The 144,179-nt window shown below is 34.1% G+C and overlaps 1 protein-coding gene across 1 annotated transcript; it reads left to right on the forward strand.

Moving 5' to 3' along the window:
• Positions 1-6,415: 6,415 nt before the first annotated feature.
• On the forward strand, positions 6,416-119,664 carry DPP10 (dipeptidyl peptidase like 10). The gene is made up of 19 exons (XM_047772090.1): positions 6,416-6,530; positions 15,743-15,897; positions 23,064-23,161; positions 30,252-30,375; positions 43,908-43,946; positions 49,748-49,855; positions 65,460-65,551; positions 65,998-66,045; positions 69,095-69,216; positions 70,557-70,604; positions 75,582-75,680; positions 75,788-75,857; positions 97,064-97,258; positions 97,966-98,020; positions 111,419-111,518; positions 111,772-111,830; positions 111,940-112,012; positions 116,462-116,535; positions 118,554-119,664. Exons 2-19 carry the CDS (start codon positions 15,808-15,810, stop codon positions 118,686-118,688), a joined length of 1,629 nt encoding a protein of 542 aa, XP_047628046.1. The 5' UTR covers positions 6,416-6,530; positions 15,743-15,807; the 3' UTR covers positions 118,689-119,664.
• Positions 119,665-144,179: the final 24,515 nt, after the last annotated feature.

Here is a 144,179-nt window from a genome sequence, read left to right on the forward strand (position 1 = left end):
ACTAGGTTTTGGTGAAAGAAAGTACAGTCTTTATTTACAGGGTCCCAAGCAAGGGGACTGAACACCTCATGCTCAAACAATGGCTTTCAAGAAATGGTTTTAAAGGCAGCTTTTGGGATGAAGATTGCAGATCATGGACTTTGTTCTGATTGATTGGTGGTAAGGAAACAGGGTGATGTTTCATGAATCCTAGTCATCAGTCTTCTGGCCCCAACCAGTTTTGGTTCTATGTGCTTATGGTGAGCATGTAGTCACCATCTTCCACATGAATGGGGATCTTTTTTCTGCAAAACGACTCTAAGATATGTGCCAGATTGCCATGTATACTCCCAGAGTTGTGCAGCTTTAGCTTTAGATCATTCTGTTCCTATAGGCTGGCGTTTCTTCCTTTCCACCTTCCTAACTGCATGGAATCACTCCTGGTCCTTCATAACACAATTTAAACTCAGTAATTCTTACAAGTATCCATGAACAAGTTCCCTCATCCTGACTCCTGCCGCTCATGACTAAGACCTGTAATACGTGTTTTTCCTTCATTAGGTTTTAGAAGATTACCTATTTCTTATGTAAAAGTATAATCATCTTGAAGACAGGGACATTGAAATAGTTATAACTCAGGCACACCTAGCAGAGTTATTTCTAACAACAGATTTCAAATTGGCCATTAAAGGTTTGAAAAATTAAAATAAATTATTTTATTTTTTGAGCATACCCATGCAAAAAACTGATTTATCTCAAAATCAGTAGTTAGTTAGAGGTGATTTTGCCCCTACCCTGCAGGGGACTTTGGAGTTATGTCCGGAGACATTTTTGATTGTCGTAACAAGGAGAAGGTGCTGCTATAGGCATCTGGTACATAGAACTGAGGGTATGCTGCTAGTCAATCTACAGCGTCAGGGCAGTCCTCCACAACTAAGAAATATCTAGTCCTAAATGTCAGTAATGCCAACATTGGACAGCCCTACTCTAATTTAAGAAAACACCCTTATTATTATTAGTTTCAAATTTAAAACTAACTAAATACTTATTATTCACGTAGACCCCATGCCAAACTAATTTCCACATCACTATCATCATTTTCATTATCACTGAAATTAATATTGTTACCTAACTCATCCATATGCTAACCCGTATAATTTGCACACAAGCATAAATGTGACCAGGTATTTTTCATGTATTTTCTTACTGTTTTCTGTTTGATTGTTTTCACTCTTCTGTCTCTCTCTCGCTATATATTCACTTTCCAACACAGTCACCCATATTAAAAGATAAGCATATGTCTTTCAATATGTATTACTATAATTTCCTCATGTGTGTGCATGTATGTATTTGTACCACTTAGTCACTATTGCTGAAACTGGCATGCAAAAGCCACTGCCAGAGGCAAATACTTTCTAATTGCTAACTAGCAGGTAACTTTCTCATTTTGCAGAAAGTAACTAGAATCCAGCTGGCAAAGAAGCTGAGTATACTAGTTTGCAAGAGAATTTTAGGATTGCAGATTTCAGGTTTATGATGACACATAGTAATAGAAGACTTTTGGAGGGAGCTGAGTAGCGACAGACAATATGCAATGTAAAGCTGCTGCTGAGATACCTAGCAGTGTGAATTTGTATTATTGCTGTTGTCTGGTGCACAAAAATGGGTTCTTGTTGAAATCATTTTTTGTTTTGTTTTGCGCCTTTTGTCATTTGACAATATCTCAGTAAAACGATTCCACATAAATTCATGAGGAACTAATTTACTCTCCTCAAAGCCTGAGCATTATTACATAATGGGAATGAATCATAATCCATCCAGGCATTCACTCTGATGGGTTTTCACTTCCAGTCTTCCTTTTTGACCATCATAAATACTGCAGAAATAAATATCACTCTCCATCAATATCTACATATTTTTTTAAATTTTTCTTATAAAACAAAGGCCTAGGTTTGGGATTGCTGATGAGATGGAATATGTTTTGTTTTTAATTGCCATGGTGCTTTTTAATATGTCTATAACATTTTATATTTTCACAGCCAACATAGGCAAGGACTCTTCATTGCACCTCTGCTAATAAGATGTGTAATCTGGGATCATTTCTTAATTCTGATTTTTTTTTTTTCCAAAAAGCAATCCACAGTAGAAGGAAACCCAATAACTATGCCAAGTTGGCTATGACTTTATAGATTCTCTCACACTGGTATAACATATAAGGATTTTGGAATGATTCACATTTTCTAATTTAAAAAATTATCATAAAATCACTCAAATCAGTGAAAATGAAATAGCTTTTCAGTAATATTTCAGCTAAAATAGATCTAACATTTAATTACACTTTTTTTATTCTGATGTTCTTTTTCCATTAAATTTGCTAAAAGTTTGTAAAAGTCTGCTCTTGAAAGTTTGTATTAGGCATTGTCTCTGGTTCTGTCACGGCAAGGTAATTTACATTGTAATTGCTCTCAAACCCCAAATCACAATGACTTTTAACATCAAACACTCATTTCTTGATTTATGCCCATCACAAACTTGCTGGGAGGTGAGGAAGGAGTTTGTTCCAAGCCTGCAACCCTGGCGCTGGGGTGCCTGTCATCTGAAGCATTACTGGTGGTTGTGGCAGGAGGAAGAGAAGGAAGAAAATTGAAAATCAGCTCTTAAAGACACCTGCACAGCAATGACAAATACTGTGTTTACTCACCTGGTAATGAGTAATATCAATTAATGCATTAATTACAATAAATTCTTAGGTTATTTACTCCATATTTTTCAGTTTGCCATGATCCAGCACATAGTATTTCAACTGTTTTCCTGTTTCTTTTGTGGTAACTTTGCCAATTTTGAATTATTTTGTAAGTCTATTAAGACCATTGATTTTGAAAAACTGGGGAGGGAGTGTCCTTTGTGGCTCAGCAGCAACGAATCCAACTAGTATCCATGAGGGTGTGGGTTTGATCCCTGTCCTGACTCTGTGAGTTAAGGATCCGGTGTTGCCCTCAGTTGTGATGTAGGTCGCAGATGTGGCTGGGATCCTGCGTTGCTGTGGCTGTGGTGTAGGCCAGCAGCTGCAGCTCTGATTGGACTCTTACCTTGGGAACTTCCATATGCTACAGGTGCAGCCCTAAAAAAGCCCCCCTCCCAAAAAAAAAGAAAAAAGAAAAACTGGGAAGTTGGCTTTCCATATTAATTGTAAAATTAAATGATCACATAGCTATCCATTTCTATTTGTTAAACTAGTTAGAAGGCTCATTGAAGGACTGGATTGATAGATAGCATCAAAAATATTATGACAGTTTAATCAGTAACATCAGGATAAATGGCATTAGTGTTTGTCATATTTTCAGTGTGATTTAACTCTAGTTCCAGCCCTCGATGATTGCCGTTTGGATCCTTTAAATATCATTTAGCATGTCCAGAGAGTACCTGGGAATATTTTTACTTCTATATTACTAAGGTAGTGGTGAGAGTTTCTGATTATTATTTGAAACTAATATAATTCAAGTGAGAAGTCTAATAACTTAAAAGGCTTTAAAAGGTTATAAACATACATTTTCGTAAAGGCAGCCACTTTTGTCCGCAGAAAAAAGATCTTGTGGACACTCCCTGGTGTTGCAGCTTTTAGCAAATGACATTAAAATTCTGATTCCATATTGCTTGTTCTTTTACATTGAAGCAGATGTCAGTTTCATATGGATTTTGAATATCATCCAATCTGTTCTTCAAATATAAATGTAATTACTGGTCAATGGTTTTGGATAATTTATACATCTGCTGAAGTCGTGGAGGTTTTATTAATCATTTTGACTTAGAGTTTGTTCCCTTCAAAGCTGAGGCTTTGAAACAATGTTACATTGGGTTAAGTCACCCCTAGTTTTGATAATAGTCACATGTGCTTAAGTAGCCGGGGTGTGGATGATCTGATTTTCTATTTACTTACAAGTTCTAATAGAATATTCTTGTACAAAAAGAGAATTCCCTCTAATTAAAGATGATTTTGTGTGCCTGTTTCATATATTGTGAGTGAAAGGCAACAGGAGGTAGGATAAGAAACATGTAAAGCTTATACTTTAGATAGTGCAATATAATTAATATTATTTCTCAATTATAAGGCATTGTGGAAGACATTAAAAACATTTCCATCAAGTTTTAAGATAGCCAAGGTATAGTTCTCAAACTTTTGCCTAAGTATGACCCACATACTTTCATAATAAGCTTATTTCCTATATCTGTATCACTTGAAATCTTTCTCCATGCAAATAGTAAATTTCATTTGTTAATACCTGCCCCTCTCCTTCTAATAACTACCACTACTGCTTTTACTGTTCTACTAACTATTCCTAATACATATTTAGCCAACATAATAGAAGCAACCTAATAGTCACTAGTTTGGGATAGTTTACACATTATCTGAAGCTGTAGAGGTTTTATTTTGGTTTAGAATCTGTAGTGCCTCCAGAAAGTGTAAGATTTTGAACCGGATTATCTTGTGTGAAGTCAGCCCTGCTTTTAGTCATAGCCACATATGCTACATGTTCTACTCTCATTTACTCTTCACATGAGATCTCTAAAGTGGGTCTGAGACTTACCCACAGTTTATAAAGAAGAAGACTGAGACATAAGAAAGGTTCAGCAAGTACAGAACAGGGAACTACATCCAATCACTTGTGATAGAACATGATGGAAGATCATATGAGAAAAAGAATGTATGTATATGTATGACTGGGTCACTTTGCTGTAGAGCAGAAACTGACACAACACTGTAAATCCACTAAAATAAAAAATAAAAAGGAAGTTCAGAAAATTATGAAAGCAATTTGAATTTAATTTTAGGCTGCCTGATTATAAAACTCATATTTTAAATATCTATTTTATCTTTCTTTCTCCTCCCCACCACTTCTTATTCATATGTTGGCATCCTCAACTTTTATACAAATAGCAGGCAGTGGTGGAATGATTAACAAGGCATGCTCACTGTTAAATATGTGCCACATCACCAGAATGAAAACAGAATATCAATAAAATTTTCTAGCTAGTGAGATTGCTTTCATCATTGTGCACACCAAAGTTTAAAATCTAGGACCTCATAATCAATTAGACAGTTATTTCGGAAGTTCTTGTCATTGCTGTGTCTGACAGTTTGTAATGATCCTACAGCATGCTGGAACACATGGACACTAACTTCTTAGTTAAATGTTCAATCTAAATAGAAATTTGGTTTAAATGTTGTTAAATTTGGTTTAACAACATTTAAACCAACAATTTGGTTTAAATTTGGTTAAATGTTCAATCTAAATAGCAATTTGGTTTTCTCTGAAAAATATTCTAGTCTTCCTCCAACATATGGATGAAACATAGTTCTGTGACAGTTATATTATCACATAAACCAGTAGTTTGAAATGTTTAGCATTAAAATTATGTTAAAGTGAGAGTTTCCGCCATGGTGCAGTGGGCTAAGAGTCCGACTGCAGTGGCTCAGGTCATTGCAGAGGTGCAGTGGGTTAAAGGATCGACCATTGCTGCAACTATAGCATAGGTCAAAGTTACAGCTAAGATTTAATCCCTGGCCCAGGAACTTCCATATGCTGTGGGTGCAATGATAAAATTTTAAAAAAATGTTAAAGTAGATTATAAATAACATTATCCTAAGTTATTTATATTAAAGGCAAATCTTTTTGTATGGACAGACATTGTTTAATTTCTACTTTCGTTCCTGTGTTGGGGCTGTTGTTGTTGTTGATGTTGATATTATTTTGGAAGATACTGCAATGTGTTCAAATTCAAACTCTTTCTTGAATCCTCAAGCACACGGTTATTATAACTAATAAGCTATTTCGGAAAGAATTACCAGGGAAGATTGAGGCATAGAGAAATGTGTGCCACTTACCAGTTTGAAGGAATCTTGTCATCCTTTCCCTTAATCAGTGGATCTGTGAGTTAAGCTGAATAGAACAGAGAGATTCTCTAAAGAGTTTTTTTTTTAATTGATCACCAACTGCATTTTTGTTGTAAAAGGAAAGCCCTGAAATTGAAGTTTTTCAAGCAGTTTGCTGTTACTAAAATTGCATTTCGTCCAATTGTCAGTTTCTTAAAAATGCAAAATATTATCTCAAATCCTAGCCAGTTTTGTGGTATAAGAAAAAGATTATTAAGTAAATAAAATATTGTTGTTGAAAATAAGGATTTAAAAGCTTCAATACCAAGTACTATATAATTTATAAATGATAACATGATATTGATAGGATAGGGAAAGAAAGAGCTATTAATAATTGAAAGCAATGCAGACATATACATTAAATAAAAACAAACTGACAGCAGACAAAGAATAAAACACTTAGCTCTTCAGCTATTACTCTCTAATATGAAAGTTTAAAAAAGCCTTCCTAATATTTTGGGTTTTTGGTTTGTTTGTTTTACATGTTTCCTGATCCAGATTTATATTTTTGAAAATAATATCTACTATCAACCTGATATAAAGAGTAGTTCATTGAGACTGACATCTTCTGGAAAAGAAGGAATTATTTTTAATGGAATTGCTGACTGGTTATATGAAGGTGAGTTGAATAGATTTAACTTCAAAAGAATACAAATGACATTTTTTTATACAAAATCTATAAGAAAAATCTGTTCCTTCTGGAACAATAGTAATAGTACTATTCTCATTTCCTCTCAAAATTGCTTTCATGCTTTCATGTCTCTGTGTCTGCTCATATTTTGACTGGTTGCAATTTATATCTACTTGTATGATTCCATGTTTGAGATATATATATAATATACAAATATGTGTAAATATATTAAATGATATGTGCAAATATATTATGTAATATGTGTAAATATATTACATATATATGTATACACATACACATTTAAGCTTTTTGTTGAAGTTAAATAGATTTTATTTTTGATGATGCTTAAATAATGAAACTGAATAATCACCTTACATCACTCTGGAATTAGATGCTGAATTTTTCTGACTCTCTGGAAAAGAAGAAAAAAGATCCTTTATTGCTCAAGAAGTGCATGAAAACCACTTGATTTTAATCATTCCTATTAAGAACATTCTGTCACATTTTAAAAGCTGTTGCATAGGGAGGAAAATAAAACTTACCTAAAGGGTTATTTACAGTAGCTATTGAATCGAGTTTTCATAATAGCTGAGAAAATAAGAAGGAATCAGGTGATAAAAACCTCTATCAAGTTTTATTATGTACCAATTATTAGCTAGTTATAGTTACAGATTGCCTGGAAAAGACTCAAAGTGTGATTTTAATACCTAGGTTTCAGACTACAATTTATCTTAGCAAAATATGTCAAAATTTAAACTAAGTCCATTTGATTAGAAATTATAAAGCAAAGACTCTTCCAGAGAATACATTTTATGCTTGAGTAATACTGGCAAATGTAATCTTTCTACCTCAAAGCTGTTATTTTTACTTATGCAAGAAAAGTAAATCATTTATATGTATTCATTCATTTGTGCCCTCACTCAACAGATATTATTGAAGACCTACTGTGTTTCACGGACTTGTCTAAGTACTGATATATATCAGGAAACAACAAAGTTCTACTCTCAGACTTTACATTAAGAGAGATGTGTTGCTGGGTGGAGCTACTAAGGAAGAGACATTGTAGCCCTCAATATTTACATGTATATTTGTATCTATAATATATTTTGTGTTATATACTAGCATAAAATAATAAAAGATTTTATAAGCCACAGTTTATTCTGAGGAGTAGAGGAAACTACTGTATAATTATCAGGGGTTATTACACTAAGGTATTTTTTAAAATGAATTACACAAATGGATTAATAGGGATTTTTGGTTGAGAGTGTCAGAAGATGACTCTGGCTTTCTTATTTCAAAAAGATAAATTATTGGAGGGACCCAATGAATTGAAGAAACAGGTGACAAACAAACTGGAAACCTGCGTACTTCTGAGAACTTAGATAGTAGGAATTAACCACCTCTTACCTAGAGGAGCTAGGAAAGATATGCCCTTTATATTCAAAATATTTTGATACTGTTTGAGACTCTGAAAGATGAAGAAACCATGTCAATGCAGTGTGGTAAATAGTCATATCACAGTAAACATAGAATTCTATGAAAAAGGAGTCAAACATGGCCCGCTTTAGGGATTTGGAAACATTTTCTTACAGGAAAAACCCTCTGAGATGAGCCTCAAAGATTAAGAAGTTTAACATATAAGAAGAAAGTAGGAGGGATAATCCAAACAATGGTTAAAAGTTTGCAAAAACACAGAAGCTTTAGTAGCAAAATGTGTGCCTAGGGGATTAAATCTGCTTGGTATTACTGAGGCATAAAATTTGAGAAAAAGGAAGTCAACAAGATCCAAGAGACAGTAACCCTAAAAATAATCTGAAATTTCAATTATCCTTCCACTATTAAATAAGGAAACTAATACAGCTTTTCAAGAAAAGAAGTGTCAAGATTAGCTCATTCGCATAAATAGACTGTTTTGGCTACAGTGTAAAGCTAGAATTGAATAATAAAAAGAAACAGTGAACAACTATAAGGCTTTTTCTATGTTCTGTCAAGAGATAATGAGTAATAGGACTAGGATTAGCAGTAAGGAGGGAAGATTCTAAAATGGATGAGCAGTAAAATAAATAGATCACATTTAAATGGATGAAGTGGATAGAAGTCAAGAACTATTTTGTGGCTTCGGGTTTGGATCACTACTAAACAGTGGTGGCAGACACAGTGAGCAAGCAATCATAATGAACAGTAGACTTCAGGGAGTAGAGGGATAATTTAGTGAGATTATTGGTGCTTCGCAGAATGTTAGTATGATGTCTTGAGTGACAAAATGTTGTCTTTAACATTGATGAAATATTGTGTCAACTGGAGGTAAACTCAATTAGAAGTTACTGACTTGACCACTGATTAAAATGATGTGGGCCTTTATCCTTTAGGGAAGGCTACAAATCATTTATGGATTATATTTTTAAGGAAATTGTAAGGAGAGAAATTAAAGACTATTTTCTGGGAAATAAGATGATCATCTCAATTCGAGAATAAACACCTATATATTTGGGATGAAGGTGAACACTGTATTGAGAGATAAGCAGTATGAATGGGCAACAAAAACTTCTGAGATGCCGCTATAGGTCTGACACTTTCCAAAAAGGGGAAAATGGAAAAATTATAGTTTTGCCATTCAAATTAAACACAGTTCTTTGGGCTCATATGTTCTAGGTATCTAGGAGATTCCAGATATACTGTAGGATTTAATTCTTACAATGTTATTATATCAAATCACTTACTGAAGAAACCAAGACTCAGGGAGGATGAGTGACTTGGACATGACCTCAGAGTTCATGAGGGGCAGAGCTGCCACTTGAACCTATGTCTTCAAAGACAGTGCTTCACCCTTGGCTACTCTACCTGTTACAGTGCAGTGCCTTCCATTGTTTCCTAAGGGATGGCATAGATTATGGCCCTAAGGTATTGGATTTCCCTGTTCTGTACCCTTAGCCAAAGACTGAACACTGTTGTCCATGGACTTACCTTAGTTCCTGCTTCATTTCCAAGAAAAGGAATGCTACCAAGGGAATCAATGTTAAGATTGGGCAGAGGGATTTAGGCAATTCAGATGTCATTAATTTTCCCTCAACATTTTGCCTGGAATCGCCAACCTATGCTTCAAGGGGCCCACATGAGCCTTAATCACTTTGCTTGTCCAATGTGGCAATATATTCCAGAATCCAGATCTTCTCTTTTCACTTCAATTTACTCATGGGAAAACAGTGCATATGATCTTCAACAGTATATGTGTATTTCTAGTCTAGAGAGGTCCATTTTATTACTTTTATTACTTTACAGAAATCAACTACAATCTGAATTAGTATGTATGGGAAACTCAAGAAATAATGTGTAACATTTCTACCGTTTTAAAATTGAAATTTACCTTCTGTAGTTAACACTGGGGAAAAAAAAAAGAATAAAAGTGTTACATAAAAGATAATAGAATGTTCTTATGGCTAATTGTAAGTATATAACTTAATTTTTTTTAGGTCCAGACTAATCTGTGAGCATGGTTATTTCTCCCAGTCACTAATGTGGAGTCTTTAAAATTCTTTTGAAAGTGTTATTATAAAGCCTCTTTGTTTCTATTTCTAGTATTATTCAATTCCTAAGGAAAATAAAAGCAAAAAAAATGTGTTTTGAAGAGTTGGTGAAGTCCAGGAGAAAAATAAAACATGATACTCAAAATAAAACATTTAAAATATAATTTACACAAAGCATCTCAAATCATATTTGTATAAATTGGCATATTTAACGTGATAACTAAACAAAATATCAGCTCAATGTTTTGCTTCAAAAAATTAAATTTCAGGAGTTCTCATCATGGCACAGCAGAAACAAATCCTACTAGGAACCATGAGGTTACAGGTTTGATCCCTGGCCTTGCTCAGCGGGTTAAGGATCCAGGGTTGCTGTGAGCTGTGGTGTAGGTCACAGACTTGGCTCAGATCCTGCAATGCTGTGGCTGTGGTGTAGGCCAGCAGCTGTAGCTCTGATTAGACCCCTAACCTGGGAGCATCCATATGCTGTGGGTGAGGCCCTAAAAAGACAAAAAAAAAGACATTAAAGTTCACAGTTACCAAGTTTACAACTATGAAAATTTCCATAAAGTATTTAATCTATTAAATATAAGCAAAAATTAAATGTCACTTTCTATTATTTGAACACATAGAATAATGAACTAATACACAATGATTTACAAATATAATTTAGAATCTCATATTTTAAAGGAGTCCTTTGAAATTCAGTCCAACAGTACTAAGCACGTATATCTATCAGGCATTATCTGAGAGCAATACAATGAGGAATATTGGTTTCTGTGTTTGCACCATTTCCAAATTAGTGGAGTGAAAAACTGTAAACAGTTATTATATAAGGAACCATTTGGAGGATGGTAAATCAGAATATAAATAGAACAACATCAGAATATTAAATGTATGTATAAATGGAATTCTGATGGATTGGTGGAATATAGGGTGGCTTCATAGAAGAAATGACTTTTGCATTGAACTTTAAGAATAGCAATAATCAAAAAGTGAGAGAAAAAATTTACAGGATAAACAATACCCTTATCAACAAATTGGAATTGTTACTTTTTTATTACATGAAGAGGACAATGCAAAATGCCTATATTCACTTTATTTTGTGCCTTTTCATAGACACAGGAAGTCACATTAATCTATTCATTGATTCAACAAATGTTTATTGAATACTTACTAAATCCCAGTAAAACTGGACTGTAACTGATAAAAGGAAAAAAGAAAAATTATTGACACAGCCGTGGAAGCCAGAGGAAGATAGGATAAGCAACAATGCTAGGTCTTAGAAGGTGAAATAAGCTAAGGATTCCAGAGATACTGTTAGGTTTGCTGCAAGAACTCTATAAGAGCAAAATCAGTCAATTGGTAGTACCAGAGGCAAGACTGCTGTTGTTGGAAGTGTAAATGGGAAATGAGAGTGTCATAAATATAGACAATTCTTTCAAGAAAGTTGACAGTGACATACAGAAAATAAGGGGGTAAAATCAACCACAGATCCACAAGCTGACAGTGGCATCCTCAGGATATCCCATCTAAGTTGATAAACTACAAATAAAATCAGCTCACGTTTCAGAATTGCATGCTAATCGGTAAACAACAGTTGCATGAGTTAGTTTTCTGTAAGTGCTTTGTGTTGAGGCTATATTTTTAAGTGTTTGTGATATAAAACAATATGTGTTGAGCACCCCATCTGCACTACAGTGAGATTTTCTAAATCATTGTAATAAAGAAGATGAAGATCCAAACCTACACTGAAAAGAAATAGAATGGAATTTGTAAAAACAGTGTTTGTAAGTATATAATATAAATAACACTTTAAGTTACAATCCATGAATAAAAGCCCTAATTAATTGAAATTAAAGAATGTATGCCTTGTCTAAGAGGACTTTTAAGCAAATGCATATTAAGAATTCTTTTATTTCCTTGCTATACAGTTAGCTTTATTTTTGTACCTGAAAGGAATCAGATAACCCTTTGTGTGTACTACTTGGCTATTTTACCATTTTTGTGAGTACAACTTCAGGTACAAACCACTCTGAAATAAATAAGAGTAGATGATGTCTAGTTTCTATTCTTGGAAAGCAACTGACATACACATGCTTTAGCACCCAGGATAGAACCTGCTTCTTAGAAACCCAGCATGTTCATTTTGGGGAACACATCCTGATCTCTCAGTACCTTCAAGTCTCATAAGAGTTAGAGTTTACACTCAGTTGTCAATTAGCATATTTTTCTTCAGTGTCACAGTGCACAGTTTCAATGGGTGGGAACCAGAAAAATACCATGCACAAACATTCTTCTCAGTTGATTTGCCTGGTTTCATATTGGCCATACCAAACCCAAACTCAGAAACCAGGTGGATATCCTTATTATTCAAATGAAAATGTTCTGAACTTCACAGAGGAGCACACAAGTTCCATCTGCTACTTTTCATTGTAGAGTGGGATTAGTCCAGTTATATACCTGTCTGCAATGCATAACTATAGCCAATACTTGTATTTTTCATGTAAGACTTTACGGGAAATGCCCTCCTTATGAAAATAAAGAGTTTATTACATGGCTTTAATTGTTAATCATAGCTCACTTCCTTAACTGTTCATTCTTTTTCCTTTCCCTTTCAACAACATGTGGCAATTAAGCTAGGGAGAAGCACAAGGAAGGGCTCTAACTTATTCAATTTTAAATTAGTCATTTCTAAAAGAAGCTTAAGGATTTGGTTGTGATGATTGTTGTATACATATAAATGTAATAAAATTCATTAAGTAATAATCAATTGATCAATCAATCAATAAAATAAAAGAAGCTTAAGGAATAGAATTTTCTCTTAGGTGTATGAGGTGCCTGCATCAGTCATACTGTCCACCTGACCATTGAGCGGCTCCTCTGCTATGTATGTGCTCTGGTGAACATTAAGCAGGAGACTAATATCTTCAAATTTTTAAATTTTTACCCCTTCTGACAAGTCTATGTCCTTATCTTTCCCCAGACTTCCTGTAACTAAATCTATAATTTTACTCTTTTTACATTTTTCACCAGGTGGCCATTTATTAGTTACTGTGCATGAGTCTGGATGGATCCATGCTTCAAGCCAAGTCTCCTTCCACACGAAGTGAAAAACTAAACATCTTGTTCAAAAGTCTTCCAGCTTGGAGGGTTGATGTTTATCTAATCTTCATGCCACTTCTATGTCAGATTATATTACAGAGCCTGTCCAAGACCAGTGTTTTCAAGTAGATTGTATAAATCTGCTCATAAGCCAGGCCTTCACTTATTCCTCCTTATGTTAGAAAGCACACCCTGAGGCATAGATGTGAGATGAAGGAAAGAGGATAAAGCAAATGATGAAATACTATGGGCAGTTCACTTATGTGTTCTGGCCTAGTTCCCTATATACTACTTCTATCTTATAGTGGAATACAGCTGTATGTGTTTAGTTTTATGGTCAGTGAATCATATAACAATCAGTTCATGATGGGCAGTTTGGGTTGCATAGTCACTTGGCATCCCATGATCAGGCTGATTATTTCTACCATAGCTCAACAGAGAGCTGCTTTTGAATGGAGGAATATTTATCAGCATAGGAGAAAATGGCATTTCTCTAAAGCTTGCAATGCCTGCGCTTTGTCATGTGGTAATTGTCAGAAGCTGCATGCAATGTATCAGTTTTCCATGAACACTTGTATTACCATCATATATGCTGGGTTACAAGGTAAAGATGGTAGGGATGTACCATGGCCTTGATCTGCTGCACGGCCCTCTCCTGCTCAGCTTCTACTCAGAGCTGGAGGCTTTACAGGTTTGGTCAGCAGCTGGGACCGAAACAGGGCAGCACATGTGAATGTGGTTTACGATGTTCAAAATCCAAACGGTCTAGTCCCTCTTTCCTTTTGGATAGATACAATCTCACCACATTGTCTCTTACTTTATAAGAGATATCTGAGTGTATCCCAGGCTACTAGATTTCTAAGCTCTTCCCAGACTCTTAAACTTTACAGGAATTAATCTTCTACTCTGCCTTTCTGCAGAGGAGGCCTAACTCTCTTGGATAGAGATTGCCTCCATCAGCACGAAGACTTATGGAAATATTGAGATTCAAAATCTCCAACTATTCCACTATAAAATGTGTTATGTATGAGATGGGCCAAGGAAGCATTAAGTGTACTGCACATGTCTACCCAAGCATTCTTATCCTCTATGTCAGGCTCCCAATACTGCTCCACCCTATTGCTTTCTTAGCTTTAACAAGTGAGGTGTTTAAAATTTGTGTTGCAGCTCTGCCACACTTACTATGTTCTCTTGGGCCTCAGCCATATCTTCCTTTCAATTACAGAAGACAGGGACTCCTTCAAAATTGCCATGGCCACCTTTTGTTTATTCCTAATTGAGTGGTCATTGTTTCAATTTCTGTTTATTTCTGTGTAATCCCTCTGAAGGCTTATAAGAATCATATGGACTTCACCTGAAATCTTTACAGTTGCTATTGTTGTAGTAGCAGTGTGTCATAAACCCTTGTCCTCCCAATGCTTTTTTCCCTAGCTGTATTTTATTCTCTGTTATCACCAATGACAGCTGATAACTCATGTTTCCATTTCCTTGCTATGGATCATCTATGCTCCTATTACTCCCAGAAAACTTTAGTATTAGCTCAAACATATAGATATAGGTGGATAGATACAGATTAAATGTAGATGTATAATATATATATACAGATATATCTCTGAGTCTCAAAATCTAATTTTGATGGTCTGTCTGAGTCTACAGCAGGTATTAACCACTGTATCAGTAAGGGTCTTAAAAGGAGAAGAGTTAGCATATTCAATAATTTGAAAAGAATTTATTAAAAAAAGATAATTTACATAGATAAAGGTAGAGGAGATCCAAACGACAGAACTATAATCTAGATTAGTAAGCAGCCAAGCCGTGCCCACCCCTATGACCACAGAAATGAGCCTTTGCTAGATAGAAAAGGAGAAAACTGTATAGATGAGGCTGCATTGACAGGAGTAGTGACATCATTTAAAATGCACAGCCTGCATCAGGTGACTTTTTAGGACAAAGCCATGGGAATACATATTGTGATTTTACTCTCTTCCTTCTACTCTCTTGCCAAAGGACCATAATGGCCATTCTCCAGAATGCATGGGAGCCCTTTTGATGTAGTTAATACAGATTAATTTCCTGTGTCAGAAATCAGGTGTAGAAAAGTGGGCGATGTATCTGGGACCACAAGAAAGATAACCAATATATATTTTTATTTCATTTCCTTGGAGCTTAAAATAGTTTAACAAATGTAGCGGGTCTTCAACTTTAATGATGAGAGGATAGAAATATGATTGAATGCAAATAGGAATGAGTTGTGATAGGAGTATGGTTTTACACCATATTTCAGTCTTCAATTCCTGTTCTCATTGTTTTTACTCTGATGGTGCTTTCATCTTCTTCCTTCACTGACAGTCCATAAAATCTTGACTTCACTGCCTTATGCCTTCTTTCCTTTGCATCTGCTTTTGCTGGGATTAAAAGGGTAAATCAGAAAGAGAATTCTCCATGAAGTTGATAAAACCCAACTCACTGTAGAGAAAACTATTTATGTACAATGGAGATTTCAAGGACAGATGTTTGTGGGTCACTGAGCCCACATCTCTACAGTTGGTTTCAAATAACACTCGTTTATTCTAGAGGAACTTCTGCATTCTCATATCGCCCACTGGTGGTCACCAGATGGAGAAAGGCTTGCCTTCCTGATGATCAATGATTCCTTGGTGCCTAACATGGTTATCCCCCGGTTTACTGGCGCTTTGTATCCCAAAGGAAAGCAGTATCCATATCCTAAGGTAAGTAAATGTGGAAGTGCTGGTTAGTTTCTGCTGTCTTTGTACCAGTGACTTGATTGATAGTATTCTCAGTTCATGAGCAAGTTGTCTATGGAAAACCAACTAAGCCCCTTACTTATCAACAGACTCATCATTTTAGAGCTTGGAATAGTCTGTACATAGCACTTGTGTAGACACAGGTAAAGATGATTTAGGGGTACAGGAACTTCTGCTACATTTCTTTCCCTGTGATGCTCTCCATCTTTATCCCTCACCTTCCCAGCTGCAAAAAGGGTGAGAAAACATAAGAAGCAGCATTGATGCCAAGGCAAAGATTTATCCAAAGAATATTATGTGAGTTATTAACAGGTATTGTAAAGGAGCAAAAAGTGCCACAGTCAAATAAGTTGGGAATTCTCAGTTTAAAAAAAAAATTGATTTTTTTTCAGATGATTTCTTAGTGCACTTAATTTACTATATGTTAATGTGTATTGTAAACCTCTTGTAAAAAATAGACTATGCATAAAGCATCTCTAGTAAGGAATAGACTAAGTGTAAAGGATCTCAATAAAAAATTGACTAAACATAAAGAATCACCAATGAGGAATATACTAAGCTTAGAGAATTTATTAATATTAACATTAACACCAGTATTATTTTAGCAGAGCATACTCTTGAACATCCTTTATACAATGATGAGATAGAGTCATAGCCAGGCATAGCTGCAATAAATGGAATTGTTTTATTTAGGGAAGCAAATATGGAAATCCCGCCCAGATAACAAACCAGTTTTTTTAAGCATTGGGTGAGTGAAGCCTCCAAGAAAGCAGACTACAAAAACCTCCAAAGTGTATCTTTTTTTCTAGTACATGCTGTTTTAAATTATTTAATGTCTCTTCTTTTAAAGTTTATTTTCCCAGTGTTTGTATAACAAAGAAAAAATTGAGTCTCCCTCCTCAAGCATTAATTCCTTAAAGATGTCTTATAGAAAACTGAAAATTCCAGTTTATCTATTTTTTCTCTTAATGGGGTAAGACATGGCTGCTGATTTCAGTTAGAAGACATTTTTAAGCATTTTTTTAGTGAGTTGTACACTGCTTCCAAAGTACAATAGGTTATATACCTTTAAATGTGTACATTGCATTAACTGGGGAAAATACTGGAAAAAGTACATGTATTTTTCTACTCCTACCATAAAGGTATTGTCAGAGTGGGAATGACTTTCCTTATTTTCCTGTTATCCACAAGACTCAAGTTACCCAAGGTGGGGAGAGGAGGAAGGAAAGCAGTGAATTTGGGGAGTCAGAGATAAGAAGACTGTTTCCTCTGTGAGATTTCATGCTTTCTCCCCATCCTATCTTCCTTCCACTAGGCTGCAGTATTACAGTCACTAAGGAAGACAGCAGGATTGAGAAGAATCTGATTCCCTGGTTTGGAAATATTATTCTTAGGGTCTTCTCTGGGCATAGATCTAAAAGTACATAAACCCAGGGCTCTTCAGGAAGAAATGGTGATTATATTTCCCAAGACATCTGTCTTGTATTCCGAGAAAAGCATGTATGGCTTCTCTGGTTATAGATTTAGCTGTGTGTTATGGATGACAACTTGTGCCTGTCCAACATACTTGCATCTGATTTTTTTTTTGAAAAAAAGCTATAAAAAGTTTTAAAAGACCTCTTAAATATATTAATCTCACACTATTTGATTCACATATTAGGATTAAAGTTCGCCTGACAGTGTAAAGACAAAATGAGAAATGAGTGGCATGTTGTGAAAAGCACACATCACTAGGCAAGACAGTGGCTCAGGGCTGTTTAGTTTGTGCACTGCACAAAGAGAATAGAATCAGGCACAGGGAAGGACCACTTTCTATAATGCATTTTCCGAGAGGAGTGGGGTTTTTGGATTCACACATAAGAGCCATATGCAATAGCTGCATCTTCAAGTTGCTTTCTACATTATAGACTCTTGGTGCTTGAAGTTGGGAACTCCTAAGACTCATAATTTTATCAAGAATGAAGCAAACAAATGAATGTATAGAAACATCTGAGAAAACTGAAAGATGTTAGCAGTGAATCAGAAGATACAGGGTTGACAAATCTAGATAATTTTATGTGATTTAATAAGCTACTGTTTAATATTAATATTTCTTAATAGTAAAGCTTGGCATCAAGTAATAAAAATGTTTATTAACTGACTAAATCATGTGTGTTAATATATATATTTTCAGAGAGAGTTTTTTATGTATATATATATGCTATATATTTGCAGAGAGACTTTTCACTTTTTTTTCCTCATTTGGCCCTCTTTTCAATTGCCTCTGTTTTACAAATGGGCAACCTGCACTTCTAAAACGCTAAGTCCTTTTATAAAAGTCATAATTATTTTGAGAATGGAAAAGTAACTCAGATTTATTGATTCTGTTGCTCTCTCTAAAATCACCAGAGGTTAACTTGAATCTCAAAAGATGTAGCTAGAATCAAAATATCTCCTTGTCAGGTGAAGGTCTGTTTGCTCCATTAACTGCTGATGACTTAGCTCTGTATGAGTAGCATTCTTAGCCTCCCACACACTATATGCATGTGTATATATGTAATAAATGATGTAGATAATGCAAGATATATGTAGCACGTATACATCCTGAGCGAGTATTTAATGCTACCACTGAGAAGTATTAAAAATAAAGACAAGATGAATATTTTAGTGGCCAAAGCCAAGAGAAAAAATCTCATGTCCTCAGGTAGTTGTCATGAGAAGCATCTGCCCAGGTACTTAAGACAAGAGGACTCAAAGAAACTAGGTCTAGATTTTGGTCCTTGTTCTCAGAATTCATTTTCCTATCATTTTGGGTCTATTACTTGAATTTTCAAAGTCTCTCTCGTTTTTTTTTTTCTATTCTGGATTTTTAAAATGTTTGTTTTTCCACTAACAAACATGTTATTTTGTTTTTCTCTTACTTATGCAAGAAACTTTCAAAAAGTGGTACTTTAGACATTGAAGTAATGCATAGAGTTAACACTAAATTTTGCTTCAAATTAAACTAAATTAAAACAAGTACGGTAAATACCCAATGTGGTCAGATTTACTAATGAAATACTTATACTAAACAAATATATTTGTATTTTACTTAATTCAGCGTGATTCAGAACTCATAAAATACCCTATCATTAGCAATTCAGCACAAAAAAGATGCACTATTCTATCTCAGCAACCTCAGGTTAATCTTCTTAATTAAAACATTATCTCGTTTAATGACAATTTGGTTCCCAGTAAAATAAGGTTAATTATTACTGAGGCTTGTGTCTCTGAATCATAGAGAAAGGATTTTGTGGATTTGCAGTCTTTGTAACAAACATGACTATAAAAAATGAATAGATGAACTCCTCTAATTTGCAAACTATTTAAAAATTCAGATATTAAAAGATACAAATGAACTTGCAATGCACACTTAATTTCCAAACTCCATGGAAAGATAGAAATCAAATTGAGATGATAGAATGCTAGACAGCTTAATTGTCTAAAACTGGCCCCATGTGTATGCAACTTTAAATTTATTTTTATGTAGAAGCCAACTGAAATATTAGTGATCCTGCACAGGAATAAGGTTACAGTCCAATAGCCCTGAAAAAAAAATTCTTCATATGCAGCAATAACTATGTATATCTTTAACAAAGTATGTCACACGATTATTATGCCTCGCTGATAAGGAATCACAAAAAAATTGTTTGAATTTAACTTTCTCTTCTTTAATCAGTGTATGCAAAGATAAAAAATATAAACGCAGTTTTTCACTAACTGTTATAAATTGGTGTAGGTGTTCTCCTGTGGCATAGTGGCTTAAGGATCCAGCAGTGTCACTGCAATGGCTTGGGTTGCTGCTGTATTGCAGGTTCAGTCATGGCCCAGGAATTTCCACATGCTGTAGGTGAGGCAAACAAAACAAAACAAAACAAAACAAATGTCTTAATAATAACCATTACTTTTAATTCATAGGTTAATTAATTACATACTATATTTGGCACTTTCATAAATTATCTTTTTTGTTGGTTCTTATAACAAAACTCTGAGAGTTTTTTTTTCCATAGAAAGGAAGCCTGCTTTGGCTCAAAACTTCTGATGATGACATATTCCTAAAGAAATGTCTTCTCATTTTTGATAATCAAATAAAATCATACTTGAGGATCTTTAACATTCAGTCCAGGGTCCATTTCTAGTAAATAACAGTCAGAATTTGAACCCAGATTTCTCTGACTCATAGGTAAAGCTAAACCAGTTCTCAAAATGTGTCCCTTTTACCAGCAGTATCAGCTTCATCTGGGAAATTATTAGAAATGCAAATTCTCCTGACCCATTCAGACATTAGAAATGCTGGAGGTGGGCCTCAGCCGTTAGCAGTTTAAGAAATTTTCCAGGCTCTCTGGATGATTTTCATGCAAGTTCACCTTTGATACCTGCTGAGCAGTAATATATATCTCTATAGAGGAAGATGGATATATACATGTATATCAGTGTCTTATTAAAATTTCAATACTAATTATAATTATCTGGAACTCTTGTTAAAACACAGATTCTTAGGTCTGTACCCAGAGAGTCTGATTCTGGGTCTGAATATAGGTCCAGTTGGGACCCATGAATTTGTGTTTCTAAGGGTCTAATTAATACTGCTTGTTAAAGAACACTTGGGATGGCACTACTAAACACTCTGTCCAAGCTCTAAATTAAAATTTTACATCTAGGTGTAAATTTACAACTAGATATACCTGTACATACCTGATCAAGCTAGAGAAATGATTAGACTCAAAAACTACAGAGAAAGACCAATATTTTCAGGAAGGAACAGGGAAATTTAATTAAAACAAAAGGGAGCTCTTAAATGAGATAGAAGGCTGAATTTCCCAAGACAGATGTACATAGGCACTGGAGGGTTTGAGAGCAATAAAATTTTTATAAGACCTAACACCAGAGCCTTCTCTGTGAAGTAGGCTCAGAGCTTATCTTCCAGGAAACCCTTTATCATGTGAACCACTTCCATAATCTCTCTTTACAGTCACTGCATTTCTACAGTGAAAACCTTTCTGGGCTCCTTTCTTTGGATAGAACTTCTGATGTGTGTGTGTGATATGCTCCTACAAATGGGCTAGCCATTTTTTTTTAAATTAAGACTTTATTTTCTAGAGAAGTTTATGATTCACAGCAAAACTGAGGGAAGGAAGCGATGTGTGCCCCTGCTCCCATTCAACATCCCCCACTGGAGCTGTGCATCTGATTTGATACACAATTGATGAAACGCCTCTGACACCCAAATAATCACCCAAAGTCCAGACTTTACATTACCGGTTCCATCTCAGTGTTGTATGTTCTGTGGGTTTGAACAAATGTATAATGACATATATCCATCATTATGGTATCACATAGTATTTTTTTTTTTTCATTTTTGGCTGCCCCATGGCATATGGAATTCCCAGGCCAGGAGTCAGATCCAAGCTCCAGTTGTGACCTATGCCACAGCTGTGGCAACACAGGATCCTTAACCCACTGTGCCGGGCCAGGGATTGAACCTATGCCCCAGGGCTCCAGAGACGCTGAAGATCCCCTTGCACCATGTGGGAACTCCTCATACAGTATTTTTCACTGCTTTACAAATCCTCTTTTACTTTGTCTATTCATCCCCTTCCATGCTTGTTATTTTTATCTTCCAGGAAAACCTGAAAAAACATTCTTGAGGAGCAGTTACTGATTACTGGTGGAATGCATTATGTTGCTTCTGGTCCCATATTAACCCTGGGTTTTGTCAGTACCGATTCCTTGAGCATGGATCTTTGTTATTTTCAAATTATTCTTATTCTCTTTAGATTTTTGTCAGGTCTTTTAATTCCATTCACATTTTTTTTTTCTTTTTTGGCTGCACCTGTGGCATATGGAAGTTCCCAGCCAGGGGTCAGACCTGAGCCTCAGCTGCAGCCTACAACACTGGATCCTTAACTCACTGTATGGGCTGGAGATTGAACCAGTGATCCAGCACTGCCAAAGAGACAAGCAGGATCATTAACCCACTGTGCCACGAAGGCAACTCCTAATTCAACTCACCTTTAATTTCCTTATCCTTCTCTATATATCTCAAGTTGTCTTCTCTTAACAAAACAGCCACACCACAATCATACTGATGTATTGTTTATAATCACATTGAGCTACAAGTAAATTGACTCTGATAATTATTCACATTAACATTCTTTCATTCATTCATCCAACATGCCTTAGATATATTAGTCTAAGTTCTCATTTCTGCCCCCAGAGACTTCATAGAATATTTAGAGAAACTTTCATGGCCATTGCCTAGGCATGAACTGAAGCGAAACTAAAGCAGTTAAGAGCATCCTGGATTTAAATACTGGCTCCCTCCCTCACTTATTGGATATTTCACCTTGCATAATGTTCTTAACTTCTCCATTTTCATCCAGAAATGATATGTCTTAAAACTGTATTAGAAATGTATAATAGCATAATTCATGTGATGCTTTAACACATACTAACTGCTATATAACCTAATTATTATTTCATAAATTTTGACTTAATAAACTCAAGTTTTCTCACCACTTTCTACTCTTCATGCCAGGTACATAATGAGGGTAATCTGCTCCATGCCCCATATCCCGAGAGTCATTTGTGCCTCATTTAGTAGTCGTTAAAACTTAAAAGAAAACTTACAATGATTAATGCATGGGATAGATTAGGTATTATGGAATTTTAAGCATGTGGCATCTGGATTGGATAGGTTTTCTTTTTTCTTTCTTTCTTCCTCTTCCTCTTCTTTTTTTAATTAGACAAGCTTTCTTCCCTTTATGTCTCACAACCTGTTATATTGCGAAACCTTGATCTGCTAGTTGTTTTGTAAAGCCAGCCCTTCTGGTGTCATTCTAGGGAAAGAACACAGTAGCACTGCCTAATGGGTAAAGTCATCATAATTTTCTATCACCTTTAACTGTCTGACTAAAATGCTCAAGAAGCAGCAATCTACAAAAAACAATTGAAAGCAATCAAGTTGTTGAATTGAAAATCATTTCTACTTCAAATAAATTAAACTTTTTTCCCCATTCTAAAATTGTTAAGGAATCAGAATGCATTTTCTTTCTTTCTCAATATATTCTAATACTTAATGTATTTGCATTGCAACTTTCATTTTCTCAAAGGCAGGTCAAGTGAACCCAACAATCAAATTGTATGTTGTAAACCTATATGGACCAACTCATACTTTGGAACTCATGCCACCTGATAGCTTTAAATCAAGGTATGTAATTTCAATTTCACTTTTACCAGGAAATCTTTTAACTCCAATTATCATTTTGTTGCAATTTACAAAGATGTGATCAGCTCAACAAATTCACTTGAAAATAAAGCTGAGGTTGCCTCAGTTAGTGCAGGAATGAACTCATTCTGCGTCTTTTGTTCCCAGGAAGCATTTAAAGTTTTAAAGGTGATTAGCCGAATCACAAAATGACTAAATACACTTGTACCAAGGATTAGATCTTTTGCAGAAGTGACAGAGAGATGGGGGCAAAGGATGATTTTCCATTGAATTGTTTTTTTTTTTTCCTGAAAATAGACACTCTGTTTATAAATGGCCCTCTTTAAAAGAGCACAATCTTCCTAAAATATGTGTAATTTTCCAGCTTTTTCCCAGTAACTTGCCAGTGATTCCTTAGCTTTTTTTTCCTCCAAGCAGGGAAATTTAATGAGATTTAAAAAGTATATATATCCTACATGAGAATCCCTCTTATTTGAGTGGGGAGAAAAGAAACACATTTTATGCGTCAGAAGCATAATGTTAATATTAGCAAAATATCCAGTATTTGAACAGCTAATCAAATAGCGTGTGGATTTTGAAATCCAGAGTGGTCTCAAACTTCAAAGGGGATTCTTGCAAATCGTGTAACCCTTTGAAACTTTACAGCAGTCCTGGACATGGAATAAGCAGCTGATTTAGAAAACATTGTATTGAATGATATGAGGCTAAGCTTATAGTTTGCTTTGATGACATCAACAATAATTACGGTGTGGCTGATTCAAGTAGATATTCTACTCAAATGGTGTTCTGTTGACATACTTAAGAAAATTTCATCATATTTGGGATTTTCACAGTGCAGGCTTTAGTGTATGGAGGTATCTCCTACTTGAACAGCTATTGAATTTTTTTGAAATGCTTACACTGGAAAGGCTCCCTTTAACAATCTAATATAAATGATTCCTATATTGATGGAAAAGATGGAGCTCAAAAAAAAATATACTTGAGGTAGAATCTTAAGATTAGTTGATTGCAGAGGTAGAAAATAAGTAAAGCCTCTTCCAAGTTGTAGAGCATTTCATCTAGGTTGTAATGTCAGACCTTTAAAGGGCCATCACAATTGATGTTCTAGAATACAGTAAGGTTGACCAAATTAATAGAAACTTCTACTTCTAAGCTCGTTCTACCAGCCATGAAAGATTTAGACACAAATTAAGCAGTTTTGTAAATTATTAACATTTTATGTGATCTTTAAGCTTATCTTTGTCTCTGATTTGTTTAGACTGAATTAACAAGAAAGTGCACTAGACCAGAGTGTTTGGGTACATCCCTACCACCGTTTTATTTTGTGATCTTGGATGAGACACTTTACCTCTCTCTGGATCTGAATATCCTAATCTTGAACTAATTTCAAATTTCCATCAGATTTTTTTTTTCATCTTTGAAATTGAAGTCAATTTCTTGATATCTAGGTTTCTCTGTAATAAGAAGTAGTGATTCCTGACCTCGATGTTGTAAACTAAGAGTTTTTCTAATGAATTCGCTAGATATAGCTGTTTCATCAAATACAAAAATTCCTAAAGACAGAATCAGTTGTCATTTATTAGAGTATTATTTAAATATATCTCTTTAATATTTGAGGTACAATATGATAAAATTAGTCACCTGTGGCCAAAAGGTATCACATATCCTTAGATATAGAAATTCTAATACACAGAATTGTATACTAGATCCCTGTAAGAATGAGGATAAATCCTGTGAAGAAAAAAATCTTAAATGTAATGCAGGTATATTGGCTTAGCAACCAACTTGGTCTGCATTTGGGGAGAGTCATGTAATACCTTATCAACACAATGCATGTAACACATTTCTTTTTTCTGCCTCACGGCTATGTACGTGCCAATTGTGCCATGTGTAATGCACCATAGTGTCTGATTTACTCTTTTTGTTGGAAAACTCAAGATAAAAATTTACTTCAAAATGGTGTTTTCCAACATTCCCTATCCTTCAATTTTCATGTTTCCTTACTCATTTGTTCCTTTGTGAAAGCTTTAGTCCAACTACATGTCATCTGCATTTAGCCACTCTGAGCACAGGTGTTACTTTGATGGACCTAGAAAACATGCAAACATGAACGAAAGAAAGATAACTGTGGTGCAACTCAAAGAAAACTGCATTTATATGACTCCTTATTAGACAGAAATCAAACTCATACTTTTCCTTGATTTTGTGTTAGGATTATCAATGTCCATAACATTTCATAGTACATAGTAATTTAGCCATATGGAAATTTGCTAGAAAATTACCGTGCTCTCCCTACTTGGATCAACACTTGAGATTTTAAAAAGCATATTATTTTTCACAATTTATAGATCAGTGTCCTGGAAATTAAAGAGTTGACACATTGAAGAAGGGTAATTGAAATGCGGTCAATTAGGGGACTTTTAACAAAGATATTGGCAGGATTAAAGGAAACACAAGATTAAAGGGATGGAAAAGGACACATAGGCTGCAATAGCAGAAAGCTTTTACTGTCCCAAGACTGAAGGAGCAAGGGACAGGCTCACTTATGGAATCCAAAGAAACCGTAGATGAAGAACAGGATGGGCCAGCAGGACTTGTCCAAGGTAGCAAAACAATTCAGTCATTACCAAGCCATGCCCTAATAGGGAGTGGGTCCTAGGAATCAATACATTGAACCCTCTCTCTTCTAAAGCTTTGAATTTTCCAGCCATCTCTCTTGAGTAAGGCAGCCTCATTGTAAAGTCCAGTCTCTGCAAACTGTGGGGCTTGGGGTGGGGAGAAGGGGCAAATTTAACAATAGATCTGGCAAGTGGAGATGATTCAATGCAAATGATTTCAGAATAATATCTGCCTTAGGAAATTTATCATTGTTATCATTTTAGGGATACATTGGAGGGTGGACAAGAACATACACAAACTTCTCTGAAGCCATGTGAAAAGTGTTCTGTCTCTGTTTCTGTCCCTAATTCTTTCAATATCTTGGTGTGTATGTGTGTGTGTGTGCATTTAAATCTTTCTGTCTCTCTCTCCCCCCCACACACATACACACAAGCATACATGCATATCTATGATGTACCTAAGTAATACTTAGGCTTTTCCTGAAAATCTGCTGTACTTCCACATTGTAGATTATGTAACTAATCATGTTTAACTGTCTATGTCAGTGTGTTTTGGACATGGAGTTTACCCTTGGTAACACCAGGGTATCCTGCAGAACTTACTTTCCTTTATATTTCTAATTTTATTTACCATAATATTCTTAAAGCATTCTAACACAAATTATTTTTATTTTTGAAAATAAAAGTACAAATATAAAAATTAGTTTGTGACATCAGTTTTAATAGCAGCATTCTCATATTCATTACTAGCATTTATTCCCATAGGAATATGACACTGGCCTATGTGCCTGTATTGGAAAATTTAGATATGAACTAAAAATTATAATAGTTAAATAAAATAATATTTCTAGGGGAAATATTTCTATAATAATGAATCACACAGATGTTTCTAAATGCTGCTATATGATTGTCACATTGTTTTGGAGGAGTGGTTTTCTCCTGTGTTCCTTCACCTCCAGGCTGAAGAATAAAGATGGTGGTTTGTCTTTAGGTTCTCCTCACTCTGAGTTTATCATTGTTTTACTTACCTGAAATCTTTCTTTAGTCATCTACCCTCTGTGACCCATTGTTCTCAGCCTATCTCATTGATGTGACATTGTCATATTGTCTGTCACTCTGGGCTTGACACTGCCATGCTTTTCCTTCCAGTTTAATTGAAGCATGTCTAGCTATATCTTTTACTCTGCCAATGAATGTCTGAGCCCTCCAATAAAATCTAACTAGTAATTTTACCTGTGTTGATGGAAGTGACCCTTCTTGCAAGTAATGAATAGTTAATAGAAGTCTCTGAAGGACACTGGCTATAAGTTGGTCATGAGAATCATCACAATACACTTTGGGGCAAAGATTTTGGGTTAGCTGAAGAGAGTGAGCTTTGAGTAACCAAATGAGTACAAACATCATTATGAACAAAATTTAGTGACTGGAAAGGAAGCCAGTGAAAACAGGTGTGACCACTAACATGCCTGTCTACTGGTGATGCTGGGGCCTCCATTCCACACACCCTTGTGAACAATTAGATCTCTTGTGCCAGACCACCCAGCTAATAGAAAGTCTTTCTTGACTTGAGTGCAATCCCTCTAACCTGCTTGTCTCTGTCTCTGTGGCTCAAGAGGACCAGATCCTTGAGGACTTCCTGGGTAATCCAGAGCCATGGAGACTAGGAACAAGCAGGAAAGCCAGTTATAAGGAAGGGACAATTTCGCTGGCCATTGGTCGTGGGACACCAGATCTAATGTGTTCATGAGATGGAGTTCCAGGACAGCCACATCTACAGCAGGCAGGCCAAGGAGTGTGGCATTTCCAGGTAAGGGCACTTCCTTACTTCCTCATTCAGAGGAACCCTGAATACTTATAAGTAAGCTGAATAAGTTGATATGAATCATAAGCGGATGTGCTCTGAGGTTCTTGGAATAAAGAAAGAAGGAATACAGGATGTGATTTAGTTAGTAAATGTATCTTTCCTCCCTTCTTATCTGTCAATTTCAACTGTATCTTTCATTTTGGATATTTCCAACACTTTATTATGGAAATTTCAATGACTTGAAATCGCTCTTTTTTTTGTCTCTTTTTGCCTTTTCTAGGGCCACTCCTGCGGCATATGGAGGTACCCAGGCTAGGGGTCTAATGGGAGCTGTAGCCGCTGGCCTACGCCAGAGCCACAGCAATGCTAGATCTGAGCTGCATCTGTGACTTACACCACAGCTCACGGCAACACTGGATCCTTAACCCACTGAGCAAGGCCAGGAATCAAATGCACAACCTCAGGGTTCCTAGTTGGATTCATTAACCACTAAGCCATGATGGGAACTCCTGAAATCACTCTTAATGGACTTTACAAGTTCTATTTTGGGGAGTGTCATGAGATATGTCACATGAGACTAAATTTTGCTTGTGAATATGAGATACATTACATACAAACACCATATAATCATGTTATTTAATCAAAGATAAGTATGAGATATGGCTATAAATAACATTTTAACTTAATTTTACACCTAAGCTAGTGTTCTCCTTTAAAAACTGTCTATTCACTAAATTTGCACCAGTTTAATTTTAAGTGTTTTTTAAATATGAATTTTTTTTTGAGTCAAGATTTTCTATCACAGGTAGTAAGTATAATGTATGCATGTTTTGGAAAGCCATTGCAAAGAAGTTCTTGCATTTCACTTGAGGGATACTTAGAAAGAAAAACACTCAGATGAATATTTAAATTTTGTTTGTAGTTCCTATTGTTGTTATTTGTTTTTAAAAGCATTCATGCTAGTACTTCTTATTTGACACAAAATATAATATTACTCACTTTAGCTAATTGAGACAAATTTTTGATCAAGTTTGAAATTCTTCCATGTCAGTTCTGTCTAGATTTTTGAATAAATATTACCCACCTTGATTTTGTAGTATTTGGTCAGGTATTTACAATGGACAAATTGTTTTATATTTCAGTTCTGAATGACATTTATGCCGATTAATCACAATTTGGCATTTTCTTTTCCTGATTGATTGTGGTACCCACTCTCATTTTTCTCTATGCTAAAGCTTCTAGATAATTTTTTAAGTTAGTGCCTATATTTTCCCTTTTTAATAATCACACTGCCAAATATGGTAATGCATGCAAAATAAATCAGTTTGAACAAAACACAGTGAAAGTTAACAAGACATAGTTTTATAAGAATCATAAGGGCCATTGATTTCGACAGAGTTGCATATTTGATTCAAAGTTGACTTGTTAACTCTATTTAAGAATTTCATTTTATGATTTCACTGAGTTTCTAGGCAAATGTTTAGAGGCACTCAGCTGGATGTGAAAGCTGTTGGATTTCTTGAAGAGACTGTTGAAGAAAACATGGCAGGCATCACTGTATGACAATGTGTTTTCTAGAGGAAGCAATAACTATTCAATAATGTTAGAAATATAAGATTCATGAAGCTGAATGTCTAACCCAGATGTGTCTAAGAACAGATGATTTGTTTTATAAGGTTTTTCTTTCATAGCGGATTTTTTTCTAAGTAACATAAAAAACTGGATGGATTAATTTAAAGATAATATTCATGGTTAGCACTTTTCAAACCATTTAAAAAGCATCTCCTCTATTCTGAAACTGGAAAAATTTGTTGAAATTTTCTTCTTTTTATAATAAATGGAATTGATATTGATTATTGCATTTTATTATGTGTGTGTTGGGGGATTTTGTGATATATTTTATAAATTTTCAAACATAGAATTTGTGATGAAAGAAATAGAAACTGCAGAAGAAAAAACATAAGCTTTCCCAGTCTACAACCAGCCTGAGGATGCCATAGACCCCAAAATTCAGTAGCCTTTCATTTCCTTCAATTTTATTCCTTCTTTGTTTTAAACATTTTTCAAATAAATAAGATAAAAAAGTATGCTAAAAAATATTATGAATCAGATTGATAGCAACCCTTGTCCCACAACTGAAAAGACCAAAATACACTATTCATAGCTCTAGGGCTCAAGTCCCTCAAATAACATGGGAGATACATAAAAATAATTATCAAATCAATAATAAGCTTTGTCTTTTAATTTATTACTGAACATATTTGTGAAAAAAATAAAAATAGTTTAGAATATTTATAATTGTTTTAAACGTATCAATAGAAAATGACAATTATTTATAAATGTCTAGCATCTTGATTATTTTTATTTTTCCAAAACTGTTCCTTCTGTGAAATCATTCACTTTCAAAGGTATTCTTAAATTTCATGTATATTTCTCTGTGTATGTATGTATATGTGCAAGTGTTTACATTCATATGCATACACATATATTTGTATTTATATAGGTGACTCTTTGAAGAAGCAAATGTGTAAATATACAGAAATAGAGATTGATATGATGTGACATCTTTACAGTGTTTCATTTATTCTGCATATGTAAAATAACAAGTTTGTCTGACTAAGCGTAAATTTTAATTTTGTTTCCAAACTAGAGAATACTACATCACTATGGTTAAATGGGTAAGCAACACCAAGACGGTGGTCAGATGGTTAAATCGACCTCAGAACATCTCCATCCTTACAGTCTGTGAGACCACCACTGGTGCTTGTAGTAGAGTGAGTATCATTTGCTTTCCTTTATGCTTGAAATGAAGTCTTTTATGCTACCTCTCAAGGGAAAATTGAACAATTTTTGTTACAGAGACTTCAATAGTTAGCTTCCAAAGGAATTAGGAAAAGAGGCTTTCTATTAGGCATATAGACGTTAATTCATAAATCTTCTATACTTTGAGGTAAGAGATACAGATAATAAACAGAAGAGAATAAACTTAGCTTTAAAACAATGAATTCTTATATAGAATAAAGGGGAAGCCAATCCATGTTAGTTTCATTCTCAAATATGGGCTTTCTCTCTACATTTTGACAGTGATTAACTTGAGAATATAAGATGATTCTTTCCTGTCTTCTTTAAAAACATTCCAGTACCACAACAGTGTGGTAGTGGTATCAAAACAGACAGACAGACCAATGGAACAGAATAGAGAACCCAGAAATAAACCCTGACACCTATGGTCAATTAATCTGTGACAAGGGAGGAAAGAACATCAAATGGGAAAAAGAAAGTCTATTCAGCAAGCATTGCTGGGAAACCTGGACAGCAGCATGCAAAGCAATGAAACTAGAACACACCCTCACACCATGCACAAAAATAAACTCCAAATGGCTGAAAGACTTAAATATACGACAGGACACCATCAAACTCCTAGAAGAAAACATAGGCAAAACACTCTCGGACATCAACATCATGAATATTTTCTCAGGTCAGTCTCCCAAAGCAATAGAAATTAGAACAAAAATAAACCCATGCGATCTAATCAAACTGAAAAGCTTTTGAACAGCAAAGGAAACCAAAAAGAAAACAAAAAGACAACTCACAGAATGGGAGAAAATAGTTTCAAATGATGCAACCGACAAGGGCTTAATCTCTAGAATATATAAACAACTTATACAACCCAACAGCAAAAAAAACAATCAATCAATGGAAAAATGGGCAAAAGACCTGAATAGACATTCCTCCAAAGAAGATATACAGATGGCCATCAAACACAGGAAAAAATGCTCAACATCGCTGATTATAAGAGAAATGCAAATCAAAACTACCATGAGATACCACCTCACAAGAGTCAGAATGGCCATCATTAATAAGTCCACAAATAACAAGTGCTGGAGGGGCTGTGGAGAAAAGGGAACCCTCCTGCACTGTTGGTGGGAATGTAAACTGGTACAGCCACTATGGAGAACAGTTTGGAGATACCTTAGAAATCTAGACATAGAACTTCCATATGACCCCGCAATCCCACTCTTGGGCATCTATCCGGACAAAACTCTACTTAAAAGAGACACATGCACCCGCATGGTCATTGCAGCACTATTCACAATAGCCAGGACATGGAAATAACCCAAATGTCCATCAACAGATGATTGGATTCGGAAGAAGTGGTATATATACAAAATGGAATACTACTCGGCCATAAAAAAGAATGACATAATGCCATTTGCAGCAACATGGATGGAGCTAGAGAATCTCATCCTGAGTGAAATGAGCCAGAAAGACAAAGACAAATACCATATGATATCATTTATAACTGGAATCTAATATCCAGCACAAATGAACATCTCCATAGAAAAGAAAATCATGGACTTGGAGAAAAGACTTGTGTTTGCCTGATGGGAGGGGGAGGGAGTGGGAGGGATCGGGAGCTTGGGCTTATCAGACACAACTTAAAATAGATTTACAAGGAGATCCTGCTGAGTAGCATTGAGAACTTTGTCTAGATACTCATGTTGCAACAGAACAAAAGGCAGGGAAAAAAATGTAATTGTAATGTATACATGTAAGGATAACTTGATCCCCTTGCTGTGCAGTGGGAAAATAAAAAAAAAAATTCCAAAAATGCAGTTGTTTTTCTATAGTTCAGATTAGTCTGAACTAATCCATTCAGCAGTTCTATGCCTTTTGACTAGAGAATTGAATCCATCGACATTTAATGTAATTATTAACAGGTCAGAAAGTATTATTGCAATTTTGTTAATTTTTTATAGTTTTTTGATATTATGAATCCATTATTCTTTGCTTCTTTTGGTTTTGTTTTGTTTTTTGCTTTTTAGGGCTGCAGGTGCAGCATATGGAAATTCCCAGGCTAAGGGTTAAATTGGAGCTGCAGCTGCCATCCTATGCCACAGCCACAACCACAGCAAAGCCAAATTCACTGAGCTAGGCCAAGGATCCAACCCACATCCTCATGGACACTATGTTGGGTTCTTAACCCACTGAGCCACAAAGGGAACTCCAATTTTATTCATCTTATAAAAATAAGTTTTGCTTACATGGATTTTTTCTATAGATTGTTTTATGATTCATTAATTTGTGCTATTATTTTATATTCCATTCCTTCTAATTACTTTGAGATAAATTTCTATTTTTTTTTCTAGCTTGACAACTTGGAGCTTTATTATTAATTCAAAACCTTTATTTTTTTTCTAATGTAAGCTTTCCAAGATATAAACTTCATTTTAAACATCATTTTGCTTCATCCACATATTTTGACATGTTATATTTTATTATGTTTGAATTTAAAATCTTTTTGTGTGTGTCATTTTAGGGCTGCAGTCATGGCATGCAGAAGTTCTGAGGCTAGGGGCTGAATTGCAGCTTCAACTGCTGGCCTACACCATAGCCATAGCAACATGTCTGTGACCTATTCCACAGCTTATAGCAACACCAGATTCCTTAACCCACTGAGCAGGAGCAAGGATCAAACCTGTGTCCTCATGGATACTAGTCAGGTTTGTTACTGCTGAGCCACAACTGGAACTCCTAATATCATTTTTAATTTCTTTTGTGTTTTTTTTTCTTTAACATGAGTTGTTTAAGAGTTTGCATTTTTTTAATTTTCCAAATATTTGTCATTTTCCCAAATATCTTTTTCTTACTGATTCTAGTTTATCTTCTAGTCAAGCAATACTACTTTGATTCATTTCACTTTTTGCACTTTTAGACTTGTGACTATCCCCATTGCTCTTGAAAAGATTGTTTATTATACAGTTGTTGAATGAGATTTTACTAAAATAAATTTAAGTTGATATATCTTCTATATCTTTACTGAGTTTTGATTACTTATTTCATCAAATACATTGAAAATATTTGTGTCCAAGTATATTTCAATTTTTTTCTTTAGTTTTGTCAGCTTTTGCTTATTAGTTTTGCTTAACTATTTGGAAGCTTTATTTCTATATACATAGGAACTCAGAATTGACATGTCTTCCTAATTAATTGTTCATTATGAAATTATTCTATAATTATCTCTACCATACACTACTTTAATTTCCTTAACTTATCAACTATCTTTCTGAAAAATCAGAAAGTATTTTATTTTATTTTACTTACATATTTGGCATCTTTCATTTTGATCTGAGTTTTCATCTGATATCATTTATTTTAGCCTTAATAACTTCATTTCCTGTTACTTGTGCAGATCTATATTCAATAAATTAGCTCCTATTTATCTGAAAATATCTTTCTTTGTCTTCATTTTTGAAAGATATTTTTATGGGATATAGATTTTTAGTTTGAAGTTTTTTCCTTTCAGTTCTTTATCAATGTCTTTCCACTGGTTTATGTTGTTTTGATCAACACAGGCAGTAATTCTTATCATTGTATTTTCCTATATGCAATATGTTTTTCTCTCAGGATACTTTAATTTTTTTATCTTTTCTTTGCAATAATTTATGCATTATGCGATAAGGTATTTTTTTCTTTGTCCTTACTCTGTTTTGGATTTGCTTACTTTTGGGATAAATGGATTAATGGTTTTTCATCAAGTTTGCGATATTTAAGTCATTATTTACTACTCTTTTTCTGCACCAATATCTCAAATTTCATCTTCTGTATCAGTTCATAGTGTTCTGCAGTAATTAAGGCTTTGTTAATTTTTTCCCCCAGACTTTTTACCCTCAGGACTTCTGTTTGAATTATTTATATTTCCCTGACTACAATGGTGTCTGATTTGTTGTTAAGCTTATCCAGGAAATGTTTCACTTGAGATCCTTTATTTTTCAGTTCCTAAAATTCCATAGCTCTGTTTTTATAGTTTTTATTTTGCTACTGAAACTTCTCATCTGTTTACTAATTATGCTTACCATTTAATTTGTTAAATATTATTCTAATAGCTTTTATTCCCTAGTATGTTTAATTCCAATATCTGTGTATCCTCTGAAAGTCTGCTTCTATTTACTACATTTGGGGAGGCTGGTGAGTTATATTTTCTATGTCTCTAGATGTATGGTATGTTTTAATTGTGTAATTGATACTGTGAATTCTATATTTTTGAGAATTCATTTTAAATGCTTTTTAAGAGTAAACTGTTCTAGTAGATAGCTAGTTACAGGCAGATGAACTCAATTCTTTCAAGGCTTGATTTAATGATTTATTCAGAGGAGACGAGAATAGCTCTATTCCTAATACATTTTTTTTTCCTGAGCTCTAAGTTAAATGCTTAGGGTTTTTCGTGAGAGATCTCTATTTTTGCTATTCATTACTCCAAAGTCCCCAAGCATTGTGCAACCTGCAGATTTTCTATTTGCTTCTCTCTCTGAGGCATGTCCTATATATACAACACTGAGATCAAGACTTAGGTATCTTTTACATATTGCCCAATTTCTTTTCTATATAGCTCCCATCTTGTGGAATTTGTCCTGCAAATTTCAGCCACCATGATAGTCTCAAACTCTTATTCTCTCTGCCTTTGCCTTCTTGGATCAGTGATAACCTTGTGCTTTTCTTGGGCCCCATTTCCTTGCACTGTGGTCACAAGTGTGTCTCCAACAGGAAGCCATAGCATTATTTCACCATTGATATCTTGATTCTTTTATTGTCCAACATCTGAATATAGTTGTTGTAAAGTTCTATAGTTGATTAATGTAAAGATGCTGGGCTGGTAACATTGTCCATCTTGTCCAGAAGCATAACTTGGAAAATTCTGCTGTTGAATAACTGAGAATCCTTTACCAAGTACTAAGTATGTAATGTAACAATTTAAAATTAATAAAGTATTTCCTGTGCTAAAAACCTTACAAATTACACATATAGAATCTATTGCAGAGTTTATAAAATGTGATTATGGAAGCTGAAACACAACTTACTCTCAAAACATGGTTGTTCAAGAATCAATTTTTTTACCATTTTTATTTAAGGACAGATACTGTTAATTTAGAAGACTAATCTGATAACCTTGCAACCAGCAACATGCAACATGCAGCCTATACACATTGACTGAGAGTGAAAGAATGATAAAAAGTGTTTCCAGCAAATGTTATACAAAAGTAATCAGGTAGTTATATCAAAAAAGTATACTTTAAGGAAAAAATGGCAAAAGATCAAAAAGGTAATTGTTTAAAGATAAAGAGATCAATCCATCAGGAAGAAATAAAAATTGTAAACATTTATGCACCCATATCAGTGAACTTAAATATATAAAATAAATACTAATAGAACTAAAAAGAGAAATAAACATCAATACACTAATTGTTGGAGTATTCAATACCTTACCCTTGACAATGATTATGTCATCTGGAGAGAGAATCCAGGAAATAGTTGATTTTAACAACACAGTAGACAAAATAGAGCAAATAGACATATTTAGAATACTCCCATATAACAGCACAAAATACACATTCTTCTCAAGCACACATGGAATTTTTTGTAGGATAGATTACATGTTAGGCCATAAACAAGTCTCGGCAAATTGAAGGTTGAAATCATACCAAGTATTTTTTTTCTGACCACCTCGTTATACAACTAGAAGTCAATAAAAGGAGGAAAAATCGAGAATTCATGAAAACATGGAAAGCAAACAACATTCTCTTGAACAACCAATAAATCAAATAAGAAATAAAAGGAGAGATTTTTTTAAAAGTATCTTGAGACAAACAGTAACGGAAACACAATATACTAAAACTTATGGGAACCATTTAAAGAAAATCTAAGAGGAAGGTGTATACCTATTTATACATACATCAAGAAAATAGAAATATGGCAAAATAAAATCCTAACTTTATACCTCAAGTAACTAGAAAAAGAAGAAAAATTAAGACCTCAATTAGCAGATTAGAGCAGAAATAAATGAAATAGAGAGCTAGAAAACAATAGAAGCAATTAATAAAAAGAGCTAGTCCTTTGAAAATAGGAGAAAATTAGACAAACCTTTAGCTCAATTGATCAAGAAAAAAATAAATGACTAATTTTTTTAAATTATAAATGAAAGGGAGTTCCCCTTGAGGCCCAGAGATGACAATCCTGACTAGTATCCATCAGAATGTGGGTTTGATTCCTGGCCTTGCTCAGTGGGTTAAGGATCTTGCATTGCCATGAGCTGTGGTGTAGGTCACAGATGTGTCTTGGATTATGCGTTGCTCTGGTAGTTGCATAGCTGGCAGTTGAAGGTCTGATTAAACCCCTAGCCTGGGAACTTCCATATGCCGTGGGTGTGGCCCTAAAAAGAAAGAAATGTGTATAATGAAAGGGAAGTCATAACAACTGATATTGTAGAAATACAAAGGCTCTTAGTAGACAACTATGAACAATTATATGCCAACTAAGTGGACAACCCAGAAGAAATGGATACATTTCTAAAAACATGCAACCCACAAAGATTGTATCATGAAGAAATAGAAAGTCTGAACAGACCAATTACTAGTAAAGAGGTTGAATCAGTAATCAAAATACTCCCAACCAAGAAAAGCCCAGGACCAAATGGCTTCACTGGTGAAAATTACCAAGTATTTAAAGAAGAATTAACACATCCTTCTCAAACCCTTCCCAAATATCAAAGACTAGTGGACACTATCAAACTCATTTCATGAGGCAACCATTACTTTGATGTTGAAGCAAGACAAGGATGCTATAAGATAAGTAAACTAAGACAAATATCCCTGATAAATATAAATGTAAAAATTTTCAACAAAATACAAGTAAACTGAATTTGGAAGGGATCATACACCATGATCAAGTGGGATTCATTTCTCAGACGCAAGGGTGGTTCAACATATGAAGATCAGTAAATGTGGTACACCACATTAACAGAATGAAAGATAAAAATCATCTCAATGGATGCAGAAAAATCTTTTGACAAAATTCAGTATTCATGAAAAAAACTATCAATAAAGTGACTATAAAGCAAACATAACATAATAAAGTCCATGTATGGCAAACCAATAGCTAACTTTATACTCAGTAGTGAAAAGATGAACTCTTTTCCTCCAAGGTCAGGAACAAAACAAGGGTGCCCATTCTCACCATTCCTATTCAACATAGTACTGGAAGTTCCACACAGAGCAATCAGATAAGAAAACAAAATAATGGCCATCAGACTTGGAAAGGAAGAAGTAAAATTTTTTGTAGATGATGTGATTTTATACATAGAAAATATTGAAGACTCCACAAAAACCTAGTGGATCTAATCAATGAATTCAGTAAAGTCCCAGGATACAAAATCAATATTCACAAATCGGTAATGTTTCTATACACTAACAAATTATTTGAAAAAAAATAAAAGAAATCAATCCCACTTACAATAGTATCCAAAACAATAAGATACTTAGGAGTGAATTTATCTTAGGAGGTAAAAGCTATCTACACTGAAAACTACAGGACCTTGATGAAAATAAATTGAAGACAGAAAAAAAATTGAATGATATCTCATGCTCATGTATTGGAAAAAATTAATATTGTTAAAATGTTCATCTGTAAATTTAATGCAATTTCAATTAAGATTCCAACGGCATTTTTTATGGAAATGGAAAAAAAAATAGTATAAAATTTGTAAGGAACCACAAAAGTCCCTGAATAGCAAAAGCAATCATGTGGAAGAAGATCATAGTTGGAGGCATGATACTCCCAGATTTCAAACTATGCTGAAAGTCTACAATAATTAAAACAGTATGATATGGCATAAAAAATAGACACATAGACCCATGGAACAGTGTAGAGAGCCCAGAAATAAACTGCCACCTCAACATTCAATTGCTGCTTAATAAGGGAGCCAAGACTATGGTAAAAGCACAGTCTCTTCAGGAAACGGTGTTGGGAAAACTGGATAACCACATGCAGAAAAATGATATCGGACCCCCATCTTACACCATTCATAGAAATTAACTCTGAATGGATTAAAGACTTAAATAAAAGACCAAAGAAGCAAGTCATTATCTTGAAGAGACATTTGGGAGTTCCCTTTTGGTGAAGCAGGTTAAGGATCTAGCATTGTCACCAGAGTGGCTTGGGTCACTGCTGTGCCGTGAGTGCAGCAGCCCCCCCACAAAAAAGTAAGAGTGATATTTGTACCAACATGTTCATTGCAGCATTATTTACAATAACCAAGATGTAGGGGAAAAACCTAAGTATCGATCAACGAATGAATGGATAAATAAAATATGGCATATGCACACACACACAATGTAATACTATTCCACCATAAAAAAGGAAATCTTGCCATTTGTGATAACATAGATGGACTCTGAGAGACAAATACTGTATTATCTCACTTATATATGGAATCTAAAAAAACAAACTTACAGAAATAAAGATTAGATTTGTACTTTTATAGAAGCAGGGGTTTGGTGGGGGAATTGGGTAAAGGTTTTGAAAGGTATAACCTCCAGTTGTAAGGTAATAAGTTCTGATGTAATGTATGACATGATGACTTCAGTTTGATACTGTATTACATATTTGAAAGTTGCTAAAAGAGTAAATCTTGAAGTTTCACATCACAAGGAAAAAAACTGTTAACTGTGAGAACATTTAGTAAACTTACTGTAGTGATCATTTCATAATATATACATATATCAAATCATTATGTTGTATACTTTAAACTTGTACAATGCTGTATATCAATTATATCTCAATAAAACTAGAAGTGAATATTTTCTACCATTCCTACATTCTCTAGTAAGTGGAGAAAAAAAGAGAACTTGCTGATCTATTTTTATAAGGTTAGCATTATCTTGTTACCAAAAGTAGACAGGAACATTATAAGAGAGCATTTTTTAATTTATTTTTTATTTATTTGCTTTTTTGTCTTTTGTCCTTTTAGGGCCACAACTACAGTATATGGAAGTTCCCAGGCTAGGGATTTAATCAGGGCTGTTGCTGCCGGCCTACACCACAGCCACAGCAACACCAGATCTGAGCCACATCTGCGACCTACACCACAGCTCACAGCAACACCGGATCCTCAACCCACTGACCGAGGCCCGGGATTGAACCTGCAACCTCATGGTTGCTGGTCAGATTCATTTCCACTGCACCACAATGGGAACTCCAATAAGAGAGCATTTTAGACTGATAACTATCATGACAATGCATACAGAAAATTTTAGCGTATTGATATATCATTCTCCACAATATAGAGAACAGTACATAATGACTAAATAGGGTTTATCCTCAGAATTTAAGATGAATTTAAGATTATTTAATATTAAAAGCCAACAAATCTAGTATATTATTTCACCAGGAAAAACAGGAAAATAAATAACCAATTAGTATATGAAGGAAAAGCAACTGGCAAAACTCAACACTCATTCATGTTAACTTTTAACATCAATGAATAGAAAGTAGTATCCCCAATCTAATAAAGGAAAGCCACAAAATAACCCAATAAATGTTATACTTGATGGTGAAACATTATCCTTATTTGCCTTAAGGTCAGCAGTGAAGTAAGGATACACATTCTAACTCTGTTAAGCAATTTATTGTCGACTCTAGCAAGAGTCATTTTCAAGGAATAATTATCATGATGATTAGTAAAGAAATAAAATTATCTTATTTGTAAAGGGGATTATTATATAAATAAAGTATAAAAAAATCTAAAAATACTAGTACAGATCACAGTTTGTATATCAATGCACCAATTTGAATAATTTGTTCCAGTTCCTGATTTTTATCATTTTACTGTAAAAAATACATAAATATAGATATACTATAATTTTCTTAAGACATGCTCACTAAATTATTTAGGGGTAAATGTGTACAATACTTCAGAATCTCTATCAAATTATTTAGAGAAAAAGCATATTTTTAACTTTTAATTTATTTTGAAAAAATAAACTTCCATCATCCTCTTAAATAGTTTGGAAAGAGTAGAGAAATAGACATAATAATAAAGCAAATGGGGCAAAATATAAGTACATAAGGAATATGTCTAAAGGATATGCAGATGTTTCTTGAGCTGGACTTTTAACTTCTCTGTAAGTTGGCACTTGTTTCAAAATAAACAACCCACAAAATATATTTCTAAGAATATTATGTTGGAAAATAAAAATACTATTGAAGTCTTTAAATATTAAATACATATGAATAAATTTAATAAATAGTGTGAAAAATCCTAATATTAAAAACTAAGACTTTGCTGAAAGGAATTAAAGACCTAAATAAATAGAAGCTAAGCCATTTTCCTAAACTGAAGGTTTAATACTATAGATGTCGCATCTACTCAAATTGTTATAATTTCAATATCATACCAATTAAAATCCCAGCAGAATTTTTTTTAATAGGAACAGGCAAGTTGGTTCTAAGATGCATATGGAAATGCAAAAGACCTGACCATCTAAAACAATTCTGAAAATTAAAATAAAGAAACATTGGAGAAGTTGCACTACATGATTTCAGGAATAACCAGAAAGCCACAGAGACTGATAGATTGTAGTGGAGGTATGAGGATACACAAATTGATCGACTGAATGAGTAGTGTTTCCATATTTACCTGATCAATTGATTTTCAACATAGGTGCCAAAATAATTCACTGGGGGAAGTGGTGCTGGAACAATCAATAACCAAATGAAAAATACAAAGGTGGTTGATATTTCTTATACCATATCCTAAAATTAATTTGACACACATTGCAGCCCTAAATCTAAGAGCTAATACTGTCTTCTAGATGAAAAGATGGAATACAACTTCAATATATTGAAAAGGCAAAGCCATCATTTATCATAAGAGAAAAAAATAAATTAGATGTCATCACAATTAGAAACTTCTCATCAAAGACACCATTAGGAAATTAAACAGTAGCTACAGACTGGGAGAAAATATTATGCAAAATGGGTGTCTGACAAAGAAATATATACATTTCAATAATAAAAGACAATCCAATGAAAAAGTCAAAAGATGTGAATAGATATTTATAAGGAAGTTTAAAATGCATGAAAAAGTACTTAAAATTGTTAGACTTTAGGAAAATACAGATCAAGACATAATGAGGTGAACCTTTAGAATGAATAAAATTAAAACAACAAATACAGTGATAGTATTAACTGCTGATGAGGATGTGGAGCATTGCAAATCTCATTCTCTGTGGGTTGAAGTGTAAAATGGAACTACTTTAAAAATAATTTTACAGTCTTGAATAGAGTTAAAAACACATATATAAACAAACACACATACATATGTCCCAGTAACTCCATTCCTAGACATTTGCATGAGAAATAAAAAGCTGTGTCTACCAAAGAATTTTTTTAAAAATATCCTTAGGGAAACTTTATTCACAGTAGCTAAAAACTATCCAATTGTTCATTAACAAGATATGGATAAACAAAATGAGGCTTATCACTACAATGGCATTCCACTATGCAATTTAAAAAGAAACAGAATGGTGCTATGCTCAACATAATGAAGAAATCTCAAAAACATGTGGTATGAAAGAAGCGTCTAACAAAAGAGCACATAATACATGATATCAAATATCTGAATTTCTAAACAGACAAAACTAATCTATGGAGAAGAGTTCAGAAGAGTGATTACCTTTTTGGAACCTCTGTGAAGAAGCTTGAGAAAACGTATGAAGTCTTAAAGGCCTTATATTTTGATGAGATATAAATACATTTATCAAAAAACATCACGTACATTAAGATCTATACATTTTACTATATGCAAATTACACCAATGTTTTTAAAACATATTTTTAAAAGGTCTGTAAAAGATAGAAATAAAGAAGAAAACATTTATCTGTGATTAGAATAATGAGCATAGATGTGGAAAACAAAGTAGATGAGCCAGTCCTTGACTCATTGGTTTTACTGATGTTCTTTACATTTAGCTGTTATTCATTAGATAATATATTTCAATTATCTTCTTTCATCTGGCTAGCTTATAGACTGACCAGGATTTCATCATGTATTTGTTAAAGTGTTGTGCATGTTGTCTTATTCAAATGATTACTAAGTTATTTAAAAAGTATGCAGGGAGTTCCCTGGTGGCTCATCGGCTTAAGGATCCCATATTCACTGCTGTGGTTCAAGTCACTGCTGTAGCATGGGTTTGAACCCTGGCCCAGGAACTTGTATATTTTCTCGTTATAGAAAGCCCATCATCTTATCTATATAGGGGTAATTTATATAGGTAAAAATGCTTCTTTAGAAAAGATGTAGGAACCTCATCATATTCTTGACTTGATACCTTATTGATATTCTATTTCTATTCCATTTATGGAATAGAAAAGATTTTACTTTCTGCTATAATTGAAATAATAGGACAAATAATTTCATGCGAAATTTTAGACCCTTATGGATTTTAATAAAAATTAGTGATACTTGAGCAGTAACATTGCTATGTTTTGGTATATCTGTGTTTTAGGGATATCAAGGATGATTATTGTTGAAGTGTGGGTAGAAAACCAAGGGATGATTTAGTTAGATGTTTTTCTGATGTCTGTTTATAAAGAAACTCTGTTGTAAGTAAAAGGCCCTGAAAAGAGAGAATGGTCAATTGTAAAGTAATAAAAATACAGCTTTATAAACAGAAATTGGTTTAAAAAAACTGTAATAAATTATTTTTATTATTTACAATTTGTATAGAAATAAAATCTCTAATATATTATTTAGTTTTCTTCATTTTAATCCTTCTATTATGAAATCATTTTTTCTAGAAAGCCACAAGATATTTTGTTTCTACATGTAAATAGCACTACTGTTTATGCCTGCATTACATTATTATTTATATACAACATATTTAACTTTGGTTTAAATTAGTCTAATTTTGCTTTTTGAAATATAATTTTGGTTCTGACACTGTGGATGATTATTTGAGGATACTTAAAATTTTGTCATTTCTAATGTTTAATTGTTTTCCCCAAAGTGGGAGAGGGAGATAACTATGGTAAAGAGTGAATGGAATGTCGTCAGAATGTTCACTTGTACATTTTTTTATTCCTGGCCATTTGCCTGGTTTTTTGCAAGGACTTATAATTTTGTTTCTTGATGATGCCTGGAGGTGAAAAGAGACAGTGTCTAGTGGGTCAGAACAGTTTGAATGAGGTAATAAAACAGAGCTGGAAGATGATCTTCTGTCTCCTGTGAAGTACTACTGAGAATTCTGAAGGAGTTCACCAAAGAACTGACTTCATAATTAAAATATCATTTCGTCCCTGTTCTCTACTTACTCATTCAGTTTAAATCAATAATGACAATGTGATCTCTCATGGTATTTGATAAGCTGAAGGGAGAAAAAAATGTCTGAAGGATAACAGTGTAAAACAAGTTAAATTGATGTGTGCTCATTTTGGTCTTCAGATGCTTCATGGAGTTAATTATTTTGTTTCAGAAATATGAGATGACATCAGATACATGGCTCTTTAAACAGGTATGGTACAGGTGGTCTCTTTGTGTCCCATTTTGTCCATTATTTCCATCCTATTCATTTGTTTGTTATGTAAAATCTTTTCTCAAAAGTCATTTCAGTAATATGAATTTAAGGGTTTGCTGTGTTTGACTCAGTGAATCTTTTCCATTAAATATTTACGAATTGGGAGTTCCCATTGGGATCAGTAGTAACAAACCTGAGGTTCAATCCCTGGCCCTGCTCAGTGGCTTAAGGATCCAGCATTGCCATGAGCTATGGTATAGGTAACAGATGTGACTCAGATCTGGTGTTATTGTGGCTGTGGCATAGGCCAGCTCTACAGCTCTAATTCGACCCCTAGCCTGGGAAACTCCATATGCCCTGGTGCATCCCTAGAAAGACTAAATATATAAATATATATATTTGTGACTCAGGCCTCTATGACATCATTTGTGAAAAGGTTACTTCTTTTTTAAAATTTTTTATTATAGTTGCTTTACATGTTGTGTCAATTTATGCTATACAGCAAAGTGACCGAGTCACACATATACATATGCATATGCACATGCATATGCATATACATATACACATATTCTTTTTATCATATTATTTTCTATCATGTTCTATCACAAGTGATTGGCTATATAAGACATACATTATAGGATAACTATCAGGATCCATTGTCAGGATTATTCATATCAATGAACATTTGTGTGGAAGAAAGAGAAAAAGTTGTGAGCCATTAAAAATAGAAAGCATCAGCATTGTTCAGCTTGCCCAGAATATCGGTTATGTGGAGAGTGTTCAAATAAACATTTCTTCCCCTTTGATATATCCTAGCCTTCAATGCTAGATTGTGACATCATTGAGGCTGGAATCCAGATAATTCCAGCAGAGTAACTTACCAAATATCTCCACAGGGTGATTTTCTTCTGGATATTTCAGAGAGAAACACAAGTGGATTATTCAAATATAGTTGAACCCATTTTGCTACTAACTTCATCACTGCTTTTTGCAAAGGGAGGTGTTCTGTTTGGCTTGTTTGGTTTTGATTTGTTTTGTTCCTTACAGTGATCTTTTATTTTATATTCTCTCCCTAGGTGTCATATACATCTGTGGTTTCAATTACCACCTCCAAATGGATAGCCCCAGGCAACTCACTTCTCTGAGTTCTGAAATATCCAAATTCATGCTTGACATCTTCTCCTAAATCTATAAAAGTAACTGCACCCTCCACAAGTTCAAAATGAACACTCTCCTCCTGCAGTTAGTCTGTGTCTTCTGATCACAGGAGTCAATGACATATTTATCCATCCAGCTATGTAAATCAAAACCTAGTGGTCATTTTTGACACTTTCTTATCCTTATCTGCATATGTTATTCATCACCAAGTTATTCTGGTTTTTACTCTCAAAGACCTCAAGTCAATTTCATTTTCTCTAATTCATAAACACCATTCAGGATCAAACTAGAGGCATCACAGTTCCTTCTCAATTGGTGAACTCCCAACCCCTTAGGAACCTGCCAATCTGTTCTCCCCATTGCAGGCTGGGTCAGTGATTTTTTCAACATATATATCTGAATGTCACTACCCACAACACCCTCATATTCCCACTCTTACAACTAAAACAACTTGTATCTCTCCTTTTGTTCAACAGATAAAGACCAACATCCTTAAAGGGTCTACAGGGATTAAGTTGAACGTTTTTGCAGCTGTATTTCATACTTTTCTCACATCTTCTCCCTTATATATATATATGTCGTATTCACAGGACCTTTATATGAACTCTTCCTTCTGAACAGAATTCTCTCAACTACATTTTTATGTGAAGGCCTCTCATTTTTTTCAAACCTCATCTTAAATCACTTGCTTCAGAAGTCACCTCCTCTAACCTCCCTAACTAAATCCCATCCCCTAATAAAAGTTAAAGTCAAGTGTCATCTTTGTGTAATACTTATGCAATTAGTTCTGTGATTTTTTTTACTAAGTTCATGAGAGCAGGAAAGTTATTCATTTTTTGTTACCCATTGTAAAACAGATGCTTAATATAGAGTCTGGTTATAAGAAGAGATCCATATGTGCTTGTTGACTACATAAAGAAAAAGAGTAAGAAGGATTGTGAATAGGCTAAAACTTTTCTTGTTTGAAGTATAGGCATGTCTGTCTGTCTGTCTATCTATCATCTATCTATCTATCTATCACCTACCTACTTATAGATATCAATATGAATTATTTAATCATAGTCAATGTACAAAATGAAATGGAAAAGAAATCTTGATTTTTTTTAGTCAATAATGGACAAAATTAAGTTAGATACTGAAAATAAGAACAATTGAAAACAATAACATAATAGATATAGATGTAGTCTAAAATATCTGCATTTTTTTTGTTTGTTTTTTATTTTTTGTATTTGTCTTTTTGCTTTTTCTAGGTCTGCTCCCATGGCATATGGAGGTTCCCAGGTTAGGGGTCTAATTGGAGCTGTAGCTGCCAGCCTACACCAGGGCCACAGCAACGGGGGATCCGAGCCACATCTGCAACCTACACCATAGCTCACAGCAATGCTGGATCCTTAACCCACTGAACAAGGCCAAGGATCGAACCCGAAACCTCATGGTTCCGAGTCAGATTCATTAACCACTGAGCCACGATGGGAACTCCTAAAATAGTTGCATTATTAAACCTATTTTGCTACCATTTTTTATCACCAGTGACATTAATAGTAGTCTAACATACAACAACATAATACCTGTTCTTTTGGGATTATGTTTTCTACATTTTAAGTCTCAAATTTATGAATAGTTAAAGGAAATTTTTTTTAGTAAAGACACCAGTTATCAATTATTCAACAAGAAAATTCAGGGAGTTTGTCACAGTTGACTTTTTCTCTGGATGCTCTAAGGGAATTTCATGAAATACTTAGAATTCAATAAAATGTAAAGGATGAGAATGTGTAATGAGATGAAGGAAATTTCCAAGAAAGGTAGAAATTGAATACAATATTCATATAATGTTTTCTGGATAGTCAGTGAGAATAGTGGAGAGAAGTGGACCTGTTTCCCCTAGCTTTCAAGAGACTTACAACTGGGGAGTTTCCATCATGGCTCAGCAGTTACAAACCTGACTAGTATCCATGAGGATGTGGGTTCGATCCCTGGCCTTGCTCAGTGGGTTAATGAGCCAGTGTTGCCGTGAGCCATGGTGTGGGTCACAGACATACCTCAGATCCCACATTGCTGTGGCTGTGGCTATGGCTGTGGCCAGCGGCGGCAGCTCTGATTGGAACCCCTAGCCTGGGAACCTCCATATGCCGTGGGTGCGGCCCTGAAAAGACAAAAAAAAAAAAAAAAAAAAAGAAAAGAAAAGAAAAGAAAAAAGATAGAGACTTACAACTGGGAAAACCAGTATTAAAAAATGTTTGGTCATGAGGTAGAGTTTGGTATCCCCAATTCATTCTCTGGTGTGTCATAACTACTGATTTGCTTGAGGTCATAAACATGGACAGGGAGATTGGCTCTACCTCTTTGATTGTAGGAAAGACGCTACCTGAAGCCATATGTTTATAACTAGTTATTGTCTAATGATGATGATTTTTAATCCCAGTAATGTATTAGAGATTATAGTCCCCATCTGCTCTTAAAACGAACTATTTCTAGGGTACCAGAATTGGAGGAGGGAGAATAACATAAAAAGACTATGACCAGATATTCCCAATCCATGAAAAGCAATTTATTTTTCAAGCAAAGCACAGAGGGAGAATGCTGAATAAAGGAGGAGCCAATAGTTTGGAGTAAATGTGATGGATTAAAGTGATACAAATGATTTATATATATAGATTTTTTGCCCATCATACACATGCATTCATCTGTTCAGTTATAACCAAGTCACCTACTCTGTCCTAGGCAGTAGAGCTAAAAAGATAAAACTGCAAATTTAGTTTAATTATTACTTGCCTACTGAAGGAAGTCCACCATATAATAGAGTGCACTGCAATCCTTGATTGAGATGAATACAGAATCTCCGAGGAGAGATTTTCTAACCAGGAGGGGCTCTCTAACTAAGGAAATTTAGAAATGGTTTCTGTTCTGAGTTCAAGCTAAAAAAATGAGTAAGATTTACCACAAAAGGACAACTAAGAGTTTGGTCCAAACTGGAAAAAAAAAAAGTGTGCAAAGATGTTCCATAGGGGCAAAAGATGTAATATATGGAATTTATGACTCTATCAGAATTGAAAGGCGATTCATTCTGTCAAGTATCTTGTCAGTATTTAGTGCATGCCTTGTAATGCACTCATCCCACCCTTGAACTGTATTACTTCAGAGTTTTTAATTTATTACACATATCTTATATTTCTGTAAGTGTCCACGAAGTAGACAAAGAAAATAATATGCTTATATTTCCATCATGGGATGTTCTTACTAATGCAGCTAGAATCAGACTCTTGAGTTTATTGAAATAGTTATTAATTTACTTATTCATTCAGTAAATGATTATTAAGTGCTATCTATGTGATAGTCACTGTCCTGGGTGCTGGAGACAGCAACAGTGAAGAATTCAAGGTTCCTGCCTCATGGAGATTACATTCTAGAGGAATATTTCTTACCTGCCTACATCCGCAATACATACACCCATATAAAAACAAATATTTACATGAAGGAAATATAGTATGTGAGACAGTATTAGGTGGTATGGAAAAATAGCAAGTAGATAAAAAGGGGATGAGAGATTTAGATAGAGTTTGATGATTTGGCTTCCTGGATCACACTTCACATGGGGTAATCAGGAAACACCTCACTGATAAGGTAGGCATAGAACAGAGATATGAAAGAAACAAGAGAAAGAGCCAGGAAAAGGGGAAGAAAAGTGCAAAGCCCCTAGAGCAGGAATATACACAATGAGGAAACAGGAGAAAGGAAAATAAGATCAGAAAGAGAGTAGAGTGTCAGGTCATCTAAAGAGCTTGTAAGTCATTCTGAAGACCTACTGAGGAAGCCATACCAAAGCTTTTCTTTATACTGTGTGTATAGTGACTCTCACTAATCAAAAAGAAAGTGCTCAATGTTTTGTTAGGTAAATCTATTTTCTTAATGTCTCCCCTGGAGCAAGAGAAAGCAATCTATATGTATAGCCTCTATCATTTAATTTTTAAAAACAGTTATATTGATTTAATATGCTGCTAGAGTTTAATTAGAAAGAATCATCAAATGGGCTTCTGTGTTCGTTTGTGAAAGGCTGAGCAGGGTGTATGGGAAGTTTGAATTAAATTATTTTTAATGGACTCCTTCCAATTTTTTCAGGCTTTTCATTTTTGTATTTACAGTAAACTCATGGATCCATTATCAGAAATGTATCTTCAATAACTTGAGTTGCTGAGTAAAAGGTTTCAGAAAAATATGTTAAATATTATACATTATAAAATTTTATAAATTAAAAAAATGATTTTGATAAACTAGTGCAGATGCTCACATTTTCTTTATTTTTGAAGGATAAATTTCTAAACATAATTATATCTTCTGTGAAAACAAAAAAATTCTTTTATGAGACAATTTAAAGAGAGTCTTTAATCTTAATTGTGAATCATTTTTATCCAGCATACAGGAAACTTGCCCCTGCATCTTACCACTCAAACACACATATGTACAATGCATTGAGTTCACTTTAAAAAATACTATCATACTTTGACCATTTTTTAAAATAAGTTGACCATTTACCAAGTTAAACTGAAATCAATTATTTGTCAAATCCATACATGTATTAGCAATACTGGCAGCATAATTTTCATGTGCCCTTTTGAGATTGTTATATGCCTTCTCTGTTTTAGAACGAGGAGCCCGTGTTTTCTAGAGATGGCAGCAAATTCTTTATGACAGTTCCTGTTAAGCAAGGGGGCCGTGGAGAATTTCACCACATCGCCATGTTCCTGGTCCAGGTAAGTGCCGGCTTCTTTCCTTAGTTTGGTTTCATTGCCGTCATGTTCATGATGGCCATTTTCTACATGTATAGTTAATGCCTGTGAAGTGCATCCAACTAGGAATGTTTCAGAAAGAGGATCCCCATCCATAGCCTTAAATTCAAGCTGTACACAAAACATTCTCAACACTCAATAAAATTGAGTGAGCTACACATGTGTGCTATGAATTGAGGGCCTTGGATATAGAATTTAATAAATGAAATGTACCACAAAAACCTTAGGAAAATCCACAGAAGATTCTTCATTCAACAAGTATATATCACCTGTTTGGTACAAGTAATATTTTCAAGTTGTTATAAGAATCTTAAATATCTGAAGCAACCTAAATGTCCATCAGAAACTTAATAGTTTAATAAGTTATGGTACACCCACACCAGGAAATGCAGTGCATATTTTTAAAACCAGAACAAAATAGATTTTTTTTAATGTGTTGTCAAAGATACAAAATCTGTGTTATATTTTTATGGACTTTTTGAAAAAAAACAGGGTAAAAGGTTATTTTTTCCTCTACACTTCAAATGAATGTTAATCAGTTTATACAGTTTTATCTAATTATAAAAAGAATCAGTGAATTCACCATAGCGATTTAAATATGGTGAGGTTAATGAGTCAATTTGAATCTGCCAGTAAAAATATTCATGAGAAATAAAGTTTCCTTCAAAATTGAATATACATTGATAAAAGATAAGGCTAAAACTTTTAAAGATAAAACATTGTGGATAAATTGGAATCTTTCATGAGAGATTTGCAAACAAACTAGCCGAGAATCAATTTCAGACTTACTAAGTATAGAATAAATATAAATATGGCAAAAGATCCCTAAGCAACCTGACTGCTTTTATGTTCTTAGAACTTTTAAGTCTTGTGCAGATTCTCCAGGTTTTATCATTATCCATATACATATTTACATTGGAGAGCTCAGTACCTTGAATTCTTAAAATCTGCATCAGTAGCTTAAAAGGTAATACTTGTGCAAGATCTGTACTGTTAAAGTAATTGTCATGATTTTAACATTAATTTCGTCAAAGCTGAAATAAATAATTTGACCATCCATAATTTTCACAATATAGGTATAGATTAATTTTTATACTATATCATTAATTTGGAAAAAAATAGGTTTGTAGACTAAATACAGAATGTGATCACATTTATATATTAAATAAATAAATGCATTTATATATGAATAAAGTATTTTGGTGACTATATTCAATTATTAAAATAATCTTAGACAGATGGGATTAAAGGAATTTTTTTTTATGTGAACTAGAGGAAACTTCACCAGCAAATTGACTCAATGAACTTTTGCTAGGTAATCATAAATATGTTTTCATAAGTACTGGGGAAGGATTTTGGCCAAAAGAATCAATCACTCTTTCCAAATCTTACAATTGACTGTGACATCTTATTGAATTTTTAAATATCAGTACAAGAAGCTATGTCAAACCCAGATAGTCAAAATTATATACAAATTGTGACTATTTATAAGATATAGTGAAGAGTAGAGAAAGATGTATAACACATCTATGTATATACAATTCTGAGAAGATGATCTATTCAGTAAGGTAAGAAGAGAAATGGTGTCTTTTAAAAAGTGTGGGGTTAGCAGAGCCAGGGTCAGGCATGAAGATGGTGGCACATAGGAAATGATATGTTTGTACACCTAACAAAAGTTTCTTTATACGCTTTGGGAGGAAATATCTCTTCCAATCAAACCCATCTGACATGCAGCCTAATTCATTATTTCTGAAATGTTCGGAGGCACAACTTCACAGACCAGATGTGCTTACTTTGTTCCTCTTCCATATGGAGATTATAACAAAGCTTTCATTGAAGTAGAAAATGTTTTGATCTACTCTGGTTGCAGTTCAGAGAATTTGTGGTTTGCCTCACTGAGAAATAAACATGACTGCATGATTATTTATGGATATTTTGGCAATGTGGCTAAAATTAGCTTACATTGTTAATGAATCAGAGGTCAGGTAAATACAACTTATACCTAAGTTTACATACACACACAGTTTTAGTAAGTAATTTGAATCATCTTGCTTTTTTTTTTAAATAGCTAACAAAAATCTCTTTTATGAATTGTTTGATTACCATAATTACCATATTGATGTATATATATACACTGTAAAAATTTGTAAAATTCTAAACTCAATAAACTAAAGGAATAAATAAAATCAAATACAACCTTAGCACCCCACACCATCACACTGTAAAAAATTGTATGTATTTCCAATTCCTTTTTACATTAAAAATATATCATTTCTTCTTAAAGAATGCAATCAAAGCACATATGTTGATTTGTAACATTTGCAGAATAATTTATGAACATTATCTTGAATCATTTAATTGCATTCTTAATATTTAATATTATTTGTAAATGCAATTCTAATAGCTAGTGAACATTCTGCTCTAATATACTCTTTTAGAGGAGTTAATTTTCATTATCAAAGTTATTTTTATTTTTGATACTAAAAATTATTCAAGGATATATGTTCTTACCACAAAAGTGTATTTCTAGATATGGAAAGGTACCTATGCACAGCATATGTGAACATATATGTGTTTGTTTAGGTTTAGATATGGAACTCCAAATTGGCCCTCCAAAAAGAGTATAATAATTGACTATCTAAATAGTAGTGCATACCACCAGTAATGGCTTTTTACCCTCTCTTCCTTCCCTTGAGATGCTAGAGGACTCATCTTAAATTGATGTGCCCAGAGAGAGAGAAATGATAGGAAAAGAAGGCTTCTCAGCCAATAGTCAGGAAGACTGCATTTGCAGTACTTGATGCTTAGCTGTATTTGAGAGCTTCCCCATTGACTGAGACTATATTTATTTTTTTGAAGTATCCTACTAAATGAAATTAGTAAAATTTTGTGAACATTTAGCTCTTTCACACAATCAGTAGGTAAACAGAAAACATTAATTAGAGAGCAGAATTAGTCTTCTCAGGATAATTTCATTATAGAAAGTGATGGTTGTCCTTATAGATATGTTAGTGTTTTTTTTTTCCTCATTTACAAAAGTAATACTTATTTTCAAAAAATAAAAATAGAAAAAAATTTGTTTTCCTCCATATTCTTTTAAACATGATTATAATTTTATGTAAACTATGGTATTTTACCCTGTGGTTTATATTGAAATGTTAAAGCATAATTTTCTCACAATGCTAAACAATTTTGAAGAAATAATTATTTTAAATATTAATATTTAGCTGATTGGGTGTATCTAGTTAACCATTATTGTTCAATGTTTAATTTAGTGGCCATTTACTATGATTATAGATGTCACTATACATAAAGCATATTTACATTATGAATTATTTATTCAGTTTTGGTTAACAGAACTAGAATTCCTTCACCAAGAGCAAAATATTTCTGGAATTCTCACCATAGTTCAGCAGGTTAGGGATTCAGTGTTGTCTCTCCAGCTGCTCAGGTCACTGCAGATACAGGTCCGTCCCTGGTCCATCAAGGTGGGTTAGGATCTAGGCATTGCTGTAATTGAGGTGTAGGTCACAACTGCAGCTCAGATTTGACCCCTGGCCCGAGAACGTCCATATGTTGTGGGTCTGGCCAAAAAAAAGTAAAGTATTTTGAAGTTTGAATATGTATAATTTTTCAAATACTTTCATATATGTGTGTGTGTATATTTCCAGGTTCAATATGAATATGTGAAAAAAGAATTATGAACAATGTTTCCATTAAAGATAATAATAAAAGTAAAAGTTGGCTTTCCAAAAATCTATATAGCTAAAATAATTTTATTTTTGAGTAGACTATACAGTTTCAATATTGATATCAGCTTCTGTAGTTCCTAAATCAAACAATGATGCAAACCTTTTTTCTTTTTCTTTTTTTTTTTTTGTAACTATAGGCCAGTTCAGAATACTTCAGATATTGCCCTCTTCCTCTCTCCCTATAGTATTCTTTATATAGACTTCTAACTTCTGAATTCCCGTATTTGGAACTATAATATCTTACATCTTGCAGTTCAAGCTGCATTCAAAACAAAAGTTTTTATAAAAGATGTGGTCACATTTTTTTTCTCTCTAATATGGGATAAGCAGAGTTTCAGTCACATTAAGTAGTTCAGATTTATAAGCATAAGCAATTGCCCTGCTATTTTCCAAAACCGTATTAAATGAAAAATTATACATGCTGGTGAATTTGTTTGCTTTCTCTGTTCAGCAATGCAAACTTTTGCTCATGAGAGCTGATGATTTCACTTGGAATACTTTTAAATGACATTATTTATTACAAATACTGTAGAAAATAGCATGCCCCCAATCCACAATTCTATCACCTAATCAACCCAAAACAATTTCTTCATTAAATTTCACTGCTGTATCTGATTAGGACATTGTCGGAAAACAATTAGCTCACCTCATGTGATGAACAGACAATAAATTAAAGCATGATATTTTTGAGCACTGCAATATTTCCCTTATTTAGAAACTGTAGAAGTTAAACTGAATTTAGTATAAGAAATCTGAATGAACAGTGTGTAATCAGGTAAATAGCACATGCATCATTAAACCTTTACTGATACTATTTCCAATCTGTAAATAGAAATATAAAATTAATATTGAGCATTCTTGAATAAGGTAAAATCCCTCCCAATTCAAGGAGAAGTGCCCGGTGTCTAAGTTCCAAGTAAAAACACTCCATTTCCTCAATTTTCTGCTCTCTTTTGAGAATGAATGAAATCCCTAGTTTTATTGCTGTCCTTTCTAAAATTAAAAGTGAAATATGAGTTCAATTTAAGATGTATTGCCATGTTTCCCTTGTCAAAATTCCACTATGGTATCATATTCATAATCAGTGTTTCTACTCTAAAAGTTAATATAATAGCATGGTTGCACAGAAAGAAAGCATTATCTCTGTGGAATAAAATGATTATTCTTTTCTTTGTTAAATTATCATTCCTGTGATTATATTTGCACTGAAAGGTGGATGGAAAATAAATTGAAGTACAGACATACACTCATGAAGTCTAGTCAAGTCCTTTGATATTTATTTTAAATGTAATGTATAGTTATCTATCATATTCTGATTGATATTGGGGACTGTTTTACCTAGAGTTTGGGTCAAACTTAACATCCTCACTGCTATTATATTACCCAATATGTGTTAATAGAAAATAGCTTAAGAGTCTTATAACTATAACTATATAAGATGGTCTATGCTATTACATGTGAAATGGAGTGCAACTTATTCCACAGCCTGGATTTGCCCTGATAGATATAAAGCAAGCAAAGCAATTACAAATGTTTGAAGTAAAGTCCAAAGGCTGTAAGGTTGTTACCATGGCTGCCAACAAGAGGTTTTTTGCTTCTACACTTAGAAGCATATTTTGATTCTAGATGCATCATTTAAGTGTAATTTTTATTCTCCATACACTGTGTTCGAACATTTTCCAAAGCTTTAGATTTTTTCTCATGATCATTTTTGATGTGGCCACTCTTCTATCCTTAAAACACACACTCACCAAAGTCTCTGAAAAATGAAAAATATAATCAATCTAGAAGTCTGTGAACAAAATGCATCTCCAGATAAGTACAAATATTGATCGAAGTTTCTTTTTTTTTAATGTTTTGAGATTTTGTTCATCTAGTCCATCCACAGGTGGACTAAAACTTTCAGATCTTGGTATCCTTTCCTTGGCCCATTCAAAGCAAGATCTGAAAATGTGTAAGTGGTAGCATCCCCTGGGTTATTGTCCTGTGAGAATTGTGCAATAAAATATGCGACTTTAGAGCTCCATTCCGGCCTTTTGGATAAACCTGTCTCAAATCTCAGAAATTTGGTTTCATCTTTACATTAATACTTTTATTCAGCAAATACTTGTAAAGTACTATAATGCAGCAGACTTCATACAAAAAAATTAAAGAAGGCACATGCTTGTTATCAACCTTGAGCAGCTAAAAGTCTACAGAATTCCTTTTAAAAATAAGGAAGAGGTAAATGATTTAGGGAGATGTTGAAATATATATTTGTACCAATAAGTCACTGAATTTTTTTGAAGGAAGAGTCTACATATACATAACGGAATGACCTTTATTTTCTGCTTCCAATAGTATAGAAAAGTAGATGTTTTAATAAAACTCTTCCACATCAAAAATTCTAGATTCTGGATATATTTACACCAAAGATGCATTTAAATGGTTGTTCAGTTAATAAATTACATTCTCTGAAAACAGAGCAATTGAGTTAGAAGTGATTAACCACAATTATATCTGTTAAAAATCATACATTTTAAAATAAAATATACTTTCTACATTATTCAAGGATTAAATTACATACATATAATTTAATATTATAGTATGATTATACTATATGTACAGATATTCAATGTAGAAGAAAGACATGGGAAATGCAATAGTAGAATTTAATGAGATAGAAAGTGAAGATGGTTAATTTTAAAAGTGGGCAACTCCCAAAAGAATTAGAAAGGAGGCATAACAGCAAATTTTAAAATTAAAAGAAAATACTGTGAATAATTTATGTCAACAAATTTGAAATGAATAAATTCTAGAAAAAATTACCATATCTGACTTAAGAAACAGACAACATAAATTGTCCCATATTATTAAGGAAATGGAATCAGTGTTTTAAAATGAATTCACATTAGGCACAAGTAGTTTTTAAAAGTGGGTTCTACCAAACATTCAAAAACCTTAGAAATTAAAAAATGAAGGAAATTTCTTTAAGCTGATAGACTTTCATCGAGATTAAATAACATAATCTATAGTGAAACATTACTAATATTTCTTTTAAAAATCAGCATTGAGAAAAAGAATTTGAATAAGCAACAAATATGCACCAAACTAAAGATTACAGTTTTTAAAAATCACCACCTAAGAAAGAGGAAAGCAAGAAAAAAACAACTTAATAGAGAAAGGCATCTCTTGGAATATTGTTGTTAAAGGGAAAAGGGAATATTAGTGATAGAAATTACAAACTCTACAGAAAAAATGTAATTATCTGTTTCTTTTGGTGTAAACAATAGGTTGCTTTTTGGGGTCCTGGTTCTTAGGGAACTAGTGATAAGACTCCTTTAGAAATCAAGAGAGTTACCTAAACTTTCACCACCATTATGCATCTGTAGCCTGTAAAGTCCAATATACTTATAAAGAACTAAATATTGTTGACAATAGATTTATAAAATTATCATATTAATAAACAGAAAGTAGAATAAAATTTCTCTAATAAATAAAGATACTTTCCCCTGAAAACAATGAGACAGAGAAATTCTATAAAACAAATCTCCAAAAACATTTAGCTATTATTAAATAAATATTTGTAGATATAAACTTAGCAAATGAGAAATTCAAAACTTAGGAATGATCTCGTAATTGTAGAAAGAAAAGTTGTAAACCAAAGAGTAACAACTTTCAGCATGGAAATGAAAAAGATAATCCAAAGTAATAACATAAAGTGATTGAAAGATGAGCAAAGATAAATAGAGATTGCTTAAAATATGCTAATAGATATCAACAAGTGAAAGAAAAACAGCTGATAGAGAAGTTCCTTTGTGGTGCAGCAGTTTAAGGATCTGGAGTTGTCACTGCAGTGGCTCTGGTTACTGCACTGGTGTGGGTTTGATGCCTGGCCCAGGAACTTCCACATGCCATGGGTGTGGCCAAAAAAAAAAAAAAGCCAATAGAAAGAGATGAAATAAAGAAGAAAGGATCAGAGTTAAGACAGGAATATAAGATCCACCTAATATGTAATTGGTGATTTCATAGAAAATAACCAAAACAGTGGAAGAGAGGTAACATTTAAAACCACCATCCATAAAAACAAAGATAAACAAATGGGACTTAATTAAACTGAAAAGTTTCTGCACAGCAAAGGAAATCCTAAACAAAATGAAAAGACAACCCACAGATGGGAGAAAATATTTGCAAATGAAGCGACTGACAGGGATTAATCTCCAAAATTTTAAACACCTCCTGCAGCTCAACACCAAAAAAAAAACAACCCCATCAAAAAATGGGAAGAAGATCTAAACATACAATACTCCAAAGGAGACATACAGATGGCCAAAAAACACATGAAAAGATGTTCAGCATCACTCATTATTAGAGAAATGCAAATCAAAACCACGATGAGGTACCACCCTTACACCCGCCAGAATGGCCATCATCAAAATCTACAAACAATAAGTGCTGGAGAACATGTGGAGAAGAGGGAACCTTATTACCCTGTTGGTGGGAATGTAAATTGGTGCAACCACTTTGGAAAATAGTATGGGGATTCCTCAGAAAATTAAAAACAGAATTACCATATGATCCAGCAATCCCACTCCTGGCATCTATCCAGAGAAAACCATCACTTGAAAAGATACATGTACTCCAATGTTCATTGAAGCACTATAAACAATAGCCAAGACATGGAAACAATCTAAATGTCCATCGACAGCGGAGTGGATTAAGATGTGGTAGTTACACACAGTGGAATATTACTCAGCCATTGAAAGGAAAGAAATAACGGCTTTTGCATCAACATGGATGGACCTAGAAATTGTCATGCTAAGTGAAGTCAGTAAGACAGTGAGACACCAGCATCTTATGCTATCACTTACATGTGGAATCTAAAAAAAGGGTACAATGCAGAACAGATACTGACTCACAGACTTTGAAAAACTTATGGTTTCCAAAGGAGACAGGTTGCAGGGTGAGGGGATGTGCTGGGGGTATGGGATGGAAATGCTATAAAATTGGGTGGTGATGATCATTGTAAATGTAATACAATTCATTGAGTAATTTTAAAAAATAGTAAAATAAAATTACAGTTAAAAATTAAATAAATAAAAATAAAACCATGATCCCAAAACAAACCAGAATAATGAAAATGTTCTAGAAAAAAAAGTATCTTTTTTGGGGGGATGGAAAGTATATTATTCAGTTTATTTATAGAAAGATGACTTATAAAGTTAAAAAAAAACCTAGCACCAGATTTCAAAACGCTAAAAAGACTATAAAAGGATTAACTATTAAAAAACCCATTAAACATAATATTTGTAATAAATATGTAAAATATCAGTTTTAGAAAATTATCAGTCATACCAGTAAAAGTGCATTGACTTAACTTATGTACTAAAATTTTAAAAATATTTTTTAGATTGGCTAATGAAACAAAATCCAATTCAATCCTTTATGCGAAATGATTCAGACCAAACAAGAAGAGCTTTCATGCTCCAAAACATTAAGAAGACTAAAAGAAGATATTTTATAACATTCAAGGCCACAAACTGCAAGGAAGATATAATAGGCAAAACTGTGTGTATCTAGCCCCAGATAGGTAGCTACCTTCATAAAACAGAAATGCCAGAAACTACTGAATATGTGGAAGCCTTATTGCACCATTCATTCTCAGTACACACTGAGTCAAGTTGACAAAAAATTAGGTAAGATGATAGATATAGCCTATATTTAGGTTCAAACACATAACAAATGAGATATTACGTATCTCCTTCGAATGTCAGTGGAAAATTGACAAAAGATGAACAGGTCATCTTTTAAAGAATGAATAAGTTCTCAGGTCATCAAGTATATTCATTAGTCATTGTTTTAAAAGGATTAGTAAGTTCTACAAATTAGAAATTATTTTAAAAAATACTATAATAAAAAATAATACACCTAGGAGTTCCTACTATGGTTCAGTGGGATCAGCAGCATCTCTGGAGTGTTCGGACATGGGTTTGATCCCCGGCCAGGTGCAGTGGATTGAGGATCCAGTGTGGATCACAACTGTGGCTTGAATCTGATCCCTAGCCTGGGTACTCCATATGCCGTGGGGTGGCCAAAAAAGAGGAAAAAAAGTAATCCACCTAGAAATCCATAGTACATTTTAAAAGGTTTTTCAACTAGGTATTTTTAAAGTAAATCTAATCAAACAATTTAGTGGAGAATTCAAGTCAAAATTCCACAGTTTATAAGTAATAATAAAAAAAAGAGTGGCAACAGTTTATATTAAAATGTTAGAATAAAGATCATAAATTAGCAAACTTATAAAAATGAAAATGGAAGAATGAAAGTTGAATGAATCTCCCACTCAGCTAGAAAAATATCAGCAAAATGCTGCATCAGAAAGGTAGAAACAATTAAATTTGAGGCAGAAATGAAGTGGTTATAATGAAAAAGGTGGAACTTATAAGTGAAAACATAATGCTTATGCTTTGAAAACATACACACACGGGACACAAAGCACATGCTCATCCAAGCAAAGAAAAAAGAGAGGAAGCAAGCTAATACAAAATTAGAAATGGTTAGTGGGAAATAAACAAAGGACATGTTAATAAATCATTAGAGAGTATTTTGCAGAACTCTATGTCAATTAGTTTGAAAATTTCAGTGAAATGAAAAATTTCATGAAGAAAACACACTTAGTCAAAACTGTCCCCAGAAGAGATGCAGAGCTTAAACTGATTAATGACATAGAAGATGCAGAATGTTATCAAAGAAATACACCAGAAATGAGCACCAGGCCCACATTATTTCATAAAAGAATCTTATTAGACTTTCAAAGGCAATGCCAATACCATTTTTAAATTGTTTGTAGCATGGATTTTCTTTGTAGTTGTTGCTTTTTATTTTGTTGTTTGCCTTTTTATAAAATTTAAATTCCTGGCTTAAAAATATATATGTACACGTGTGTGTGTGTGTGTGTGTGTGTGTGTGTGTGTGTATGAACTGGGGATAATTTACATATACCTCAGCCCTAAGCCAGTCTGTTGTCTTTCCCATCTAGGTCAGGAACAAACAAGGATGCCCATTTTTTCCACTATCATGTAATGTGGTTTTGAAGATATTATTTAATGCTACTGAGACGAGAATAAATAACCAGCCATAAATAACTAGCTCAACATTTTGTGAGCTAGTAGGATAGATATTTAGCATAAAGAAATAAATAGCTTCCATGTATGCAAACAAAAACCACAAACATACACACAGGGTTAAACACAGCAGCATTATTTGAAATGTGCATCATCGGAGACTAGCTGAATAAATTGTGGTACCTCCACACAAGGGAGAACGAGATAAGAATGACTATGATCTGGAGTTCCTACCAGTTAAGAAGAATCTGACAGCAGCACCTCAGGTCACTGCTGGAGCACAGGCTTGATCCCTGGACAATACAGCAGGTTAAAGGATGCAGAGTCGCAACTGTAACATAGGTCACAGCTGCGGCTCAGATTCAGTCCCTGGCCTGGGAACTTCCATATGCCATGGGTGTGGCTGGGGAAAGAAAATGACATAGCAATAGACATAGAGCATACCCCACACAACTCTCTAATTTATAGATCTTTATATAATTAGGTTTAAATTTATATTTACAGTTTTACAATGGTAAATTTTAGTTATCACCCCCACAAAAAAAAGAGTAAGAACCTAGTGAAGAAAAGTTTCTGTTATGTGATGAGGATGGGATGACACTAAGATTTCTGTCAGTGTATATACATATATTTACAAAATATTTTTGACTATGCATATATTTTTAAATAAAAAGAATGACATCAAAGCTTCGACTGAAATACTAGGATAAGGTAATATACCTAAATGTAAATCAAACTGATATGAATTTTAATTGATATTATGACTAAAAACAGATACACATACACACACACACACAAACACACACAAACACACACACACAGAACATATAGAAATCTGTCTATCAGTTCTGTAAAGATCCAGAACTAATAACATTAAAGTAGCAGTGAGCACACCCAAGCCCAGATCATGATATCTAAACATCATAGTCCAGTAGAAAATTTTCTTGGAGAATTTTTGATTATGGATATGAAGGTAAGAAGTAAACTGATCTTAGAACATCTTACTGTGCAGAAAACAAGGAAGTGCTCTAAGACAAACATAATCATTTCCAAAGAGAGGCTAGCTTGAAGGTGTTCCCATTAACAAAGTTTTGTCAATTTTATTGTCATAAAGAATGTACCAGAGTGGAACATATCACATAGTGGTAAGAAGAGGAGGGAGAGAGAGAGGATGAACACATGTGAGGGAAAAGTAAGGGAAATTATTTTTTACAGAAGAATACCACCTAAGCAATTTAGGAAGGACGTTAGAGTTAGATAATCACTTTGAAAAGATTAATGATTCCAGAAAAGGTCGTGAATGGATTCTACCTACCACCACTGAGTGGAAAGTTCATGGAGGAAAAGCTCCTTGCCTAATGTGCAAGTATCATCCTGCTTTTAATTACCAGGCTAAATGTACTTTTATAATGAATATACCTCACAGTTACCCTGTAACCAGCATTGTTAACAATGGGAAGACATGTAATGGTGTACTTCCTAAAAGGAAGCAGAAGTATCCAACATCACCTAGATAATATTCTTGCTGAAAATATTTATCCTAAATTATATCAATAAAAATCAGATAAATCCAAAATGCTTGCTATTCAACAAGAATTTTTTTAGATTTCTTTTATGATTTTTAATTTTTCCGTTATAGTTGATTACAGTATTCTGTCAATTTCCACTGCACAGCCAAGTGACCCAGTCATGTGTATATGTGTGTATGTGTATACATTCTTATTCTCACACTCTCCTCCATAATGCTCTATCACAAGTGACTAGATATAGTTCCCTGTGCTATACAGCAGGATCTCATTGCTTATCCACTCCAAATGCAATAGTTTGCATATATTAACTCCAAACTCCAGGTCTATCCCACTCCCTCCCCCTCCCCATTGTCAACCACAAGTCTGTTCTCCAAATCCAAGAACATATTAGATTCCAGATGCAAGTGAAATAATGCGGTATTTGTCTCTTTCTGCCTTACTTCACTTAGTATGAGAGGCTCTAGTTCCATCCGTGTTGCTGCAAATGGCATTATTTTGTTCTTTTTTATGGCTGAGTAGTATTCCATTGCGTATATATACCACATCTTCTTATTCCATTTTTCTGTCCATGGACATTTAGGTTTTTTACATGTCTTGGCTATTGTGAATAGTGCTGCAGTGAACATACTGGTACATGTATCTTTTTCAAGGAAAGTTTTGTCCAGATATATGCCCAAGAGTGGGATTGCTGGATCATATGGTAGTTTGTAGTTAGTTTTCTGGGTACCCCCATATTGTTTTCCATAGTGGTTGTACCAATTTACATTCCTACCAACAGTGTAGGAGGGTACTCTTTTCTCTACATCCTCACCAGCTTTTGTCATTTTTTGTTTTGTTAATGATGGCCATTTTAACTGATGTGAGGTGGTACCTCATAGTAATTTTGATTTTCATTTCTCCAATAATTAGTGATGTTGAACATTTTTTAAGGTGCTTCTTGCCCATCTGTATATCTTCTTTGGAGAAATATCTATTCAGGTTTTTTGCCCATTTTTCAGTTAGGTTGTTGGTTTTTTTATTGTTAAATTGTATAAGTTGTTTGTATATTTAAGATATTAAGCCCTTGTCAGTTGCATTGTTTGAAATTATTTTCTCCCATTCTGGTTTTTTTTTAATGGTTTCCTTTGCTGTGCAAAGTTTGTCAGTTTGATTAGGTTCCACTGGTTTATTTTAGCTTTTATTTCTGTTGCCTTGGGAGACTGACCTAAGAAAACATTTGTATGGTTGATGGCAGAGAATGTTTTACCTATGTTTCTCTTCTAGGAGTTTTCTGTTGTCTTGTCTAACATTTAAGCTTTTAAGAGTCTTAAAAATGGTCAGTGTTGTAGAGATAAAAAAAAATAGGAAAGCTTTTACTTTAAAAGAGACTAAGGAGTGATACCCCAATGCAATTATATATATAATTATAGATATGGAGTTATTTGGGTTACATAGGGAAAAGTGGAAATTGGAGTATACTATAATACTATATACTATATCTAGATGACATTATGTTTTATTCATAGATATGATATGCAAGTTTATTTTTTTTCTTTTTCTTTTTTTTATTTGTAGGGCCACACCTCCAGCATATGGAAGTTCCCAGGCTAGGTGTCAAATCAGAGCTGTAGCTGCTGGCCTACACCACAGACACTGCAACACCAGATCCAAGCCATGTCTTAGACCCACACCACAGCTCATAGTAACTCCAGATCATTAACTCACTGAGTGAGGCCAGGGATTGAACCTGCATCCTCATGGATGCTAGTCAGATTTGTTTCCTCTTAGCAACCATGGGAACTCCCCGCAAGTTTCTTATATGAGAAAATACTCTTTTTTTTTTTTTTTTTTACTAGGATGAAAGAAGTGTTTATTTCCAGAAATGTCTTTCAGAGAAAGTATTCTTAAAGAGATATGTACCAAAATTTATAGAACCGAAATAGTCTGATGTTTTCAATTTTCAAGTAACTCCACAAAAAAAAGAAGGGAGAGGTCAAACATTCAAAATGTTGACTTCAGTGAATCTAGGTAATGGTTGCATGGGTATGCATGTACTATTCATTAATCTTTCTGTAGGTTTGAATATTTTCTTTAAAAAAGAATAGGGAGATAACAATTTTATGCTCATTAATTTGACAAAAAATTAATAGTCTGATGAAACTAAATGTTGGTGAGGAAATGTGGAGCAACAGAACCTCATTGCTAATAGACTCTATTTTTTTAATGGCCACACCTGAGACATATGGAAGTTCCTGGGGGCTAGGGGTTGAATCAGAGCAGCAGCTGTGACCTACGTGACAGCCACGGCCACCCCAGATCCAAACTACATCAGCTTCAGGCAATGCCGGATCCTTAACTGAGCACGGCCAGGGATAGAACCCACATCCTCAAGGAGACAACATCAGGTCTTTTTTTTATTTGTAGGGCTGAGCCACAATGGGAACTCCAGTAATAGACTCTAAATTGGCATCATTTCAGAAAATAATCTGTCCGTATTGAGTTAGGTAGAAGACATAGCATTTGTCCAAGCAGTTCCAGATATTAGTACTTGTCTCAGAAAATCCTGCCATGTTCACCTGAAAATATTAATAGAATCCTTAATAGACAACTTGTTTCTAAGGGAAAAAAAATTTGCAATCACTCAAATGTCAAAAAAAAAATGATTACTTTTGCAATATCCATACATATAATAAAATGCAACACAGCAATGAAAATAAACTATGACTACAAGCATCAACATGAATTAATCTCAGAAATAATGAAGTGAAAATAGCAAATTGTATAGTCATACACATGCTATAAATGTTAAAAGCATATTACACCCAGTATCTCTTTGGGATGAAATTTGTTGGAAATGTTTTATTTAAAACTGTCCAAACTGCATAGTTGCTCTCATTTAGATGAGTGTTATCAAAGTCCTTTGTCTATACCAACTGCTCAGATGACTCCCAATGTCAGGATGGCAGGCATCCTCACCTAGAGATGTTTTCTGAATAGTTTCCCACAGCACAGGAATAAAGGCACCATCCTACCTGGGTCTGTGTTTATGTGAATGTGTATGCATTCTTGACATTAAAAACAATAAACTCAAGGTGAGCTGAGAATTAAAGAATTAAAAGTGGCAAAGGCATTGAGTACTTTCATGTTGACCAGGGAGATGCTGTTTAAACAAAAAAGAAAATCAGTATTTTCTATTTCTTTGCAGAGTAAAAGTGAGCAAATTATTGTGCGGCATCTGACATCAGGAAACTGGGAAGTGATCAAGATTCTGGCATACGATGAATCAACGCAAAAAATGTGAGTGTTTTTAGTTCTCTAGTCAGGTTGGAAGTCAGAGTTGTGAAAGGCAATCTTTTCTACCAGATTTTTGTGTTACTTACCATGGTCCTAGTCCAAATAGCCTGGTCATATAAAGAACAACCTTTCCTTTAAAGATTTTCCTTATACTTCACCCAGAGAGATACTTGCACAGACACACTTGGGCACATGTGCGCAGGCGCGCACACACACACACACACACACACATACACACACATGCTCAGAGAGATTGAGAGAGAAAGAGTGTGGAAATTGCGAAAATATGTTAAGAAAAAAATATGTTTCCCGAATGGATCAAAATCCTGGGGTTGAATGATAGAACAGCTCTTGCCTGTTCTCTGACAGTTTGAAAATTCAAGTGAAAAACTCAGTGCAGCAAAAATTGATGGGTGCCTGACGTTTGTATTGTTTTCTTTCATGGGCAGTTACTTTCTGAGCACCGAGTCATCTCCCAGAGGGAGGCAGCTGTACAGGTAAGAGGCTTGAGAGATTCTTTCTGCACAGGTTGATTCCTTAGTGGCCACCTCCACTGCACATAGATGGGATGGAAAAATCTGAAGCTTCATTTTCAATATGGTGAGGAGAGAGCCAGCTAGGCACAACAAAAGCTCACATTCTTGGTCCAGTTCCTCAGTCCTCGACCTTTGTGAGCCTGAAGGGTTGGAGCTGGACTGGAGACCATCTTGCTGCTCCTTCTTTATTTTTTCCCTCACTTGTTTTTACAGCCTCAAAATGTCTTCTTCTTTTTTTTTTTTTTTTTTGGAAGTTGGCTTCTGTCAACTACCTGTATCATGAGCATTTATATATTTTCCCCATAGTCTTTTCTTCTGCAAAGCCTCATTTAAAATTTTCAGTGCAATAACATTGTACACATATCACTTTTTTCCTAAACAAAATAAAATACCATGTGAACACTTAGCCAAGTGGATTGAGTGACAGTTTCTCCTTTTTCCTCCTATAGTGTGTGAAATCCATTAATATTGTGATTGAAGCCAGAAGCACTCCTTGCTTATTAAAATAAAGCCATGGAGGTGGAATATTTTCATCTGGCCAATTTTCCCAGATGGAAAGTTATATTCATAAAAAGAGGCTTAAGGTCATTCCTACTTAGTGTGACAATGTCTCCTCACTCAGAAAGCTTTCACCAGGACCTCATGAGAATGACTTTTATTTTTTTTTTCTCTGGCAGGTGACTTATTAATTCTAGACTTCATATACACTTTCTAATTTCCACTTTACAGATCCATTTTTTAAAGTGTCAAAACTGCCATGGCTTATTCTCAGTGGAAATTCATCATGTTTGAAGAAGTGTCACCACTGATTCTTACCAAGTAGCCTAGACTCTCCTTTGAGAGTAAAAACGTGTGTTTAAAGTACCCTAACTCTATTTCACCCACACACTCTTAAGTATGCATAAATTGCTTTCATCTGAAGGGAGCCTTTCCTTTTTATTACATGTCCCAAAATGTCATTTTCATAGTCTTTGTTTTTTTTCTCATAGAGTCTGGAACCCATGTTCTCAATTCTAATGACGAGCAGAGGAAGAACAGCTGTTTATTTAATTAACTGAATCTAATTTTGGTTTAGAGGTCTTAATTAATGTACTGGTCACTTTTTCTTTTTGGTTACCTGAAGCTTATCTTTCTTGAAACTTATACCATGGTTGATACTGATATTACGAATCATCATTTAGAGATGTGGAAATACTTGACCAATGTTTGATTTCTCTCATTTTGTAAAAACTCTTACAGAAAAAAATGACAGTGTCAGAGGATTAGACTTGGCTAAGTTCAGTTAATGGAATTGCCTCATCCACTCCTCCCTTATTAGCCTAAGTTGTGATTTGAATCACAAGGAGTCCTTAGATTTGTGTGCCTGTCTTATGTCTCTAGTGACTGAGGCAGAACAGTAGAACGGTCAATATATCTATGACCTGTACTAGTGCAGCAGCCTGTGTTATAAAGAAAATATAGCACCAATAAATTTCCCTTTAAATGGCTCATCAAGTGCCAGTTGGCTTGACTGTAAGATAATGTTAGTGTTTAACCCAGAAAACTCAATCAATGTCTTGTGTGGGCCATAAAAAATAATAATTGGTTGATTTAATTTATAGCATTAGATCAGAGCTGCTACCATACTCAGTATTATAGTTTTGTCTCAAAATTTGCATTTTTTATTTTAGTAATTTCATAGTCTAAATAATGAGAAAATAGCAATACCCTTTTTTAAGGAACTTGGATCTGAAAAGTTATATGAAAGAGTAGAGAGAGAAAATGTTTTAACTTCTAATTCTGTCACTCACTAAAACACTGGAACACATTCATAGTCTTACTGTGGGTGATGGTTATGCAACATTGTGACTGTAATAAATGACATTGAACTATATACTTGAAAAATGGTTAAAATGGTGAATGTTATTCTATATATATATACCAATTCAAAAAAGAAAAAAAAGGATATGATTTATCATAAATGTGAAAGTAATGTGTTTAAGTGCCTAGTATATTTTAATATTGACTAGTAAAGGGAAATCTTGGATTAAAAAGGGCCGCAAATATTTCAAATGTGAAGCTATGATATTGTGCATGATACTAAACCACTGGTTACCCTCAACTGCTTCTGGTCGTTCCTACACCTGCATCAGCACCACTGTTCCCATCCCCATGCCCATGGCAAGTTGCACATCAAAATCAACATGACTATGATACATGTATAAACATATAGCCAAAATCACATTTCATTGCAAAGTGAAATTGAGAATATTTCACCCAGTCAAATTTTTAAAAATTTATCATTAACTGTGTTTTCACCTATCAGCATAGGTAATTTATGATTAGTATCTATTTATAAAATAAATGTGTCTGTACATGAAATGCAACTTTGGTAAATGCCTCAACCAACCCATCTGACCTTACAAACTGTCATTTGTAGAATAAAGATATGAGTGCTTTTCTTTTTATCTACATCCCTGATGTCTTAAAGTATGTATGATCATTAACATCACCTCTATTTGTCATACAGAAGTAGCTTTTCTTTAACAGAAATTTCAGCACAAGTGTTTAGTGGGAAAATATGGCACTAATACCCAAATCTAATGTTGAATTAGGAAATTATAAGCTTTTTATATGTGGGTAACTTGTGAAAACATTTATTAGTTCTTTCAACTAATATTTTTGCTGAAGATTTATACTTATCTTTGCGGGTAGTTTAAGACTTTATGACAAAATATCTATAAAAATATAAATAAGAATAAGTTATATTGAATCCTGTGGAAGCCAGTTTCTTTATAAGTATATATAAATACATATGTATTACATACATATAGGTATACATAATTTTAGTTTTATTACAGAGAAGAAAGATGTGCTATTTCCTAACATTAGTAATGGAAATTGACTGTGTTTGCAGTTATGGTAAGTCACAATTTACAAGAAAACAATGTAAGTAATTATATAGCTTCCTGTTTATGTTATTAAGTACCTAGAATAGTAGCATTTCTAACTTTTTTTTTTCTTTCCCCAGTGCTTCTACTGAAGGATTATTGAATCGTCAATGCATTTCTTGTAATTTTATGAAAGAACAATGTACATATTTTGGTGCCAGTTTTAGTCCCATGAATCAACATTTCTTATTGTTCTGTAAAGGTAATAGATCCTTTCTGATTTATTTTATTCATTTTATTTGATCAGTATCTGTTACTATCACTAGTAACATTTACCTTAGCTATGTGATTTGCTATTCTTAGTTTATCTAATTTTTTAAGAAGTTGTAAATTAGGAATTTATTTAAATACAAATCGTACCCAATACTTTATTTAAAAGATGGAAATTGGGAGTAAGTCAGTATGGACACATGTATATGGTCAATAAGTGCTGTTTGACATGGACCTTTTAAAAAAGTGAATAAACATATTTACATCAGCAAAGTCATGCTAGAATAATAAACTAATTTACCTAGACTTTAGGAAAAGCAGTAGTTTTCTTATTAAAATAATGGCTTAGTTGTTAAATTTTTGATCTACAGAAATTTAATCCCATGGATCTAGCCCCCTTCAATTCTGAGAAATTATGTTTTCCCCTGTTATTCCTTCTATCTGGTAAGAGTATCCTATAGTCTTACATAGTGGTATGATATCTCTAGGTTATACTGATAGGAATCATTTTCTATTTAATGGGATACTGTGTTTTCCAGAGATGAAATGGGATATGTCGTCTTATACTGTGATGGATTGAGTGCTCCTGCTCCAGCTGGTACTTAAATAGTCCTGTTTTAAGACACCATGAGGAATAGACCAATACTTGCTCTTTTTAGTTACTTTCTCTCTTGACATCTGAAATAAAGTAATTAAAAGAGAGAAGTACTTGTTTGATGACACTAGAGGAACACCATTATACCCCTAGATAGAATTCCTTAGAGAAGTGAAGTTTCAAGATACCATCTTAAGGTTACACCTGCATTAATCACTATATTCGAAAGATTTAACAATTCCTGTTATATATTTTAATTAACATATAATTAGCTCCATTTTTTAGTTTGTCTCATTGTTGAAATATTTCTAATATGACGTGTTCTTTCTTTCTTGCCTGAGTGGTAAATAAAACTTAATCTTGGATGAGAGGATGAAGGGTCACAGGGTTGTGAATCAACTTTCTGAACATCAGTGACTTCTCTATAAAGGACTAGAGAAAAAGAGAGTAAAGTACATAAGACTGGGTAAAACCATAGAAATATAAAAGTGCAGGACATTTTGGAGAAGGGAGGATTTTAACAATAATCTTGCAAATATTTTCTTTCCCCATGTGTTCTTACTCTTCTGATTAAAATATCCATAGAAAGGAATAAAATCTATCAATCTGGTTTCTGTTTCCTTATGTTTTAACCATGAAATGCTTACATTTGGAAAAAAGAATGCTGCCATGTAACCTTCCAGTTATTATTACTTTGATGTCTTTCAAATGTTAATACCTACATTTCTAAAATCCAGGTCCAGGGGTTCCAGTGGTCAGTCTACATAGCACGGACAACCCCACAAGTAAGTGCACAAACATGGCAATGCAGAATAGTCAGGGATGGCAGTGGTCTTTCGTATTATATTATTTACTCTGAGTGTCATACTCTATAGGACTATCTTCAGAGGAGTCCCCAGCATGGGGAAAGCCATGTAGCCACCACCAACTTGATCTTGTATGTATAAGAGAAACAGTAAACAAGTGGTTTGAGCTGTGTTACAACTGGAGTTGGATCTTATATGCCTAAAATAGGGTGTCTACTGTGTCACTTTGAATGAGGAATGATTGATGAAGCACAGTTAGGCACATTTCAGCCTACTGGCCCCTTAGTGCTCTGGTTCACTCCTTCTTGAGCCTCATACAGATTACTCCTCCAGAGCAACACATTTACTTTTGGAACATTTATGAAAAATGTATGGTTTTATATATTTTCTATCTTATTTATTTCAGTTATTCAGGTCTAGTTTTATATATTCAGTTATTCTTTTATATAATTATTTGTCCAGCATTTACTGAATGAGAACTTAACTTCATCAGACCATATGACAGAGGCTGTTAAGATACAGTCCATGTATTTAAGGACTTTAAGATTAGAGTATATAAATAAAACCATGGTTGAGCTAATCTTAAAAATGAATTGCAAGATTGCTTCCTGCCTCTTTTCTTTCCTTTCTCCTATCCTTCTTTTCCTTCTTTCAATTAAAAAAAATTATCTGACCAACATTTTCATGCTCTAATGATTTACCATAGTCTACTATAACCTAGTAAATTAGGCCTCTATTTATTAACACATTTGCGCCTCAGACCACTGCCCTATTTGTTAATTTTATTATTCTTTTTACAGATGAGGAAACTGAGTCATAAACAATTTAAAAACTTGGCTAGAGTCACTTTAACATAATAGTTGGTAGAGCCAAGAATCAATATAATGGCAACTTATTCTGTTGTTGTTTCTCTCTCATCACATACTTAGATTTAAATAAGAGTCTGTCTTAAATATTTTGACTTAAAAGAGATATAGGCATAAAAGTGTAATGCTGAGTGACAAATATTAGTTTTAGAAACCAGAGAGAGAGCTTTTATACTCTTCAAATACCAACATATGGAGACTCCCTGCTTATTCTGAGAAAAAAAACAAACTTCTAAATAGTTAATGGCATTTTGTGTGGTTGGAAATTGGTTAGCACATCTTTTAGTTTCTACTTGTCAGTATAGGTCCTAAAGAGGTTATTGTAAACAAATTAAATCTGTTGAATATTAACACTAACAGCAACAATAATGATCATAAAGATAGTATATTTGATAAAATAGAAAGAAGCTTGAATTTCATAAAGAGAAAAATTAGTGTATAAAATGAGTCTGTCATATAGCTTTTGTGGGACCTGAGACAAGTTAGTATCTCACTGAATCAGTTTTCTCATATGAAAATTACAAAATGACTTTTCTGTGAAGATGAGTTATATTTGCAACATAGGAGGCACTCAATAAACAGCAATTGTTTGTTATATCACATATTCTGCCAAAATGATAATAAAAAAATTCCCAGCCTAACTTTAATTTTATTCTACTGTTAAAATGCAATGTTGTTTTCTAATAACTGATGTTATAAATCATGAAACATTTTCATCAAGAGAAATCTTTCTGATTTTCCCATTTATAAGTTAATTTTGATAGTTTCAGGGTCAAGAAAAACAAGAAGCAACTGTAAACAGTGACCAAAGGCTTAATTTTCTTTTCAGAACACAATTACTACTGAGATAAAATTTATATTTGATTGCAAGTAAATCTTCAGGCTAATGGATGTTCAGGTTAATCTTTGTTAAACTAATGAATCAGTCAGAACTCATTTTGGGGCCATATGAAGTAGAATAAAGCATGAAAAATATTTTGAAAAAAGAAAAATGAAAATATTTAACCAACATGGAAAACCTTTAAACCCACTAGTTATCAAAGAAATGCAAAGTAAAACACTGCCAAGTAATTTTTCCTAACAAATTAATAACATCAAAAATTTACATTGCTAATGAGGATATAATGAGGCTCTCATAACTTGCTGGTAGAAATATAAATTACAGTAAATCTTTTGGAAAAAATAACTCAGCCATAAGCATTAAGTCTTTTATGTCTATTTACTCTGTATTATTCCTTTTAATGGTTTTTATTGAGGAGAGAACTGTAAATAGAGAAAATTATAACCATGCTACTGATAATAGTGAAAAAATAATATAAATAATGAAAGGGGGGTTTGTAAATAAACTTTAATGGAATAGTAATGTGTGCCCTGTATATCTTCTATTTGTCTTCTCAGAACCACTCTTAATTTTTTTTTTTCTCTCCCATGGTCTGTACCCCAGAGGAGTTTGTATTGATGACTTAAATTCTGCTGCCATTTGGCTGCCAATTGGATTCAGCTAAAGTGAATTCTCTGGGTGACTGAAGAGAGGCTGAAAAGTGACTTTAGAGTATCTGTTTATCCAGTGCTTTCCCTGTGGAGTCACCCAAGTGGCTATGACTCGGGTGAAGGTCATTGGATCTTTCCCACTACCGTCTCCAAGGAACTGCTCTCTCCCCTTGACCTGCAGGCCCAGCCACTGTCATAAGCCCTGGGTTATGGTACTTTCTCTTATGATACTCCTGCCCATTGTCCAGTATTTATCAATAGTTTTTTATTAAAATTTCATCAAATTGTTCTAATAAAGTTGCCACCAGTTCCCCTCTAGGATTACAAATTTAAAAGAAAAATGTTTATAAAAGTTAATTCTTCAAAAATGTTTAGCAAGGGGTTCCTGCTGTGACACGGTGGGTTAGAATCTGACTGTGATGGTTCAGGTTGCTGCAGAGACATGGGTTTGGTTTACAGCACAGCAGGTTAAAGGATCTGGCATTGTCTCTGCAGTGACTCAGGTCACAGCTGCAGCTCAGATTCATTCCCTGGCCTGGGAACCTCCATAGAAGAGGCCATTTAAAAAAAAAGAAAGAAAAAAGAAGTGTTTAAGCTGTATTTCCAAGTGATTAAGGAGCTCAAATATGTATCCCCCTTAAACAAAATTATTGAAAATGCATGAAAAATTCCAGAAGACAATATTCACAAATGGTAAAAGTCTTGCATTTACCTAGAAGCCTTTCACATAATTTTCTGTTACTTTTTCCTTGAGTATTTTCCCAATGTTCTAAAATGAATATATATTACCTTTATAATGAAAAAGAAGCCCTTCATCAAAATGTCTGGAGACTTGAAAAAGTATAAATATGTAAAATTTTACCTAGTGTTCCAGAAATCCTTTTGTCTCATGTTACTATCATTCCTTTTCCTCTTTTTAGGCTTTCATCTTTTTGTTTCTTGTAATTTTGCATATGTGATTGTTTTCTTTCTTTTGCTTTAATTCACTTTTTAATCTCAAGAAAACTAGCAAAAAAATTTGGCAATTTATAAAAGGGTAATATACTGTGTCTATGAGGTTTACCTGAGGAATCCTTAATTGCTATAACATTTAATAATTAATCAATGCAACTTACTATATTATACTATCAATAAGCAAAGGGATTTAGAGTAGTATTTTATTAAAAATGAAATAATAATAATAAAGTAATAACAAAAACTGAACTGGAAGATAAAGGGAATTATTTAATTTGATGAATAGTATCTACAAAAATACTACAGGGGATATTATACTTAATCTTAAAGATAATGCATCTCCTCCAAGACTGGAAAAAAGTAAAGAATGTCTGCTCTCACCACTTCTTTGCAACATTATATTAGAAACTTAGCCAGTGAGATGAAGTAAAATAAATATAAGTCAAAAAACTGTCTTTATTGGCAGAAGATACACTTGTAAAAAAATAAACAAAAATATGGATTCTACACCTAATTAGAAATAATTAATGAATTTATCATTGTTATTACAAGTATATATTAATATACAAAATTCAAATATTTCATATATACAAGGCAGTGAAAAATTTAAAAATAGTTCAATTAACTATTTAAAATAATATCATAAAGTATACACTATCCAATAATACATCTAATAAAAATGTGTCAGTCTACTAAAATAAAAATAAGTATTTCTGGGAAAAATTAAAGACAAATGGAGTCTTTAACACACACATACATATTTACGGATAAGAAAGATCTCTATTTTTAGTGTATAAAATGTCCCCAATAAATCTACAGATTTAATATATCAATCACAATTCCAGCAAATCACAGATGCTTCTCTTTCTTCATGTTTTGTTAATTCTCTGACTCTCTCTCTCTCTTTTTTTTTTTTGGTGTTTTACTTTTTATATTATCTGTTGCTATATTGTCAAATTCATTAATCTTTTCTTGTGTAGTATCTAATATGCTCTTAATCTCATTGAATATTTTTTCATTTCAGATCATATAGATCTTAGATCTTTTGTGTATTTCAAATTTTGCAGTTTTTGTTTTTAGAATTTTAACTTGTTTCTTTTTTAAATGTCTTTCATATTTATCCTTAATATCCTTAGGCTTTTTTTTTACCTTAATCAGCATATGGAATGTAATTATAATCTCTGTTTTAATGTCGGTGTCTATCCATGATATGCACCTGTGTCATTTCTCTAGGTTCTTTCTATTGAATAAAATTTGTACTCATCATGGGTGACATTTTCCTGATGTTTTGCATGCCTGGTAACTTTGCATTAGAATTCAGGCATTGTGAATTTTATATCATGGGATGATAGATAACTTTGTAGTATTTTAAATATATTTTTAAGCAGCACAGTAATATCATCAGATTTTCATTTTGAAAACACAACAGTGATTCCAAGTATAAGGTCAACTGGAGACAATTTCAATGCAATAAGGAAATTCAGTTAGAAAACTGTTGTTGTAATCCAGGAGAGAAATTATGAGAGATTAGTCTGTGCCTAGCACAGTGCCTGCCAAATGGTAAAACTGTATAATTATTTGTTGTATTGCACTGATTCTTGATCAACATGTAGCAGTTATTTACACTACCCTTTTTGATTTATAGAATATTTTATATTGGAAAATAATTCTATGCTGAAAGACACTATCCTGAAGAAGAAGATAGTAAAGTCAGAAATTAAAACGCTTCATATTGACGACTATGGTAAAGTTTGGTGCATGCTGTGTTATTAAAGAACAACTTTCTCTGCACCTTATTGTTTTTCCTGTAAATGACTCTCCGTCTTTAATATTTTGCTCTTTCTTTAAAAGAACTTCCTTTACAGTTGTCCTTTCCCAAAGATTTTACGGACCGAAATCAGTATGCTCTTCTGTTGATAATGTAAGTATTTTATTTGTTTTTGAAATAAAGGACTCTAAAGATTTTATAATTTTTCTTATATCTCACATGACAGTATTCTGATTAAAAAACAACAGAGGAAATCTTATGTGTGCAGTTAACTGGAACAGCTGTCAGTTATATGAATTCCTCAAGGATACCACCACTAAATAATATGGAGGGATGTATAATTGTTTGTACTTCTTGCATTCCAAATTGAGCTCAGTGTTACCACTGGGAATAATCACACATATAGTTTGGTTTATGGATGTTTTCTTAGCATTTACTCAAGTTCTGTGCTCCTTTTTTTCCTTAATAAATGATATTGGTCTATAATTTTCTTTCTTTGGGATATATTTGTCATATCAGAGTTATGCTAGATTTATAAAAGCCATTTTTTTAAAATTGTGGTGAGAACACTTAACATGAGATCTACCCTCTGAACAAGATTTTATGTATCCAATAGTGTTGTTAACTGCAGGTACAATATTGTACAACCAATCTCTAGGATTCATCTTGCATGACTGAAACTTTATACCCATTGAATAGCAACTCTCCATTTCCCTCTCCCCTCCAGCCCCTGGCACCTGCACTCTGCCAAGTCCAAGGACCATCCATCCTGCACACTGCTTCTATGAGTTTGATTCTTTTAAATGCCTCATATAAGTTAATTACGTGGTATTTGCACTTCTTGTGACTGTTTATTTCATATAGCATGTTTTTAGGGTACATCCACATTTTCACATGCTTACATGTGAAAGGCTTACCTTATTTCTTTTTTTTTTCTTTTTTCTTTTTTTGTCTTTTTGCCATTTCTAGGGCTGCTCCCGCGGCATATGGAGATTCCCAGGCTAGGGGTCAAATTGGAGCTGTAGCCTCTGGCCTACGCCAGAGCCACAGCAATGCGGGATCCGAGCCGAGTCTGCAACCTACAGCACAGCTCACGGCAACGCCGGATCCTTAACCCACTGAGCAAGGGCAGGGACAGAACCCGCAACCTCATGGTTCCTAGTCGGATTCGTTAACCACTGCGCCACCATGGGAACTCCTTACCTTATTTCTTGATGCAACAATGAGGAAACACTTCTTTCCACTGCGGAAACAGTTGAGTTATATTTATATCTCTCAAATCACTTTTCCTTCCTGGATTTATGCCCATCAGGAAGCAGATCCCATCCTCAGAAAAACCTGACTTAGGTTTTTCCAACTTGGAACTGGAATTGGAATTGATTCCCTTCATACTTTCTGTGAGACTATATTGTGACTTATAGTATTGGGCACAGAAGCCCTCTGCTGTTTATGGATTAACTAACTTGATATTGATGTAGAATTGTATTCCTGAGAGTTATTTTCCTTACTAAGTACCCAGCTAACATATTGCTATGAGAGTGCTTAAAATTGTCTACAATTATTCAGAGCTTTAGCAGGAAGAGTAAAAATGAAAATAACATTACTTTTCATGACCACTGAAGGTGGAAAATAGTATTCAGTCTGTGAAATCAAATTGCCTGGCTTCAAATTTCAGTTTTATTGTTTACTAGCTGTATGTCCGTGAACAAGTTACTTAATTTCTTGTAAGGTTTGGTTTTTCCAGATATAAAATGAGCATTACAATACAGCCTATGTTTTGAGGCTGCTTTTTAGATTAAATGAAATAACATATAAAGTGCCTCACACATACGATTCTTATACTCATTATGACTATAATTCACTCTTTTTATATAGACTGCATTGATTTAGTTTTTTTTTAAGAAATAGAGGCAATTTGTCATTTTATTTTAATAAGCAAAATATCACAGAAAATACAATGCTTAATATCTTCACTTACTCCAGTATTTATTCCTAACTCTAATACCTTGACCTAACTTTGTTTCTTGTGTCTAGACCTTTCTCCTTTGTCTCTAATGGCCAGAGGCCCTGAAAGTTTTTGCTATCTTCCTTGGCAAGGTTCTTACTCTTTTCGTAACTTAACTCCTCTTGTATCTTCTCTTTCATTTAGTTGTCTTCAATTCTTCCTTTTTTCAATCAAATTACAGTTGATGTATAGTGTTTATGGCATACAGAGAAGTTCAGTATATATGTATATATCAATATATAATGAATATATATAAGAATATGTACATATAAGAATATATATATACATATTCTTTCTCGAATTCTTTCCCACTACAGTTTATTAAAAGATATTGCCTATAATTCCTGGTGATACAGATTAGGTACTTGTTTCTTATCTGTTTTACATATAGTAATGTGTATGTGTTAACTCCAAATTCCTAATTTAGCCTTCCTCCCTCCTTTCCCCTTTGGTAACCATAAATTTGTTTTGTATGTCTGTGAGTCTATTTCTGCTTTATAAATAAGTTCATTTGTATCCTTTTTTTTAGATTCCATATATAAGTGATATTTATATAAGTATATAAGTATTTATAAGTATATAAGTATTTATCATTTTCTGTCTGACTTCACTTAGTATGATAATCTCTAGGTCCATCCACATTACTATAAGTGGCATTATTTCATTCTTTTTTTGTGGATGAGTATTCATTTCTTATTTGAACTATATATGTGGTTTGTTAGGTAAAATATCTAAGGCATTAAAATGAAAAAAAAAATGGAAAAAAATTTCAACTGCATCTTTAGCCTTGGTCATATCTCCTCTTGGGAAAAGGGATTGTCCTTTTCATTCACTGAAAAATAAGGCTTCTTAGGGAAAGGAACCCTATAGACATCCTTTCTTGAAGCATGATTTAAGTGCAGACAAATGTGTAGACCCTTCACCCATTTGCATATCTACTGTCTCCAGGGTGTGTCACTCTTTGGGGGAAGTAAACAAGAGTTCAAATTCTCTCTGTATCATTGAGTCAGAGAAGCCAACTGTCTCATCCTGCCATCAGATATGTGCTTTGGTTTGGATGATTTTTATTTCATAAGAGGAATATAAGGAAAAGCACAAGACTCAATTTTCTTATTAGAAGGGAATAGTCGAAGTTTCCATGGTGGCTCAGTGGAAACGAATCTGGCTAGCATCCATGAGGATGCAGGTTCGATCCCAGGCCTTGATCAGCGGGTTAAGGATCCGCCATTGCTGTAAACTGTTGCAGACAAGACTCATCTGGCATTGCTGTGGCTGCGATGTAAGCCAGCAGCTACAGTTCCAATTTGACCCCTAGTCTGGGAACCTCCATAAACTATGGGTTCGGCCCTAAAAATACTAAAAAAAAAAAAAAAAAAAGGAAAGACATGGAGTTCCTGTCGTGGCTCAGTGGAAATGAATCTGACTAGCATCCATGAGGACGCAGGTTCTATCCCTAGCATTGTTCAGTGGGTTAAGGATCCGGTGTTGCTGTGAGCTATGGTGTAGGTCACAGACGCAGCTCAGATCCTGCATTGCTGTGGTTGTGGCCTAGGCCTGCAGCTGTAGCTCTGATTTGACCCCTAGCCTGGGAACCTCCATATGCTGTGGGTGCAGCCCTAAAAAAAACAAAAAAAAAAAATGAAGGAACAGTAGTCAAAGATTTTTTTAGACACAGGATAGTAAAGGCTTAGGAGTCAGGTAGGCCTGTGTTTAAATATCATTTCAAAGATTTACCTGTACATTCCTTGATTTTTCTAAGCTTCAGTTTACTTATAAATAAATTGAAGACAATAACAAAGAAAAATCTATATAACCCTGTCACCATAGTGTCTGGAAGAGTATAAACATTTGCACTTAGTGTTTAATAAATTGCAACCATAACCATAGTTTTTTATTAGTAGTAATAGTAATTTCAATACTAAAAATTATCAATATAAACACGTAATAATGTACTTTAGCATCCATAAAATTATTTAATAGACATTACTAAGGCAGAAAAATAATGTAATTAAGCCTATAGGATATACTTTGCTACTTTTTCTGTTTATGAAGAGAAAAATGAAGGTGAGTATTAACTCATTACTTTTCATTCATTTTCATTTGCTGATTACACTAAATATTAATTTACTTTATCCAGATTCTTTAGTTTTCAGGGGTAAATTCTCAAAATTTTATAGAATATGACTTACAATGCCAAACTGAGGATTTTTTTTAATTTTATATTTATAAAATGATCTATTGCTTTAAGCTACATGATCATCCTTAAAATATTTATGCTTGGAAACCTATATAGGTCAAAAGGGCTTAAGTAAAGTGTTTTCTTAGATCGTTTATCATTTAATGGCATTTTTTTCTCTAGATTAAATCCTGTGTTTAGTGATAAGTGGACTCCCCTCTTTAAAAAAGAAAATAATAATAATTTACTGTTTTTCTTTAAATGGGCCGTTTGACAGTGAAGAATAATAAAGTAACTATTATTTAAATGAGCCTAAGAGATGATTTCATGATTTTGGTGTCACTACTTTATTGTTATTCTGTGCATCTAGTACCTGACAGACTGTGAGTTATTTCTTCATCTATAGAAATAGGTTTATATCCAGAAAATTCTATAATGAAAGTATGAGTAGCTGAAGGAAGATTGGCTTTGAAGAAAGTAGCCTCTGGCCATTTGGAATTCTCTTTCTGCTAAATCTTCATTATGGAACCTCAAAAGTAATGGTTGTTTGAGGACCTGTCTGGGGCCATACTTTCTGAAACTCAAACCTAATTTCATGATATTGAAAGTATAAGTGAATCAATGGCAACAGGATTTTTACCATAATAGAAAATCTAAGAAGTGTTGCCACTACAAATGAGTCTCAGTGGCCAAGATTTATAGTAGCCTCTGTGGGTTCATGACTACCTTTTTCTTTCCTGCTCCTATTGTCCTTCCAGATGCCTGATTGTCTTTCTTCAGTAGTATTTTTTTTTTAACATTTTAGGGAGTACTTAAGAACCCAGTAGTCTGTATTCTTGTTTATACAGATTCTATATCCATCTAGTATATAGTCTATATATGATAGCCGTCTATATCTGTTTCAGCATTAGATTATTGTTTCTTACATTATTCTTATTTTCTAATCCTGATTGTGTAATTTAGTACAATACACATTTACCATGTTGCTTTTATGTTCAAGAAGCAGTGCTAATGGCTGTGAGGTGATAAAAATATTACAAGCATCTTGAAATCTGTAATCTTTTTAGATTTGTTAAGTACATCTCCACAATGCCTAGCACACATAGAGGAAGCTTATGTAAATGTACTGACTAATCTGTAATTCTTTTAATTGTTCAAGATTGAAGATTATGAGAGTGATAGCCTATAATTAGAGATGTTCACTTGATAAATAAATAGGAATTTAAAGGCCTAGACCCTGGTAGGAAGTAATCCAGACAGATGTCCTGTTATTAAAAATGAAAGTTTTTTTTTCTTTGTTTTTTCCTTTGTGTCCAGTAAGACAAGCATATCTAGGTGAGGAGTTTCATTTGGTACCAAGGAATCATCATGTCTTTCCATTTTCTACTCTTTCATGTTGAACTTATCCATGTCACACTTGATAAAGCTGTACCTCAGAGAGGCAGTGACTGATTTTCCCCAAAGCTTTCTTTCAACCTCCTTATCAGCCCGTCTATAACCTGTAACAATCTCAAATCTATGCCTCCTCCTGCAGCTACAGCCTTATGTCCAAAGGTGTTCCATATGTTTTGAACCACACAGATTATATCATTACTTTTCCAACTTTGTCTTAATTTTGTGAGGATGTTTTCCTATACTATTTAGGGAATTTCTGACTCCCACTAGATTTTTGCACCAGTGTTTCTGAAGGAAAGTCTGCAGTCTAGAAGCAAGTATTTAGAGAAATAATTTATAGAATGGCTTATGAAATGTATTGGCATCTGAAAAAAATAGAAATGTTTAAATTTTATTTTACACATTATATATATTAAACACCTTACTTATTTGTGCATTCCTCATAACAACTAGTTTTTACAGAATTGCTCCACACATATGTGTTGAGTGAATAGTGCAAATCATAGTCCTACAACTTGGTCATATTGATGCAAGTAAGATTGTCATATCTTTCTTGAATAGTTATTCTATTTAAAAAGTAGAACATAATTAATTGATATATTTGTAGTGAGAAAAATTTTCCAGCAACTCCTCTCCAGCAGTCCAGATAACATCACTACTTTTTTCATTCCCACATTTTCCTTTCAACAAATACATTGTTTAAAATGTTGAATAAAATGCTCTTGAAACCATGGTTTCTTGCCTTGACCTTTGAACCCAAGAGCCTAGACTCTTCTTCAAGAGTGTAACTGGGCTAGTCAATTCTAATCTACCACCCTGCCCTCTACCTATACTTCCTGTTCTGTAGTTTATCACTATATCATCTCTCTTTTAGTTGCTTTTTCACTCTGCCACTAGAGTGAACTTGGTAAATCTGTATCTGAAAATATGACTGTCCTGGGAAAAATCCTCTCGTTATTAATTCACCAACTGATTAAAATTTCACATTCCCTAGCACAGCATACGTCTTCATCTGTTTCCCACTTATCTCTCTCTCTTCATCTGACTCCTCCCAACACCTAAAGAGAAACTCAGTGTTCTAGCTATTTAAAAAAACAAAACAAAAAAACTGTATTGTTCTGGGAAATATCAGCATCCCAATAATTTCTCTGTGTCTTTTTCTACAGCCTTCTAGTTCCTTTAGTTTCCTTTTCCCACTCGAAAAGTTATAACGCTTCAAGATGTATTTTTACATAATTTGATGCACACTTAGGTTTTGACGTGTAACCACAGCAGATTACATTTGTTTTGCTGCCTCTTCTATTAAACTGTAAACTCAATGTTGATAACAACTCCTTTTGTACTTTTTGGCTCTAAGCAGTGACTGAAGCATTATTTGTGTTCATTAAATATTGATAGAATGGATGAATTAATTAATATATGAGTGAATAAAGAAATCAATCAATACTGTTAGCCATTAGGAATAAATTAAGTCAAAGTAGAGAAAGAGAGAGAAATAAATGATCTGAGAGTTCATAACATGTTAAAATTAGCCTTTTGACTGAGTTAATTTTGCAGCAGTTTAGTTTCCCTTTCAGTAAAATATGAAGTGAGTTTCTCATTTCTCTTACAATCTTTCTGGATAAAGCTAAATTTGATTGATTTTCAGGCTCTTTTTATTGTTTTCCTTTTATATTTGATCATTGAGCTTATCTTCCTAAAATAATAGAACTTAATAATAGCTACCATTTATTGAGCATTTATTGAATAGGAGCATCATGCTAAGGATGTATACATTCTGTCTTTAATCTTTATAGAGACCAAGCAAGATAAATATCATTGTCCTCATTTTAACACAAATTTTAACACAAGGAAACTATGAATATTGCATGTATATTATCTCCAAGATCACGAGCAGAACAAAATTAGTGTTTGAACTCAAGGTTTTTTTAAATTTATTTTCCAGATTATAAAGCTCTGCTCTTTCTATTACACAATATTCTATTTGCATAGCCCATTGAATGACAGTTTATTAGAAAATTATCAAAAATTCTGTCCAAAATCAGTAGACTTCTCTAAAGCTAATTTCATATGACCTTTTGTTCTTTCCACTTAGCAGTTCATGATAATCTCTAGAATGTCATATTTTCCACCTTGTTAATGCTTTGCTGTAAAATAATGATTATAAAGTCATGAGTAAATTCCTAGAGAGTCCACATGAAAGATCAAATTCTCAGCCCAGATAATTTCATAAAGTTCCAAATTCTAATCAAAGGGTTCATTTTGTAGGAAGTCTTTACTCCTCATTTATTCTGTGGATTCATAGCCTTTTGAGCATATCAGATTGTCAAGAGTAAGTTTGTTTTGTATCCCAAGAGTAAAGACATACATATTCTGAAGCTTCTATAACATTATTTGATTACCTACTTGTTTATGCCAAATGCATACTCATTTCACTCTCAGTTTTTTATAGAAATACATTTATTGAAAGTTCCCTTGAGATGTAGGGGGTTAAGGATCTGGCATTGTGGCAGCTGTAGTGCAGGTCACAACTGTGGTGTGGGTTCCATCCTAGCCCAGGAACTTCCATGTTCAGTGGGAGTGGCCAAACAAACAAAAACTAATAATACATTTACTAAATGTATATGGACAAGACACTCAAAGAGTAAATATCATTGCTTGGCCATGTAAGAGAGTCAAGGCTTAAAGTTTAAATTTCTAAATTTCCATTATTTACATGAATGGAAAATGTACTCTATAATACACAGGAAAAATATAGAAAAAACAATGGCATTTAATCTTGGTAATGTAAGGGGGGTGGGAGCTGATAATTGCTTTTTATATTATTCTTGAGCAGATTAGACCTTGTTCTCTCATAATCTATAGATAATGCATCTTAATCTAAGCATTAACTTAGTACTATTTAAACCTGTATGCACCCAAAGTTGATATATTGAGAAAAATGTCACAGGGAAAAAATTTCCTACATTTATAATAAATTTTTATGTAATGCGTAATATTCTCTTTGACTATTCTTTTAAAATCGGTATTTGTGTGCACATATTATATATACTATTTTAGCTCTATTCCTCTCTTTAAAAAATTATTAAAGTATAGTTGATTTACAGTGTTGTGTCAATTTCTGCTGTACAGAAAAGTGACCCAGTCATACATATATACATACATATATATTCGTTTCTTTTTCTCATATTATTTTCCATCATGGTCTTTTCCTCTCTTAATACAGGTCTCAGAGTAATGACTTCATAGGTATGACATGAATGATATGGTATGGTGTCACATGAATGATATTAATTGATTACCTATTTAAAACATGCAAGTATATTCTATATTTTAAAATAGGCTTCTGAATACTTTTCATGAGAAGTATGTCCTAATTTACTCTGTTTTTTTTAATATTTGGATAGTCACATATTAAGTCATAAATATAAGAGTACAACTATATTTAAATCATTCTTTTTTCCATTTTAATTATTTTTCCTGTAGTCTGTGATAAAAGAGAATAGTTCTCAAGTTCATTGATGACTTTATGTTATTCCAGGATTCCTTACCTCTTCTTCTCTTTTGCCTTATATATTAAAATATCTTATAATTAATCATATAAGACCATGTAGCATATAGGCAAAATAAAGAAACGTTAAGGGATATCAAAGACAATAGGAAGATATGTCAGAAGTATAGGCATTTCTCTTATAACATCATGCATGTGTTCCTGAGGAAAAAAGTATGGTGCAAAATCACACTAAAAATTACAGGTTATCTAGAAGAAATGAGACTAGGAAAGGAGCTCAAGAATATTAAACTTTTTAAGCCAAAGCACAATTCAAACAATGCTATTCCTATTAAAGTACTAGCAAGTCTATGTCTTAAATAACATTTTTATCTGTTACTAGTCAGTTCTTTCAGCCTTGAAATGGGCATTTGTGCTTCCTTCTTGAGGGCATTCTTTCTACAACATTTTTATTAAAGCATTTTTATCAAAATTACAAACCTGATGTGAGAATAGCCTTCATCAGTAGTTCACTGTTTACTCTGATCCAGGTCTTTGCAGCCTTTACAAGCAGAACTCTGAGTTGTCACCAAAGCCTGATTCCAAAGCTATCAGACCAGCCACAACTTTCCCTAATAACATGCCTTCTGCTGAGTTTCAAAGCCTTATGTCTGAAAGACTTTCTCTTCAGTCGAGAACAGGTGTGTTCCTGACAGTACAAGTATTAATGTATTGGGAAAAACTGCAGGAACTAGAGTGACATTGGTAACATATCAGTTCCCTCTTAATCTATCACCTACAAATTATATCACATCAAATGAACACATGTTGAACAGAACACACTGAATCCTTGAAAATCAAAGTGTAAAAAGCTGTATTGTATATATGTATAATATATATTATATATGTATATTTAATGTATATTATATGTGTGTGTGTATATATATACATATATATAAATATAAAATAATGTCCTAATGTATAAGACCTTATCTATTAAAAGGTGAAAATTTTGTAAAAAAAATACATTTTCAGGCTTTTATTACTTTTCCTTAAAAACTTCTAAGGATAAAGACATTCTAAAGAGGTGGTATAAATTCAGAAAGCAGAAAAAGACTCAGAGATAGAACTTAGTGAAAAAAATTAAAGAGACTTTCAAAACTTAAATGCTCTTCTGGCTAAAAATTCTAATTTTCTTTCTTCAAGAAAGTAATTTCTTTTTTTTCTTTCCTTTTTTTTTAATTGTTATTTCCCCAATACATTTTTTTTCTGCTGTACAGTGTGGTGACCCAGTTACACATACATGTACACATTCTATTTTCTCACATTATCATGCTCCATCATAAGTAACTAGACATAGTTCCCAGTGCTACACAGCAGGATCTCACTGCTAACCATTCCACAGGCAATAGTTTGCATCTATAGACCCCAAGCTTCCCATCTTCCCCACTGCCTCGCCTTCCTCCTTTGGCAACCACAAGTCTATTCTCCAAGTCCATGATTTTCTTTTCTGTGGAAAGGTTCATTTATGCTGTATATTAGATTCCAGATATAAGTGATATCATATGGTATTTGTCTTTATCTTTATGACTTACTTCACTCAGGATGAGAGTCTCCAGTTCCATCCATGTTGCTGCAAATGGCATTTTATTGTTTTCTGTGGCTGAGTAGTATTCCATTGTGTATATATACCACATCTTCCGAATCCAATCATCTGTTGATGGACATCTGAGTGTTTCCATGTCTTGGCTATTGTGAATAGTGCTGCAATGAACATACAGGTGCATGTGTCATTTTTTAAGGAAAGTTTTGTCCGGATACATGCCCAAGAGTGGGATTGCTGGGTCATACGGTAGTTCTATGCATAGATTTCTAAGGTACCTCCATACTGTTCTCCATAGTGGTTGTACCAGCTTACATTCCCACCAACGGTGCAGGAGGGTTCCCTTTTCTCCATACCCCTCCAGCATTTGTTATTTGTGGTCTTATTAATGATGGCCATTCTGACTGGAGTGAGGTGGTATCTCATGGTATTTCCGATTAGCATTTCTCTAATAATCAGGGATGTTGAGCGTTTTTTCATGTGCCTGTTGGCCATCTGTACACCTTCCTTAGAAAAATGCCTATTCAGGTCTTTTGCCCATTTTTCAGTTGGGTTATTGAGTTTTTTACTGTTAAGTTGTATAAGTTGTTTTTATATTCTAGAGATTAAGCCCTTGTCAGTTGCGTCATTTGAAACCATTTTCTCCAATTCTGTAAGTTGTCTTTTTGGGATTTTTTTATGATTTCCTTTGCTATGCAAAAGCTTGTCAATTTGATTAGGTCCCATTAGTTTATTTATTTATTTATTTATTTATTTATTTATTTATTTATTTAGTCTTTTTTGCCTTTTCTAGGGCCACTTCCTGCGGCATATGGAGGTTCCCAGGCTAGGGGTCTAATCAGAGCTGTAGCCACCAGACTACACCAGAGCCACAGCAATGCAGGATCTGAACCGCATCTGATAATTACACCACAGCTCACAGAAACGCCGGATCTTAACCCACTGAGCAAGGCCAGGGATCGAACCCACAACCTCATGGTTCCTAGTCAGATTCGTTAACCACTCTGCCACGACGGGAACTCCCATTGATTTACTTTTGCTTTTATTTCTGTTGCTTTGGGAGACTCACCTGAGAAAATATGTGTAAGGTTGATGTCAGGGAATGTTTTGTCTATGTTCTCTTCCAGGAGTTTGATGGTGTCTTTTCTTATATTTAAGTCTTTAAGTCACTTCGAGTTTATTTTCATCATGGTGTGAGGTTATGTTCTAGTTTCATTGATTTGCATCTAGCTGTCCAGGTTTCACAGCAATACTTGATGAAAAGACTGTCTTTTTCTCATTTTATGTTCTTCCCTCCTTTGTCAAAGATTAATTGACTGTAGGTGTCTGAGATTATTTCTGGTTCTCTCTTCTGTTCCATTGGTCTGTCTGTCTGTTTTGGTACCAGTACCACACTGTCTTGATGACTGTGGCTTTGTCATATTGCCTGAAGTCTGGGAGAGTTATGCCTCCTGCTTGGTTTTTGTTTCTCAGAATTGCTTTGGCAATTCTGGGTCTTTTGTGCTTCCACATAAATTTTTGGATTGTTTCTTCTAGTTCTGTGAAAAATGTCATGGGTAATTCGATAGGGATTTCATTGAATCTGTAGATAGCTTTGAGTAGTATAGCCATTTTTACAATATTAATTTTTCCAACCCAGGAGTATGGACTATCTTTCCATTTCTTGAGAAAGTAATTTCTTACCTTAAGGATACTAAACAACTGTTTTGCTGATATCAACTCTTATAATTGTGTTCTCTCAAGGAGCTGAGTTATGTATTCCTCTATGGTGTACAGTTGTTTTCCTCTCTGTGTCTCAGTTTACTAAACTGTAAAGTAGTTCTGCTAATAATACTTATCCATAGTTAGCACTACAATTATTATTATTTCTATTTAACTGACACAACAATTAAGCAAAAATTAAAATTACCTGTGTTTATAGAGCCACATTTTTCAGTTGATAAATGGACTTCTAGAATCCACCTAAAGGATTCTAGTTAGGAAAAAAAAACATTGATTATACAGCCGCTGTGTATTATTGAAGATAAATGATGCCGTATTCAGGATAAAATGCTTCAGGTTCGACGTTTGTATAGAATTAGCATCTGTCTCTGTATTCTAAATCTGTTTCAATCTCTAATATATACCCTGTGTATGGCATGCCTCAGAGTTACTCACGACATTCTGCTTCTGAATTGTATGCTGCTTTAGAAAATGAAAAAAAAAAAAGTGAGATTATTGTGAAGATCCTCACAAGCTTTTTTTTTTTTTTTTGTCTTTTTTAGGGCCGCACTCATTGCATAGAGAGGTTCCCAGGCTAGGGGTAGAAAGAGCTGTAGTTGCCAGCCTACTGCCAGAAACACAGCAACTCCAGATCCTAGTCACCTCTGCAACTGAGCCACGACAGGAATTCCACATGCTTCTTTTTTTAGGTTCACATACTTGGTTCTGTTTTCTTTTAGAATATATGCCCATGTACCTTAACCAGTGTATAGAACATTTTCCCTTAAAGCAGTCATTCTTTTTTTTTTTTTTTTTGTCTTTCTGTCTTTTTCAGGCTGCACCCAGGGCACATGGAGGTTCCCAGGCTAGGGGTCCAGTCAGAGCTGTTGCTGCCGGCCTACACCAGAGCCACAGCAACGTGGGATCCTAGCCACGTCTGCAACCTACACTACAGCTCATGGCAATGCCAGATCCTTAACCCACTGAGCGAGGCCAGGGATAGAACCTGCAACCTCATGGTTCCTATTCGGATTCATTAACAACTGAGACACGAGGGGAACTCCAAGCAGTCTTTTGGTATAAGAGATATACATGACATTTGCACACGTAAAGAATGAGGTAGAGTTTCTTGTTCTTGATCTGTTTATACAATGTGCTCAACTTTCTTTTGATGGTGAGTGATTTAGGTGTGACCCTCTCTCTCAAAAGGCAAGGGAGAGGATGAAATGCTTTCTGGCTCAGTGGTGATATAGCCATTTCCAGTGGCTGAAAATAAAGATCACCAAGCCCCTTTCTCTTTCAACCTCCACAATCCCTCTGTTAGAAATTACCCCAAATGGAAATTGGCCAACAAATAAGAATTAATGTAGTAAGACATCTATGGTAGAGACTATTAGGAGATTGGAACTTCTGCCCATTTTATTGTACAATTCTGTCTGCAAGGTATCCCTGAGGCCCTTTTCTATTGATTCTCTTCTGATATTTTTATGTATTGTCTAAGATGTTTACCCCGAGGTTGATTTTGTGTGGATAATAGTAATAGACCATTTTGGGGTTTTAGAGTTGGCTCATTAATATCCATGCTGTCCAGCATTTCAACCTGTATTCTGATAAGCTCCTCATTCTTTAGCTTCCTATACCAATATAAATAACTTCATTTAAAAACTGAATTCGGCCTTTGTTTTTTTCATTGTTCTGGTGATAGCTGTTATGAAGTTTTCCTATCATGCTAAGGAGACAAACTCTAGCTTCTATTTAAGAGAAATCAAAGAGCAGAATAGGATTGATTTTCTTTCCAGACAAGGAAGGATGTCTTTAGCAGAAAGAAATTTATCCTGATATAAGGAAGTACATTCTTTTTATTTTTCTGTCAATTTTCTACAGTACAGTGTGTTGACCTGGTTATACATACATGTATGGATTCATCAGAAGGGATTAGACATAGTTCCCAGAGCTATACAGAAGGATCTCATTGCCCATCCATTCTAAAGCAACAATCTGCATCTATTAACCCCAGACTCCATCCCACTCCCTCCCCATCCCCCTGGCAACCACAAGTCTGTTCTCCAAGTCCATGATTTTCTTTTCTGTGGAAAGGTTCATTTGTGCTGTATATTAGATTCCAGATATAAGTGATATCATATGATATTTGTCTTTCTCTTCCTGTCTTACTTCACTTAGTATGAGAGTCCCTGGTTCCATCCATGTTGCTGCAAATCCATTATTTTATTCTTTTTTATGGCTGAATAGTATTCCATTGTGTATATAGACCACATCTTCCTAATCCAATCATCTGTCGAGGGACATTTGGGTTGTAGGAAGGACATTCCATTAAAAATAGAAAGAGAAACGAAAGACAAGTGGGGTAGGGATGAAAAAAAATGCAGTTCTATTAATGCAAAATGTCCTCCTAAATTAGGACATCCAAATTCTGATCAAGAAAAAAAAGTAAATTCATTGAGTAGTTTCTTGAATATAAAGAAAACATTGAAAAAATAATGCCTCAAAACTGAAAAAGACCTAATGTTTATGTCACAAATTCTATAATCAGTATATCCGGGTAGCATTCTCTGTTTTAGTGGTGCCTGAAGAAATATATTACCTGTGGAAGTGGAAGAAGGAACTTCCACATACAGAGATTGTAAAGAGGATGAGGATGTGGATAAGGAACGGTTATCTGACCAGAAAAAAAAAATAGCATATTTGTCATAGGATATATGAGAGAACTCATTACACCAATCTGTATGTAGGACAATCCTTCTATGAGAGGAAATTTATGGGAAATAAAAGGAGAAATAGAAGAAATTGGCCTAGAACCCCTTATCCAATGTATGTATCTGGATATATATACATATAATTGCTGAAACAGGACAGACTTCATTAGCTTTTAGATGTACTTATGTTGCAATTAAATCATCACTATTTATATTTCATATTAAGACAAGACAAATACTATTTAACTCTACTCTTCTGTCAAACTCATGCTCTATTGTGAAATGAGTTCTCTCCTAAAGAATAAAATCAAAAGCATTGACAATTCATTTTCTTTGAGAATTTACTGTGTTGTGGCTCTCTGCAGGATTAGTTTCCTTTCCCTTATCTTTCCTTACACTCTGTTCTTCATCCTTCTTTTCATGGTCTTTTGGTTTACTAGATCTAAAATAAAATTGCAGCGCAGCTCTCAACAATTCCAGCTCTTATCTAGCACTTAATGCAGCTGAAGTTGATCTATTCTAGGCCTAGAAAAAGCAAAGACCCATGGTGACTCCTAGCAATTTTCTCTGTCCCCTCCTTTCAAAACCCAATTGAGACAGATACACAGCTGTCAGTATAGCATCTTTGAAGTTCTGCCTTATAGGGGAAAAAAAATTCTGCCATTCAATAGATCACTCATGGCAAGTGCTTTTACTGGTAAATATTTTCCTTCATGTATTCTAGCCAAAATTGTCATGGTAAGGAAAATACTTTTAAAAATATACTCCATAATCTTAAATATTTACAACACAGTATTCTATAATGAAAATAATGAAGATGAAAATTGCCAAGGGTAACTCAGCATATTAGTAACAAAGTCAGGACTAAAACCTATGTTTTCTGAACATAAAATCAGCCCTCTTTTCAGGGATTTAAGAAGTTGACCAAACATGTAATATAAACAAATCTCATCACTTGAGTTCAGTTTTAGATATAGATGATGTTTGGTTATGTCATGAAGTGGCTTGTTTTGTTATTTTAAAGATCTATTGAATACTCTGTGTTTTGCTCAGCTTTTTTTCTTTTTTATTATTTGCTCATATCTTGTACTCTTCACCCACATAGACTCTTCACCCACAGATGGGAACTCTGCCCTCGAAGACCTTTAACGTCTAAGAAAAGTTTAGTCTGAATTTGATTTTGCTGCCTGTGTTAGGAAATGGATACATTTCATATTGCTGTGACCTTTTCACTGCTTAAAACACATGGATTTGTTCTTTTCATACAACTTTCAGCAAAATTATATATCCCTATTCTCAACCTTGAAACACTGTTCTTTATGAATCCCTAGAGATTTCTGAGACAGAGAGCAGAGCAAAAACAGTGTAGGAAAAAAAAAAAGGCAGATACTCAGTGAAAAAACAGGAACCAAGTGAATTGGAGCTCATCAATTCTGCACATCCAATATACATACACATTGCAGTACCCATTTATATAGCAGGTGATTTGGCCTGTAGTACATTCCTTATAGTCATCACTACTGCCACATAGCTTGCTATTCCTACTTCAACAAATAAATAATATTTTCTTACTTTTATTTGTAGAAAAAAATCTAGTATTTTCTAATCAACATTATGCAAAATCACCACTTTCTCATGCAGTTATCTGGCTTGTTCCTTATACTGGCAATGCTTAGCATCATAATCTATGTTCTTTTATGACTCATCTTGAAATAGGTATGCCTATATTATGCTCTAAAAAAAAGAAAGAACACACCCAACTAGAAGAGATATGGGTTTAAATTATTGGCTTATAATGGATTGATAACATTTTGTGTTCTAACATTTAAAACAGATAAAGCAAGTTGAAATTAAAAATAGCAATTTAGGAAACAGAGCTAAGGACTGAAATTGTAGTTTTTCCTGGGTATTGCAAGCACGAATAAGGAACTGATTGCTTTGAAAATTTGCAGTCATTTATTAATCATATGTTTGAAAAGTGCCTTAGTTTATACTATATTTTCTTTCTTCTTTTTATTGAACTATAAAAGATTTAAAATATTGCATTAGTGTCAAGTGTACAGCATAGTGATTTGAGTTTTTTGAAGATTATCATTGTAAATTATTATGAGATATTGGATATAATTCCCTGCGCTATAGAGTTAATCCTTGTTGCTTGTATTTTTATACATAGTAGTTTGTGTGTATTAATCCCATACTTTTAATTTGTCCTCCTCTGCCTCCCTCTCCTCTGGTAATTTTAATTTTGCCTTCTATTTCTCTGAGTCTGCTTCTGTTTTGTATATAGATTTATTTGTATTATTTTTTAGATAACAAATACTAAGTGATATCATATGTAATATTTGTCTCTATCTGACTTATTTCTCTAAGCATAATACTTTCTAGGTCCATCTATATTGCTGCAAATAGAAATATGTCATTCTTTTTTTATGGCTGAGTAATGTTGCATTGTACATACATGCCACACCTTCATAAGCCAATTGACCATTGATGGACATTTGGGCTGCGTCCATGTCTTGGTTATCGTAAATAGGGCTGCAATGAAAATTGGGGTGCATGTATCCTTTTGAATAGAGGTTTTGAATTTTCCAGATATATGCCCAGGAGTGGAATTGCTGAATCACATGGTAGTTCAATTTTTAGTTTTTCAAAGAACGTCCATACTGTTTTCCATAATGGTTGCACCAGTTTATATTCCCACCAACAGTATAGGAGGGTTCCCTTTTTTCCACCCTCTCTCCAGAATTTATTATTTTTTAAGTTTTTAATGATAGACATTCTGACTGATGTGAGGTGATACCTCATTATGGTTTTGATTTGTGTTTCTCTATTAGTGATGTTGAGCATCTTTTCATGTGGCCTGTTAGCCAGCTGTATGTCTTTCTTGGAAAAATGTCTAGTTAGGTCTTCTACCCATATTTCTGATTAGGTCGTTTGGTTTTTTGATTTTTTTTTTTATATTGAACTGTATGTCCTGTTTTTTTATTTAACCTCTTGTCAGGTGCATTGTTTGCAAATATTTTCTCCCATTCAGTAGGTTGTTTTTAATTTTGTTAAAGGTTTTCTTTACAAAAGCTTTTAAGTTTGATTAGGTCCCATTTGTTTATTTTTGCTTTTATTTCTTTTGCCTTAGGAGAATAAACTAAGAAAATATTGCTATGATTTATGTCAGTAATGTTCTGCTTATGTTCTCTTCTATAAGTTTTATAGTGTCATGTTTTATATTTAGATCTTTAAGAAATTTCAGGTTTATTTTTATATGCGGTGTGAAAGAATATTCTGATTTCATTGTTTTACATGTATCTGTAAACCTTGACCAACACTACTTGTTGAAGAGACTGTCTTTTCTCAATTGTATATTCTTGCATAGTTTGTTGAAGATTAATTGGCCTAAATACGGGGGTTTATTTCTGATCTCTTTTGCCTAAATAACTAAAACACTCTGCTAATCACTCCAAAGAATCTGTTGATTGCATTTTTCAATTTTCTTGTAAGTCTTTAAGTATCTTTGTTTACCTAGAACATGGAAGTCCCTTCAACATAACAGCTCCTACTGCACAGCATAATATCTTTATCCATAGACATTGCTCAATTTAATTTCTGCACAATGGCCCAAAATTCTTTACATAGGCTTCCTTTTTAAACTCCAAGGAAATATACTAAACTAAGCAAAAGTGACTTCAAAAACAAAAGCGTAATAATAACAGTTTCTATTATTTGATACCTCTAATAATCATTTTATACTGCTTACTATATTTCATAAAGTGTTTTCAAATATGTGATGTTATTTAATGCTTACAAAACTCTTTGAGGAAAATGAGACAGTATTTTACCATTATTAAAGATAAGGAAACTGAATCTCAGTGCTTTAATATTGCCCCAGTCTGTGCTCAGAGTGAAGTTGGAATTCAAATTGTCATATTTTTACTCAGCTTAAATGTTGAAGTTAATCCTTGTATCTTGTCCTCTGTGGATCCTGGTTTGATTTCTAATATTTACATTCAGTTCCAAGCTTCAAAATGTAGGATTGCTTAGGCAATTTTAAACTTCACCTGAATCTACTTTCTCAGACAGAAAAGGTTTAGCAAGCCTTTTCTATGTTCTCCATGCACTAGAAACTGTGCTGTGATGATGATTCATGCGATTTCTCAAATAGTAGCCAAGTTATATCAATATCAGCTGAGAACCTGGGGAAAAATAGCAATTTCAGACTCCATTCTGAACTAGGCAAAAGCATATGGATATGTGTAGTAACAATTTCCAATAATCTGATCAAGAGTTAAATTTGCAAAAACTAAAATAAATTTAAAATTAAATTAAAAAAGAGAAAGATGGAGTTCCCACTGTGGCTCTGCCAGTTAAGAACCCAACTAGTATCCATGAGGATGTGGGTTCGATCCCTGGCCTATCTCAGTTGGTCAAGGATCCAGCATTGCTATGAGCTGTGGTATAGGTCACAGATGTGGCTTGAATCTGGTGTTGCTGTGGCTGTGGTGTAGGCTGGCAGCTGCAGGGCTGATTCAACCCCTATTCTGGAAACTTCCATATGCTGCAAGTATGGTCCTAAAAAAGAAAAAAAAAAAAAGAAAAATTGCAAACACTGTGGAGGAACAAAGAAAATCTAGATTTGAACCACAGGATCACTGTCAAATGAATGATTTATGAAAGAATGGAGTGGGTCATAATCAAAACCCTTCCATGGCACAAATTGTCATATTTACAGTGTAACAATAATAATAATATATGCAATAAGGCATGCAACAGACAACTTCTTCCCCCTAAAGTGAAACAAATGTTGGTAGTATATAGTAAATACGATAACTGATCTTAAGGGCATGGGTCACAGAAGCATTTTTATTAGTTTACTTTGCCTAGCATAAAAAAATACCACAGACCAGGTATCAGGGAGTGGGATGGACTGGAATTTGGGGGTTAGTAAATGAAAATCCATTTAGAATGGATAAGCAGTGAGGTCCCACTACAGCACAGGGAACTATATATCCAGTGTCTTGGGATAGACCATGATGCCTATTTCCCTACTTCCTCCTTTACCTAACTCATTGGTCCCACACAGCCTCTGTATCTGCTCTATTTTCTGCCCAGAAGTTATTTTCTTTAGCTAATCTGCTACCCTAAAAGCTTGTTAATTGGGATTAGTGTGTGCATCAGTATATTTTGATGCTTCTGAGCAACACATCTCCTTAAACTTGAAAGCAAATTTGGTGTCTTTATAGGAGAGTGAGGAGGGTGAGGATTTCTAGTATGCAGCCTAACTAAAAATGGAGATCTTTTCAGAGAAATGTTTTGATGCTCTTTAAATCTAGATCACATGGACAACTGTGAGTTTGAATTTTACCTAGGTTTGGACCTAGAAAATCTGTGTGATTTTATGAGAGTCTGTTTTTTGCCTTTCCTGTATTCTGGAAAATAAATTATAAATACCATTGTAATGTGACATTTTAAAATTTTATCACCTTTTCCCTCTGAGGGATTGTTCATACAAGATCAGGTGCGTTCAGGGTTGTATGGCCAGTCTCGGAGGGATTGTTCATGCTTTATCATTTGTGTGTCCTTCTTTACTTCTAGCTTTCAAATTTTTCAAACAAATGTGTGTCTGCTTCCTTTTCCTGCTGTCAGCTTTAATGATGAAAAATAATTTTTCCTCACTGTTTGCTTAAGTTCTTCTCAGTGAGAATTGCATATCTCTCTCTCTCTCTCTCTCTCTCTCTCTCACACACACACACACACACATACATACACAAATTCAGGAAATAATGCAATATTTCTTTTTGTGTCTGATGTGATTTAGGATTGTACATTTCTTATTAAATTATTATTAAACCTCCATAATTGATTTGCTCTCTGTCATACCCTTTAGCCCTTATATTCCATCTGCAAAACATTTCTAAAACACAGTTTCTGTAAACAATCCAGGAACATCAGGCCTGTATGGCACCTTAGACAGTCATTCTTTAGAAATGGCTATGGAATGTGTGTACATTTTACTTTATTTTCCTCTCTTTAAAATGAGTTAAAATGATTTCTCATGAACAGTCTTAAACTTTATTTTGTATTTTTATTTCATTCAAAAAGCTTTTCATTTAAATTTACAAAGGAAATTGTCATTTATACTTTTAGGTTAGCTATCAAGAATCAATAGAAAATTTAATAGCCAACATAAGTCATTTCTATAATTTCAACTGATAAGTGGGAAGCTAAATTTCGACCACATTATCAGTTGCTCTTATTTTGGTCCAATGTGTTGGTATTTGCAGGGATGAAGAACCAGGAGGCCAGCTGGTTACAGATAAGTTCCATGTTGACTGGGATTCAGTCCTTGTCGACACAGATAATGTCATCATAGCACGGTTTGATGGTAGAGGAAGTGGATTCCAGGGCTTAAAAATTTTGCAGGAGATTCATCGAAGGTTAGGCTCCGTGGACGTAAAGGACCAAATAGCAGCTGTGAAGTAAGTGGATGTGCATTTTCTTATTACTTTTCCTATAATGAAAAGCTAGGTTATGTGATATAGAATTCTAATGCTGACTCAGAGATTTTTCTTTTAGTAATCAGACGGTTTTCTTGGTTAATCATGTAGATTATTGTATCTTTTCGAGTACCTATCATTCTCAGTGACATAATAAAAGAATGATCATACTTCCCCTTCTGGAATGAGAATTCGCTTTGGATTTATGTAAAGGGGAGAAACGTTAATTAAACTACTACATTGTGTATTTACAATATTCTACAATGTCTATTATTTTCCCACTTAATTACAGTCCTTGAGATTTTACAGATAACTTTTCATCACTGGCATGAAAAAATGACCAGAGAAAGCTGGTAGGTTCTTTAAAACAGTATACAGACATTTGCTAGTATATTGTTAAGAGGTAGGTGTTGATTCAGGAGGCCTGTAATGGGCCCAAGATTCTGCATTTGTAACAAGTTAACAAGTGCAATATCAGAACAATTGCACCACTACATTCAGAGCAAGATTTTGCTATATGGGACTCTTCTGCATGAATGAACCTGCAACTACTAAAGCAGTTCAAGTTTGACCTCTTTTTTGTCCTGTTTTATTTTGTTTTTGTTTTGTTTCTTGTTGCTAAGAATGAATTTCCATGTTTCATTTAACTCAAGAAGCTATAACCATAATTTTCATCTTTTTTATTTCAGATTTTTACTGAAACAGCCATACATTGACTCCAAAAGACTAAGCATTTTTGGAAAGGTAAATATAGAAATATATATGTGTTTACATGATGTATTCATATGTGTACTTATATAATTACTTTCCTCATTTTACCATAACTTCTCTGTTATCCTTTGAAGTATATTATAATTCATGTTATATACATTAAGTTTTTTATTAATTCAACAACTATTTATTGAGGATCTCTAATTGGTGCTTGGTGTTAGAGCAACAACAGAAAAAAGAATCTATTTTCATGAAGATTCTCCTCTAGAGAGGAACCATAGAAAGTAAACACATAAATGAAAAACAGTTTCGTATGGTAGTAAGTCTTATAAGACTAAGCAGGAAAAATGGATGGATAAAGTTAAGTCCAGGAAGGGCCAATGTTATTAGATTGAGTAGTCCAGCAAGGCACCTCTGATTTAGGTGCTATTTAGGCTGATACCTAAATATTAAGAGGAAGGCAGTCATACAAATCTACTGAGGGAGAGAGTTCTCCACAGAAGGAACAAGCACAGAGCCTTGGGGAAGACTGCATGGTTTAGGAACTGAAAAATGACCAGTGTGGATAACTATGTCCTCTGTGCTTTCTGTGTGATACTTACCTCTTTTAAAAGAAATGTTTTTAATTGAAGTATAGTTGATTTACAATGTTGTGTTAGTTTCTGGTGTACAGCAAAGTGACTCAGTTATATATATATATATATATATATATATATATATATATATATATATATTCTTTTTATATTATTTTCCACTATGGTTTATTTTAAGACATTGAATATAATTCCCTGAGGATATTTATTTCTTATAGCAATAACGTTTATCTCTAGGTCAACATCATTTTCACAGTAGGAAAATGGACACTATATAGATATTTATTGAGCACCTAATGTATACATATCACTGGGCTAGTAAAGATACTAAGAGGAAAAGAAAGATCTTGTGAGAGTTCCTGCTGTGGTGCTGTAGGTTTAGAATCTGACTACAGTGGCCTGGGTTCCTGTGAGGGTGTGGGTTCAATCCCCAGCCTGGTGCAGTGAGTTAAAGGATCTGGTGTTGCTGCAGCTGTGGCAGAGGTTGCCACTGCTGCTCATATTCAGTTCCTGTCCTGGGATCTTCCATATGCTGTGGGTGTGGCCACTAAAAATTTTAATAAAAGGAAGAAAAAGAGATCTTGTACTATTTTAGTTTATAAACAAAGCAAACTCTTGGCGTTCATGGATTTAAACAATATAGTTTCTACTATTTATAACTGAACCCAGAAATTCATGACAGTACGTAGCTGATAATTTTACTTGGGCATAAACTTTAGCGGTACACACAGACAATTGGATTCATGATAACTGCTTAACACATGAATAAAATATAAAACAACACAAATCACTACCATTCTGCCCCCACCTCAGATATTTGCAGTGCACCATGCCTTTGCTGTATTTAATTTTTGGTTTCAGTAATACTCAAGGGATCAATAAAAATATTCTGTGAACAATGCACCTCCCACATAAGTGCAAACAACTAGATAAATGAAAGCCCATAACTAGCAGTAAAGATATTAGTGAAGAAATGAAAATGTCTAAGAAAGTGATCATTCCAGAGAAGTGAAAACACTGTAGACACATTAACAAGTGCATAAAGTAATATAACATCCTGAGCATGGATGAACCTTGAGGACATTGTGTTCAGGCATGTGAGCCAGTCAGAGAGGGGCAATACTGTTTTATTCAACTTATATAAAATATCTAAAGCCATCAAATTCATAAAGATGGAGAGCAGAGTAGAGCTTGCCAAGGCTAGGGGAGAGGTAAAAATATAGCTGTTTTCTAATGGGCATAGAATTTCAGAGTAAAGTGAATACACTTGACCCAACTGAACGCTGCACTTAAAAATGTTCTAAGATGGTAAATTTTTGTGTGTTTCTTACCACAGCAAAAGTACATATAGTAGATAATATTTTACTCCTTAATGGTCCTAATATATATAATAGTTTACAGAGGACTTAGGGCTTATTATTTCAGGACTTTATTTATATACACATAAATAAGTATAAGAGACCAAACATTCTGCAAACATTCTTTAAAATGGAGATTTAGAGAAGACTCAGAAAGTCACAAAATGCTTCAGGAAGAAAGTAGAACATGAACTGGATATAGAAAATCATTCAGCAAGTAGAGGGCAAGAAGAGTTTCATGTAAATGCATCATGTTGGTAAGGAGAGCATGTTTGGAGAACACAAAATAAAGTAATTGACTAAAACTATGGTTCACATAAGGATGTGACAGGTAACAACACTGGAAGGATGACTGGTCACAAACCTTAGAGAGTTCTCCATATTAACCAGGAAATTTAGGTGTCAGTCTAGAAACATGCAGGCTTAGATTTAGGAGTTCAAAAATCTCATGTTTCTAATTGTATTAGGGGATGGATGAGTCTCAGGGCAATTTACCTTGGCAATATAAATGTAGGCTAGACTAACATAGGATATAAACAAATGAAAACACAATTATATTTATTTCAAGTAGAAGAAAATATTCCACTTCTGTTAAACAAATATACATATCTGAGACTGAATTATAACTTAGAAGGTGGCTTTCTTATTATATAAGGGAATGTTGTAGCTTTAAGACTTAGGTCTTGCGATTTTTTTGTTTTGGAATACACTTGTTTCATTTCAGTATCAATTATGTTATGCTAAACTCATAAAACTGGCTGAGGAATTATGTTCTTCCTTTTTCTATTGTCTAGAAAATGTGCTTGGAATCAGAATTAGATTGTAAAGGTATCTGGGGCTATGGCTTTCTTTCTTGGAACAATTTTAATTAATATTTAAATTTAGGAGTTGCTGTCAAGGCGCAGCGGAAACGAATCCAACTAGGAACCATGAGGTTGCAGGTTTGATCCCTGGCCTCACTCAGTGGGTTAAGGATCTGGCATTGCTGTCCTTAACCCTCGCTCAGTAGGTTAAGGATCTGGTATTGTGAGGTTGCAGGTTTGATCCCTGGCCTCGCTCAGTGGGTTAAGGATCTGGCATTGCTGTGGTATAGGTCACAGACACGCTCAGATCTGGTGTTGCTGTGGCTATGGCCTAGGCTGGCAGCAACAGCTCCAATTAGACCCCTAGCCTGGGAACCTCCATATGCCACAGGTGCAGCCCTAGAAAGACAGAAAAGACAAAAAAAAAATTAATTTATATAATCAGGGAGTTCCTGTTGTGGCACAGTGGTTAATGAATCTGACTAGGAACCATGAGGTTGTGGGTTCGATCCCTGGCCTTGGTCAGTGGGTTAAGGATCTGGCGTTGCCGTGAGCTATGGTGTAGGTCACAGATACAGCTTGTATCTGGCATTGCTGTGGCTGTGGTGTAGGCCGGCAGCTACAGGTCCGATTAGACCCCTAGCTTGGGAACCTCCATATGCCGCAGAAGCAGCCCTAGAAAAGGCAAAAAGACAAAAAAAAAATTATATAATCAGTATAAGACTATTAAGATTTTTTCATTTCTTCTGGAGTCAGTACTTTTTGTTTTTTTTCCAGTTTTATTGAGATATAACTGACATACAGCACTATATAAGTTTAAAGGTGTAAAACATAATGATTTGATATATATATATCATGAAATAATTATCATAGTAAATTAAGTGAACATCTATCATCTCACACAGACACAAAATTAAATAAATAGAAAATAATATTTTTCCCTGTGTAGGGGACTCTTACGATTTACTCTTTTAACAACTTTCATTTTTAACATATAGCAGGGATAACTATATTTATCATGTGGTACATTACATTCCTAGTACTTATTTATCCTATAACTAACTAGAAGTTGGTACCTTTGGAATGCCCTCATCCAATTCCCCCACTCCCCATCCCTATAACACTATGTTAGTTCCTGGCACACTGTAGAGTGATTTGATATTCTTATACATTTCAAAATGACCACCACACAAAGTCTAGTTACCATATGTCACCAAAGATATTGCATATTTATTGACTATATTCCCCACCCTCTACACTTTATACCCATGACTCATTTATTTTTCCGCTGGAGGTTTGTACCTTGCACCTCCAGTGGCAAAATTTGTCTTTAGCACTTTTTTTTTCCCAGCCATACCTGCAGCACATGGAAGTTCCCGAACCTAGAGGTTGAATTGGTGCCACAACTGCAGGCCTATGCCATAGCCACAGCAATGCCAGATCCAAGCCACATCTGCAACCTGATTCCTCAGTTTGTAGCAATGCCAGATCCTTAACCCACAGTGTAAGGCCAGGGATCAAACCTACATCCTCATCGACAGACACTATGTCAAGTTCTGTGACCCCTGAGCTACAATGGGAACTCCTGTCTTTAGCAGTTTTAAAAGGGTTGTTTCCATTTCATATGTTGTTCAAGAATATTTTCAAACTGTAATATCTATCCTCTTATCGCATGTCTCATCATTTCACTAGTGATGGCAATGTCCCATTTTGCCCTCAGCTTGGCTTATTAGTGTCCTCTGCCATCGCTGGAGCACCTCTCCTCTTGGTTGGCTCTCTGTTGCAATACTCACTCTCTTGCTTGTTCTTGTTCTCTTCCTCATCTCCTTCTCATCTTTCCCTATTTTTCATGAACATATTTTTAGCTTAATTTTTTCTTCTCTATCTTTTTCTTTTTCACTAATTTCTACTCTTCCTGTTATTTTTTCTACTCTTTAAATCCATTGTTTTTTTACTTACCATATTGAATGTTGGGCATATTAATTTCTAGCATTCTTCCTTTCAAATATAAGCATTTAAATGAAGAAATCCCTTTATAATACTTCCTTGGGCATTCCCCACTGGTACTATATGTAGTACTTTTTAAAATTTAATATGAGTATTTCTTGATTTCCAGGGTAAGTATACCCTCTGAATTGTTTTTCTTATTTTTTTCCACTATAGGAGTTTTGGTACTTTTCTGTAATTGACTTTGATTATAATTGAATTGTACTCATAGAATTGACTAGAAAAACAGAAATCCTTTGCAACCTCAGTTGATTTATGATTTAGGAATGATTTATAAAATCTTCACCTCTGCTTAAAAGATTTAGTGTTACATATAAGCCCGTTTGATCAACTTGTCCATCATGATGTTGAAATCATAAACTTACTTAATGATACATTATCTCTCTAATTTCCAAGAAAGCTGTATTAAAGTATGCCTAATAATGGTAAATTATTTGATTTCTCCTTATGATGTTAATTTATGCTTTGTATATTTGACGACTATTTTTATTCATTCTCTCCAAGTTCAAAATTATTACATCTTCTGAGTAAACTTAATCTGTTATTATTTTGCACTGACCCAGTTTATTGATTTTTTGCATTATAAGTGATTTTTGAAATATTAAAATTATAACACCAGCATTCTTTAGATTAATACACATTGTTTTTGCTTTTCTATCTTATTATTTTCAAACCTTGTCCTATGATTTAGGTATGCTCCTTTAAAAAAAAGGAAAAAATACACTTTTTATCTGTCTATTTATGAAGATTTATTTATATAAATTGTTATTACTGATATATTTACATTTTATAATTTTTATTATTTGTCCCTAGTATCTTATTTTTTTCTCCCTCCATTTATCTTAAGCTGTTTTTTTCTCTTTTTTCCTTTCTCTATTTTTTTTGTTGTTGTTGTTTTGTTCTTTGCTTTTATAAGGTATTGCCAAACTTTTTTCAAAGTAGCTGTATCATTTTATTTTACCAATGGCAGTATATGAGAGTCCCAGGTGCCCTACATACTCACTAACTCTTAATATCATCAGTCTTTTTAATTTAAACCATTCTAATGAATGAATGGAGGTATTAATTTTATTTTCATTTTCAGCTCTCTGACGATTAATAATATTGAGCATGTTTCCCCTGTCTTTATTGTCATATATACATATATATATATATTAACACAGCTGAACTATGGACTATTTATGTTGTGCAACAGACACTTTTGTGTTAAGGCTTTCTAAATTATAGGAAGCATACTATAATCACAAACCTATTTTTCCCTTTTTTCATTTTTTAAATTGAGATATAATTGACATACCAAAATCACTATTGTGCAATAATACTATATCTAAAAATGATATAGTAGAAGTTTTTCCATCTTGTTCTTTTTCAATTTTTTGTTTGTGTAAATCTCATCTAGGTTTTTTATTTATAAAGTTTAGAATCAATGTTGACTATTTCATATTTTTTAAGAATTTTTCTTTGGTGCTTTATAGTTTCTCCAATATGTATACATTATGAATATATTTTTAGTAATCATTTTTGGGTTTTGATAGGTTCTCTATATTTGTCTTTTGCTGTCTCCTATCAAAATTAAAAGTTTATATGTAGAATCAAAACTTCTATTTCACGTATTTTGCCCATATTTTTAGTTGTTTCATACAGAAGGATAAATCTCATTTCTTCTATTCCATTTAAAAATTCCTATGTAAAAGTAATTTTTTATGTTTACTAATCATTTTATAATGTTCTTTTTGAATTGTCAATTTATATATGTATATATTCTTATTTAATATTGGTCTTGGGCATATTTGAAAATATGTGTTTATTTTCTTAATGCAGTTTTGAGATTTTGATACATTAAAGATTATAATCTGTTCACATCTGTTTGAAATACTCCTTGAGTTTGTTTATGATCATTCATAAACAGTGTCATTTATGATCATTAACAAAACTGAAGTGTTCCAAATTTTGCCTTGTTTTTTGGCAAAATCTTTCAAGTGATTTCTTTTAATGATCTTATTTTTTAGATATCTCATTCCTATCAAAATAAGTATTTTTATGTTTTCTTTTTGTGTATCTGTTTCAGTGGGGCAGAGAGCAGTACATTATACTTGTATGCTGAGAATTTATTTCTTTAGCTTTAAATTGCTAGTCAGTTTCACCAGCTCCATTGATTGAATAAATCATCCTTAAACTTTGATTGTGATGCTGTCTAAACATTAAGTTCAGATGTTCTTGGATTTATTTCTAGTGTAATCTGCCTATTTGTTCTTATGCTGATCTTATAGTTCTTTAGTTATAATATTATGTTTAATAGTAATATATTTTAATATCAAAATATTTTCCACTCCTCACTCTTTTCTTTCAAAATATCCTTGGCTTACCTCTCTTATTTTCTCCACTTTTTCAAATTCTCCCAAATATTCAGCTGTAATTTTTAGTTAAAATTTTATGAAAAATCCTTATTTTAATTTGTGAAGAATTAAAATTTTCAAAAGATATAACTTTGATGTGCATCCCATAGTACATCTCTCTATTTAATTCCTTAATATTTCTCAGTAGAATTTTATAATATTCTTTATATATTTCAGATATATTCTCTGTTATATTTATTATTAGGTATTATATGTTATTGTATAATTTAATTTCTATTGTGAATAGCATGTGTTTATCAGTGTTTTTTTATAACTTGTTTGCTGGATTAATGGAAATCTTATACTATTAGCATATTTAGCTATTAACTGGCCATCTGTTACTCAATAATTATTCATATGACTTGATTAAAGACTTTGATCCATTTTAGTTTGAATAATTACCTTTAGAACCTAATCTAATTTCATATAATATGTAACAATGTTATTGTTTATTGTACCAAGTATGAAAACTCCTGAAAGTATTTTTCTGACATATTTTGTAAAAATTGATAACACACATTAAAAGTAGGTGGCAAAATTTAAAGCCTTATAAACATCATACTTAGAAATAATATTGCTATGATTGCCAGGCCAGCATGCATTGGAATAAAATTAGTTCATTCAACAAACATTTACCAAGTGTATAATATATGTGTGTAATATATGTGCCCAGCGTTTTTCAAGTTGTTGGACATACAGCAGTCACAAAAAAGTCTAATTTTTTTTTAAATGTTTAGTTCTGTGCAGAGAGATAAATTAAAACCAAACAAAAATAATTAGTAAAGTATATAAAATGTCAGAAATATTACAATTCAGAAGAATGAAGCAGAGAGGCAAGAGATCAAGATTAAAGACGAGGCAGCAATTTTCAGTCATAAGACAGGAGAGATTTCACTAGGAGATCGTGATTGGTCTAAGACAAGGAAATTTGAGGAGACAAGAGGCATGGATATCTGGGGAAGGTAAAACAAGTTTAAAAATCCATTGGATATGGAAGCTTTTTAAAATGTAACCTATAGAGGTAAATCATTATTTATTTACATAGTCTTACATAGTCTCAACTGGGCAAAGGTTTGTTAGCAACACTGAGTCACTGCTAGTATTCAAAGTTTTACTATATCTATATAAAATGAAGAAAAAAAGCAAGACAGGATTATAAGAATTTAGATATAATTTATGGGATCATAGTAAACAAATTAAAATTTTTATTGCAAATTAATATTATGCAATAAATTTTTGTTCATAACATTTTCAGTATTTTTATTTCAAATTATTTCACTGTATATTACAAATGATGTGGTTCAGAAAGAATCATACAAGTCTATGGCTGTAGGAAAAACTTTTTTTTCAGTTCTGTCAGTGTATCTTTTTAATTGCAACCAAGAACTCTTTTGAAGAGTATCTCAAAAATGTCAACTAACTATTTCAAAACATGGAGCACATAAAAATGTAAGTCTTCAGCAAAATAGTATTGCAGATTCCACCCACTGCTCCTATAAGTCTTTCTATTGGATTCAGTTTCTTACATCATGGGTAATATATATGTATATTTTTTAAAGAAATGAAGTTTTCTATACTTTTGGTCCATTGAATAAACTTTTAAAAATCTAGGTAAGTTTGGAGTTCCCAGTATGGCTCAGCGGGTTACGGACCCAGCTGTGCTCTCCACGAGGATGAGGGTTCATTCCCTGGCATCACTCAGTGGGTTAAGAATCTGGTGTTGATGGTTGCTGTAAGCTGGAGCGTGGGTCACAGATGCAGCTCGGTCTGGTGTTGCCATGGCTGTGGTGTAGACTGCAGCTGCATCTCCAATTCAAACCCAAGCCTGAGAACTTCCATAGCCACAGATACAGCTGTAAAAATTTTAAAAAGCTAGATAAATTTTTAAAAATTTTACAGGTAATGCTAATATGCTTTGCATAGGGATATGATATAACCATTTTAATAAACGGAAACATATGATCACTGAGAAACCAATAAAATGACAGCTAACTGACACAGAGCAGCCTATACTGGCTCTTGAGTAGTACCGACCTTTATCAAATTTAAAAGATCGTCTCGTCGACTACAGTCAATAGCACGAACCTCAGTTTTTGGTATCTTCCTGATAGATATGAGTTGTTCGGAAAACTAAATTAACCATTCTATATCTAGCTAGAACTTACATCTGATTCCTAGCATCTTATAGAATATTATTTTCCCAAGAACGTTTTCATAACCTATTCTTGCATTCATTGAATAAATATGAAATGATAGAAAGGTGAACAATTAAAAAAAATGTAAGATTTTTACTTTTTCTACTACAGTTGATTTACAATGTTCTGTCTTAAAATTTAATTTATTCTAATTTCTGCCAGTATTGATTTTCTTTTAAATATAGAATTTATTTCTCTAAGAAAAATTAAACTAAAGCAACATTTTTAATTCAATTTTTAAATGCTATAGAGAAAATTTTATTCAAAAACTTTTGCAATCATTAAATATTAACGAATATTTCCTTTCATTAATCCCAAGTCCCAAATTTTTTTTGAAATAATAAAATAGAACTCCTTATGCAGCATCAATGATTTACAAACCTACCTTCACTTAGACTGTGGAGAGCTCCACAGCCTGTTTTCCACATACTGATTCAGTTGTTTTTGAGGGCTCTGATACATATTTTTTAAAATTCCACTGGTCTAAGGAATGCTGGCTGAAGCTAGGAAGACATTCTGGTGAGCATCTTTATTATATTATTACAACAATAAGAACTTTCTATTCAAAATACAGGACAGTGGCATAAATATTTCCTGGGAATTAGTTAAAAATCTTAGGTACTACCTGAGATCTGCTGGATTAGAATGTATATTTTAACAAGATTCCAAAATGGTTTAAAAGAACTTTCAGGATTTCCCGCTGTGGAACAAGGGGATCGGTGGCATCTCTGCAGCACTGGGAGAGAGATTCGATCCCAGGTCGGGCACACTGGGTTAAGGATCTGGTGTTGCCACAGCTATAGCATATCCTGCCGTGATGACTTGGATCTGATCCCTGGCCAGGGAACTCTATATGCCTACAGGGCTGCCAAAAAAATTTTAAAAAGAACTTTCAAGTATTGTTCTGTGATCTCCCCCTCGTTTGGGAGGCACAATTCTACTTAGTTCCTGGAGATAATCAGACTCTAAGAATCACATAAAACTGAGGTAAAAACATAATTTTAAAATTTATATTATTTAAATATGATGTACACTTATTCTCAGGATAGTAATATTCAGCTATTCTTTCAAAGTTGTCAATATATAAATAACAGAATTATAGTCACTTAACTGAAAGCTATCAACTAAGATGCATTTTTCACTGTGAGAATACTGTTACCCCTTGGGAAATATTTGAAACCTCTTGGCTACATCGCTATGGTCTCTATCTCCATGAGAGAATTTTAGAAATAATATACTGGAAAAGCTCCTTATAGGGACAGAAATTTCAAAGTCTCTCTACATTTTTGCCCTATAATTTCTATTTATTTACTTCTTTGTATGACTCATCCCAAACCTTCATACTTCTGAAGGACAGCAGAATATGCCATCCCAAAACATGCCTCTTTGGTATAAAGGGTTATTTTGAGCCGATTATCTTAAAAAACAGCATAAATTTAGCAGAAGCCTTAAAAACAGAGAAGTTACCTCATTTATAAAGAAAATCTCTGTGTTTTCCTCTCTGTACCAGGAATTAGAAGGATGACTCTAAATCCTAAGAAATTTATCAGTAGAGAAAGCACTGACTAAAATCTGCATAACAAACCTTACCCTTGTTTGCTATTCTTTTCCTGGTAATTTCCCACAACTGGCCTTCCTTTCTTTTGTCTTTAGAAAGTATTTAATGTGGTAACTTGGGCCAGGGCAGGGAGTTACTCAGTTTCCCTGCTAATCTCCATGTATAGGTGAGGTATACATGTAAATAAACATTTTTTTTTCTCTTGTTAATCTGTCTTTTATTGGAAGGCATCTCAGCCAAGAACTTGGAAGGATAAAATAATTACTTTTCTTTCCTTCTACTTCTTTCTTTAGCTATGTTAATGCCTCTAAGCCTATTACTTGTTTCATTAATTTGCTGACCTAAGGTTATTTTTGTTTTTCTCAAAGAGACTGAGCAAAGGCACTCTGTGGTGGCTTAACTCTATAAAGGATAATTTAATTTCTGACAGTTCCTAATTGTTGGGGAAGCTTTGCTCAAATGTCTGGGTGCTAGTTAAATATTCCAGTATAAAATTGACATATATAGGAGAGGAAAAATAATTTTTCTTTTACTCTTCTGAGTTCTTGATTGAGGCTTTCTTATAATAAAAGACAGATTAAACAGAAAAACAACAGAAGTTTGTTGACATGTATACCTCATGTCTACATAGGAGATACCCAGGGAAAAGTGAGGTGGCTTAGAATTCAGGCTTACATATCATCTTAATAGGGAAAGGAGAGAGGGGATGCAGGCCTTTTAGGAGAGAGTAAATTATTAAGAAAGATGAATGGGGACTTAGATGGAAGGTACAGTTGTGACAAAGTCTCTCTGGGGATGGTGTCAACTTCTGTTCTCCTTTACTGTGAAGAGTCAGTCTTCCCTTGTTGATGAAACTTCCAGCGATGGGGTCTAGGACAATTGAAGTCCTTTTAGAAGGTCTGTCTTTAGGCAAATAAGGGGAATTCAGAGAAAGCCTCTCCCTGAATTTGCTGTTTTTTCAAGACCCTACAGCTCATAATAATCAATATGCCAAGTGGTGTATTTTAGGGTAGCCTATTCTGCTACTTTTCGCATGTGCTCTATTAGACACTTAGTAATGTCTGATCACATTTTGTACTTTTGTATTTTTAAATGATGCTTTAAAAATATAAATGAAATTTCTTTGGGGGTTCCCTATTGGCTCAGTGGATTTAAGGATCCAGTGTTGTCACTAATGTGGCACATGCCAGAGCTGCACCACAGGTTCAATCGCTGCCCTGGGAACTTCTACATGTCATGGGCAGGGCCAAAAAAAAAAAAAGGGAAATAAAATTCTTATCGTTCATCTCAAGGATTTAGAGAAAAAAAAAGGGGGGGTTTCTACAGCATAGGACCACACTAGAATCATTTGGAAATCTTTATCTTTCAAAAGTAGGAGTTCCCATCGTGGCTCAGTGGTTAACAAACCCAACTAGCATCCATGAGGATACAAGTTCTATTCCTGGCCTTGCTCAGTGGATTAAGGATCTGGTGTTACCACGAGCTGTGGTGTAGGTTGCAGATGTGGCTCAGAGCCCCTGTTGCTGTGGCTTTGGAATAGGCTGGCAGCTATAACTCTGATTTGACCCTGAGCCTGGGAACCTCCATATGCTGCCAGTGTGGCCCTAAAAGACAAAAGACAAAAAACAAAAACAAAAACAAAAACAAAACCTTTCAAAAGTAGAGCTCATCATGAATCAACGGTATGAGAATTTCTGGGCTAAGGCCTGGGTGTTTATATTTTGTTTAGTATCTATTGGGATACTCCATTGTGCAGCAAAATGAAAAACAGTGCCAGGAGCCCAGCAAAAATTACTGTTTAAAATGAACAGACAACTCAGTAGGTCATTCCCTGAGTCCAGCCTTAGTGAAGTTATTAAAATCTCCTCTGGAACTTCACTAGTTAGATCATGGTCTACAAAAGAAAAGTGAACACCTTGATTTATTTTTTAAATAATTTGTAATTAGTTCAAAAGCATTTCAAGAGGACATTTAAAAATAAATTTTAAAATAATCCAACTCACCTAACTCCTAAGCATATTCATTACATACCATTTATATCAAATACTTAGCTGTGTGGAATTGAAAGTAGAATCTATACATATGATGATATCTTTTAAATATTTAATTCTTAATTCTTAATCATCATCATTATGAAGTGTTTTATTAAATGAATATACATTTTATTAAATATATATTGTTAAAGTGATATGTGATTTAATTGGTGCTACATTTCCTTAGCTTCAAACTGTTTGGAGCTATTCCCAGATATGCTGTATGAAATATTTGACACTGGATAATATACAATTTTTTTAATTTTATCTAAAGTTATTAAAATGCTTATTATATAAAAATGTAGACAACTCTTGAAATTTTCATTTGTGTATAGTGATACAGCTTTGTTCAAGTCTGGGACATTATGAGTCATTCTGATACAAATATTATCAAATAAAAACCAAAAGCTAAAAAAATCTCCAGGAATAATTATAGATAGATAGATAAATTGCATCTATATTTAAATTTCTTTTTTTTTTTTTTGCAGGGGTATGGTGGTTATATTGCATCAATGATCCTAAAATCAGATGAAAAACTTTTTAAATGTGGATCAGTGATTGCACCCATTGTAGACTTGAAGTTGTATGGTAAGTACTTCCTACAGACTGACCTAATAGAATATATTGATTTGTAGAAAAGAAAGTCCTAACACCAAGAAGCTGAATTGAGCTTATTTATCATGTGTTATCACAGATGTTCTCAGCTGTTTCTCACCTCTCTGATTCAATCAGTTTTATTGGAGCATGATAATTAAATGTGAAATGTAGGAACTAAATGATGAAATATGCTAGTCAAATGGTTTTTAGTTTATCCTTAAATGTCTGTTTTCTTGGGTCACAGCCTCTGCTTTCTCTGAAAGATACCTTGGTTTGCCATCTAAAGAAGAAAGCACCTACCAGGTAACTAATTTTAAAATAGCAAAGAAAGAAGAGATTTTTTTTTTCTGAAAACTCAAAATACAAATAGAGGTATATCTCTATCAATGGATTTTTGTGTTTTTCTTTCTAGGCATCCAGTGTGCTCCATAATATTCATGGCTTAAAAGAAGAAAATATATTAATAATTCATGGGACTGCTGACAGTAAGTATTATATTTGTTGCTACTGGTGGATGGTGCCTGACCTTGAACCAAGGGCTACGTCCAAGGACTTGCTTACAAGAGGCCTGTGAACCTTCTGGGGAAGAGAGCAGAGGAGAGAGACACAAAGAATCTCATGCCTGGTAGGAGGTAGGAAGAAGGTCCCTAGGACTAAGAAGAGAGGCAGGCATGAGCCTCAGTGTCAGTCACACTGTCTGGGGTGATGGAAATGTTCTCTGCTCTTGAGCAGAGTAGCCAGTGGCCACATCTGGCTCTTAAGGACCTGACATGTTTAGTATGACTGAGGAACTGAATTTTTAAATCTTATTTAATATTTATTTATTTATTTATTTATTTATTTTCAGGGCTGCACCTATGGCATATGGAAGTTCCCAAGTTAAGGGTCAAATCAGAGCTGCAACTGCCAGCCTGTGCCACAGCTCACTGCAATGCCGGATCCTTAACCAACTGAGCAAGGCCAGGGATGGAATCTACATCCTCTTGGAATACTAGTCGGGTTCCTAAACCACTGAGCCACAATAGGAACTCCCAATTTTAATTAATGTATATGTAAATAACTGCATGTGGTTCGATGCTACTAAGACTCAAATGGAAACTAACCTGGAATAAACAGCAGGAGAGCAAATAGTTGTGAGCACTCAGGTTTATTGCTTAAGTTAAAACAAAAACCAAGAAAAAGCACTTACATATCACTTCTCATTTTTTATTATTTTAAACATTCGAGATGGATGTGATTAATATTACTAGTAATAAATAATATCATTTTATACTCACATGAAGTGTTTGAAGCTCAAAGAATTTATATTTTTTCTATTATTTTATGTGAAATTTTTCAACAGAAGGCTGAGTATTTATAGCTCCACACACGAATGAGAAAAATCAATTTCGTGGAGGAAACTGATTTATCCAAGGCTACCTGGCAAGTGAGCAAAGAGAAGCAAAGCCTTGAAGCAATATTTCTTAAATCTTGAACTTGTTTTGTCAATCCACCTGGCCTTGCCCCTGCCTCAGTATTTTTATCCCATTTTACAGAGAATATCACTAAAAAGGTCTTACAGCAAAGATAATACCAGCTCTCAAATCTAACTTTTAATCATGTCAGGTCATAGTTAAATTAGAACCTGGATCATATATTTTAATATATAAGTAAATGAGGGAGAAGAGACAAACCTCCCTTTGGTATATTTCCAAATAATTTTATGTAGATACTTCACCTTAAGGAAACAAAGCTTAATTCTCCTTCCTCCCCACTTCAGAGTCTGTTGCACTAAGTGATTTGCTTCAAAAGAGTATGATATAGAAAAAGAAAGAGTAACTTTTATGGTGGAGAGACTTAGACTTCACCTCAGCCAGATGATCAAGGTCAATATCAACAGTGACAAGACAGGGTGGTAGTAGCATGAGAACATCACTCCATTTCTCTATGGTCTTGTCTCAAAAACCTATAACCCTAGACACACCCAAATGAGGAACATCTTACCAAATCCCCCACCAGAACTCCTTAGAACTGCCAAAGTCATCAAAAACAAGAGAGTTGGAGAAACTGTTCTAGTCCAGAAGGGGTTAAGGAAACATTTTGTCTAAATGTTTCTTAGTTATGACAAATGTACCATAATGTAAGATGTTGACAATAGGAAAACTGGGTAAGGTATACACTGGAACTCTCTGTGCTATCTTTGCAACTTTTTGGAAAATCTAAGACTATTATAAAATTTTTAAAAAAAGATTTAGATGATACCATACCCATGTTGGGTGAAACATGATGTAAACATTTTGAAGGATATTAGAATTTTGTTCTAAAGTATTAAGAATTTACATATACATTGACAGTAACAAGTAGCGATTATTAAGTACTGACTATATATTAGAAAATGTGCTGAAAGCTTTTAATATTGTATTATTAGGTTTTCACAAAAATACTGTGCAGTAGATATTACTACTCTTTTTATTTAACAAATAAAATTGGGAAAACAAATATTATGAAGTATATAAATATTTATTATAAATATAACTGTCTGGAAATCCCACAAATGTTGATTCATTAAAAAAGGAATTTGAGGAGTTCCCATCATGGCTCAGTGGTTGACGAATCCGACTAGGAACCATGAGGTTGTGGGTTCGATCCCTGGTCTTGCTCAGTGGGTTAAGGATCTGGCATTGCCATGAGCTGTGGTCTAGGTTGCAGACATGGCTCAGATCCTGCGTTGCTGTGGCTGTGGCATAGGCTGGTGGCTACAGCTCTGATTTGACCCCTAGCCTGGGAGCTTCCACATGCTGTGGAAGTGGCCCAAGAAATGGCAAAAAGACAAAAAAAAAAAAAGGAATTTGATTCCAGTTCTGAGGCTAATATATGCTGTGCTGTTAAACTTTAATTGTGGGAATAAATTATAATCAAGGTTAAATTATTTTATATCTAGTCATCATACTAGATATTAGCATTATTCATTTTTTTCTTTCATATGTTATAACTACTAAAGTTAATCATGTTGTTCCCAGATTCACTCTGTCATGGGCCTGGGGCTTCACCTATCTGATAAAATACAAGCAGACATTCAGCACTTGTCACTTAAAAGAAAATGCACCTGTGTGTTTTTGCACACACATGAGGACACACACACAATTGTACTCATACACACACCACCCATACACCCTATATAGGACTGGTGGGTTATAGGTTCTCAGTCAATGACTCTATAATACTAACATTATTAATGTTATCTTCCATAGAGAACAGACTTGTGGCTGTTGAGCAGGAGGTGGGAGGGAGTGGGATGGACTGGGTGCTTGAGGTTAGTAGATGAAAACTATTACATTTAGAATGGATAAGCAAAGAGGTCCCGCTGAATAGCAGAGGGAACTATATCCAGTTTCTTGGGATAGACCATAGTGGAAGAAATATAAGAAAAATAATGTGTGTATATATATATATATATATATATATATATATATATATATATATATATGCATGACTGGGTCACTTTGCTATACAGCAGAAATTGGCACAACTGTGTAAATCTTTAATAAAAATAAATATGTATTAAAAGGAAAAATATTAACTTCTGAAATTATCAGCAAATCTGGTAACTCAACCAATTAGACTTTTAACACCTCTGTTAAGTTTTAGGAAGGGGACAAATGGCTTTGCATTTAGAAACTAAACAAACAAAAACATCAACTGGAAAATCCATTTATACATTTATCTTTTCATCTGTATTTCTAGAGCTGAATGATGGAATCTTTTTCAATTTTTTTCTACAATAAGCAACTGAGGTATATAAAAGATCACTTTACCTCTGTCATCACCCTATTTATTAGCATTTCTAGTAGCTTACATTTACAGAGCAATTTGTACATTTACTTACAGATGACATGGTAATTTTCCCATTAAGTACAATAAGAGCATCTTAGAAAAGATTATTAGGCAGACTTTTTCAAAAGATTTAAATGATTATTTGGAGTCCTTTACTATATGTTCTGTAGTAGGATTATTCTGTGCCATAGAATTAGAACCATGAAGAAGCTTAAACTATTAAGTTTACCCTGCTTTTATAAAGACAGTTTAAAAATGTTAATTTAAAAGTTATAGGATTCCCTAGTGGTTCAGTGAGTTAAGGATATGGCATTGTCATTGTGGTGGCTCGGGTTCAGTCCCTGATGCAGGCACATCCACATGCCATAGGTGCAGTCAAAAAAAAAAAAAAAAAAAGTCATTTATAGAAATTTGAAGATACACGTTATAGGAATGTATAGCCCAAGTGCTGGTGAGCAAAGTGCTACACAAAGAAATTTGAGTGATTTTTCCAAGTCTTCATAGCTAGTTAGGGACAATGCCACTACCCACCTCCAGTCCACTGTGCTACTTATTTTAAAGTTTTGGAACTTTGGTTCAGGGAGGAGGAAGCTAGAAGGAAAGAGGTGAGACTAGTATGGTCCACATTAAATATTTAGCCCAAGAATACTGAGATGTATACACTTTTTTTTCAACATGAGATATTCTTGCCTAATTTAATATAAGGCAGAATGCCAGTGGCTGAGACTGGCCCTAGAAATCCTCAGAAAAGAATAAAAAGCCAGTTTGCAGTCTTATTATCCAAACAGGCATTCACTTTGTTAAAGTTCTTATAATGGCATAAAATATATGAACAATTAGAAATTATAAATGATATCCAATAAAGTAAATCTAACTACCATTCCGTACAGTAAGTAGAAGCTTTGTAGTAGCTCCTCTTTTAATTTATTTTCTTAAAACGTGAAGCTCAAAGTTTTATTACCATTGAATCTACTGGCTTCCCAGTTAAAGCCATGTATCAGTTTTTTAAATGCACAATGTATGTAAAATAAAATACTCATCTCTTTGAAAATAATGATATAAAAATGTTCTGATCTTAAAAAATATATTTCCTTCAAATATCATAATTTAATATCTTGCAGCAAAAGTTCATTTCCAGCATTCAGCAGAATTAATCAAACACCTAATAAAAGCCGGAGTGAATTATACCATGCAGGTAAGCCAGTTTTTCACAAGAATGTAATTTTCTACCTTGTATTTTTAGTTTTGAGATATAGAACACAGCTTCTATATTGCTCCATCTCTCATCCTATTATTTTACTTTTTGTTTGGTTGTTTTTTTTTTGCTTTTTAGGGCTGCACTCGCAGCATATGGAGGTTCCCAGGCTAGGGGTCAAATCAGAGCTACAGCTGCCAGCCTACACAACAGCCATAGCAATGCCATGTTTAAGCCACATCTGCAACCTATACCACAGCTCACAGCAACACCAGATCCCTAGCCCATTGAATGAGGCTAGGGATCAAACCCACAACCTCATGGTTACTAGTCAGATTCGTTTCTGCTGTGCCACAACAGCAACTCCTATTTTTGCTGTTTTTTTTTTTTTAGCACCAAATTTTGTTATTATTTCCTGTTTACAATGAGAATGTAGAACACCTTAAATTTTACAAGTGAATTGCATAAACTCTTTGAAAAACACTTTTTTCCTCCTCAGAATTTTATTCATATCACTGGCATTTCTTTTTAAATAAGGTACTTTAAAATTTTTTCTTCTAGTCCCTTTGTCTTCTCCTAAATTTCCATCAATCGTATCGTAAAATAGTGGAGGAAAAAGTGTTCTGAGTAAATATTATGAGGAAAAAAAGGAGAGAGCATAATATAATTTACATCTCTGATTCAGTTATATTTAATAAATGTTTTTCAAGGATTTACTTTACAGGGGTCTCTGTGCTAAATGGGTCAATAAGACATACTTTACACACCAAGGGACTTTCAGTCTGAGAGAAAGAATAGTCATCGAAGGGAAACAAGTTATTTTAATACCTCAGCATTTGGAAGAACTAAAAGTGGTTCAGCATATTGAAAACACATGAACCAGGGTTAGAATGATGAAAGATGAAGATGTAGAAATAAACAGATGGTCATGGTGCTGACAGCATAAAGGTTTATGGGTTAGGGTTAGGGTTAGGGTTAGGGCAATCAGATACCATATATAAACTTTACATCCAAGAATTGACATAACAATATTTTCATTTATATTTTAGTAAATGCACTAACGTCATTTATGTTGGAAAGGACATTGTCTTTTTTTTTTCTTTTTTTTTTTTTAGGACCACACCCACAGCATATGGAGGTTCCTAGGCTAGGAGGTTGAATCAGAGCTATAGCCCGCTGGCCTATGCCACAGCTACAGCAATGAGAGATCTGAGCCATGTCTATAACCTACACCACAGCAAACGGCAATGCTAGATCCTTAACCCACTGAGTGAGGCCAGGGATCAAACCTGTGTCCTCATGGATGCTAGTCAGATTTATTTCCACTGAGCCACAATGGGAACTCCTGAAAGGGTATTGTCAAAGTAAGAATTGTATTGCATGAGATTAAATAAACAAGGAAAACTTTATGCAAGACTTGCAAATAGGGGAGTTAAGACTAAACTCAAGTCTATTGAAACAACAGCTTAGAGAGACTCATTGCCTCCTGTGTTTGGTAATCAGCCTTACCAAAAGGAAAAGTAAACTTTCTTTTATCTTCGTGACAGGAGGTAGATTTACAACTTGGAGCCTGGAAGACAGGGGTGCTATCTCTCCTTCAATGTTTACCTTTCCAAGAGATGGTTCCCAAGTCCTTGAGAAAGACATTTCCTGGGTTGTTAAAACTGGCAGGAGTCTGTTTTAGGAAAGTTGGGGCATATAGTTAGGAGAAAACTGACTAAAATTTAGTTAAGCTGATGTTCATGCCATCTTGTTCAGCATGAACATAAAAAGCTCTAACTGTGGTGGCCAGCAAAACCTAATTTAAATGCATAAAGTATATTTTGTCTCAAATGTTGATTTTTATAGATTATAATCAAAAAGAAAAGCTTAACACAAACAATTCAGAGTTGAAGGACATGAAATTTTGATTGGATATTATTTTCTGAAGTTCTCTTGCAATGGGGTTAAAGTAATGAATTCTCAGGGAGAAGACCTGCTTTGATAACTTCAAATCTCCTTTCCCCTCAATATCTTAGGTCTACCCAGATGAAGGCCATAATGTATCTGAGAAGAGCAAGTATCATCTCTACAGCACAATCCTCAGATTCTTCAGTGATTGTTTAAAGGAAGAAATACCCGTGTTACCGCAGGAGCCAGAAGAAGATGAATAAAGGACCCTATTTATATAGAACTGAAGGGAATGTTCAGGCTCAATGAAACCAAGAGACTGTAACATTGTAGATGCTTCATAATTTCAAGGGCAGCTTAAGGAGATGACATTGGAACAGCACACTCAGAGACAATGAACTAGACTTTGAATACAGAAGTCCACGTCTACTGTGTTGCCAAGGGTGCAGAACCTATTTCTTTGTGTAAGAAAGGTCAAAGGGTTGGTTTCCTGTGAGAAATTAGTTTTGCATTAAAGTAGGAGTAGTGCATGTTTTCTTCTGTTGTCCCCCTATCTGTTCTGTAACTAGTTGCTCTCATTTTAATTTCAATGGCCACCATTATCTTTGCATATTATGCACAACTTATCAGTCCCTGATCTTTGATGGCAGAGCTGCAATCTAACACTTTACTGTACCTTTAAAATAAGTGCAATTCCTTAATTGTCGATTATTATGCTTAAGAAAAGATTCAGTTAATAAAAAACAGAGTATTTTATGTAATTTCTGTTCATAAAAAAGACATTTCTAAAAGGGTAACAGGTCAAGTAGAAATATGGCTTTTAGCACCTTCCAAAGTTCAGCCAGTTATCAGTAGATGCGGTATCTTTAAATCAACACATGAGTGTATGTCTCACAATATCGATACACACGTGTGCTTATGCAGACAATAAATCAATCTTTCCATGTTATTCATGCTACAAAGGATAAACTTTTGATGAATTAGAAGAGATGCTCTTTTACAGGCTATAATGGATGCTTTGTTTAATGAGCCAAATATGATGAATCTTTTTTTTTCCCAGTTCAAATTCTAGTTGTTGCTTTCCTATAAATGTTTGGGTTGTGTTTGGTATTGTTTTTAGTGGTTAATAGTTTTCTAGTTGCAATTTAATTTTTTGAATATGATACCTTGTCACATGTAAATTAGATACTTAAATATTAAATTATAGTTTCTGATAAAGAAATTTTGTTAACAATGCAATGCCACTGAGTGCTATTTTGCTCTTTTGGTGGAGGAAGCTTTTTTAAAACACTTAGTCCTTTTACTTCTCTCAATGAAGAATCAATTCTCATTTTCATTGTAAAAGCCAAGAGCTGAATTATTTCACTTGCAGGTTCCTATTTGGTATTCTGTGCCTACACAATTCATCTGTTACTGTTCAATTTAAATCCTTCTGGTGAGAATTAGAAATGAAATACTTTTTAGTCATTGGCAAAAAAGTTCATGAACAGCAGTGTTTACTATTTAATTTGAGTTGAAGGCACAAAATTCATTAATTTCTGTGCTGTGTTGACGCACAGTAATAAGTAACAGAGAGTGTTAAATTAACTTGACTGTATGAAGTCAATTTAAGTCATGAGAATATTAACTTTGGTGACTAAAGTCAAAGAGAATCTTCTCACATCATTTGAGAGATCTTCCAGATGTCCAAAGCCTGTAATTAAGGTCAGAAGTTCAGATAAATTGAGGCAGCATACTCTGTTTTTGTGGTTTTTTAAAAATTCCTTAGGATAGGCCAGATTATTATGACATCAGAACACCAGGAGGAAGCTTAAAAATATTACAGAATTGCTCAATAACCTTCTTGTTTTCTGAAAGCATCAATCTAAAAATATGGATAGTTGGAATCACATGAATTGTTTTTTTGGTATTCTGCTTTTCTTCCAGATTCTTTGGAATTGCATCTTCACTGCTCCACTGGATTCAGTTTAATATGAGAAAAGCTCTCTTTTCTGAAAGACCCATTTCAGGTCTTTTTCAAGAATAGCAAACACATTTTTAAAAAAAAAAGTGTAATGTTTAAAAGGAAAGTTTTGCCTATTTTATTAAAATAGAAATTTCTTTTTAGGCTGATTTGAAGTCCAATTGAAGCTTTTTAATCAATATTTTAAATTTCAACAACTAGAGTTTTTTATGAGGCAAGCAATTATGTTGTCTGAAAGATGTGGTTTTATTGATTGTCTACTTGAGTAACATTCAAAAAGTATTTGCCTTTTACTGTTCATCATTTCTCTTGTTTTATTATTATTATCAGTGTTTATCTATTTTTCAATTAATTTAATACAGCTTCTAATGTGAAAAACTTTTGTCTGGAACCCACTTTCATCTTTAAGGCTAAATAGATCTCATATGAAAAGTACTTGTTAGTAGGATGGTGGAAAATATCTCTGGGATTCTCGAGTTATAATAATGGGGCTATTTTAGATCACGGAAATGTTCACTCAAACATACAGATACCCATTATTAAAAGAATCGTGTACCTGGATTTTGTTCTTTATACATTTGCCCTTGGTCATAATCTCACTATTTCACATATATTTATTCATTCTAAGACTCCAGTAACAAGCTTGCCAAGTGTCAATTCCTCTTTGAAGTTAAAAAAAAAAAAAGACTCAAGGTAAACTAAAAATTCCATTAAAAAAGGTAAGTAGTATTAAATCATTTAGAGATAAACACATAATGTTGTGAAACTACTTTAAAAGGGAAAAGGAGGTTTTCACTTTCATTGCCTCCATTAAGATTGATAACTCAACATATGGAGATTAAAGGAAACTTGCTGCTTTGTTTGAGTTTCTTGAGACCTAAGGGCAGAGGAGTCCAAAACATGAGTCTCAGTTCGCTTCCAGACTGTCCTTTTTGTTTGGATGTTTAACAAAGAATCACCATTGAGGATCTTGCAGATGCCAGCCATAGATCTACAAAAATGAGGTGACAAACACTGGTCTTTACTATGAAGAGAATTATTTAAGCCTTTGTGCTCAAATGGTGGGCTTTGAAACAAAGGCACCTGGGACTGAACTGCTTTCAACTCTCGAGTCACTTAAGGAACATGGCACATAAAGAATCATGAATGAAGTGCTCCTTTTGTCCTTTCTTGCATGGTTTGAACACCTGCCCATTCTTCAGCCACCAGAATTGTATAAACAAACCTTGACATCTCAGCTGAGCTCTCTCTCACTTTCCCTTCTGAGAAATCTTTGCTGGTAACGCTCTCTATCTGCTAGAACCCACAGACGCATCAAGTATACACTGCAGATCTATGATGAGTTAATACCCTCACTGAAATCCATTAATGGAGGACAGGAGCAGGTGACTATAAAGGCCCCATTAAATTCAGCTGTCCACATCTGCATACCCTTCTATTTCCCTTTTCTCAGATCTATTTTCTAGAATCATTTTCCAACATGATTTCCTAGAATCACTTCCTAAATAATCTACCTATGAACCAACTGTTGACTCAGGTTTACTTTCTGAAGAAACTCTTTCTTCCCACAAGAGCTTATCACTGTGTATATCATAGGATGAAGCAATAAAATGAGAATAAAGAAGTAGTTTCTTTTCAGGTTTGAAGCTGTTTCTACCTAACATGTATTGGACTCTTAGTGCCAAGCATACAGTAAGTGCTTTATATTGATTATCAAATTAAATCTTCTCAACACCCCCTGAAATAGATATTATTATTCCTACTTTATAGGTAAAGAAATTGAGTCTCAGATAAGTACATTACTTGTTAAATGTATATAGTTAATGAGTGAATAGCCTAAAATCCAGCTCCGGCCAATGTGAAAGCCCATTCTGCTCTACGACATTCTTGAAATGAATTTTAACCCATGTATACCTCAGCTGAGAATGGATTTTGACTATTTAAATGTGTGATTTGGAGGTATTTTTGAGAATGATTGGATAGCAATAATACTGAAAGCTAAATGATAGTCTAGTATAAAACTGTAGACATGTTTGAAATTACATGGATTCCCTAATGTCAAGAGGACATAGGTAAGGTTAAAACATGTTTTATTTTTCTGTTGGAGATATCTAAATGTTATTCCTATCCATGGAAATCCTTGCTCAGAAGATAATAACTATATGCCTGGAAAGTCATAGGTAAATTCCCTTGCTCTAACATTAGGCCTTGGATGTGACTAAATCATTTCAAGAGACAGTTAAAGTATTAAGTTGATCAAAGCATCCAGACTTGTAAACATCAAAACATGAAGATCTCATCTAGTCATTAAACACTGCAAATCCAGAGAGCACTTTACAATATTTAGAGCCACGCTGGCCTCCACCATCCCAAAAAAAGCATTATCTTACACTTTCCTATCATTACAGGCAATAGATTTTGCTTACCACTGTTCAGATTCCCTAATAATATTTTCACTCATTTGACAATATTTCAGCAATTAGGGGGGAAAGAGTCTGTGAAGTGAAAATTTTCTTCTTTCATCAAAGTCGATGCAGACAATTTTATTTATTTATTTGTTTGTTTGTTGGTTGGTTGGTTGGTTTGCTTTCTAGGGCCACATCCATGGCATATGTAAGTTCCCAGGCTAGGGAGCTACAGCTGCTGGCCTACACCACAGCCACAGCAACAGCAACAATGGGATTCAGCCACATCTGTGATCTACACCACAGCTCATGGCAATGCCGGATCCCCAACCCACTGAGCAAGGACAGAGTTTGAACCCACTTCCTCCTGGATTCTAGTCAGTTTCATTTCCCCTGCACCACGAAGGGAACTCCCAATGCAGACAAGTTTTAAAGAAGAAAAAAGTCCTGTCAAAGCACGACATTGCCTATTTTTCTTTTAGAAATCCAGTTCAGTTTAATATAGTGATAGACCTCACAGGCTTCTGCTCAGTAGCTTGGTTACAAGGAAAGCACAATCTCTGTGCTGATTGCCACAATCTGCCTTTTTCTATCAGACCTAGCACCATCTTAACTAAGAATTTTTTGGCCTGAGTGAAGCTTGACAGTACAGAATTCTATACTGCCATAGAATCGTAGAAAGAGACTCACCTTTTTTCAAGATCTAGGCTTTTAATCGCAGTAACTCAATTCATCTTCAAACCAACTGCGTAGGATAGACGGCCCTGTTCTTTGAAGAAACCAAGATTCAGAGAGGTTAAGCAATATTCCAAAAGGGTCACAGAGTGTGTAAATGACAGAACCAGGATTTGAACACAGACCATGATGGACTCAAATCCCTCACATACACTAATCGCATCTGTGAACTTTATAGCTGGTGAATTCCTAAGGTTCCTCAAGCACATCTTTAGATTGGATTCAACTTCCAAGTCCCTCCGTATTCAGTGTTGCCATTTGGAATGCTTCTTTAAAATTGGCCTCAGTACTTGTCACTCAATATGGAAGCAGCTTGGACCTGACCCGAAAGTTTGTCAGAAAGGCCAACTCTCAGGCACCACCCTGGCCTTCCTGAATCAGAATCAAAAGGTAAACATGATTCCCAAGTGATTTGTAAACTCAGTAAAGTTTGAGAAATACTGGCTTAAATGATAAGAATCTCTATAGACTCACATCACTGAGAGCAGGTTGGGGCAGTTATCAGATCAAGGAGGAAATCAAACTCCAGTCTTCCACCACCCTTTCACTTCTCCAGCTTTGATGTGCACTTCGTCTTCTTCATTGGCCTCAAGGTAACTATGGCTGTCTCAGGCTACATGCTCTTTCATTGCAATGTCTAAGGATAGAGAGGTGAGAGTGACTATTGTTCCCATCAGGAAAGATAATCTTCTCCAGAAGTCTTAAGGCAGAATTCCCCTCAAGTCCAGTTGTCCAATTTTGGTTGCCAGTCCCCATCCTAGATGTAAGAAAGGCTGCAAAGTTCTGTCTCTGAAATTACCGTCTCCTTAGTGAGGGTGTGTTAAATCAGAATGGTAAGAAAATGGAAGTAACATTGGTGCCCAAAGTGCATATATGGTACAGAAGAGGTAGGTATACCCTACTCATAGTGACAGGACCCTCAGTTCTGGTGTTTCTGCTGGAAGCATGCCTAAGGCATTGAAGAGTGCGGTCTGGGTGTTTACACCTACCCTTTCTTTGAAGTTATCTCACTTTAACTCCCCAAAGACCCTGAACATCAGCTCCACCCTTGGTTCCTAAGAATTAGTATACCTTCCTCCTCTAGTCAACATTTTCTTCTCTCACTTCTGCTTGTGGTCAGCCATACATTGTCTCCTTCATGCAGGGAGTTCTGAAATGTGATTGTTGTGCTAAAGTACCATTTTGGAGGCTTTATTTGCTCCAATGCAATGTAAGAGGGCTTGATTATCTCTGTATGTCCTGAATTGCTAGTCATACCATTGATTCTCCTGTTGGACAGATTACATAAAGCATATTCCAACAGGAAAAGAAAATTCCTGACAAGGAAACACAAGTTCATGGCCTTCCAATTCATGTCTTTTTTGTCTTAAGATTTAATTAAAAAAAAAACTTTATGCAAGATTTAAAGTTTATTTTCCATTTACAGTTATTGCAAAGTATTGGCTATATTCCCTGTATCGTAAAATACATTCTTGAGCCTATCTTAAACCAAATAGCTTGTGCCTCTCACTCTCCCACCCTAATATTGCCCCTCTTCACCCCACCCCCTACTAGTTTATTATATTTGTGTGTCTGCTATTAGTTTGTTATATTTGTGTGTCTGCTTCTTCTTATTATATTCACTAGTTTGTTGTATTTGAAGACCACATATAAGTGATATATGGTATTTGTCTTTGTTTGACATAGGCACTTTACTTTTCTTTTTCATGGTCTCACCTGTGGCATATGGAAGTTCCCAGGCTAGGGGTCGAATCACAGCTGAGGCTGCCATCCTACACCACAGCCACAGCAACACTGGATTCGAGGCGCATCATCTGCCAACTATACTGCACCTTACAGCAATGCTGGATCCTTAACCCACTGGACGAGGCCAGGGATGGAACCCACATCCTCATGAACACTATCTTGGGTTCTTAACCCACTGAGCCATAAGGGGAACTCCTGACATAAGTATGCACCTTTAATGTCTTTCTTATTACTCCACTTCTCTATCCCTTTAGGACAGCATATATAACTTTTAAAGATCTATATGACATAACTGAATTTGGGACCTTTGGGGAGATCAAATTGTAAATTCTTTTGCTCAAATACATGAAAAAGTTCAACTTCAAAGTTGCCTTCAAATCATGAAATAATTCAACGATATTTTGTGCTATGTGCCAGATAACATGCTGTTTGACACAGCCTTAGGATCCTATTCTGCCACATAATCTAATTAACATGGTTAACATATAAATGGATATCTTAGTTCAAAGGTTTTACAGCTGAGTGAGTCATCGTTTACTAAAAAGATCTGGTGTATCCGATCATGTTTTGACTTTCATTGAGTCTTTTATAATGTGTTTTCATATTGCATATGTTATTCCCTTGGACCCATCTCCTTTTAATAAATAGACCATAAGGAATCTACTTGTTTGCTCCAAATCAAAAGGGACTCTATGTAGCCCAGTGTCATACTGAAGAGCAGTTGGTCTCTATGCAGCTTCCTGTCCCACCCTCAATTTTAAGGAAATCTGTCATAAAGCGCTTTCATTTTCTGACAATTATTTTTCCAAAATAATCATGGCAGAAGGACATCAATTTTAAAAGGGGGGAAAAAAAGTTTAGTTTTGTTTTCATTTGTGGTATATTAGCTTCTTTTTTTTTTTTTTAAACTGAAGGAAACAACTCATATCCTGCAGGAAAAATAAATATTTCCAAAGTAAAGTAAAAAACAGTAAAGAAAATAACCCTCTGTCCCAAGCTTACCACCTGCCTTTGGATCTCAGATGAGTCTCTGTTCAGCTTGCACCCAGAACCAGGCCTTTTCTATGTGCTTTACTAACATTGCAGTGTGCTTTTCTCATTCCCCAGCCCAGGAAACCACAGTATTTGCATGTTTTTCTTTTATCCTCAAGTAGATAAATATTAGTGAAAGGAGTTCAAAGATGTGGCATATGAAATTAATTTAACTTCATCTGAAGTCTGTAGGATATTGGTTATTTTCATATCAAATTCTAATATATCTCTCTTAATTATTGCCTATTCACCTCAAACCCCAAATTCTCCCTCATTTTTCTATTTCATTGAATGTTATGCTCATTCATGTAGACTTTTTAATGTGTTTAATTTATATTTTACTATAACATGTAATTTGCTGTGGGAAAAATATAATAATAACAATGATAAAATTATAAAATAATAATACCAATAAAACAGCTAACACTAGCTAGTTCCTTAATTTGGACTAGGACCTAGGATAAGATCATTAATAGACTTATTTGCTTAACCTTCAAAACTATTGCATGAATTAAGTACAATCACTGTTCCAATTTTTCATGCCATAACTGTATGCTTAATAATTCAAATGGGATGGACGGGGAGTATGGGGTTGGGAGATGCAAACTACTGCATTTAGAATGGATAAGCAATGAGGCCGTACTGCACAGTACCGGGATAGAACATGATGGAAGATCGTATGAGAAAAAGAGTGTATCTGTGTGTGTGTGTGTATATATGAGACTGGGTCACTATGCTCTATGGCAGAAATTGGCATAATGCTGTAAATCAACTATATTTTAACAGAAAAATAAAATTAAAAAAATAATTGAGTTACTAGAGGTCACTGGATTAGTCACACTAAGACATGTTAGTGCTATGAAATTTTTAAAGAGTAAATTTCAGGATGTTAAGTAAATAAAGCTTTCATCATCATGCACATGATGTCATACATGGGCAATTATGAGCTATTTTCCTCTTAACCTGCCATATGGAATACCATGCTGTAGTGTCATGGGAAGAGGAGATTGAAGGAGACACATAATACAGGCTTATCATTGCCATTGCTCTGTAGTGATAGCCCTCACATCTGTTTGTAGTTCATTTTTCAGGACAGATCTCAGCATCCCAACCTAACAGCAAAGAGATTGGAAGAAGCAGGGGAATAAGCTGAGAATTTAGGGAGCATTTGCTGTCACTGACACAGGCCACCATTCTGGACGTAGCATGTTTCACAAGCTCCTTTGATTCCTCTATATAGAGCACAATTATCCCCAACCCAAGTGACACAACCTCAGCCCGTTCAAGCTCAAAACCCAGGATTTTTTAGTGTTGCACAGTAGTTTTTACAGTAAGTCCATATGACTCCTTTTGGTCTGAAGCTATTTGGACCTTAAAATGATCAGGTTTCTTTCCTGCAGGCCCCTAATATACACCAGTGTACAGGAATGGGATAACCAAAACAGTCTCATTTGAAATGGGAAAGAATAAGTCTGCTTTGGATGTAACACAACTTTTCCTGCCTGTCTCATGCCTGGATGGTTGGATATCTTCTTAAGACTTAACAGTAAAATGCTGTTTAATATAGACTCAGATATAACTTACTTTTTCATAAATTTAAAATTTTCTATAAAGAAAAATTATTGCCATCAAACATTTTCCTACAGAATATGTAGAAAAGCTTTTCCCTTTACTTAAAAAAAATAAAAATGATGAATTGATTCCCTATCATGCTCCAAACTTACCAAGAAAGATTTTTATTTTCAAAAGTGCTGTGAACCGATTAATTTAAACATATGCTTTTTTTTTTTTTCTTTTTTAACAGTTTCAGCATCTTTAAATTTGTTCTTGAGTCCTTTTGGCATGATCTGTATGGCCTGTGATAGCTCTGGGGATTTTTCAGTAGACAGCTAGAAAATATATGTAAAAGTAAAATAACATAGGACATGTATTCAGTACTCATTTTACCTCTTAATGAAACTAAATAATTATTTACTTGTTTATTTTAATACATAATTCAAATTTAGAATCTCAAAGAAAATATGCTGACCTTACTAACAAATAAAAGATTACTATATCATATTATTTAGATTAAGATTTCTTTCTTCCTTGGAGTTCCTGTCGGCTCAGTGGAAATGAATCTAGTTAGCATCCACGAGGAGGCAGGTTCGGCCCCTGGCCTTTGCCTGATGGGTTAAGGATCCAGCGTTGCCATGAGCGTTGCCATGAGCTGTGGTATAAGTCACGGACCTGGCTCAGAACTTGCTTTTCTGGCAGCTGCAGCTCTGATTCAACCCCTAGGCTGGGAACCTCCATATGCTGTGGATGTGGCCCTAAAAAGAAAAAAAAAAAAAAAAAAAAGATTTCTCTTTTACAATCCTTACAGTTTGGAGACAACTTGCTGTATTTATTTATTTATTTATTTATTTATTTATTTATTTATTTATTTATTTGTCTTTTTTTTTTTTTTTTTGCTATTTCTTTGGGCCTCTCCCGTGGCATATGGAGGTTCCCAGGCTAGGGGTCGAATCGGAGCTGTAGCCACTGGCCTACGCCAGAGCCACAGCAACGCAGGATCCGAGCCGCGTCTGCGACCTACACCACAGCTCACAGCAACGCCGGATCCTTAACCCACTGAGCAAGGGCAGGGAGCGAACCCGCAACCTCATGGTTCCTAGTCGGATTCGTTAACCACTGCGCCACGACGGGAACTCCAACTTGCTGTATTTAGAAATCAGAGGAAAAATATGATTATACTTTGGGCTAAATATAACATTAGAATTATTGGTTTTATTTTTCCTTAAGTGTCTCAAACATTTAATTACACTCAATTTTGTTGTACAATAATCTAAAATACTTGTGTGATTCCCAAATTAAATCTATAGTAAGAAATATAAACTAGATTCTGTTCCTCTTCTCTCTACTCATTCTCTCCCCAAATATATAGCACTTAAAACTATGGTTTATGTATTCATTTGAAACTATGATTTGACAAAATATGCATATATTGGTACTCATGTCTAGCTTATTAAATTAAGAGTGCCATATTGAGACACATTTATCCATCTCAATTTTTCACTTAAAAATAAATCCTAGAGCTCACTCCATAAGATTATCAGGATATAATCCTCATGTTTTATTATTGTTGCATATTATAATGATGTATTGGTAAGAATGCCCACTATTTGAAGCATTATATTAAATTTATAAATTAACTTTAGTAATATATTTATCATGTTGATCCATCTTAAGAACACAGCATGTATTTGGATTTACATTTTATTCAGAAGTATTTCAAAGTTTATCTCATATGGATTTACACTTCTCATCTTCATTTTTCTTCTTTTTTGTTGTTATAGTAACTAGGTCATTCTCAACTTTTCTTTCTTTGTGTACATGAAGGTTAATGATTCTTGTACGTTGTTTTCTGAACCAGCTACATTTCAAAATTCAATTATTTTTCAGGATAGGTTTTCTGTGATTCCTTCAAGAAATTATCATATATATTATACACAAATAGAGGCATTTTTAACTCTTTCCCTATAATTCTTATTCCTTTAATTGCCTTTGCTACTCTGTTTGCACTGGCTGAAGATAGAGTATGACCCTGACTTGTTTTTAATTTTAATGGTAAAAATAAGTGTTTCCTCATTAAGAGGATAACAATTGGGTTAAGGTATTTATTTTATCAAGTGCTGTTTAGCATGTGTAGGTGTTGAATTTTGTTACATACCCACATGGTATCTAAGGGAAGGATCATTTTTTTCTTATATATTTTAATATGATAAATTACATGAATAAATTTTCAAATACCGGGCAACCTAGCAACACCGAAATACTGTACCATTTCTTTTTTCTCTCTCTCTCTTTTTTCTTTTTCTTTTTCTTTTTTTTTTTTTTTTTGTTTTTGGCTATGCCCTTTCAAATGTAATAATATTTTATATAAGATTTTTGTATTGATATTTAAAAGTGAAATTAGTGTATAGTTTTTTTTTTTTCCCTGGGTATGACTTTTTCTGGTTTTTAAATCAATGGTATTCTTGCTTCATAAAGAAATTGTGAATAGTATTTCTTATGTTTCTATGTTTTGGAATTGTTTACACTGAAAACATTGATCTTTAAAAGTTTTTTAGAAATTCCTTGAGGAGTTGCCTTGTGACACAGTGGGTTCAGGATGTGGTGTTGTCACTGTAGCAGCTCAAGATTTGGTTTGCTGCTGTGTTACTGGTTCAATCCCTGGCCCAGGAACTTCTACCTGCCATGGGTGCAACTATAAAAGAGAAAAAGAAAACTAAATTCTTTAAGAAAACATCTGAAAAACTTTATTTTGGCTTTTTATTTGTGCATGTGTGTGTAAGGGGCAGATTCTTTATTTTACTTATTGTTATTGGTATCTAGTCCTCATGTCTCTAATTTAAGTCCAATGATTTTTTTTTTTTTTGTCTTTTTAGGCCCTCAACCACAGCATATGGAGGTTCCCAACCTAGGGGTCAAATTGGAGTTGTAGTTGCTGGCCTCCGCCACAGCCACAGCAACGCCAGATCCAAGGCACATCTGTGAACCACACCATAGCTAACCACAATGCTGAATCCTTAACCCACAGAGCAAGGCCAGGGATCAAACCTACATCCTCATGGATGCCAATTAGATTCATTTCCACTTAACCACAACAGGAACTCAAGTCAAATTTTTATAACCTGTGTTTTTAAAATTTTATTTTTTTAATTTTTTAATTTTTTTATTTTTTGTCTTTTCTAGGGCCGCACCCTTGGCATATGGAAGTTCCCAGGCTAGGGGTCCAATTGGAGCTATAGCTGCCTCTTACACCACAACCACAGCAATGCCAGATCTGAGCTGTGTCTGTGACCTACACCACAGCTCACAGCAACGCCCGATCCTTAACCCACTGAGCAAGGCCAGGGATAGAACCTGAAACCTCATGGATGCTAGCTGTATTCGTTACCCCTGAGCCACAACAGGAATTCCTTTAAAATTTTTCTATTTCATCTAGAATTTAAAATGTATATGAATAGACTTGTTCATAGTGGGTTTTTTTATATTTTTGTTGTTTTTACTTTCCATAATTTTGAACAATACAAATTTATCCTTTCTGATTTGTCATTTATTTTTTATTTTTAATTATATTTTCTATATGTTTTGTCTTCTCTATTCAAGAAAGTATTTGAGTTATTGATTTCTTCTGTTTTTCTATTTTCTACTTCAATAATTTATTCCTTTATTTTATTAAATTCTTTCTTATGTTTTATTTCTGTGAACTTTATTATTCTTCTCTGACTTTTAAGTTGAGCATTTCATTTATTCATTTTTGTTTGTTTTTAATGATGAGAATTTTCCTCTAATCAACTTTCCTCTTTCATTGATTGAATGCCATGTTTAGTTTTTTTTCAATTTATCATCTCTCTTTTTAGTACAGTTCCTGTATAATATTATATGTTACAGGTGCACAATATAGTGATTCACAATTTTTAAAGGTTATACTTCATTTGTAGTTATTATAAAATATTGGCTCTATTCCCTCTATAGTACAATAAATCCTTATAGCTTATTCTATACATAATATTTAATTCCAATAAACTTTAAATTTTAGCCTACTGTTAGAAACCTTACCAATAACACAAATACCATATTAACACAATTTTGTATGTTGTAGTATTATGTACTCTAGTTTGCAATAAAATAAGCTAGAGAAAAGAAAATGTTATTAAGACAATCATAAGGAAGATAGACATACTATCTTTACAGTACTGTACTGCATTTATTCACACTGTAAATTTATGTGGTCTTTTTATAAGATGAATGGCCTGTCAGTGCCTGTTCAATAGTCTTAAACAATACAAAACATTATAGCTATTATATATAGTACTAAAACTGGACATCAAAAATGGAAAACTAATGGGATAAAGAAATTCATATTTCTTTGTGAACGATACATGTGCTGATAATAAAGCAGGCAATATGATTTCTTTATGATAGCTTATTATAATTGATACAGTTGCTTCATGGTAGTCTAGCCTATACACTAATGAATGAATCATTATAAAATTTTATGGCATAGAGTATAATAATAATATTCATAATACAGTATTGGAAACATTGTTACTTAAAAAAAAACTTGAGATGATAGGCTGATATACAGCTTCTCCAATTATGAGAGAAAGAATCAAACCATATGGTAATGTAGTTCTTTGAAAGCAGAGTTGTAAAACAGTGATAAAATTAACATAATATTAATTTCACATTAAATATCCCTCACCCTATGCCTGTGTGAGGGTAGGCTATCCATTTCAATACACATATTGAATACACACAATGAATACCTAGGAGATGATGACAATGATGACATGAAAGTGTCACATTCTGTTCTTATACAGTTATTAGATTTTACTCAAACACACTCATACACACACAATAGATAAGTTTATTAAGTGTATGGTATGGTGATTATTTACTGTTTATTAATTGTAGATGGATCGGCATGAAAGTCTTCATCTCTGCTGTCTTCACATTGAATAGGCTGAAGAGGAAGAGGAACAGGAGGGGTCAGTCTTGCTGACTCAGGGTGACAGAGGCTGAAGTTGTAGAAAAGGTGGAAAGTGAACAGGAAAACCAGGCACACCTGGTGTAAACTTACAGAATAAAATCACAATATCTGTCTGGCTTTTTGCTTTGTCTGTTTCTCTAAAAATGTTCCTATATGGCACCAATACTTCTTCCACTGTTTCCTTCAGTTTCAGTGCCCATACTATAGAAGGGTCCATGTCATAAAAGAAATCAAAAACACCCTTAAATAATCAGAAATCTTCTGCCAGACCATTTAATGTCAAACTGTTTTTTGGCACTGCTTCTTCTACTTCTTCCTCCTCATTGTCTGGCCCTGCTTCAAAAGCTATCATCTCCACCAAATTCTCTTTTGTTAATTCCTTTGATGTGACATCTATTAGCTCTTAAACAACACCAAAATCCATATCTTGAAACACTGTATCTCTCACCTTTTTCATCATAGCCACAATTTCTTTCATGGTTTCTTTTATTGGCTCTGTTATAAATCTTGTGAAGTCATGCATAACTCCTGGACACAGTTCTCTCTAACAGAAGTTTGTTTTGAGCTTGATGGCTTTCCTGGGTTTTTCTTACAACAGTGATGGCATCTTCAATGGTGTCAACTTCTCAAGATTTTCATGATGTTCCCTCTATCAGAATTATCTTTCACAGCATTGACAGTCAGTTTAACCAATGCTCTGAGATAACTTAAAACTAGAACTTGATATGCACAATACATTTTAAAGAAAAACTAAGTCTAAAAATGAACATCTTCAAGATCAAGCCCCTAAGAGTCAAAGGTCAGGCATCTTGGAATTTGGATGGGATTACTCGGAAGAATTGAAAATTCCTGAGGAGCTGCAGAATCCCAACACTCCAAAACCATACAAATCAGCTCTTAATTATCCCTAAGATTAGGGCAAATGCTGTCAGAGTGCTCAATGGACTTGGGAAAAAGGCCAAAAACATCTAATTTTCAAAGAAAGAAATGGATTATGAGGAATTTTAGAGTATCTTTGATAGCCAAGAAAAAAAAAAGTAAATATAAATTTTAAGTTCTGATGAAAAAGCTCATCAAATTGGTAAATATTACATTGAAATGATGGGTTGTTTGCTTGTTGATGAAGAAGCATGGGGAGTATTTCCTTCTTTATACTATGCTCCGTAACTTTTTGTCTCCACCATTACAATACACACAAATTTACACACTCACAGACACACACATACACACAAAACATTTGGCCTTCCTAGGTCATAAAAGAAAAAACTGATGATATAATGGTTAGAAGATCAACAACGACAATCCATAGGCTTTACAAATTAAAAACACTAAGCAAATGTGAATATTATTAGTATTTTAATAATGCTCATGGATGCTGATGTTGAAAATTGAGGTAATTACATGGACCAATGGCCTCTGATATTTATAATATATGTAATTCTTGTGTATACACTGCTTCATTTTTTTTTTTTTGGAAAGCTATTGTCTAAAACCAATTTTTTTTAAATAATAAAACTTTTCCTGTTTTAATAATAGTTAAAATAGTTATAATAGTTACTAAATAGTTACTAAATTTTCCTGTTTTAATAATAGTTACTAAATACAACAAATTTTGAGCTCTTACCATATATCATACACAGTTCTGGGCACTAAAGAGTCACCATTCAACAAAATATACTCAAAATTTACAAGCTCCCCTCCTGGAGCTTGGTTAGAGGATACAGGCAATAAATATTATAAATATGTTAAATATTTAATACATTATATAGTGATATGCACCATCATTTTGGAAATGTGATTAACGTGGGAGGAATGCTGATTTAACCCAGTATGACATTTGAGTAGAAAACCAGAAGGAGGCATGAGACAACCATGCACATTAGTTGAGGGGAAGATAATTTCAGGCAGAAGAACAACAGCACAGGCAAAGACCAAAATAAGAGTATGCTGGGCTAGTAGCAAAGAGGTCATGGTGGCTGGAGGAGAGTGATAGGGGGAAGACAAGATCAGAAAGGTGGTCTGTGGGTCCTTGTCTATCGAAGGACTTGCCTTTTACTTCAAAGAAGTGGAAGCAAATAAAGTTGTGCAAAGCAGTAACATGCCCTGACTTATTTTAATCTGATGTCTCTAGATGCTCCATTGAAAAGAGGCTAAAGAAAGGCAAGGGCATAGAAGTGAAACCAGTGAGAAGGCTACCCCAAAAACCAAGGAGAGAAGTGATGGTGGCTTGGATCAGAAGCCTGGTGATGGAGGTAGTGACAGGTTTCTCATTCTGAATATATTTTGAACATAGAGTTACTAGGATATACTCACATAATAGATATAAAGGATGAGAGGAAGAGAGAAATTAAGGGTGACTCCTAGGTTTTTTGTTTTCTGAATAAACGTGAAGAGGATTTGTCATTTACCTGGATGAATTAGGTGAGAGACAACACAGATGTTGGAAGCATTAGAATTAGCAGTTCCCTTTTGATAATGTTGAGTTTCAGCTACCTAGTATGTATCTATGTTTAGACATTAGGTAGGCAGTTAGATATCTAATCCCAGGATTGAGAGTATGACATAAACACTCGAGAGTTGTCAGTAAATAGATGCTAGTTAAATCCGCCACAGGAGATGATATCACAAAGGAAGAGTGAGTAAAATAAAATTAAATTAAACTAAAATCAGAAAAAGAAAAAATTGGAGATTTTGATTAGATGCAATGACTTTTATGAAACATCAATTATCATTCTCTTATCAATTCTTTATTTCAGTACTTCCTGATTCTATTAATATATTACACCAAAACTACCTTATGGAATAACTCTGAACATTTAGTTCCTTACATTAAAAATATTTATTCACTGCCTCAAAAATTATATGATTTAAGGCTAAGTCAATTGTAGTAAATCTCCTATTTAGGTCTTGGTTAAATGTTCATATCCTTAAATTTTCTGATTTTATAACTTTCTGAAGTATGCTTGTTTTGTACTTTTCCAGCCTTATGATTCCATATTATCAAATCTATTTTGCTGATACTTCTGAATATTTTGTGATAAGCCAGGATGATTTCAGTTTTCAAAACGAAATATAAGTGAAAGGGGTCCATATTCTAATTCTTTGAAGCAAGAGCATCTATCTTAGTATCATTATCAAACCAGAAACAGGAAGAGTGATTGTTCGCTCCATGAATAAAGAAATGGAGAGGGCTGGTAAGAGGTTGTTCCTAGCTAATGTGAATTAATTGGATGCAAAGAGTCTGATTTAGCCAAGATGATTTTAGTTAGTATTTAAAGAAAAACCCTATTAGTATAACTATATAAAAGAACTTGCAATATAATAACATTGTTAAGTCCTTCTATTATTATTATCATTATTATTATTAATATGTTATATTGCATTATTATTATTATTATTATTATTTATTCTTCTAAATAAATATATGGCCCTATATTTTCTTACTTATGTCTGTAGAGGGGAAAGTAGGAAGAAAATCTGGGAGCACTTTCTTCTGACCAGGCTTTTTAGCTTAATGCTTATTTGTTACCAAAGTCTAGCAGGGCCATACTTACTGCTACACATATCATTTTGACAAATAATTGGAAATATTACTAAAATGCTGTGCATTCATTAATTAATCTATAAAATTATTTTTATTGAATGCCTTCTATATGCTCAACGGTAGCTTTGTTGCTAAGAACGTTGCAGTGAATTAGAAGAATGAAGTCCCTGTGCTCAAGACGCTTGTATTTTAGTTGGCAAAGAGAGAAATACATGAATATTGTAAGCGAAGAAATACATTAATAAATGATTTTATATACATATGTGTTTTAAAAAGAAAGTACAAATGGGTAAAGGGAGAAAGAGTGACAGCAGTAGGTGGTAGAAATCAGAAAAGACTTCTCTAAGAAGATGTTTGAACAATAGCTAATGACGAAAAAGATCTAGTGTAAGTGTGCATGCAGGCACACACACATGCACACACACACAACATGGAAGATTATTGCAGAGAAAGGGAACCATTATAATAAATGTATGTGTTCATTCATTCATTTAGGAAAAATTTACATAAAACTGCTATAATTCAAATACTATAGTCCTGATTCTTAAAGATCTTATGATGTCTTGGTCTAATGAGCATTCCTATCAAGCTTTAATATTACCAGCAGTCCTCGGAGCTGTGAGTTGAGTTTAGAGCAGCAGTTTTTCTTCATTAAGAACAAGTCTCATGCTCATGAGGAACAGCTAGGTCACTATCTCAGTTCTCTTCTGTGCCTTTCAGCTGCTTGTCCTTATTAAGCAAGGACTTACACAGTCTTTGTGAAATCTTGTGTCTAGTCAACGCACCGAGAGGACACGGATGTCCTTTACATTCATTTTATGCCTTCTACCTCCTGTACACTTTGAAGCTCATGCAGTTAGTGCACCTTCAATATTCTTTCTCCTACACTTTGTTTACTGCAGAATGTAATTCACCTACTTGCCTTTTCCTCCATGTTATCATCTGTTTCTACCCCTGACCTGTTTTTAAAATTTATTTTTATTGAAATATAGTGATTTGCAACATTGTGTTTATATTTCTGCTGTATAGCAAAGTGATTCAGTTATACATATACACACACACACACACACACATATACATATACATATATATTCTTTTTCATATTCTTTCCCATTATGTTTTATCATAGGGTATTGAATATAGTTCCCAGTGCTCTGCAGTAGGACCTTGTTGTTTATCCATCTTATAAATAATAGTTTACATCTGCTAATTCCAAACTCCCAATCCTTCTCTTCCTCATGCTCCCTTCCCCTTGGCAACCACAAGTGTCCTGACCTTTTATTTTCAGAATAGGTTTAGACTGACAGAGAGTACTTATATACCTCACAACCAGTTCCCTTATAATTAACATATGACATTAGAATGATACATTTGTAACAATTAATGTACCAATATTTGTAGATTACTATTAACTAAAGTATAGACTATTTACATTCCTTTATTTTTTTTTGTCTTTTTGCCTTTTCTAGGCCTGCTCCCTCAGCATATGGAGATTCCCAGTCTAAGGGTCTAATCAGAACTCTAGCCACCAGCCTACACCAGAGCCATAGCAATATAGGATCCGAGCCACGTCTGCAACCTACACTACAGCTCATGGCAATGCTGGATCCTTAACCCACTGAGAAAGGCCAGGGATTGAACCCGAAACCTCATGGCTTCTAGTAGGATTTGTTAATAGCTATGCCACAATGGGAACTCCTATCACATTAATTTTAGTTGTCATACCTCTTTGGGTTCTTGTTGGCTCTGACAATTTCTAAAACTTCCTTATTATATTGACCTTGATAATTCTGAGAAGTATCTGTAGATGTTTCTTAACTGAGTTTTTCAGGTATTTTTCTCATGATTAAGTTGGGTAGGGATTTTTGAGAGGAAGATCACAGAGGTGAGATGCCATTCTCATTACACCAAGGTTACATAACTGTCAAGGTGACTTACCACTGCTGATGTTGACCTTGGTGACCTGGTTGAGGTAGACTTTGTCAGGTTTCTTTACTGTAAAGTTACTCTTCCCGTCCGCTGAATAGTCTGTACTCTGTGTGTAAAGATACCAAGCACAGACTACACTTAATGAGTACGGAGTTGTGATCCACATTTTTAAAGAGTATCTACCTAAATTATTGGGAATTTCTCTGCACAGATTTGTGTGTATCTACAGTTTATAATCTTTTCAATTGTTAATGTGGACTATTAACTTTTTCCTTTTTTATTTTGTTGCTCAAACTATTTGTTTTATCATCTTGTCCCATCTTGCTTTTAGCAAGGAAAACTGCCTGCCTTTTTTCCTTTTTTTATTCATCTTTTGTTTGTCAGAGGAAGCTACCACATTATTTGGGGGACTCCCTTTATACTTTTGGACTCAGGGAGTATTTTTGAGTCATTTTTTCAGCTTACGACAGAGATCCCTGCCAGTTTTCTTTGAGAACCCCAAAAGAGCCCAAGTCATTCCTCTTCTTCTTAATTATTACTACAACATATTGATAGCAGTACTTTTCATCCTCTCATTAGTAAATAACAGAACTAGGAGGCAGAAGGAAAGAAAGCAGCAATGAGGTCCCACACCTGATAATTCCTTGTTATCCAGCCTTACGGATGGACCGATGTTTCAAACCTAAAGTTCTTTTTCCCCCATCAAATATGTAGGTAGTACTCTTTATTCTCACTTTCCAAGCTTTTCATAATCTACTTACTCCATAACCTCTTGAAATCTAGCATCCATTCCACCAATACACTGGGAGACATTCTAAAAGTTTAATGATTCTTATTGCCTTATTGGCAAAAATCTAAGGCTTTAACAACATACTTCACACAAATGATCCAAGTCTTTGCTAGGTTTTGTTTTTACTGGGAAACTGCTCTTTTCTTCACCAGAAATACTGGTTAGAGATGTACCAGAGGATCCTCGGTGAATCTCTTGGCCCCAAATATAGTTTTCCTTGCTACCACTGTGTATCAGAACAATTTGTCCTCTTGGTAGCCAAGATTAATATCCTGACCAGTATAGTGTCCACCTGTTTCTGAATTTCTGCCTAGTCACTTGAGGATTCCAGGTCAGGGACATTATCAATTTCAACTTGAATGGGCATTTTCCTTAGCAATACAGCACTACTCAAAAACTTGCACTATTTCAAATTTGCCAGTGAAATAAACTTTAAATTTTTAACCCCAGAATATTTTTTCTGAGTCACTTTCACATTTATTAATGTGTTACCTTGTGTTTTAGACATCTGAGCATGTACCTTCTTTCCTTTAGTGGTTGATAAATTATGTAAAGCAGATTTCGTATTTCAAGTAACTTAGCTCGCTTTTCGTGATATAAGGATCATTATATACTATTTTTAATAGCTCACTGAAATAAGGTGCATCCACTAACTACTTTTATTTCTATGGTTTTAGGAAAATTTCATTACTTCCTTTCTTTATTTTTGGAAAGTCATTAGTATTCCACCTTCAAGGAGGTGGATCATACCTCCCACCTTAAGTGTGGCTGCACATGGTAGGTTCTTTCCAAAGAGCACAGCCTGGCAAGGTGTGTGTATTAGGGCCAGATATCTTTATAGTAGAGGAAGCTGGAAAACATTATTTCCTCTGGGTGATTAAGGTTAACATATACAGCAAAAAGTCATGTTGAGAGGATGCTCCCTTTGATGGGATGTGATGAAAATGACATTTTATTTATTTATTTCATTTTTTTATTTTTTGCTTTTCAAGGCCACACACTCAGCACATGGATGTTCCCAGGCTAGGGGTCGAATCGGAGTTACACCACAGCCACACCATATCATAGCCATAGCAATGTGGGATCCAAGCTGCATCTGCGACCTACACCACGGCTCACAGCAACGCTGGATCCTTAAACCAGGAGCGAGGCCAGGGATTGAACCCACAACCCCATGGTTCCTAGTGGGATAGAACCCACAACCTCATGGTTCTTAGTCAGATTTGTTTCTGCTGCATCGCAACGGGAATGCCTAACAATGGCATTTTATTTCTGCGGCCTTCCTCTCAAATATCATAACTCCAGTATAAGCATGAGAAAGCATCAGATATATTCCAACTGAGAAACATTCAAGAAATTACCTGACCAATCACTATCCAGTTCGTGAAAAACAAGGTAAGTCTGAGAAACTTCTATAGCCAAAAATTTCTAAGGAGATATGATGCATAACTAAATGTAATATGATATCCTAGATGAGATTCTAGAACAAAAATAACAATAGCAATGGCAACAAAAGTGCAGCAGCAACAAAAGGACTCTGAGTAAAACTAAGGGGAACTGAATAAAGTTTGGATTTTAATTAGCAATAATGTACCGACATTAATTCAGTAATTATTACAAATGCATCATACTAATGTAATATGTTAATAAGAGGGAAATTGTGTGAGATATACCAGAACTCTGCAATATCTTCAAAACTTTATCTAAGCTAAATCTGAATCTATTCTAAAATGAAACAAGTTTATTTTAAAAGTTTTTAAAAAGCCATTAGACAGCTCAAACAGAGTACTCAGTGGTGGCCACAGTTCAAGAATGTTAGGAGACAGCTGTGGCAGCCTGGATCAGCACAAGGAGGACTTTGAAATAAAGCTACTTTTCATCCTTAAGATTAACTACAGTAAAGGCAATTGATCAAACAATTAGACATACAGCTAATAGTAATCAGGCTTCTCCTCTGTTGGAGAGGTAAGGTCCAAACATGGAAGTGGGAAAAAGAAAATTAAGTCTATGGTATTAGAAATGAAGAAAGATACCATGCTAAAACTAATAAAAATAAAGATAGAACACTTGAATTTATTTCAGACAAAGCAAACTGTAAATCAGGAAATTATCCAAGATAAAAGAAGGGCAATATATAGTGATAAAGGAGTCCATTCTCCAAGGAGACAAACAACTCTTAATGTATATGTGCCTAATACCAGAGCATCAAAGAATGTGGGGCAAAAACTAAGAGAACTGCAGCAGGAAATGGATATATCCAGCAGACAAAACCCAGTAAGGGCATAATTCAGCTCAATAGCACCATTAATCAAAAAAAATCTAACTGGCATTTCTAGAGTGCTTTACCAAACAACAGCAGAAAACACGTTCCCAATTCCCATAAAATATTTATCCAAAAAAAGAGCAGTCTAGGACAAAGAACATACCTTACCACATACAAAAGTATAGAATTCAAACAATGTAGGCTCACAGACCTCAATAGAATTAAACAATAAATCGATAAAAGGAAATAGTTGAAAAGTTACAAAAGTACTTGAAGATTAAAAAACCACACTTGGAGTTCTCCTGTGAGTGCAATGGGCTAAGGATATGGCATTTTCATTGCATCAGTTCAAATCATTGCTGGGGTGTGCGTTCATTCCCTGGCCCAGGAACTTCCACATGCTGTGGTATGATAAAACACACACACACCAAAAAACACACTTCTCAATAACACATGGATCAAAGAAAAACATTTAAGAGGAATTTAAAAAACTAATGAGATTAACATAAAAAACTACTGTATAGAAAATAGATAAGCAATAAGGATTTACTGTATATAGGACAGAAACTATATTAAATATCTTATAATAACCTATAATGGAAAATAATCTGAAAATGTACATATATATAAAAATTTACATATGTATAAAACTGAATCACTTTGCTGTGTACCTGAAACTAACACAATATTGTAAATCAACTGTATTTCAATTAATGAAAAAGGAAAAAAATGAGCTAAATTTATAATGTAAATACATCTGACTAAAATTTGTGAGATGCAAAGAAAGTACTTCCTTTTTAATTTTTTTATATTGTAAAATCTTGCTCTTTAATCAAGGTTTTTACATGGAAGATATTGCTTAGAATAAAACGGAAAATTGAAATATAAATATAAATAGCATTGAGATATAAATCCCTACAATACCTGGCGGGAAAAAACAAAACAGCAAGGATACACAATCCCCAGAAGAGCCATGGTCTTATTCTCAGATACTCCTACACCTTCCAAATGTGTTCTCGTGGATACAGAGGTCACCATGGCCTCTGGAGTCATATTCTGCTGATGCTGCATCCCAAAGAACAATCATCTTGCTATTGACCAGGGTACTTGGCCTTCCTCAATCAATAGAAATTGATAAGAGGCCACACAAGAGCATCAGGCAAGGCTTTATTATAGCCAGAATGAATGAAAACATGCAACAGTTTCCTTGCTGGTTTAGTCCCCAAGGGGGCCAAGCTGGTTGCTTATATGGGGTGAGGGTAGGGACGGGTTCACAGGTCTGGCCAGAGGAGTGGCTTAGGTGGGTTTTAATCATATCTTTGGTGGTGTTGTGTGCAGGGGAATGTGTAGCACCCTGCTTTTGCTCCAGACACCCTACTTTTTCTCTCTGCTCTTCAGAAGTGGCAGTTAGGATTTTTTGTTGCTTATCTTTTTTGTATCTTATTGTCTATAATTTGCCCTGATTACACATGCATGTGGTTATTTTTAGTCCCTTATAATTTCTTTGTATTTTGCTGTTCAAGGAGATGTTTGTCCAGGTGCAAGCACTGGAGCCACTGCAGCAAAGTGTCCCAAGTCCCTGGTCCCAGGCTGTCTCATTCTGGACAGGATGTGATGTTGGTTCTTCTCAAAAGCAAAGCAGTCACCACACCTTCAAACAGTGCATTGACCATCCTTTAAATATCAAAGTAAGGAACAAGGAGGCAACATAATAATGTTAGGAGGAAGATGTTAGCAAGTAAGCATATTTGTGTAAAACTTGAGGCGAAAAATAGCTTGCTGGTTGATTTCTTTGACTTTTTGGGCAGTTCCTACTGGAATAACAATATATGAGGAAAATTAGAGCTTTGGATAGAAATAATAGAAAGGAGTAACATCTAAAATAAATAACATAGAGTCCCCATTGTGGCTTATCAGAAATGAATCTGACAAGTATCCATGAGGATGTGGGTTTTATCCCTGGCCTCACTCAGTGGGTTAAGGATCTGGCGTTGCCATGAGCTGTGGTGTAGGTCAAGGACATTGCTTAGATCTGATGTTGCTATGGCCGTGGAGTAGGCCAGTGGGCTACAGCTCTGATTCAACCCCTAGCCTGGAAACCTCCATGTGTAGCAGGTGCAGCCTTAAAAAGACAAAAATATATAAATAAAAAATAAAATAAAATAATATAAAAATAAATAATCTAAGCTTCCCCTTTGAAAATTAGAATAAAATAACCATTTAGTTTAAAGGAATCAGAATAAATTCAATCAAAGCAAGAGAAAAAAATCAATGAAATCAAAACAGGAAAATAATTGGTAAAGCCAATAAAATCAAAATCATGCTCTTTGAAAAGATCAATAAACTTAAAGATTTAGCTAGGAAAAAAAAAAGAAAATATAAAACAGAAGTCCTAGTAACAAGAGGGTCCAGTGATGTAGCTTCCAGTCCAGAAGCTGAAAGAAACCCAATTTGGGTCCAAAAACAGAAAAAAGTCTGATGTCCCAGCTCAAAGCAATCTGACAGCACATACTTCTTACTCAGCCTTTTAATTATATTTGTGTTTCAGTTGACTAAATAAGGCCCATTAACATAAGAGAAAGCAATGTGTAAAGGTGTAGTTTTTGACAACAACATAAATAAGGTGTGAGAATAGCTGTATAGGAGAATTTTTGGAATTGAGGTATTGGAGTTCCTTTTGTGGCTCAACAGTAAAGAACCCAACTAGAATTCATGGGGATGTGGGTTCAATCCCTGGCCCTGCTCAGGATTAAGGATCCAGCATGAGCTGTGGTGTAGGTCACAGATGCAGTTCCCATTTGACCCC

The sequence above is a fragment of the Phacochoerus africanus genome, chromosome 3, assembly GCF_016906955.1.
Source record: "Phacochoerus africanus isolate WHEZ1 chromosome 3, ROS_Pafr_v1, whole genome shotgun sequence".
Lineage (NCBI taxonomy): Eukaryota > Metazoa > Chordata > Mammalia > Artiodactyla > Suidae > Phacochoerus > Phacochoerus africanus.

Coding starts and splice junctions, on each gene's coding strand:
- DPP10 (XM_047772090.1), top strand. CDS start 15,808: ATGATCAATGATTCCTTGGTGCCTAACATGGTTATCCCCCGGTTTACT. Junction 75,858..97,063: donor TATGCTCTTCTGTTGATAAT/GTAAGTATTTTA, acceptor TGGTATTTGCAG/GGATGAAGAACCAGGAGGCC. Junction 111,831..111,939: donor AAGAAGAAAGCACCTACCAG/GTAACTAATTTT, acceptor TTTTCTTTCTAG/GCATCCAGTGTGCTCCATAA.